Source organism: Akebia trifoliata, chromosome 10 (genome assembly GCF_017979445.1).
Source record: "Akebia trifoliata isolate Shusen 1 chromosome 10, ASM1797944v1, whole genome shotgun sequence".
Taxonomy (NCBI): domain Eukaryota; kingdom Viridiplantae; phylum Streptophyta; class Magnoliopsida; order Ranunculales; family Lardizabalaceae; genus Akebia; species Akebia trifoliata.
Genome location: NC_141384.1, coordinates 7359746 through 7490624, shown reverse-complemented (window position 1 = coordinate 7490624; position 130879 = coordinate 7359746). Strand labels below are relative to the sequence as shown.

The 130879-nt window shown below is 33.6% G+C and overlaps 4 protein-coding genes across 5 annotated transcripts; 1 reads left to right on the top strand and 3 right to left on the bottom strand.

Moving 5' to 3' along the window:
* Positions 1 to 25108: 25108 nt before the first annotated feature.
* LOC147393025 (uncharacterized) lies at positions 25109 to 30644 on the top strand. Its single transcript, XM_086455807.1, has 5 exons — positions 25109 to 25717; positions 27129 to 27232; positions 27548 to 27724; positions 27830 to 29652; positions 30410 to 30644. Exons 1-5 carry the CDS (start codon positions 25542 to 25544, stop codon positions 30557 to 30559), a joined length of 2430 nt encoding a protein of 809 aa, XP_086311933.1. The 5' UTR covers positions 25109 to 25541; the 3' UTR covers positions 30560 to 30644.
* A 2476-nt stretch (positions 30645 to 33120) lies between these two features.
* Positions 33121 to 43931, bottom strand: DWF5 (Ergosterol biosynthesis ERG4/ERG24 family). Its single transcript, XM_086455829.1, has 13 exons — positions 43724 to 43931; positions 42422 to 42644; positions 41797 to 41852; positions 40591 to 40693; positions 40427 to 40492; positions 39131 to 39244; positions 38426 to 38552; positions 37614 to 37714; positions 35076 to 35201; positions 34890 to 34954; positions 33832 to 33913; positions 33638 to 33720; positions 33121 to 33498 (listed from the first exon to the last, which is right to left on the bottom strand). The coding sequence occupies exons 1-13, from the start codon at positions 43813 to 43815 to the stop codon at positions 33432 to 33434; spliced, it is 1305 nt and encodes a 434-aa protein (XP_086311955.1). The 5' UTR covers positions 43816 to 43931; the 3' UTR covers positions 33121 to 33431.
* A 2652-nt stretch (positions 43932 to 46583) lies between these two features.
* LOC147393023 (uncharacterized) lies at positions 46584 to 52757 on the bottom strand. Its single transcript, XM_086456364.1, has 5 exons — positions 52598 to 52757; positions 49615 to 49832; positions 48979 to 49203; positions 48077 to 48225; positions 46584 to 46868 (listed from the first exon to the last, which is right to left on the bottom strand). The coding sequence occupies exons 1-5, from the start codon at positions 52688 to 52690 to the stop codon at positions 46693 to 46695; spliced, it is 861 nt and encodes a 286-aa protein (XP_086312490.1). The 5' UTR covers positions 52691 to 52757; the 3' UTR covers positions 46584 to 46692.
* Positions 52758 to 55457: 2700 nt separating this feature from the next.
* On the bottom strand, positions 55458 to 75929 carry MED8 (mediator subunit 8). Of its 2 annotated transcripts, XM_086455202.1 has the most exons (14): positions 75725 to 75929; positions 75089 to 75330; positions 74882 to 75006; positions 72540 to 72664; positions 72251 to 72434; positions 68813 to 68920; positions 68627 to 68697; positions 66559 to 66840; positions 66046 to 66105; positions 60467 to 60661; positions 58872 to 58925; positions 56789 to 56849; positions 55982 to 56031; positions 55458 to 55945 (listed from the first exon to the last, which is right to left on the bottom strand). In XM_086455202.1, the coding sequence occupies exons 2-14, from the start codon at positions 75322 to 75324 to the stop codon at positions 55799 to 55801; spliced, it is 1698 nt and encodes a 565-aa protein (XP_086311328.1). In that variant the 5' UTR covers positions 75325 to 75330; positions 75725 to 75929; the 3' UTR covers positions 55458 to 55798. The 2 variants fall into 2 exon arrangements, with proteins under 2 accessions (XP_086311328.1, XP_086311327.1); XM_086455201.1 differs by having other exon boundaries at positions 55458 to 56031.
* Positions 75930 to 130879: the final 54950 nt, after the last annotated feature.

The window sequence follows — 130879 nt, the reverse complement described above, 5'->3', positions numbered from 1 at the left end:
TGAACCTCTAATATACAACTATGTTATTATCGATCGGTATGCCTTGTGCTCTTAGAAGTTTGGACATAATTTGAGCTTTCGAGAACTCTCCCTTTTATATGTCTAAAAGCCCCAATGAACTTGGAGCCATTAGATCTAGGTCCCCATTTTAATCCTTTTCCCTTTTATTTCAAGCGCTTGTAGTTTGATACGCCTTTTTCAAATGTCATCATGTAGTCGTGATTTCGATTCACACAAACATTGCCAAATTGTAGATGTAAAATATCTTGCACTACCTAGAGATCCGCAACTACTTTGCTAATTCTCCATTGTTCTTTTGAATCTTCCTTGGGCGTGTTTGCACCACATAACCTCTGATCCTAAAGTTAGCTCACAGAACAATTTTGGCAGAATTTTAGTGCAAAGAATTTGCGTACCTTTTATTTGCATGAGTGTACCCTCTTTATAGATAATGGGATGAGACCCCCCCGGCCCCCTCTTTTTTAGAAGTTTTCTAATCCATCCTTGACCTAGTTAATCAACCTTGCTTAGTTATGAATTATCCCTTTTTTTATTCTCATCCTTTTAGAATCATTCTAATAACAAAATCCTTCTAATATCATGCTCAAATCCTTAGAAATAGGGGACATGACTTGATTCGTGATGACACGTCATTTGAAAGAATATCCCCCGATCTTGTGCCTTTTGACTCCATCCTCACTTTATCTGAACGTTAAGTCAACCTTCCTCGAACTCTACACTCAGTATAATTATGCTACTACCGACCTATATGTGTCCCTAGGTGACATGTGTACTCATCCTGGGACTTGCAAATTTGACCCTCCACAATTTTTATTAGAGACACCCTAAGTTGGTTTGTGATATAAATGATATCCCAAGAAAATTCCTCACAAAGAACTTTACAACATTATTAAAATTAAAATTTTTTAAATATAAATTACTATAAATTTATTTTCAGTGATACTTAGTAACATGGTTTATTTGTCTTACAAAGATACTATAGTAATTCTATTTAACAATTGACAACTTTTTTTTATACAAATTTTATATTATTTTATTAAAATTGAATATTAAGAAAATCTCATTTAATTAAAAGAAAGAATACAAATCAAAATTATTGTTTAATCAAACATGAGATGCAAGTCAATGACTACTTCTACTTATTATTATTATTTTTATTATTAATGGTTACGTGATTGTAATCACATCCTATGCAAACTCAATGACGATCAGATTTGATCGAACGTAAGGTGTTGTGAAAATACCCTAAAATTTATTAATTGGTAGGGTAACATGGCATGTTATGACTAAATTAATCCAATTAAAGAATCATAACCATCACCATTAGCATATAAGATGTAAATTATATAATGTGTTAGATCATTTGGTTACAGATCACACACTACTTGAAAAAAAAAAAAAAATTCAAAGTTGCCCCAATGGCATATTCTTATGTACCCATCTTATTAATATATGTGTGAAGTTTTATAATATTGATTTGGTGATTAGTGTAAGTGACCCTCTCTTAATCAACTGACCGACCCACGATCCAAATCGAATCAATTAAAAAAAAAACAAAACAGTGGAGCCAAAGTGGGTCTGCCCCAACCTTGATTGGGTTATGATGGGACCCACTTAAGAAATGTAGCATCTTTCTGGTCTTGTGTCTCATCGCTAAGAAAATGGGGAAAAAAAAATTGGGAGGAGTGATTCGTTTTGGTGAATATTATAGGAGAGCTGCTATTGCCACACCAATTCCTATATAAAATTTTGTCACAATAACAACTCTAATACCCTCATCTTCTACTTTAGCTGAGAATGCTGAATTATTCTTTCCAAAATCAATCATTTTCAGTTTCTTTGACTTAAATCTTTTACCCGATTTAATCTACTTCAATTTTCAAGTCTTAAGAGTAAGATATCAATTTTGGAGAATTAGAAAATGATAGAATTTTGTATAAAAATTATAAAATATAATTGTAAGATCCATTTTACTATAATTTTGTGAGGGATAAATATCTCATACAGTTACAATTTGTGGGAATAAACGACTCATCAAACTACGATTTTGTGGGATCCACCCTACTCACTCTATTATCTTTTCTTTTCACTCATTAAAAATTTATTGTCTCTCCTCTCCTCTCCTCCCATCCCCTTTTTTTTAATATAAATAGTATCCCTCCAATTCTAATATATTTTTTCTTTTACCTATTTTTCAATAATACTCCTCTAATTTTACCATCTTTCTTCTTTTATCCTTGTAACCTACTTTATGATCTTTCTTCATCTCCCCCTTTTTAATGATACCTCCCCAATTTTATTTTATTTATTTGTCTTTTTTATCCTCTTAATCTCAATTTTTTTAAATAATACCTTCCAATATTATTATTTTTTCATTTTTACCTCCCTTAACCTTAAAGTGGATGTTGGTGTCGCAGGCATACGACACAGGCGAACTCTAGTGTATATAGGGTCTGAATTGGATATCCAATAAATAATAAAATTCAAATTAGAATATTGATTTAGAGTATTTGATTCTCTATGATTGAATTTTAAGTTGATTTGATATGTATAATTGGTTGAATAATTCACTCAATTGACTTGAAAATTGGTCAAAACTTATAAATTTTGTTCAATTCCTCATTGTTCAGAATCAATACGTCTTTTCTTATTGAAAGTAAGTTTATATTAGCTTACATTATTTGAAACCCCATTCTTTTGGACCTTTCTCTCGTTGTTTTAGACATTTTAAGTTGCTTATTTATCTTAAGAGAGATTTACCGGGTGACCTATATGTTGCAATTTCATTACAAAAACTCCCTTACTTTCCTAAACAAACCTTACTTTATGAATTAGGTTAGCATGATTAACTTTGTAAGATTTCAAAACTTACTAAGGATCATTGGGTACATAGATTATCAAATTGATAATCCAACTCCACGACCTTCTAGATTTTATGGAAAAAACTCAAATCCAAAAGAACAAAATTTAAAAAGGAATCCTTTTTGAACTTGATTGAAGGTGATGAATTGTTGAAAATGAATGACTACCGAACTCCAAAATTTAAAATCAAAATTCAACTATGAAAATTAACTTTGTTTTCGATTTTTTTTTTATTCAAAGTTCTTAGAATGTTGTCTTTTATAGCCCTATGGCATCATATCTTGATTTTGAATGCTACAAATTTATGTGGTTAGGATCCACTCCAAGGTACATTAAGTAATAAATTAACCCCATCAATTTAATTTTATGATGTGTACCCCCGCTACAAGGCTTGTTGCTGGGTAACAAACTTCATAAAGTAAGGATCCCTTAGAGTTGTCAGAATGTCAAAAGAGTTTAGGTAATAAAAATGCAACTGTTAAATATGTCGAGTAAATATCTTTTCTTCTAATTAGGGTTGTAATAATCAGCTTTTGCATTTAATACACCTAATTATATACAAACATGCTTGTGTATATTTGACTTCTTAGTTTCTCTTTTCCTTCCAATGAAATAAAATTTTAGTTCATATCTTAGTTACAATGGAGGCTTCTCCAAAAGACATGTTTTTCTTAGGTTTGAAGGTTGAAGGAGATAAAATCTCGAGGTTGAAGAAAAGGGAAATAATTCCTTATCACTCAACAAAGACAAAACATAATCAATGGGTAGCCAAGGTTATGTCCTAAATATAATTAGTGATCTACTTTAAGTTTATAATAGTGTCTATTTATTTATTACCACTTATTTTTTTAATCCCTTGCACTATTGTCTAAGATATTTGAATTTTTAAAGACATTCTTTTCTATATTTTCCTAAATTTACAATACTTAATTATAATTAACAGGGCATATCTGCCAAGTGATTATTTTTCTCTCTGTTTAAAGATAATTTTTATTCAAAATTTTAAATGTAACATAAATTTCTCTCAATAAGTCGGTTTTTGATAAGAAGAATGTTTTTGGCAAAAAAATTACAGCAATATTAATGTTAATTATTTTAATATAATATTATTGCAAATATTTTTTTGGTGATATTTAGTAACATGTTTTTTTATAAAAAAATAAAAATAATAACATAGTAATTTTATTTAGCCATTTATATTCTTTTATAAAATTATTTATTAATTTTTATTAATTTAATATTAAAAAAATCTCATTTAATGATAAGAAAAAATAAAATAAAATAATTATTTAATCAACATTGAATGCTATTCAATGACTACTTATTATTATTACTTATGGTTATATGTGACTTCCATCACATTTGTTATGAACTCAACAATATTAAAAGATAATAAACTAAAATTAAATTGATCAAATGATCATCAAGCATCACCATTAACAAATAAATTGTAAAATAATGTGTTAGATCACATCGAATGCAAGTCAATGGCTGCTTCAACTTGTTACTATAGAATCGTGTTGGAGTCACTGTTAAATTCATTGTGTTGCACACTGTGTTGACGTGGAGGTGTGCACAGGACCATAGATGCTTTTCAGTCATATCTCGATGAAAAACATCTATGGTTCCATACACATTCACGTCAGGAAAGTGTGATACACAATAAATTTCGTAGTCACTTCAGCATTTTTCTTAAAAAATAATAAATTTAAATTAAGGATCATAAACATCACCATTAACAAATAAAAGTGGCCAATCACACACTAACTAGAAAAAATAAAATAAAATAAAATAAATAGTGGAACGAAGGTGTTTAGGGGTGGAGCCAGGATTTTCTTTTAGTGGGGGCAAACTTGTATTTAATTGGAGGGGGAGGGGGAGGGGGAGGGGGAGGGGACAAAAATTGGAGGGAGATGAGGGAGTGGGGGAAATAGGATCAAACGGGGTATATGAGTAGCTCAAAATGCAAGAGTATTTAAAATGCCCAAAAAAGTTGAGTGGAGGCAATTGTCCCCAATGTTGCCTTACTAGCTTCGCCCGTGAATGTGTTAGATCATTTGGTTATTGATCACACACTACTTGAAAAAAATTCAAAGTTGCCCATATGTCATATTGTTATGTACCCATTTTATTAATATATGTGTGAAGTTTTAAAATATTGATTTGGTGATTAATGTAAGTGATCCTCTGTTAATCAACTGACCGACCCACGATCCAAATTGAATCAGTCAAAAAAAAAAAAAAAATAGTGGAACGAAGGTGGGTCTGCCCCAATCTTGATTGGGTTATGATGGGACCCACTTAAGAAATGGAGTTCTGGGCATCTAAATGATGATGTCAATGAGGGCATCTTTCTAGTCTTATGTCTCATCACTAAGAATAAGGAAAAAAAAATAAATTGGGAGGAGGGATTCGTTTTGGTGAATCTTACAGGAGAGCTGCTATTGCCACACCAATTCCTATGTAAATCTTTAAAGAATTGCACACGGTTGGTGTGGCATTAGTAAAAGGTGGTGTGGCAATATCAACTCTCATATTATTTAGTAGGACTGAAATGACAAAAGGAATTTACTGTGATTCTCACAAGTATGACGTGGGATGTGCACATAACCATAGATGTGTTTCCTTGCAATACGAGTAAAAATCATCTACGGTTATGTATGCATGTACACGTCAGAATTGTGAGAATCACAGTAAATCCTGTGTCACCCTAGCACAACTCTATCCAGTATTTTTTAAATTGATACCATGACCCTTGACTTCCGTCTTTTTTAATATGCTATTGAAAATGAGATAAATACCCTCATCTTCTATTTTAGTTGAGAACCCTAAATTATTCTTTCTAAAATCAATCATTTTCAATCTCTTGGTTAAAATCTTTTACTCATATCTTCAATTTACTTCAATCTGAGATAGCAATGACATTACAATCAGGGCCCTATCTGAGCATACGCAAAGAAAGTCCGTCCTTTTCCACGAGCTTCAAGAAATACTAAAGGGAATGACTATAGTAGCAGAAGAGAATATCCAAAATTTGCATGTTAAATCAGACCCTAAGGTGGCAATTGAATGCATCAAGAGGAAGCACGCTATACCATGGAGGGAGAGAGGTTGGTCAAAGCCATAAGAGCTAAAGCTTTGTCATTCCATCAAATCAGGTTCATGTTCTGTTTTAGAGAATGCAACCAAGCAATGGATTTTTTAGCCTCATTCCTTCCCAATACATGCATAATTCTATTTGAATATGTGGATCTCCCAACTCGTCTTAGGGACATTGTATGTAAGGACGCCTCCAGGCATAGATATGACAGAATGTAGCTCGTTTTTTTCTGGTTGATGATCTGCCTAACTCCCCATTAATCTTAAAAAAAGAAAAGAAAAAAAAGAATAAGATATTAATTTTGGAGAAGTAGAAAATGAAAGAATTTTGAATAGATATTATTATTATTATTATAAAACGCAATTGTAAGGTCCACTTTACTATAGTTTTGTGAGGGATAAATATCTCATAAAACTATAGTTTGTGGGACTAAACGACCCATCAAACTACGATTTTGTGGGATCCACCCTACTCACTCTATTCTCTTTTCTTTTCATTCATTAAAAATTTACTGTCTCTCCTCTCCTCTCCTCCAATCATTTTCTTTTTTAATAAATAATATCCCTCAAATTCTATTAACTTTTCCTCTTTTACCTCCTTTTCAATAATACCCCTCTAATTTTACCATCTTTCTTCTTTTATCCTTGTAAGCTACTTTATGGTATTTCCTCATCTCCCCCTTTCTTAAAGATATCTCCCCAATTTTATTTTATTTTTATCCCTTTAATCTCAATTTTTTTAAATAATACCCTCCAACATTATTATTTTTTAATTTTTACCTCCTTTAACCTTAAAGTGAATGTTGGTGTCGTAGGTGTATGGCACGGACGAACTCTAGTGTATATATGGTCTGAATCAGATATCCAATAAATAATCAAATTCAAATTAGAATATTGATTTAGAGTATTCTCTATGATTGAATTTTAAGTTGATTTGATATGCATAATTGGTTGAATAATTCACCCAGTTGACTTGAAAATTTGTCAAAACTTATAAATTTTGTTCAATTCTACATTGTTCAAAATCAATACGTCTTTTCTTATTGAAAGTAAGTTTATATTAGCTCATGTTATTTGAAACCACATTCTTTTGGACCTTCTTCTTGTTGTTTTAGAAACTTTAAGTTGCTTATTTATTTTAAGAGAGATTTATCGAATAGACCTATCTGTTGTAATTTTATTACAAAAACTCCCTTAGTTTATCAAGTTTGTTACCTAAACAAACCTTACTTTATGAATCAGGCTAGCATAATTAACTTCGTAAGATTTCAAATCTTACTAAGGGTCGTTGGGTACATGGATTATCAAATTGGTAATCCAACTCCACGATCTTCTTGATTTCATGGAAAAACTCAGATCCAAAAGAACAAAATTTAAAAAGGAATCATTTTTGAACTTGATTGAAGGTGTTGAAGTGTTAAAAATGGATGACTACCGAATTCCCAAATTTAAAACTAAAATTCAACTATGAAAATTAACTTTGTTTTCGATTTTTTTGTTCCAAGTTCTTAGAATGTTGTCTTTCATAGCCCTATGGCATCATATCTTGTTTTTGGATGCCACAAATTTATGTGATTACGATCCACTCCAAGGTATGTTAAGTAACAAATTCATCAATTTGAATTTTATGATGTGGATCCCCACTACAAGGTTTGGTACGACTCCCCTAGAGTTGTCAGAACGTCAAAAGAGTTTTTGTAATAAAAATACAACAATTAGGTCTGTCAAGTAAGTCTCTTTTCTTCTAATTGGGGTTGTAATGATTAACTTTTGCATTAAATGCACCTAATTATTTACAAACATACATGTGTATATTAGACTTCTTAATTTCTTTTTTTCCTTCCAATGAAATGAAATTTTAATTCAAAATTTTTTTTTTTTTTGCTAACCGAGTGTATGGGCCAGCTTGCGCGCACCACGACTAATCTCGGGGAGAACTACCACAGCAACCCACCACCATGGTCCCCCAGTTAAATCATGAGAAAAACCCAAGAGGGGAATCGAACCCGTGACGTGCGCTTAACCCACACTTCACGTGCTCGCCCTTACCACTTAGGCAACCCATGGGTGGGTTTTAATTCAAATTTTAGTTACAATGGAGGGTTGCTATAATAGAAAATACCCTTTTATCATGGATTTAATTGTTGGACTATTGTCTAGTTGTTGGTTGATTGATGAATTGAAGCATGTTAAAATTTGTAAGAACATTACTTAATGGGAGTGATTCAGTGGCCCTAAAGTTTGCCAAACATTTTTCAAAACATGAGTTAAAAGTTTTGGAATGGGCTGATTTTTTGTGAGGATGATATCTATGATGAGGAGATCATCCTCACCAAAAATCAGCCTATTCCAAAACTTCTAACCCCATCAAAAGTGATTTACAAAAATTGGACGATCCACGATTATTCAATTTGTAAACTGGGGTTAGAAATTTCAAAATGAGCTGATTTTTGAAGAGGATGATCTCTTCACAGTAGAGATCATTCTCATAAAAAATCAGCTCATTCCAAAACTTCTAACCCATGTTTTGAAAAATGTTTGACAAACTTTAGGGGCACTAAACCACTCCCTTACTTAATAGAACACATTTTAATATAGTTTTTTTTTTCTCACTAAATGCCCATTAAATTTTGGGCAAGCAACTACTTTGGTAGATTAATTGAAAATGGTCCTCATTTCAATATCTAGTAAAAATCTTTGATCTTTCTCCATAATTCCGTTATTTTTGAGTTCTTCAACCTCTAGGATAAATTGTTTTTAAGATATTCAACTTAAGATCATCTTCAACCTTTGGGCAGAAAAAACTCACCTTAAAATCATATATCTTCCGTTTCCCCAAAAGACATTTTTTTCTCAAGTTTGAAGGTTGAAGGAGATAAAATCTCGAGGTTGAAGAAGAGGGAAATAATTCCATATCACCAAATAAAGACAAAACATAATCAATGGGTTGTTTACACCATTTCAATACATAATCAATGGGTTGCCAATGTTATGTCCTGAATATAATTAGTGATCTACTTTAAGTTTATAATAATGTCTATTTGTTTATTATCACTTAACTTTTAAATCCCTTGCACTATTGTATAAGATAGTTTTGAATTTTTAAGGACATTCTTTTCTATATTTTCCTAACTTTACAATACTTAATTATAATTAACAGGTCATATCTGCCAAGTGATTATTTTTCTCTCTGTTTAAAAATAATTTTTATTCAAAATTTTAAATGTGACATAAATTTCTCTCAATAAATTGGTTTTTGATAAGAAGTGGTACCATTAAAAATGTTTTTGGCAATATTAATGTTAATTATTTTAATATAATATTATTGTAAATATTTTTTGGTAATATTTAGTAACATGTTTTTTTATAAAAAAATAAAAATAATAACATAGTAATTCTATTTAGCCATTTATATTCTTTTATAAAATTATTTATTAATTTTTATTAATTTAATATTAAGAAAATCTCATTTAATGATAAGAAAAAATAAAATAAAATAATTATTTAATTAACTTTGAATGCTATTCAATGACCACTTATTATTATTACTTATGGTTATATGTGACTTCCATCACATTTGTTATGAACTCAACAATATTAAAAGATAATAAACTAAAATTAAATTGATCAAATGATCATCAAGCATCGCCATTAACAAATAAATTGTAAAATAATGTGTTAGATCACATCGAATGCAAGTCAATGGCTGCTTCAACTTGTTACTATAGAATCGTGCTGGAGTCACTGTGAAATTCATTGTGTTGCACACTGTGTTGACGTGAAGGTGTGCACAGAACCATAGATGCTTTTCACTCATATCTCAATGAAAAGCATCTATGGTTCCATACACATTCACGTCAGGAAAGTGTGATACACAATAAATTTTGTAGTCACTTCAGCATTTTCCTTAAAAAATAATAAATTTAAATTAAGGATCATAAACATCACCATTAACAAATAAAAGTGGCCAATCACACACTAACTAGAAAAAAAAAAAAAAATGCGAGTAGCATCAAATAAAAATTAACATAATGAATATGTTTAGGGATGCAAATCCAAAAGGTATTCTCCAATCAAATTATTAAAGAAACATATAAAAAGCATGCTTATAAAATATAAATTTGGAGTTCTAAATTTTTTGGTTAAATGAGTAGTTTAAGTGATCCTCTCATAATGAACCGACCCACATACGACACAAATCAAATCAGGCAAAGTAATATAGTGGAATCAACATATTTTGTTAATTTTAGGAACCATGTATGAAACAACAATAGTATGTCATCTAAATACCATTTGATCTTTTCACACTACTCTGTATGTCTATCTGTCTCTCTCTCTCACACGCACGCACATGTACACACGCACGCACGCAGACTTTTACTTGATTTAATGTGTTTAGGGGTGGAGTCAGGATTTTCTTTTAGTGGGGGCAAATTTATAGTTAATTGGAAGGGGAAGGGGCAAAAATTAAAGAGAGATGAGGGAGTGGGGCAAATAGGATCAAACGGGGTATATCAGTAGTTCAAAATGCAAGGATTTCTCGAATTTAAGCATAAATTCTAGATTATTTAAAATGCCCAAAAAAGTTGAGTGGAGGCAATTGCCCCTAATGTCTCCTTACTAGCTCCGCCCGTGAATGTGTTAGATCATTTGGTTACCGATCACATACTACTTGAAAACACAAAAAAACAAAAAAAAATCAAAGTTGCCCATATATCATATTCTTATGTACCCATCTTTTTATTTATTTTTGACTAACTGAGTGTCCGAACCAGCTTGCGCGCATCACGACTAATCTCGGGGAGGACTACCACAGCAATCCACCGCCATGGTCCCCCAGTTAAATCATGAGAAAAGTTCAAGAGGAGAATCAAATCCGTGACGTGCGCCTAACCCACATTTCATGTGCTCGTCCTTACCACTTAGGCAACCCAATTATGTACCCATCTTATTAATATATGTATGACGTTTTAAAATATTGATTTGGTGATTAAGGTAAGTGATCCTCTCTTAATCAACTGACCGACCCACGTTCGAAATCGAGTCAGTCAAAAAATATATATATATATATAGTGGAACGAAGGTGGGTCTGCCCCAATCTTGATTGGGTTATGATGGGACCCACTTAAGAAATGGAGTTATGGGCATCTAAATGATGATGTCAATGAGGGCATCTTTTTGGTCTTATGTCTCATCAGTAAGAATAAGGAAAAAAAAAAATTGGGATGAGGGATTCGTTTTGGTGAATGTTACAGGAGAGCTGCTATTGCCACACCAATTCTTATGTAAATCACTAAGAATGGCACACAGTTGGTGTGGCGTTAGTAAAAAGTGGTGTGGCAATATCAACTCTCATATTATCTCAATATTTTTTAAACTGATGACATGACCCTTGACTTCCGTCATTTTTTTTTTTTGTACTAATCGAGTGTCCGGGCCAGCTTGTGTGCACCACGATTAATCTCGGGGAGGACTACCACAACAATCCACCACCATGGTCCCCCAATTAAATCATGAGAAAAACCTAAGAGGGGAATCGAACCTGTGATGTGCGCCTAACCCACACTTCACGTGCTCGCCCTTACCATTTAGGCAACCCATGGGTGGGTACTTCCATCATTTTTAAGATGCTATTGAAAATGAGATAAATACCCTCATCTTCAATTTTAGTTGAGAACCCTGAATTATTCTTTCCAAAATTAATCATTTTCAATCTCTTGACTAAAATCTTTTACTCATATCTTCAATCTACTTCGATCTTCAAGTCCTAAGAATAAGATATTAATTTTGGAGAAGTAGAAAATGATAGAATTTTAAATAGATATTATTATTATTATTATAAAACGTAATTGAAGGTCCACTTTACTATAGTTTTGTAAGAGATACATATCTCATATAGCTATAGTTTGTGAGAATAAACGAGCCATCAAATTACGATTTTGTGGGATTCACCCTACTCACTTTATTATCTTTTCTTTTCACTTATTAAACCTCTCCTCCAATCCCCTTTTTTTTTTAAATAAATAATATCCCTCCAATTCTATTATCTTTCATCTTTTACCTCATTTTTTAATAATACCCCTTTAATTTCACCATCTTTCTTCTTTTACCCTTGTAACCTACTTTATCGTCTTTCCTCATCTCCCCCTTTCTTAATGATATCTCCATAATTTTATTTTATTTATTTTTCTTTTTTACCCCCTTAATCTCAGTTTTTTTTTTAATAATACCCTCCAACATTATTATTTTTTCATTTTTTACCTCCCTTAACCTTAAAGTGGATGTTGGTGTCGTAGGCGTACGACACAGGCGAACTCTAGTGTACATATGGTCTGAATCGAATATCCAATAAATAATCAAATTCAAATTAGAATATTGATTTAGAGTATTTGATTATCTATGATTGAATTTTAAGTTGATTTGATATGCATAATTGGTTGAATAATTCACCCAGTTGACTTGAAAATTTGTCAAAACTTATAAATTTTGTTCAATTCTACATTGTTCAACATCAATACGTCTTTTCTTATTGAAAGTAAATTTATATTAGCTTACGTTAATTGAAATCACATTCTTTTGGACCATCTTCTCGTTGTTTTAGAAACTTTAAGTTGCTTATTTCTTTTAAGAGAGATTTACCAGGTAGACCTATCTGTTGTAATTTTATTACAAAAACTCCCTTAGTTTATCAAGTTTGTTACTTAAACAAACCTTACTTTATGAATCCGGCTAGCATGATTAACTTCATAAGATTTCAAAACTTACTAAGGGTCGTTGGGTACATGGATTATCAAATTGATAATCCAACTCCACGATCTTCTTGATTTCATGGAAAAATTCAAATTCAAAAGAACAAAATTTAAAAAGGAATCCTTTTTGAACTTGATTGAAGGTGTTGAAGTGTTAAAAATGGATGACTACCGAATTCCCAAATTTAAAACTAAAATTCAACTATGAAAATGAAATTTGTTTTCGATTTTTTTGTTCAAAGTTTTTAGAATGTTGTCTTTTATAGTCCTATGGGATCAGATCTTGTTTTTGGATGCCACAAATTTATGTGGTTAGGATCCACTTCAAGGTATGTTAAGTAACAAATTCATCAATTTGAATTTTATGATGTGGATCCCCGCTACAAGGTTTGGTACGACTATCTTATGGTACGACTCTCTTAGGATTGTCAGAACGTCAAATGAGTTTTTGTAATAAAAATGCAACAATTAGGTCTGTCGAGTAAATCTCTCTTCTTCTAATTGGGGTTGTAATGATTAGCTTTTGCATTAAATGCACCTAATTATTTACACACATACATGTGTATATTCGACTTCTTAATTTCTCTTTTCCTTCCGATGAAATGAAATTTTAATTCAAATTTTAGTTACAATGGAGGCCTGCTATAATAGAAAATACCCTTTTATCATGGATTTAATTGTTGGACTATTGTCTAGTTGTTGGTTGATTGATGAATTGGAGCAATTTAAAATTGTAAGAACATTACTTAATATAATTCATCTTAACATAGTTTTTTTTTTTTCTCACTAAATGCCCATTAATTTTTGGGCAAGCAACTACTTTGATAGATTAATTGAAAATGGTCCTCATTTCAATATCTGGTAAAAATCTTTGATCTTACTCCATAATTCTGTTATTTTTGAGTTCTTCAACCTCTAAGATAAATTGTTTTTAAGATATTCACCTTAAGATCATCTTCAACCTTTGGGCAGAAAAAACTCACCTTAAAATCATATGTCTTCCGTTTCCCCAAAATACATTTTTTTCTCAAGTTTGAAGGTTGAAGGAGATAAAATCTCGAAGTTGAAGAAGAGGGAAATAATTCCATATCACCCAACAAAGACAAACCATAATCAATGGGTTTATGTCATGAATATAATTAGTGATCTACTTTAAATTTATAATAATGTTTATTTGTTTATTATCACTTATTTTTTAAATCCCTTGCACTATAAGATAAATTTGAATTTTTAAGGACGTTTTTTTTTCTATATTTTCCTAAATTTACAATACCTAATTATAATTAACAGGTCATATCTACTAAGTGATTATTTTTCTCTCTGTTTAAAGATAATTTTTATTCAAAATTTTAAATGTGACATAAATTTCTCTCAATAAGTTGGTTTTTGATAAGAAGTGGTACCATTAAAAATGTTTTACGACAATATTAATGTTAATTATTTTAATATAATATTATTGTAAATATTTTTTGGTGACACTTAGTAACATGGTTTTTTATATAAAAAAAGAAATTAACATAGTAATTCTATTTAGTCATTTATATTCTTTTATAAAATTATTTATTAATTTTTATCAATTTAATACCAAGAAAATCTCATTGAATTATAAGAAAAAATAAAATAAAATAATTATTTAATCAACATTGAATGCTAGTCAATGACTACTTATTATTCTTACTAATGGTTATATGTGACTACCATCACATTTGTTATGAACTCGACAATATTAAAGATATTAGACTAAAATTAAATTGATCAAATGATCATCAAGCATCACCATTAACAAATAAATTGTAAAATAATGCGTTAGATCACATCGAATGCAAGTCAATGGCTGCTTCAACTTGTTACTATAGAGTCGTGTAGGAGTCACTGCAAAATTAATTATGTTGCACACTGTGCTGACATGGAGGTGCGCACAGAACCATAAATACTTTTTACTCAGATCTCGATGAAAAACAGTGAAAAGCATTTATGAGTCCATACACATTCACGTCAGGAAAATGTGAAACACAATGAATTTCAGAGTCACTTCAGAATTTTCCTTAAAAGATAATAAATTAAAATTAAGGATCATAATCATCACCATTTACAAATAAAAGTGGCCAATCACACACTAAATAGAAAAAAAAGAAGAAAATTTAAAAAATTGTGAGTAGAAGTAGGCCCCACATTAGCATGTACTCATTAAATAAAAATTAACATAATGAGTATGTTTAGGGATGCAAATCCAAAAGGTAATCTCCAATCAAATTATTAAAGAAACATATAAAAAGCATGCTTATTATAAAATATAAATTTGGAGTTTTAAAAAACTTGGTTAAATGAGTAGTTTAAGTGATCCTCTCATGATGACCCGACCCACATACGACACAAATCAAATCAGGCAAAGTAAGACAGTGGAATCAACGTGGAACAATCTCTACTTTGGATTGGTGGATGATGGGACCTACGTACGAGGAGGGCACTTTTGTCCTGTTCAAGTCGAAATGATAAGATAGCATACGTCAGGTTTGCTTTTGTAGGTCCAACGAACTAATGACACCTGTACACACATAAGTTATTATGTTTTCTTAGGTTCATGCATTTTCTGGGCTGTGGCGTGTCAAATTATTGACGTGTTTCGATATGTGTGTAAATATGGGATCCGTACACATATATACCCACTCTTAAAATTACAATGTGTTTTGTCTTATATAAATAAAAGAAGGTACCTATGATTTATTTATTTATTATTTATTATTTATTTATTTTTTAATATATATTTTTAAAAAATGAACGACCTAAAATTCTTGAACTTGTAAATATGGGATTAAAATTTGTAGGGACTAAATTTTTGTGAGGATGATTTTCTTATCATAAAAATCATTTATAAAAGAATTCAGTCTATTCTGAATCTTTTTGCCTATATAAGACAAAACACATTGTAGCTTTATGTATCTATGGATCTCGATTTGACCCGTGATATATATTATTAAGATACATATAAAATCTCAACTGTTAGATATTATATTTGTATGATCGAGATTATGTGATTTGTTGAGTCATATTATATAAAATAATCACGTTTAACCTAAAATTGAATCCAAGAACTTTGGATTTGGATTGAAGATTGGGGTTTCACTAAGGATGTGATCCACTAAGAATCTAATTTGATATTCTGTCAAATGGTTCTAAATTAATCATGTCAAACATGATTAAATAATCATGTCAAACATGATTAAATAATCATAGTGACACAATTCTTCGATTTTTTTGAAAAAAGTGAGATTAATTCATGATTCGTTCAATCGACAATTTAATCAACTTCTTTCAATCGGCAATTTAATCTCGACATATTCACAAAGCTTTGAAAAATATAATTTTATATTATATTTGTATAAATTTTTTTCTAATTTTGTTTAATATTATATTAAGTAATAGTAAAATTTTACTTTATTCTTGACTTTTTTTTTTTAATATTGCAGATTTCTTTCAAATTTTTCCCTTGCCAAAATTTTTCGAAATCCTAACTTTATCATTATGATTATAATGAGAGAAAGCAGAGTAGAAGTGGTTCGACACCAAAATTTGAATGGTCATAAATGACCTCACTTTTATATTTAAATTTAATATAATCAGGTCATTTTGCTAATTTAAAAAAAAAACATTAGTTTACAACTTAATTTTCAAAATTACAAAAATATTGTTTTTATAATGTAATTTTGAAAAATCCTTTAATCAATATTTTAAATTACAAATAAACCCTTTTGTTTCATGTGAGTTTGCATATGCCACCTTCTAGTTATATCGAACTTTAAATATATGAAGTTTATTTAGATTTTGTAAACCGATTTGGACTTGATCTTATACAAATTTGATCCAGCTATTGCTGAATTGGATTGGGATCATACCATCGAGATCCTATAAGAATCCAATTCAATCCTTATCGGTATGTTCAAACTCCAATTCGTTAATTATCAAAATGGTGCCAAACCAATCTTGATCTAATTTTGACCCAACCCTTCGACAATCCCATTACATACCGAGGAAGGTTCAAAAATTTTCTTTTTTCATAAAATTTTTTAAATAAATATTTATCTTTTAGTTCTAAAATATAAATATTCTATTGTTATTGTACAATGTCGGAAAATTTATAAGATTATTTATAAAATGCAATTGCATGATAACTATTACTCCTTCGAGATATTTCATGGAAAAAAAGGTATTGTCGGGCAAATATACAATGCACATCAGATTAATTCAAGTTTATTAATTTTTTGTTGCGTAATAAAATAAAGCGATTTTCATTGAGCTTCTATTGCCCACACCAATATTTACTAGGAGGACCCTAAGATGTGTATCGATTCTTTATTGATGTAAACTGAATTGGGATATTTAGAAAGAAAGAAAAAGAAGAAAACATTAATTATTGTGATTGGATGGAGTAGACGAGAAAAGTGAATTGTTATACTTATTTAATATAACAGTATACTTTCTTCATTGAAGAATCAAGTAAACAATACCCAATGGAAGCTGAACTAAAATAAAATTCAAAACACTTACAATAATGTATACGAAAAAAATAGGAAAAAAAAAATAAAAATAGTGAGACCGAGACTAGAGTTTGACTCCATGTCCTTAAGATGATATTCGCCCCACACTAGTGCTCACGGTCTTTGGCGACTGTTTCTCATAATATAATGATCTCTTTCTTGTGATAGTAGTACTTCAAACCACAAGAACAATGGAATAATTATGACTTGCACACACTCCCTCTTTATGAAACTAGTATGAAGAATGATCAATAAATTTTTTGTAAAAATACAATGAAAGATAAATTATAAATAAAAGAAACATGACAACTAAACACCTATTCATGGAGGGACATGACAGTTGGAAATGGTACTATACCTATTAATATTTAGTACGTCTCTTTGAAGAGGTACATAACTTTTGGAAAATACATTACAATTATTATTATTTAATACACCTCTTTAAAGAGGTACATAACTCTTGAAAAAGATATTGCAACTCTTAATAATTTTGTCCACATGACTAGTATGAATAAGTTTTGTAATTACCCATGTGACTATTGGTATGAACTCAAATTTTATAATTTGAGACAAACCCAAACTCTAATTTATCATTAATTATTTTAATAAATGTACCCGACTTACCATATATGTGTGATTTGTGGGGGGATTTGGACAATAAATAGTGTTTTAAGAGAGAGGCCAGTTACCTCGCCCCTACTAGTCAGGCCTATGAGTTTGGACAATCCTGTTATAATAAATAAATAAAAAACGCCAAATATGGATAAATGCAGCTCCAAAAATTCTATTATATTCCAATGTACTTTGTATCAATGTAAACAACATTACCCTATATTAGTCATATGACAAAGATTATTAAATTTAATGCATTTGACCATATAAAAAAAGAGTTGTTCTACACTATGTTCGACATTGCATAGACGACATAGTGTCCGTAGAATCATATATTTTTTTTCTTGAGATACAAGAATAAAAATCTATGATTCTAGAGACACTATCATGTCAGCATAGTGTCTAATGCAGTGTTTAGTGCAGTCAATTCATCATTTTCTAAAACAGTGATAAAAATAATCATGAATTAACATAACCCAACACCATTTTTTCCCTCCTCCAAATGACATGGAACTTTTGTTAAGAAAGATAATATTTTCGCAACAACTCTTTTTATAATAACACTAACGGTTACAAATAACCATTCGATCTATTTGTTAATGACCACCAAAATTTTACATTTATTTTTCGTCTTCTTGTATGAAAAACCGTTCAACTTAAATTTTCACTCAAGCGAGAAAAGTTTTTCGAACTTTAAAATGACGCCTTATGAACGTGAATGCGGGATCAAGAAATGAATAAGAAATTGATTTTTCACGGATTGTTATCGTAGTTATTACTTCATTTTTTTTTTTATTAACTTTCAAAACCCCTTTAATTATTGTGTTATAACATAATTATATGTAGGTTTGGTGTGTCAAATACAACATAATTATATGTGTGCTATAAAATAGTTGTTGTGGCAAATTAAGCTCCCCAAATCAACTAATCTTAAAATCTTCTAAACCAAGCTAACAAAACAAAAAGGGCATTTAAAATAAAACCAATGATTTATAATTGGAAATTAGTGGCTAAAGATGTAAAATACAAGCAAAAAAGAGTGGAAGTATAAAGCCAAAGTGACATCAATGTACGAGAGAACAAATTTTGGTTTTGGTGGGGAATATTAATTTGTACTAACAAATTTATTATTGAAGCTTGCAATAATAGAGAGAGAAATGATTTGGTGTTGTACATGTAATATAGTGCCAAGTTCAGTGAGAAGAACTTTACTTTCATCGATATGATCGGATGGCAATTGTTACCTATTATTCGATCATTTGTGAAAATGTTTATTTAGCTTAAATTAGGGGTGCAACTTGATTCGGTTTGGTTAGATTCAGGGTAAAATAGAAACTGAACCAACATAAGTCGATTCCACTAAATTAGAACCATAACCAATCAAAGTGCCATTTGAACTGAACCAAACCTTTGCTTCTATGGATTGCCAATATCCCATAAAATTGCTTTGAAGTAATTTATTTTTAATAAAAAAATAAATAATAATAAAAAAATTCATAATTCATATAACAAGTCATCCATGTCTTCATAAAAAAATCATTAATTTACCCTTAAAAAAAGTCATTAATCTATGTATATGTATAGAGGGAACGGATCAAGGGATATATGAAAAAACATATGTAAAAATAATATAACATTAATAAAATTTTAAAATATGGGTTAGAAGTTTTGGATTGAACTAATTTTTTGTGAGGATGATCTCTATGATGGAAAGATCATCCAGAAAAAAAAAATCAGTCAAATCTGAAACTTCTAACCCCATTAAAGTGATTTAGAATGTGGACCATCGATTTTTTGTCAAATTTTGCCAATAATTTATAAATCACTTTTGATGGATTTAGAAGTTTCAGATTAAGCTGATTTTTTGTGAGGATGATCTTCTCATCATAGTGACCATCCTTGCAAAAAATCAACTCAATCCAAAACTTCTAACCCATATTTTGAAAAACCATTGTTTTTACATATGTCCTATGAACCGCCCCATATATATATATAGGGGGGCGTTCAATGGCCAACTTTTTGGCAAAACATATTTCAAAACATGAGTTAGAGGTTTTGGAATGGGCTGATTTTTGGTGAGGATGATCTCTACGGTGAGGAGATCATCCTCACCAAAAATCAGCCCATTCCAAAACTTCTAACCCATGTTTACAAGCTGAAAAATCGTGGACCGTCCATTTTTTGTAAACTGTTTTTGATGGGGTTAGAAGTTTTGGAATGAGCTGATTTTTGGTGAGGATGATCTCCTCACCGTAGAGATCATCCTCACCAAAAATCAGCCCATTCCAAAACCACTAACCTATGTTTTGAAAAATGTTTTGCCAAAAAGTTTGCTAAAAAGTTTACCCTTGAACGCTACCCATATATATATATATATATATATATATATATATATGGGAAATGTTCAGCACCCTAAGTTTTACCACACACTTTAACAAACGTTTTTTGTCCTACATGGGTTAGAAGTTTTGGAATGGGCTGATTTTTTGTGAGGATGATCTCTATGATTAGAAGATCATCCTCCCCAAAAATCAGTCCATTCCGAAATGTTTAGCCCCATGTTTACACATTGAAAAATCGTGGACCGTCCATTTTTTGTAAACCATTTTTGATGGGGTTAGAAGTTTTGGAATGAGCTGATTTTAGGTGAGGATGATCTTCTCACCATAGAGATCATCTTCACCAAAAATCAGCTCATTCCAAAACTTCTAACCCATGTAAAACAAAACACGTTTGTTAAAGTGTGTGGTAAAACTTAGGGTGCTGAACGGGACCCTATATATATATATAGAGGGAAATGTTCAACACCCAACCATTTACCCAACAATTTGCTCGTTTTGTCCTACATGGGTTAGAAGTTTTGGAATGGGCTGATTTTTAGTGAGGGTGATCTCTATGGTTAGAAGATCATCCTTACCAAAAATCAATTTATTTCAAAACTTCTAATCCCATGTTTACAAGTTGAAAAATTGTGGACTGTCCAATTTTTGTTAACCATTTGTGATGGGGTTAAAAGTTTTGAAATGGGCTGATTTTTGGTGCGGATTTTTGGAACTAATACTATTTCTGCTTTCACTGCTTACGCCTTCACTACAAATGTAACTATAAATGTAACTGTTACTGTAATTGTCGCTACCGCTTGAAATGTAACTATCAATACTGATTTCAGAACGAAGATAACTGTCAATGCAACCATTAATGTGATTATTCCAACTATATTTAGTATCATACATGTAACGATCATAGTAGTGATTGTCACTCTTAGACCCATTATTAAGATAACTAGAATTTAGATAACTAGAAAAAACACTTTCTAGTTCACTCAGAAAAGACCGATCGTTGTCAATCTCAAAAATCTGATTTTCAATATCAAAATATATGGAATAATTGTAACCATTACTATCCCTAACTAAAAAAGTGTCATCAGAGATGTTGGGCAAAACATGTTAAGCAAATTGTTGGGTAAATGGTTGGGTGTCGAATGAGACTTATATATATATGACAACGTTATTACGACCCCTATTACGACTCACATTGCGACACACCGTTTTGTCTTATATGGGCAAAATTTTTTGGAATGGGCTGATTTTTTGTGAGGATGATCTCTGTGATGAGGGGATCATCCTGACAAAAAATCATCCCATTCCAAAACTTCTAACCCCATCAAAATTGATTTATAAAAATTGGACGGTCTATAATTTTTCAACAAAAATTGGACGATCTAGAAGTTTCATGATGAGCTGATTTTTGGCAAGGATGATCTCATTACCATAGAGATCATCCTCACAAAAAATCAGCCCATCCCAAACATTTTTTCCCATATAAGACAAAACGGTGTGTCGCAATGTGAGTCGTCATAGGGGTCGTAAGAACCTGACCCATATATATATATATATATATATATATATATATATATATATATATATCTTACATAGAGGTTTAGTTCTCAGTTTGACTCGATTCTATACAAGTTTTGAGCCAAGAATCGAACCAAATTGACCAGTTCTCAATTTTCTTAACTCAGAATTGAACCACAGCTTATTCTAATTAGAATCAAACCAACCCAAAACTATCGAATTGGTTCTTTGTTTGAATTGACCCAAGTTACACCCCTAGCTTAAATATGCCATGTTTACCACATTAAAGGTAAAAAAATTGGTGAGAAAATATTTTTTCAAAAAAAATGTGTTTGCAAATCTAAGGGTAAGAAAATTCTAAGATTATTCTCTCAAAATTAATCCATTAATGGTTGAAAATCAACTATGTTCTCTAAAATAATAGCATTTGAAAAATTATATTCTCAATAGTTAAATCACAGTTTTACCCATTGTTGTAGACTAGAAAAAAGTTTTCCACCGAAAATGGAAAAAGACTAAAGTTGGAATGGTTCAATTATATTTCTAGTAAGGACAAATTAATTTTATTCATCTCTCTAAGGGGTCATACTAATTAATCCTATTTGTCAGGGGCGGTAATAAAAAACTCTATCAATATATTTCCATGAAGATCTTGTACGGTGGATGTATCAAATGCCAAACAAGAAAAGAAAGAGAACAATGATTAGAATATGGGCGGTGATGTGAGGGCCTACTGACCGTATCATTTTCTCTTGGTAGGAAATACTTCATACCGACCATGACCCAATCCCACCATATATTTTATTTATTTATTTATTTATTTTTAAAAATAATGATTTTTTTATCGGGATACATAATTGTATTTTTTCATAAATATGTGTAATTATGTTTTCCGAAAAAAAAAATCTATGATTCTAACACATGCCACGTCAAGAAATGTATATTAGAGAGAGACGTTAGAAAATCATTATTCTAAATATTTTTTTTATGTATCCCGAGAAAAATGATCTTCTATAATTGGAGTCATATGTCCCATTCAACAAGATCCATGTAGAAGATATGACTATCAATGGATCAGGTTTGAATCCAATCAAGTTAATTTGAGATCAATCAAATAAGGATTAAAACTTAAATTTCGTCTGATACGGGATGACGAAATGGGTCCAAAGAGTTGGCGAGATAGTTAAGAAGTGGAGGTCTTGAATTCGAATCACTCCTTATGGATCACTGAAGGGACTGCAAGTATACAATCATTATCAAAACCCATATTACTGATCCAGATCCAAAGGTAATTGGATTGGGATGCATTACATTTTGGGTCTGATTGGATCCATTAACAGTCTTAATAAGATAATCTTCAAAGTCAAAAAGTCAACCTGAATGGATGAGCAATCTACTACTTTTGTGTTTTTTTTCCTGGAAGACTACAATTTGACCATTCAAAAGAGGAATAATGGACGGTCAAGATTATACAGATCAGTAGAAAACAATCTTAGGTGGGTCCTCCCAGCAATGTTGATGTATATCATGTCTAGTAGATGATAGGTCAGAGATTGAGACACAATCATCGATTTCCACCACTCCCAAGAAGATTCTGGGAATATTACGCCTAAAATATTGTCCAAAGAAAGTTTTTGCTATCACTATTAACTTCAAATATTTTGGAATCCAATAATGTATGGATAAGCCATCAAAATAGACTACTTATGATAATGACCATTACTACCTTTGGTGATCCAGGGTCAATTTGGTCAGACTATTCTTTATTTTTACTATTTTTTTAAAAAATGTTTGATTACTTGTGAAAGATGTTTACTAACTTCCCCCATATAATATTATTATTTTTTAATTCTCTTTATTTTAAGTGAAATTTACCTCAATAATTTTACTTGAAAATTATGGTAACTTTAAATAAAATTTATTTTATTAAATTTGGATTATATAAGAAATTTGTCTTACATTTTTCAAATTTTTTAAAAATAAAATAAAATTCTTTCAAATGTCTTGAATCTATTTGAATTGATACATTATTTTACAATTTTGGCTAGATCAACCATTAGTTTGATGTGATATTAGAACACTCCACATGTGTCAATGTTTGTAAGTCGATCAGGGGTTTATTATCATTGAAGTGCTTTGAGTGATGGTTCAAAGATTGGATAAAAAAGAATTAATCTAAAAAAGGAGTGTCGCAACATTTTGATAGAAAATGAAATTAAAAAAAAAAAAAAAAAACACTTAATTTAAAATTTAAGAATTTGTGTTATTGAATGAATTTTTGGTCAATCCAACACCTCCAAATCGATAGTATTTTTAATTTTGGAAAACAAAGGAGTGCATCATTTCTTCTATTACACTCGTAGTCTCTAAAGGATGAGAACCAACTCTATCTATATTGAGAATTCAAATATTGTATATCTCATTAGGTGGGATCCTTTGTAAGAATTACCTATTAGGGGTGCAATTTGGTTCGGTTTAAGGTCAAATTGGAACCGAACCAAATTCCATTGGAACCAAACCAACTCAAACCGAACTAAAGTCGATTTGGTTTGGTTTGATTCGGTTTTATGAGTTGCAAATGTTCCATAAATTGTAAGTGACATTTTTTAATGAAAAAAATAAATATATAATAAACATAGAATTTCATACAAATAATCACTAATCTATTCATAAAAAATCATTAGTTTATCCATAAAGTTTTCGTAACCCAGAATTGAACTACATTTTATTTCAAATCGAATCAAACCACCCCAAAGCTATCGGTTTGGTTCGATTCTCGATTTGAACCACACCAAGTTGCACCTCTACCACTTCTAATAATGAACTCCTCAAAATTCTTATTTTTGAGCATTAATATGTAACATTTACGAAATTTTTTTGATACTTAAACTAAATTCAAAGTAATTTTCTAACATAGTATTCGAACCTAATTTTTAAGATAAGGTGTAGATGATGACGATGATCAAATATATAATTACACACGATACGCATGTAAAAAGGATTAAAATATGCTACAACTTGATTCCTTCCATTCCTTTGACAATGGGAGAAATATTATATCAAATGATCTATTATTATTATTATTTTTAATATGATGGCTGTATCAATTGAGTTTTTAAGGGCTACTAAGAGTAAAACAACTATTTTATTTTATTATTTTATTTTAAAGATAGTATTGTGCATTTTCTAAATTACCACCACAAAAAAATAAAAATTATGTGAATGCCATTAAATTATTCTATTTAATTATTTAATTATTTAATTATTTTAATATTTTAATATTCTGTCTCTCTTTAATTTGAGGGATTTTAGGTCCAACATCTCCATAGAGTATAAATGAAGACAGCTCACCATTTCCCCCAACTTAACCAAAACTTTTGTGTGAAGAAACAAACTTCTTATTTTCTCTCTCTCTCTCCTCTCTCTCTCTCTCTGTTCTTCTCCAGAGACATGAGTCTCTCTGTTTTGTCCCCAAATTTCGCAAATTTTCTTCCCAAATCTTCCCTGAAATTCCCTCCCTACCTGTTTTTCTTCCCATCCCATAAAAATTCTCCCCATTTTCTCCTTATTTTCCCTCTCTAATTCTCTATAATTCCGCCATTCCTTGTTTTTTTTTTTTTTTTTTTGTTTGATTTCCATATTTTTTCCAGCCAAATAGAAAAACCAATTGCAGTTCTTTTCTCTTCATTTTAAAAATCTGAATTTTTTTTTTGAGTCAATTTGACCGGATCTCTCTCTTTAAATCATCTCCTATATAATTCCAGAGATTTTAAGCATTTGGGTTTGTGAGAAATCGCTTGAAAATAATGGCCACAACTCCAATTGAGTTGTCGACGCCTGAATCATCTTTACCTGTAGCTTCAGTTACGCAATCTCGTTTCTCTGATCTTAGAGGTGTTCAATGGCGTATAAATCTTGGGATTTTACCCTGTTCTTTGTCCATCGATGAACTTCGTCGTGTCACCGCAGATTCTCGAAGGAGGTAACTTTTTTTTACAGTTTTTTTTTTTGTTGGTTTCTTTATTTCTCTCCTATTTTGTTTTTTTAGCAAAAGATATGTTTTTGCCGCAATAAAAGCAATCCAAAACACGCAGTTAGTAGTTTTAATACTCGGAATTACATAAAAGGAAGTAAATTTGTTTAGCTAGTATATATGATCACCTTATTTTTGGGTGGTTTTTTTTTTTTTGGGGGGGGTGGCTTAGATGGTTGGAACTACATGGGTTTATCAGTTTATGATTAATATAGTCTTCAAATTTGATGGCATATCTTAAAGGAATTTTGTGCTTAAGATTCTTGGAATTACTTGAAAACATCAATTTTAGTTTCAGTTTGCGTTTTTTGATGAATGAAAGAGGAATTATTCACCTCCCCAATTCTTGGAGTTGAGATTCATATGTGTGTTTTCGATGCTAGAGATCGTCATAGTTTGCCTTGGGACTTTCATTGCGTCGGTTATGTTTATGTACTCTTAATGGGTTTTTTGTTTGTGGAGATTTGGCTCTGATTGTGGTGGTAGTGATATAAAGGAGATTAAGGGGTTGTTTCACTTGGTTGAGTTAATGGGGATTCTAGAATTTTAGTGGTACTAGGGTTTGGAGCCGTGAATTAGTGGTATTGTAGTGTATATGTTATTTTGGTTCTTTTCCAATCATGGTTTCAAAACTCAGTTTGAAGTCTCGTCTCGGATGAGTCAACTTGTCTCAGATGAGGCAAACCCTTTAACTCGGTTTATAATGATTGATATACATATATTTAAATTAAAATAATTATAACTTTTTAATAAAATAAAGTAGATTAGAAGATGTTTAGTCATAAAATCATGTTTTAATTAAAACAATTTTAACTCGGTCGAGTCATCTCGGTCTCGGACGAGATTTAAAACTATTTTCCAATAAAGATTGAAATTTTGTTCTTTAATTCATCTTCTGTTGAAAAGAGCATTGGTTATCGTGACTTGGCTTCATTCGTCAGAAATTTATATGTTGGATTTTCATTTTGCTCTCTATTTAAACTCTGATGGGAGCAGTAATTTTTCACGCCCTGTTGCATTTCCTTCTAATGGGCTGGTGCATATGATTATGTTTTTTAAAGAAAATTCATCGTAAATCTAGTGATGATGTCAAATTTCATAATAGATCTGAAGTTTAGGAATTTAGCTTTTCTTTGAGAAATGTTGTCTTTGTCTGTAAAAAGTGAGTCTTGGTGGTGTTGTGGTGGGTTGGTGGCAATTACTGTCTTTGAGTAGACTGAGTATGAGTAGGGAAATACATAAAAATGAGACCTTTCATTTGATGGGTTCTACCCTAGGAGATTCAATAATAAATAATTGCTGCTTAATCGCAAAATGTGTCTTATCTCTTGTTTCTAAGCTAGGTTTGTGTTTTTCACAGATATGCTGGTCTGAGAAGACGAATTCTTGTAGATCCACATTTCCCCAAAGAGGGAAGTAACTCTCCTGATCTTGTCATAGACAATCCATTATCACAAAATCCAGGTACATTTACTTGTATTTTTCTTAATGTAGGTTAAGCATATTTTTTCTCAAGACTCGATTTCTATCTCAAAACCCTGCCTAACTAAGATTTGTATTTTTTATTTTTTTTTGGTGGGGGGGGGGGGGGGGGGGTGCTTAAGGTGGTTCCTGTGTAAGACCATTTTTGTGGTTTTAATTTCTCACAAAATACCTGGGAAAGGATGTATATATATATATATATATATATTACCACTTATTCTTTGATAAATTGCAGCATTTTTCTGATATTAGTAACTAGTACTCAAGATTCATTGATTTGAGCTTTTGTCTGTGCAGATAGTATGTGGGGTCGTTTTTTCCGGAATGCTGAACTGGAGAAAATGGTAGACCAGGATTTGTCTCGTTTGTATCCGGAACATGGGAGTTACTTTCAGACACCATCATGCCAAGGCATTTTAAGAAGGATTCTGTTATTGTGGTGCCTTAGGTATCCAGAGTATGGTTATAGACAAGGCAAGTCAACCTATTAATATTAAACCATGATACGCTTTCCCGATTACTCCTATTATTTTAAAGTTGTGTGGTTCTTTTAGTGATATTTTTTCCTCGTGTTTATAGGGATGCACGAACTTTTAGCTCCTCTGTTATATGTTCTCCATGTTGATGTGCAACATCTCTCACAAGTGCGAAAACTCTACGAAGACCATTTCACCGACAAGTTTGATGACACATCCTTCCCAGAAAGTGATTTAGTGTGTAATTACAAATCCTTGAAGTGGGCCACCAGGATTAACGACGAAAGCAATTTCAAGGAAAATGCAACCAAAGTCAGCAGCCTCAATGAGCTTGATCCCGAGACACAGACTATTATATTGCTTAGTGATGCATATGGAGCAGAAGGAGAATTGGGTATCCTCTTGTCCGAGAGATTTTTGGAACACGACGCATATTGCATGTTTGATGCATTAATGGGCGGAGCCAATGGTGCGGTGGCTATGGCAGACTATTTCTCTCCTTCCCCCACCATCGGGTCCCAGACAGGCCTACCTCCTGTCATCGAAGCATCGTCAGCATTGTACCATTTGCTTTCAATTGTTGACTCGTCTCTTTACAGCCACCTCAACGAGCTTGGAGTTGAACCCCAGTACTTTGCACTCCGTTGGTTACGTGTGCTATTTGGACGAGAGTTCTCATTGGAAGACCTCTTGATAATATGGGACGAGATATTTGCATCGGACAATAGCAAATCAATCATGCATGCCGAAGATGATGTAGGGGTACTCCGTTCTGCTCGGGGGGCATTCATATCAGCGATGGCTGTCTCCATGTTGCTTCATTTGAGATCCTCTCTTCTCGCCACTGAGAATGCTACCTCATGTCTCCAGAGATTGCTGAACTTTCCGGAAAATATAGATGTGAAGAAATTGATAGAAAAGGCGAAGTCTTTGCAGACACTCGCTTTGGAAACAAGTATCTCCCCCCTATCTCCTGCCTTTAGTGGGGCATTTGATAGGAGTAAACCCACTGTTGTCAGAGGTCATAGCCTTTCTTCTGGTTCAATATCTCCAAGAACACCACCAAATTTAGTACCTGAGAGTTACTGGGAGGAGAAGTGGAGAGTGTTGCACAAGGCAGAAGAGCTTTGCCAAGGAAGTCTTGGAAAACAATTTTCATCCGGAAAAAAGGGATTGCCCGAGAAATTAAGACGGAGCTTGGCTAGAGCAGAGTCGGACCCGTCTCCTGTTAAGATCGAGAGTGGGAAAAGGAACTCGAGATCATCTGTTCGGCGAAGGTTATTGGAAGATTTGTCCAGAGAACTTGGTGCTGAGGAGGATTTAGAAAATGTAGTTAAGGTGGAAGAAAGTAGTTCGCTCAATGACACAACCCAACAAAATGACATTGAGAAAAATTTTGTTTGTATAGAAGAGAAGACATCTCTAAGTGGGCATCATACTGGTAGCGAAGAGAGCTCCTCTATTTTTTCGGCGGCCTCAAGTCCTTTAAGTGGAGCAAATGATCACGAGAATGACTCAGATAGAAGTAGTGTTGCATCAAATTCATCTATCGAGGAAAATGATGAAGAACGTTATAATGAGGAGGAGCAATGTGGGATAATTCCCGATAACCCACCTCTTCCGGCCTCTGATCCCTCAAGTGGTGCCTCACGGAAGCCTGGGTTCAGTGCGGATGAAGATGGTAAACAGGTATCTGGATTGAAAGAACGAAAGCTGTTATCTGGTAAATTTCAATGGTTTTGGAAGTTTGGACGGAGTGCAGGTGAAGGTACCTCTGAAAAAGGAGGAAACACAGAGCCATCGAGCTTGCCATCTATAGGAAATAATCAGGACAATGATTCAGTCTCATCAAATGGTGACACAGCGGACAAGAACGTGATGGGTGCTTTGAGGACTATTGGACAGTCTATGCTCGAAAATATTCAGGTAAGCTGTTGGCAACAACTGTGTTCTAGACTTGATTTTTTTTCTAAATCAATTTTGTTATGGCTTTGAGAGCAATTTGTCATTTGGGTCCCATGTTACTTGCATCTCAGGCTACTAAATGGAAAATTGCTCTTGAAGAGGTGAAATGTGTTCTAAATCAATTTTGTTATGGCTTTGAGAGCAATTTTGTCATTTGGGTCCCCATTTTACTTGCATCCCAGGCTACTAAAAGGAAAATTGCTCTTGAAGAGGTGAAGTTTCTTTTTTTTTAAAGTGTTTCTCTGGAAGATCAAAACACATTGCTTATAATGATTACTTCATATATTTATAACCTATTGCCTTATTTTGCTTCCAATGTCAGTTGCTCTCAAACTTTTGAGTCTTGGATTTCAACTGGGTTTTGTTAGATCACCTGATTTCATTAGTTCTGAATATGTAGTAATTTTGAGAGAAGGGAAAACATTGAAGAAATGGTCAAAGACTGTGAGGTTATTAGAGATGATTCCATAGGAACAGTTTCTTTTCTTTCCTGGTATTTCCAATTTCATATTGTTATTAGTCGAAGCTACCCATCAAAAAAGAGTAGTTGGGAAAATTCTTAAGAGTGCAAAATCATGGTATTTGATGTTTGATTTGGGAAAAAAAAAAAAGCATCTGTTTTAGTTTTTTCTGTCTTTCTTTTCTTCTAAAATATGGTTTTTCTGATTGAGATCCTGATGAGTTTGACTTAATAATAACAATTGGGTTTCTCTGACAGGTGATTGAGTCAGTCTTCCAGCAAGATCGAGTTCAGGTGGGATCACTGGAAAATTTGTCTATAAACATTTTGGCAGGCAAAGGGCAAGTTACAGCCATGACTGCTCTCAAGGAGCTTCGGAAAATTAGCAACCTTTTATCTGAGATGTAAGGTGGGCTTTGTCTACCCAATATGTACATTTTGTAATTAGTACTGTTCTTAAAAGCTATAAAAAAAAAAGTGAGCTTCTTGTCTAGTGCTTCCAGTTAATCCAATTTTTTTTTGGTGGTGTTAACATCTCTTATCTTAATCTTAATAAGAAATGTAAACTTTCTTTCTATCAACTCTAGTGACACTCAAACAAACAGAAATTGCAAGGATGTTGTTGACCACGACTCCATATTTTTCTTTCTTTTTTATCTCTTTATGCTTCTTTTTGTTTTTTTATGTGTTCTGCTGTGTAAATATGAGCTTTTGATTCTTATATTGTCAAAATGTTGGTTCCATAATAAATTATTAATTCTACTTGTAATGAAAGCATGACCACTGGAACAAAACAGATTGAACGCCAGAAAGTAGGATATCAAGGTCTTTGAAGAAATTCAGAAATTTGTAGTGAAGGTATCACAGCTTGTAAGGAAATGAAAAAAAAAATGTCTGATTTGGCAAGCCCAGGTTCAAGACCACTTGTCTATCATCATCATCATAAAAAATAAAATAAAATAAAATAAAATAGAGAACTTATATTTCCACATCAATGTGTAATCATAGTTTTAAAACTTGTTTTGAAATCTCATCTCCATCGACTTTGTCTCGTTCAACAATGACACAATGGACTGACTTTTGAGAAACACATCAAGTTTGAGATGACTTGTCTATCCGTCTCGTTTCTAAGATGATTCAGATGAGTTGTCTCATCTCAGTCTCTGATGAGATTTCAAATCATGTGTGTAATACACCAATTTTTTATTTTTAAAGTTGGTTTGAAGTAGGGGGTGTTAATGGTCTGATTCCTAAGGAACTTAGAATCATAACCATTATATTTAATTTGATCTCGATTCTTATCGATTTTGGGTCTGATTCCAAAATAAATGGAATCAGAATTAAAATCACCAAAAATTGCAGGGACTCATCGGTTTCAATTCTCAAGAATCAAATGAGAAAAAAAAAAAAATTTCAAATCACTATAAAAAAAAATTTCCTTTCAAAAGATCAACATATTATCGATAAAATTATTAACTTAGTTATAATTTATTATATTAAAGATACAAATTAATGATTTTATTAAAAAATAAAAAATTATCTTAGTTAAAAGTAAAATAAATTTTTAGAAGAGTAACTCATTTTAACAGATTATCATAGTAGTTGCAAAATATGATAATATTCTTATCCTTCACCCTCAAAATTTCATTTTCTTCGACATTCAAATGTCAAGAACAAGATATGATTTTTAAGGAGATTGAAGATGATGTGTCCCCTTTTTAAAATTTTATACGTTTATTCAAACTAACCGATTGGAACCCCTGCCAAATAATTTCGGAATCTGAAATTTTGTTACTATTGTAAAAAAAAATTAAATTAGAATTTAAATTAGAGCTGCAATATTAACTTATTATTAAAATAAGAATATTTAAAAATGTATATCATATTTATTGCAAACCAAATTTTTTTTGACCATTGCAAAGTTTTAAAAATCTTATAAATAAATAAAATAAAATCAAAGGGAGGGGGGGAGAAAGATTTTGATTAAGTTGGCAGTGTAAGGGTTAGTGCTGGCAGCATGTTGGGTGTGGGTCGGGTAAGACCTCTACCAACCCCATACCCATACCCATACCCAAAATTTAAGGTAATACCCAAATCCGTATTCTAACCTAAGTTCTTACCCCCTCTTGCCTGAATTTTTTTGCTCTACCAACAAAAATTTCTACAAGAATAATGATGAATGCACGCAGTTGACATGGCAAGGGCACAGAACCACACATCCTTTTCCTATGTATCCCGATGAAAAAGATCAATGGTTCTATGCCCTTACCATGTCAGCCGCGTACCCAACTGCATGCATTCATCATGACTCTTTCTACAAATACAAATATCATGTAATCAAATACATATCCCAACAACATGCAATCAAATAATCCAGGACTAAAGACACTTGTCACGATATTTAACATAGATTTACAGAGTAAGTCACCTGTCAAATTCCAATTTTACCCTCATTTAAATGGGTAATCAGGCCGGATATGGTGACATATATTCCTACCCAACCCGATTAAATTTTCAGGTAAACGGATATCGGACAATATTACCCAAATTCTTGATCGGATGGAAAAACTTAACCCATATCCAATTTATTCAGGTTGGATAAGTTGGGTATTACACAACCCATATTGCCAACCCTAGTAAGGATTTTGTGAAAAATAAAAAGATTCCACAAGAATAACCAATCAACCTTAAAAGGTCATGTTTTACTCATAAATGAGCAATGGGGTTTTTGGAGTGTCACTGAAATAACCTCTTCACAGGACAGGCGGTTTTGATTTATACTCAGACAGCTTAAGCGGGCTTATGAGATCCCACTCAATTAACCACCTTACACAAACATTTCTATTGTTTGCCGTTTCAATCCCATTTCTCTACATCTACCATTCATCATAGTTGACAAAGTACAATATTTGATGTGAATGGAACACAAAAATGGCTAATACACAGCTGGCCGCTGAAGAGGTCTCCCATTTAGCAAGTCAATGCACCAAGTACATTTCCGAAACAAATTTATTACACAGTTGGAAGTTTACTGAACACCTGTTTAATAGACGATAACCAAAACCATTATAATGGGGAAGCTTCACTTAAGAATGCTAGATGGTTTCTCACTTGCCAACCATTAAAAATATCCTCAATTAAATTTCCAAAGAAACCCCTCATGTTATGGGAACCAAGTGCAAGTGCAGGTGCCAACCACAAGTAATTTGGAAATTCATCCGTGTTATTTCGCTTACATAAAAGTAGTGGGTTCAGGTGCAAGTTGGGGTGCTAGAGATGGTCAGTAGATACCAGGTACAATCCTGTAGGGCACCTTGTCACAGTATAGCTTCCAGTATTTCCCATACCTGTGGTAGTATTTCATTAATATCCCATTAAATATTTTTAATAGTTTTAATATATAGAATAGTACTATAGTGTGCTCCACCTAAAAGACACCTTACGATATATAATAAAGGAGAAAGTTGACTAGGTTTTGTTTCTTACTTGGATCGACAGCGGTCATCATCCCTTTTGGCTCGGTCAAATAGAAGGATTGTCAGAAAAACCACATAAAAGTAAGGCAGACACTGTAGGAATTCAATAATATGTTAAGATTCAACCGAATAAAAAAATAAATTTTTTTTCAAATGAGTTCTCAAGCTCAAAAGTAAGGAAATAATACCACAAGGCAGACTCACATGGTTAAAAAGAGCTGGCACTGTCCAAAAAAAAGCAGATGATATTTCGGGTACGTAATGGAAGTGACGAGATAAGCCCCACCTGCATGAACCAGAAGAATGATAAATTAGGGCAAGGAGTCCAAACACACTTCTTGAATCTGGCTTTTTTATTGGAAACAAAAAGTCATAATGGGATGAAGACATTCTCCACTGCATACTGGCATGGACCTAGCCCCTCGTAACCTAGCACCCAAGTGGCACTCAAGTGAATCCCGATAATTTTAGCTCAAGTCAGCCTTACCCCATGTCCTAGTAGTCACCCCAACTCACTTAGGCACACCCACACCCACTCTTCAAGCTTCCAAGTTCAACATAAGTGTGTGTGAGAATTCTCTTGGGGTGACTCCTAGGAAACGTGGAACCCGTTTGGCTACACACGAAAAAGTAACTTTTTTTTTTATTTAAAACTTTTGAAAGTCAAAAAGTCTATTTGGATTCATTTTAAAAAACTACTTTAAAAAGTGAAAATCCTAACCTTTAAAAAAGCAAAAGAAAACTACTTCCTACCTTCTAAAAGTTACTTTCTCCTAAAGCTACTTTCTACTTTCTATCCAAATGGGCTCTTGGGGTAACACTGATTTGAACTAGATCGTGGGGATTAGCTTGAGTGCTAGGTAAAGAGGAGTCAGGTCCATGACAATACACATGGAAAGCATGCCATGAGTCAGGGGCCTAGATGCACCATTGGATGGAGCTCGACGTGTAGAATTCCTAATTGTACAGATCCGATGATCCTCAGTATCCAATAAGTAAACATTTCTCTTGGACATTTCAAACTTCTAACCATCTAAAAAATGTGATAGACAAGATGGTTAGCAATTAAAAAAACAGATATATCTTTGGACCTAGGAGATGAGAGCCATGAAAAGTGGTCTGGATCCTATGTATAATGCTACACGTATCACACCACAGTACCACACACAAGTAGCAAAATTGGCTTCCTCCTTGACTTGAATACTCTTAAAAGTGGTACATTTCAGATTTCCATGGTGCAAGAACCAGCAGAGAATACTAACCAGCCAGAGGTCAAAAGAAGGCTTGTTTTCGTTTCCCCATTACTAGTCTTGTACGAAGCCACTATCTGCAGAACAAATGGATCTATTAGCAGTATTTGTGATTACAAATTGCAGTAATGTAGTTCCTGAGAACTGATAGATAAAACAGAATGGGTAGGTGGAGTGAAATCAAGAACGGATGAACACCTTTGATGGAGCTTTCCCCCAAACCAAGCATTTCCCATTTGTTCTGCGGAACTCTTGCCTTTGCCGGTCGCAGTCATAGTTGACATATATACACAAGATGCCCGCAGCAAGAATAAAAAGTGCAAGCTGGAAAATACGGGAGACTGTTACAAGCAAGAATCCCACCACTGTACATATGTAGCACATATCCTTGGGGGCCAACATTCTATACATACAACCAATGAGACCTCTAAGAAAAAATATAAAACCAAATGGTCTGTCACATTGTTTTGGATGAAACATGGAGAAGAGTGTGTCAGAAGGTTTTGCTCATCCAGATGGATTAAGTTCAAGCATAGACCATCAATTTTATAGGTCCTCGTCTCACCGCATGTGTAACATGTACAGCACAGGTAGGGACCATAGGAATTACTATCTTCTCAAGCCCAAGCCCAGGTGATTTGTACAAAGTTTGCAGATGGGGAAATGACAGTATCCATTCAAGGCGAGCGCTGTAGAAGTGTTCACACAAGGTCCAGACTCTAGAGCATAGTCATGAAAAATGATGTTTTGTCCCTCTAGGGAACGGGAAAAAAAGAAAAAACAAAACACACACAATTTTTTTCAAAAAAAAAAAAAAAAAAACATGTTTGCAAGTTTTAAACTAATTTTTTATGCTTTAAACACGAAAAACACCATCTTTATGTTGATGGTTAGACCTTGTCAGCAAGCATCAAAACATGTTATTGTGTGTAAATATTCAACAGTGTACTTTGTTACTCAAAAGTATGTTGAAACTATAATAAATGTCACACACACACACACACACACACACATATATATATATATAGGGAACGGATCAAGGGACATGAAAAAACATATGTAAAAACAATGTAACATTAATAAATTTTCAAAATATGGGTTAGAAGTTTCGTATTAAGCTTATTTTTTGTGAGGATGATCTCTATGATGGGAAGATCATCCAAAAAAAAAAAAAATCAGTACAATCTGAAACTTCTAACCCCATTAAAAGTGATTTAGAATGTGGACCGTCGATTTTTTGCCAATTTTTGTCAATAATTTGTACATCACTTTTGATGGATTTAGAAGTTTCAGATTGAGCTGATTTTTTGCGAGGATGGTCACCCTCGGAAAAAATCAGCTCAATCCAAAACCTCTAACCCATTTTTTGAAAAACCATTGTTTTTACATATGCCCCATGAACCGCCCCCATATATATATAATATATGGATCAGAATCAAGAGTCAACTAAATGGCCAATGTGTTTTGTCCTATATGGGTTAGAAGTTTCAGAATGAGCGGATTTTTTGGGAGGATGATCTGTATGCCCATTCTGAAACTTCTAACTCTAGTTTACAAGTTGAAGAATCATGGACCGTCCATTTTTGTGTAAACCACTTTTGATGGGGTTGAAGTTTCGGAATGGACTGGTTTTTTGTGAGGATGATCTCCTTGCCATAGAGGTCATCCTCACCAAAAATCAGCCTCTTCCAAAACTTCTAACCCATATAGGACAAAACACATTGGACATTTAATTGGCTCTTGAACCTGCCCCTATATATAGGGTCAGGCTCAGCAGCCAACATTGGTAGCCAAAAGTGGTTTACAAATTAAGAGCAAAAAAATCAACTGTCCACGATTCATCAACTTGTAAACCACTTTTGATGGGGTTAAAAGTTTCAGATTGGGCTGATTTTTTTAGGATGATCTCTATGGTGAGGAGATCCTCCTCACAAAAAATCAGCCCAATCCAAAAACTTTTAACCTCTATAGGACAAATTTTGGCTCCCTAACGTTGGCTGCCGAATGGGACCTATATCTCTCTCTCTCTCTCTCTCTCTCTCTCTCTCTCTTTATATATATATATATATATATAGGGAAATGTTCAGCACCCAACCATTTACCCAACAATTTGCCCAACATGTTTTGTCCTACATGGGTTAGAAGTTTTGTAATGGGCTGATTTTTGGTGAGGATGATCTCTACGGTTAGAAGATCATCCTCACCAAAAATCAGCCCATTCCAAAACTTCTAACCCCATGTTTACAAGTTGAAAAATCGTGGACCGTCCATTTTTTATAAACCATTTGTGATGGGGTTAGAAGTTTTGGAATGGGCTGATTTTTGGTGAGGATGATCTCCTCACCATAGAGATCATCCTCACCAAAAATCAGCCTATTCCAAAACTTCTAACCCATGTAGGACAAAACATGTTGGGTAAATAGTTGGGTGCCGAACGGGACCCATATATATACACACACCCCTTTTTCCATTTTTCTGAAGTTTATCTTGCCAGTTTAAATATGCTCCAACTTGGTGACTATGGTCCAGAATCTTGGATGGTGCTTGAGATTTGAATAGATGGAATCCCAAGGGTAGATGCTAATACTCCCCATAAACAAATGAGAATAACCAAGACTCATAAAATACCAACTTTGGACAAAGAAGAGAACAAAGGTCCATAGTCAACTATGACCTATCAATCATTGAGTACATTTTTACATCCCTGTCCTCCATGTCTTGATCCTATTCACTTACTTGAGTACCAAGATTGACAGGATGGTTCACTAGGTACATCCCAGGTGAAGTGTAAACTGATGGAACCCATACCAAGCATCCCCAACAAATATAAAATCCAGCTGCAAAGCAGATAGGGAAAACGAAGACGAAGCATCAGCACAACTCTCAAAAGAACAGAGAAATTAATGAAAAAAGAAATCATCCAGTATTATCTTTCAACTGGTAAGGACTAAGGAACTAAAGGTGGAGTTTGGTCCCCAAAAAGTCCCAGTTTAGTTAGGATTGAACGTTGTAACTTATGGTTGTGGTGCAGTGTCAACTAATTAACACTTATAATTAAAGCTCAGAATTAATAGAACTCTAACTTAAGTATGCTGTACACAAATATCAAATATGAAGGGAGAATAATGTACATGTATGTAAATAACATATTTCTATCTTTTGGATTCATGTATAGGAGAAGTTCTAATTTAGATATGGTATACTAGTAAATCATCACCTTATCCCCGCTCTTTTGGGTATGTGAATATGTTATACCTGTTATTCTAATATGATATATTTTTAAATAACATCTATAGCATGCACACCTACACATGATATCGTACATGTATCCATGAGAAGCACTAACTAACATGAGCAAGAATACATTGAATTTACAGAAGCACAATAAGTCTGCAGATTCCTGATAACATACTTAAGCAAGTAGGAGAAACTTTCTGTTAAGATTCCAGGAAAACCCCCAACCCCAAAAGTGTGATTTTTCTTAGTCAGTTTTATTTGATAGTTTAACACATTTAATAACATGAAAAAGAATACGGCAGTTTGTGCACCTCGATCATGTGCAATATCCATTGTGTTCCAGTACCCAGCTTCCCACCAAAAGAACTTGGTTACATACACCAGCATCAATATAGTATTAACAAGCATAGAATCAGCTACTCGGTCATTCTCCTCATACTGCAACCAATAAATTGATGAAATTGTAGCATAAGACAACCAACAGAAATATAATACTACTGGAATCCAGCCATGTAACATGAAATTTGATAAATAGAATATAAGAGGGGAATGATCCAGAGAGCAATACGCTGGATATAATTCCCATGTAAAGAAACTTGAAAGATAAGGAATCTAGAGTGCAAGTCAGTATAAGCAGGACCCATTAAAGACACTGCAATACATGTTGCATAGGTGCAGGAAGGGTGAAAGTGTTGATGAGTCCTGCTCTTAGATCTCTTGTACAGAGAGTCAACCCAATTATATGATCCTAAGTTCTAGCCATCCAATCTATCTTGTTCTTGGATAATAAAATTTTCAGAAAAAAATGTTTCACAGAAGAATAATTTAGGGAAATCAGGTTGCTTTTTTGTAATATGGGATCTTTTAGGTGGGCCCACCAAATGGAATATCCAACCCCAACCCACCTTCGGCACCTCTACAACATTTACAGCAGTGAAAATGGTACTGTCTTTACAGTCCATTTGGTAGGCTATTTAAAATTTTCTTCTTGAAATAATGAAGTTACATTGATTAACCTGTTTGATGCAGTAGGTCACAGCAAGAACTGCCCAAGACATCATACCAAATCTGCAGTTTGTGAAGACCTTTATATCAAAATTTTTACCAATTCGAGGATACAGCTCCATTCCCTGCAAATGTGAGAAGTACATCATAAGAAATTAGTGCACCAAATTACAAATAGAAGGATCGCCTTATTTTTGACACCCAAGGAAACTCCATAAATATCTAAAGATTGATCTTTTATCAATACCTAAGATAATCTCATGAGTATAACGTACTTAGCACAAGAGTTTCTTTTATCATGTCAGGCATGCGCACATTGATGGGAGTTTTCCATAACAAAGTAAAATTAGTAAGAAATTTCTTCAGCCATTTTTTAATAGGTAAGCTGGACTTGAACCCATGACCTCAAAGTTGCATTGCAATATGCCAACCAACTGAGTGATGGGTCTTCAGCTTAACCCAGTCTATGAATATAGGCAGGAAGATTTTTATTTTTTTTATTTCCATATGGTTCAATTGACAGACACCTTTAAAGGAATGAAGACTGAAAAACCATGATATCACAATTAAAATAATTTTCAATCTTAAAAGTAAATTTCTCTTTAAAATCCTTCCATTTGCCACCAAATTTTTTGGAAAAAAATTCATATTCAGTACATCTTATGACAAAACTCCACAGAGAAAAATTTACAGATTCAAAAGTAAACCCATGGAAGTATACAGAGCTACTATTGTCACACCAACTTACTAATGCCACACCAATTCCTATATAACCACTGAAAATTACACATGGTTGGTGTGGCGTTAATAAAAAAAGTTGGTGTGGCAATAGCAATTCTCATTATATAATAGGGTCCAGCAAGTAATGCAACTCAACTACAATGGTGTCAAACCTCTATCAGTCCCCAGAAGGGTCTCGGTTATCCAAAGTTTGGATCCCACATTTCATAAAAACCCGCCAGTTTCCACTAGAAGCCTGTCTGTCTTGAGGTTGGATAAGGATTTGTGCACACAAGGCAGTGAGTAGGATGAGCTAGTGGTGAGGTGGCCCCTACTACCACCAAAACCACATGTAATGGCCAAATCAAATCCAAATCATAGTCTATCCAAATCCTAATCTTCAAATGAACATGATTTGGTGTATCACAGTACACCTTATTACAGTGCATCATACATAATACTTTAACAGATTCTCAAAGTTTCATAATCACAAGAAAAAATTAAATAAATATTAATGTTCAAGTTTATTTTCCAAGAAACTAAAATTCAACAATAAACAGAATATAAACCGGTCACAGGCAACTCACCCAATAGAAATCAACAATTATGTTCCCCGACGATCCAGAATCAGTTGAAGATGGTGCCAAAAGACCCTTAAAAATTAAAAATATCAAATTAGAAAAATAAGACAGACAATTGAATGAAATACGAAGCACTTGACACTTGAAACAAAGTCCACTGGGAACCTCACTTTTATGTATAAGAAGATACAAAAGACAAAGCTTCCAAAAATCAGTGCTGAAAAAATTTCTCCCAGATGATCATACACGATTGCAGGGTTGAATATACCAAACCTGAACAGAAAACAGAAAGAACATATCAACTGCATTTGATGAAACATGCACAGCAGATGTTAGAATCGGGAAAGAAGAGCATGTAAATCCGCCTAATAAGAAAAACAAAGAGAATCTAGAGCTGTGTTTCGAGCAGTGCTGCAACTTCAAAAATCAAAATAACAATGAATAAGACATCAGTAAAAGCAGAAAGCACGTGAAACCAAATGGGGATGATCTATGACTGCAGGAGGATTACAACTCTCTTCTCCTAAAAAGCTATAATTTATATACATAGTTGCTTGCAATTCTATAAGATTATGCTACCGATCTAGAAACATGCTTCTACTGTTGTAACAAGTGATTGCTCAGAACTCACAGTTCCGAGATGAAAGAACCACAAACTTTTCAAGACAGACTCTTGGCACTAAATACTGACCATTCCTTTATCGTCACTATTAAAGCCTTATTCCAAAAACTATGCAATTTTTGTTTTGTATGTTGAAGGTTGAGTCAATATATGCATAAATGATCTAATTGAACAATTAAAATATTACACCATAATTTCTTTTGATACTAGAGTATTTTTCTCAAAATTAAACATACATGGTTTTTTGTTCTTTTTAACAGTCTTGGCTACTGAAACAATTGATCATTACATAGGACCAAGAAATTAAAAGTCAAGCACTAAACTGTACAAAGTGAAGGACCAATCATCAGTTTCAACTCAAAAAGTTAAGAACAGATGATCCATTGATGCCAAAACTCCCTATCTAATAAGGAATGTAAGAAGTTATAACAAAACTCCCTATTGTTGACAAAATTCTCCATCTTGTACAAACATGGCTAAGCAGGGATGCATCGTAATCCTTAAAGAAAATTACTAGATTCAAGTTTCATGTCCAGCTTGCTAAACTAAAACCACACACGCGGAGATATCAACAATAAAATCAAGGAACGCCATATGCATGATAATTATGTATAACAAGAATACTACCAGGATCAATTAAACTTGAATCTGGCGAGATACAACACACTTAGAGAAAAGTATCATGAAGTGCAACCCTGTGAGCTAAAAACAGCTAAAAAAGGTAAATTCCTAAATTCATAGAGAGCGTGCTTACCACCAAAGGCTTAGATAAGATATCAATGTCACTGCATACGCTGCCAAACCATTTGCCTACAAGCAGCAGGACAAACAATTACTTTAGATTTCCAGTTCAATCTCTCAGCATGTGACCAAATGGGCAGTAAATTGAAAACTTGTGAATTTGATGCATAAGCCATAGAAAAGGACACAGTATATTGCTTTGAAAAAGTACTTCAAAGCAAGGTTTAAAATGACACAAATAACAGGGGTTACAATGGAGGATCTTGACCATTATTCATCTTATTAATAAATCTTTTATTTATCGAAAAAAAAATCAACACGTTTATTATGAATTACAACATACTTTATTTTAAGAAAAGTAATATTGAAAATGTTCTAATGGCCTAAAATAATGAGAAAATGGTGGTTATATTAGGGGGAAATGTTAATTACATGCCTAAACTAACAGGGTAAGACGCATGACCATCATAAGACTGTCTTTACTCTTTAGTGACTAAAATGATTGATGTTAAAACCATGCTTTGAAGTACATAAATGAATAAATGAAGCCATACAATGTAGAAACTTAATAAAACTAACATCCATTCAACAAATGCATCATTATGAATCACAAATGTGAATGTTGAGTATTTAATTACCTTGTAGACAGGGCGATTCCCTGTTGGAGAAATGGGGCCTTCAACCCGTTTGCCAGGTAGAAAGAGCTGAAGTACAGCCTCAAATGCTGCGAAACAAGCAATGATTTTCCATGCAGTGCCGGTGGGTTTTGGCCAAATTTCTTTGAAACCTTGCAGCCCATTCTTCTTGAAGTAATCCAATGTTTGAGAAACTGACCCATCAGCATGAATCATGGTATACCATCTGCATTATTAAATGATTTGCAACATGAGAAATTGACCCATTAGTATGAATTATGGTATGCCATCTGCTATGTTAAATAATAGTAACAATGACCAAATCAAAGTTTAATTCAAACAGGGTGAAAAAAGAAAAGAAAAAAATGCAATAAGTTTTAAGGGTTCTGTGCTTAAGAAATTATGTTTTTTAGCTAAAAGTATCTGGAATTTACGTTCTTCTTCTTGTTGGTGCAAAAATGGCAATCCCCATGGCCCCGAAATTTTGAGTGAATACTTGTCAAAAAAGAAAAATTGAGTAAACATTACCACTTCAAGGGCCGCTTTGGATAAGAAAACCCAAAATTGAAAGCAATTGAAGTTGAGGAACTGTTTAGGAACATCATGTTTTGTGAAAAAGAGACATTTTTATTAGAGTTTGCGTGGAAAAATGCCATTCCAAACAGGCCCAAAAAATGAATATTATTCAGTTAACACTCCCAAAAAAAATGCCATTTTTACATCAAAAAGCTACTTTTAGGAGATTTGTTTTAAAAACTTTTTGGAGGAAAAAAAAAATCCAGAAAAGCCCAATTTTTTTTAGTGAATACTGAATATTGACCAACTACCCACTCACATTAAAAATGAAAATGAATTAATTCTAAGGACCTATTTGTAATGTTAAATATGCGGCAAATAAGTGATTTTTGGGAAATTTTAGGAAAAAAAATTGTTTTGGTGAAAAATATCGATCCAAACAGACTCAATAAATTTAGTAGATTAATAGCTCGATTTAGATCAACTTTCTTTGCTACCAACGAAACAGTGAAAGATAATTTGCTAAAAAAAAATGAGCTTTTTTTAATATTAAAATTCATTTAAAAAAATGAAATACAAATAGGCCTTTATTAACATTTCAGAGATGTAAATCGAGAACGAATAAAGAAAAACCCTAAATTCGTAAAAAAATAATTCTACGTGATTCGTGATCTTGAATTTAAAATAAAAACTAAAAATATACGTAGAATTACTGGAAAAAAAAATACAAGAAATTAAAGAAAAATTGAAATTGGAGATTAGGATCTGAGGAGAAGGAGAAATGCTTACAGAAGAATGACAAAAGGAGGGCAAAGAGTGAGAAGAGAGAGGATCGAAGCGTAGGTTACGATCGGAGAATGAACCATCTTCGATTCTCCCATTTTTATTTATTTTTTCAGAGCTCTCTCTCTCAGAGTTGGAGAGACGAAGACTGCACTGATGACCTCTAAAAAGACCTCTGTTTTCTTAAATCTGTAATCTTTTAAGTCTAGATGACGAAAAGTTGTTTGTTTATCATTTTTAAAAGATTCATACTTATAATAATGTGGTGGCGCACATATAATCGTAGATGCTTTTTACTCGTATCTCATAAAAAATCATCTATGATAATGTGCACAACACATTAAAATATAATGATCATTTTGATAATATTATCTTTTTATAATTTTGATAAATTATTAATCAAAAAATATAATATTTTTTTATTACCATAAAAACATAATATGTTATGCATAATGAAATTTTTCACGTAGTTAATTTTGATTTCTAATAAATCAAATATCTTAAAAATATTATTTTAAAATTAAATTCATACTTAATAAATTATAATTCAATAAGATAATATTCAAATAATAAATAATCATGTATTTTCTAGTTTAATTACAATTTAATCACGTAAAGTGATGTGAATTATTTACAAATTTAATAAATAAATAAATAGATTGAGATGTTAACTACCTAATCGAAAGAAAAAGTGGAGAAATCTTAATAGCACAATTATACAGGAAGAAGAGATATAAGAGAAAATGAGAGGTAGAAAAATTAAAAATAAAGATTTTAAGATTTATATAAAAAAAAAGGGATAAAGGATAGAAATAAATGTTTTGAGGAGGGTATTTTAGAAAAAAATAATAATTTAGAAGTGAGAAGTTTCATCCAACATCCCCATCCTCGAACAAAAAATCTAAATTTTAATTCTTAAGGTTGAGATTTGAAATGAAACAAACGATAATAAAACTTCTGAAGTCTGAATTTTAAAGGTGGACCAAGTGTTACCAAACACATACTAAAACTTCTCATGTCTTAAATGGGGGGCAGATACTACATCTTTGTCATTACAGATTGACCCTTGACATTTTTATATTTACATTAATGCACTTTAATGTGATCGCACATGTCCTAGGACAACGAATTTCCCATGTGGTCTAATCCCAACTTCTTCACAATGGAAGGAATTAATTCAATTATTGGTGTAAAAATTATAGAGTTACTACTGTCACACCAATTCTTATATATATCATCAAGGAATTACACACTTTTGATGTGGCTTTATCAAAAATTGGTGTGACAATAGCAACTTTCAAATTATATTCTAAATGGTTTAGCAGATAATTTGTAGGACAATTATGACAAGTTGGATTTGATTCAAGAGGGCTATTACATGGGATGCTTTGTAAAAAAAGAGTCGTGATAATATGACTGGCCAGGCGGTATACTCAATCGACTCTTAGACATGATAAGTTTGGGAATCATAGATTTGTATGTTTGGGGAGACACAATTGTACTTTCCCATAAAAAAATGTATCTTAAGGGAATCGTGTATCTCAAAACATACAGATCTACGATTCAGAAACTTATCCACGTTCAAGAGTCAATTGAGTATGATAACTGGTGAGTTATGTTATTAAGACTAGAGAGAAAAAAATATGACCTCAATGAGGTCAGATGAAAAATATGTGGTGAGTCATCATTTAAAATTTTGATATGGTCAAGTATAGATAAGTAGTGGGTACTGTCACTCAGTTTGCAGAAAGGATTGGACTATATTCTTTAACAATATTTTTCAATAAATAACAAAATTACTCATCGCACCCACTTAAAAAAATAAAAAAAGACTAATTTTTCGTTGGATAGGAAAATTTTGTTTGATTGGAAACTATTGAAAATTAAAATCCTACCAAATCCAATTGATGGGATGTAGTAAGAATCTATCAATTGGCACATTGTAGGAATCTATTGAATCATTTTAGGTGGATTCGGTAGGAACTTATCGAATCTATGTAGACGAATTCAGTACACACCTATCAAATGAAATTTTGTTTGAATTTTTGTTTTGTTTTTTTCTGCTGAGATTATCTGACAACTCTTAAAGTAGCAGTTGAGGTTTCCACTATCATTGCTAACCTAATTTGCAAGCTGTAAATGTATTTGCTTCTTGCACCACAGAATTCTTATTTTTTATATATTAGCAATCACAAAATCCTTATAGAAATCCTAGTTGAAACCTATGGAAGTTCAAAAAAGAAGAAGAATAAGAAAGTGGGAAAGGTGAATGAGACAGAGAGAGAAGAAGGAGGAGTTTGAGGAAGAGACCCAAATCAGATTCAATATGGAATGGTGGGTGAGAGCATTAAAGTGAGTGAAGTGAGCAATTAGGTGGGTGCAAACATGGGATAGGTGATTCAAGAGAGAAGAATAATATGAGGATTTTGCGGGGGAGACCCAAATCAGATTTGATATGGAATAGTAGGTGAAAGCAGTAAAGTGGGTGAGATGAGCAATTAGGTTGGTGCAAATAAATGAATAATCGTAGATGAACAACTAGACATCATGCCAGAGGTCTCGACTGCTCGGAACAACTTGTTCTTTAGTTTTTAAATCATTCTCTTTCGGAGTTAAAAAGCAGGAACTTGATCCCTCAATGTAGTTGCTTGAGCTTAAAGGGCCACGTTTGGGTTCCATCGAAATCCAATTTTGTTACAAATCACCAACAAAACATATTGTATGTGCAGGTGTTTAAGCTGGCATCATTAATCCTATATTCCACATGCCAATCCCCTTGCAACCAAACAACTAGACAACTCTTATACCACACCACAATAACTCAATTTGAATAAACAAACTAAAAAAAGACTGTCAGAACCAACAATGAGAATCTTTGATATTTTTCAATTATTTTAAATATAATTAAAAAAATATATTTCCCCTTTTGTTCTCAGTTGGTTCGATGAGGTTACTGACTTGTACGTATAAAAAAACTAATCAACATTGTGAAATCCAGGGAGAAGAGAAGTGATGAACCCAATAACAATCATTTGGATCTCCTTGACAATTGCCCACCAGTTGACACCACCATCTGCTGCAGGTTCGACCCCAACTTGTTGATTTTCATTTTCCGCGGGCTGGTTTACGTTCTCAACGCCAGGTTGTCCCTCTGCCATAGTCAGTAATTAACAATTATTATGTATTCTACAAATCATTTGCAAAATGCAAATAATTTTCCAAGATCAATTTTTCGGGTTCTTAGTTACACAATGTAAATGATTTTCTGTTGTGAAAATTTTGCATGGGTCACCTAAATTCTTTAAGAAATTTATGCAAATGATTTGTGGCACAAAAAGTACCACAAATCATTTGCAACATTATTCAACTTCAAACTATACATATGAAAATGACTAAAATAACCCTTTTTAAAAATTAATCAAATTACAAAAATACACTCAGTACTTGTTACAGATACATTAAATTTCATATTGAAATTATAAAAATACCCTTCATCAAAGAAAATTTTAAATTACAAAAATAGTTCTCAGTACTTGTTATGTATGAATTCACAAAAAAAAAAAATCTCATCAAAGATACATTTATTTGCATATGAAGATTACAAAAATACCCATCATCAGTGTTATTACAAAATATCCCTCATCATGGGGGTATTTCTGTAAATTCATATGCATGTTATTGTAACAAGAATTCAAGATAATTTTGTAATTTGAATAGTTTTTTTTATGATGGACATTTTTGTAATTTCAATATGTAGGTTACTATAATTTTGATAGGATTTTTTTTTTTAATTCATGTGTACATAATTGTAGCAAGTACCAAGGGTATTTTTGTAATTTGAATAAAATTATTTCTACGTTTTATTTGAACAAGAAATCACTGCAAAAAAATTGAATAGAAAATATCAATCAAATAAAAAAAAATGATTTTACAAGAGACTTTTCGGTGGCTACCAAGCAATACTAAAATTTTCATCGCAAATCATTTGCAAATGCAAATGACTTGTAGTGAATGAAGCAGGACCTCAAAAACAAATCATTTTTTGCAATTATCGTTGATTTCTACCAATAAACTGATATTTGACGAAGAAGAATCTAACTAGAGGGTCCCACCAGATCTATGAACAATGTAGGTAGACATTTAGGTTGTACTAAAATAGGCATCCAAGAAATGTCAGTCCTCCTGAACCAATGGGATTCAATGAGGGTAGCGTAGGTGGTGTTAAGGTCCCACAGAGTGTCGAAGTGACAAAAAACACAATACAAGCATGCAGAATGCATCAATGATGCTCCCTTCATGTACGGAGAGTGTGAAGGTGTAGATATGCATGTAAGCGCATTCATTGTTGAAAAAAATTACCAGCCTGAGCAGCATTTGCATCCTCCGGCGCAACATCAGCAGGACCATTCTCAGCCCTTACGGGAGGCCGTGGTGGCGGAGGTGCACCTGCCCTCTGCATGCCTTGTGAAAGCCACCGTATTAATGGTGTGAGAGCACCAGTCTGATATCTGCAGTACCAAAGTGTTCATTAAAATGAAATTTCTTGAACAATGCCAATTCATAAAGAACATAAGGTATGAAGAAGGCATATATATATATACTAGTGAAACACTTTCCTTACTAACTTAGTAAGATTTTAGTAAGATTTTAAGCCTTACTAAGAGTCATTATGCTCAAATGGATTACCACATTAGCAATCCAACCCACAGCCCTCTAAATTTCATCAAAAACCTCAGATCCACCACAAAAAAAAAAAGTTCTTTTGGGCTTGATCCAAGGTTTTTAAAATGAAATGGCTACCGAACTTCCACCTAACTCCCAAATTTAAAATAAAAATCAACTGTGAAAAATAACTTTTTTTGGAATTTTTTTTTTCAATGTTCATAGAATTTTGTCCTCTACAACCCTGAAGCATCAGATCAAGTTTTTGGATGCCACAAGGTGAGCCCAAGGAAGGACCCTTAGTAAGGGTGAAATCCTTACTAACTTAGTAAGGCTAGTCAGATTCATATATTAATAGAAATATTGGAGAACTAGGAGGGTAGAATAAAAACTTTAACTATGGGGACATCATCCTCGCAAAAAAAAAAAACCCAGTTATTGAATCATCCCCATGTGAGCCCAATGGCCATGTGTGAACATAAACGTCTAGATACCTTTATTTAATAAGGAAATCTGAAATTGTTATAATATTCTTAAAAGGTGGTTGTTATGTACAAAATATGTTCCAAATCAAAAGGATTAGAGGTTTGATTACTTACAAATAAACTAGTAAGGCAAAGAAAAGAAGAAGAACAAGCCTTTGTCTTGATCCATCTTGGTTGAACAGAAAAATTACAGCTGCCAGCTTTAGTATGAGCAACAAGTCGATCTGAAATGCGAAGTGAAATCTCCTTATAACAACTTGTCTTTGCCGACCATGCTGTTGTGGTGCCTCTTGTCCATGTTCTTCAGTCACTGCTCCACTTTCAGGAGGATTCGGCCTTCTGATGACACATACATAAGCACCAGAAAAGGATAAAATCTTTAAACTGAATGAAATTTTCTACAACTTCGATCTGTATCAAATGCAGTGGTTACCACATTTATCTAAGTATATATAGTGAACCATATCATAGGTAAAGGACTGAGTAACAGTGTGAAAGAGCTAATCAAAACCCATTTTTTCTACTTAATTAATCACAAACAAGTAAGTGAACAATTACGAGAGGCCAAAGCACCAAAAAGGGAGCCCACAAGCTTCTTTAGCCAAAGGCAGTGACATGAACAGTAAATATCTCATTAAACATTCAAACAAAAAAAACCCAAAACACTAAACATGTTAACCAAAAAGATAAAAAAGTTTAAATATATCAGGGTCAAGCATTCATAAAAGCTTTACCAAGAAAAATACTTACGTGGGTATATTGTAGGTAAGAGGAATAAGAGTGTTAGGCGGAAGTCCAGCCATTGGTCCTGTGAATGGAAGAACAGGAACAGCATAAATGCCGGCACCATGGTTACTATGTTCCTGATTCTGCAAAGGGACTAACCCTGGTACAAGCGCGGGGTACATGATTGGGAACATTTGAATATCACCATTAGGAGAAATTGGGAAACCAGAAAATGCTGGCACCTGATATTACAAAGCAACCGAGTAATTATAGAAGAACCGAGTATAGAAATATCAAGGTGAGTTTTAGACAGTTAACTTTAGCAAGAGAAAAGGAGAACCTTCAGGGAATCCAACCTTAAGAGGCAAGAAATTTGATATTTGGGCATGGAAACATACATTATATTTCTCGAGGAATATGTGTACCCTCTTGGTCATTTAGATTTTTGGAGTAATCTAAACAATATTGTGCACTAGATCAACAACCAAGCAGACATTTTGAGTATACAGGAATAATGCAAGAACTAAGATCTTATAAATAACTAGTAATGTTAACCACAATTCATGGCACAAATTAACATTAACATTAAGGATGTGGCTCATGTACTCTAGAAACTTGGGTTGCATTATTACTATTTGAACCTACAAGATTTGTTGTAGCACCAGATAATTATATTGGAACAGTCATACCATCATATTGGAATTTTCGGAGGTTGCCATGCTGGATACCTTTAGACACCTTAACACTCAGCAGTTGTATCACGTATCAAAGGTAACACTGATACCCAGTGCATGTGTTGTGGTTCACCATCTTGGTTCACTGTGTTGCGTGGATAATAAAGAGATTCCTATCTAATGTTCAAAGTATCCAAATAATTCGATCCCATTTTGTTTTGATTAGGATTTTCTTTTTCGAATATAATCCTTCTTAATTACCCAAATTTCTAACTAGAACTGACCAAACATGCTATTTTTATATTAACACTTTTATTTCAACCTAGAAGACAAGGTTTAGAAAAAATTGAATGGAAGAACTAGATTAATTTGGCGTACCCCAAATTTTTTGGGATAAGGCTCTTAAGATGATGATGATATTTTTATTTCAGTAGTAGCTTTGTTAATTCTTATTGAATTGGACAAAGCCAAGGGAGACAAGTCTAAGATTTTTTAACTAAGGGAGGCCTGTCAAATTTCCAAATTAGGATGCAAGTTGGCCAAAAAAAAAAACTTTAGCTAATATGAGAATCGAGTAAAACAAAGATGAAGGTTTGAAACAGTGAAGTGTGAACTAAGACATTAAAAAGCAGAATATGATACTCTAACTCTTTGTATATGAGAAGAATAAGAGCATTACAACTACTAAGTAATATAAGTATTTATTATATGGAATTTGGAATAAATACAGTATAACTATTACAAGTTTCATTTAGTTTGGCATAGTGCAAATACAAAAAGATGCCACTCAAATTGAGACACCTAAATTAAAAGCATCCTATCAACATATAGGATGGGATACTTGAGTCTATATCCGTATCTTGGATCTCGGTAAACAAAGAGTTGTATTGTATTCCAGCTATGCACATCATTTTCTCAGTCCATATTCATATTTAGGAAAATTAGGAAAGAACTAATTTGCATATAAACAAACAATATGTATATGACCTGGTTGACGCATGACAATAGTAGAATTGATTGTTCCAGGAACAAAATGAAATCTCATTCCCTTCAACAATCACCTTGAATTGGTCTCACGCGGTTTTCCCAATAGCAACACAATATAATTGTGGGCATTTCAACCTTGAAATGGTTGGGGCAAAGGTTTGCCCTTTCAACCACCCAGGTTGAACAGTTATGCTTAAGGAAGTCGATCTTTCGACATTTCAAGTTAAAGGGTACCAGACCATCTAATACAACCATTGGAAAGTCCAAAAAATTGAACCACCTCATTCCTTCAAGTTTTAATAATTATTAGTTAGAGATACTTTCTTTAAAATAAAATTCAATAAACCAATCAGCATCTTTTTCAGTCTTCCTCTCATCCATTTAGAACCTTCAACCTACACCAGGGTGCTCAAACCATTGTCACAAAATCTCCAAACATTAGGAAAAATTCACCGATTAAGGGACCAGATCAGCGATACCGTTGTCTTCAACCATAATTCTTCTACTTCCAAAATCTAATTAAATATTCTTTTATCTTTTATTTTGAAAATAAGAACCCTGATTTTTCCATAAAAACTCATCATCTTCAACCTCGGGTAAATTTTTTACCCTTCAACCTCAAATTTTATCTTCTTCAAGCTTCAAATCTCAAGAACAAGATATGTCTTTTAGGGAGGTCGATGATGATGGATTTTTGGGAAGAAACCCAAAAACATCATTTTTATAATCCCCTAAATTTTCCGAATATTACCCGAAACTTTCCCGGATTTTTCAGAATTAACCAAACTGATCCCACACCGAATCTGTACTTGGTTACTACTTACTATTCTCCTAAGTTGTAACTAGTGCCATCATCATTCATAAACAAGTAACATCTTCCAAATAAGGATCAAGAAGGATGGTCGGACTCCATCTATAGGGCCATAAAAAACCCATTTTTCAGCTTGAAAGTATTTAACCTCCACCTTCATAACCCATTTCCTAACCTCCATAATTATTATATTTTCTTCTGCAAAATGTGAGCTTTCAAAAACTACCATCTTTTTTTTTCCTTTTTTGTTAGAAAGAGACCTAAGTTTTTCCATCTCCCTCAGAATCACACTTCACTATATCTTTCGAAGAGAACCCCATCGATAGACTTATGCCCTAAATTAAATTGTACAGAAATAATAAACCCTCAACTGAAAAATTAAAACTTTCAAAATCAAGCAACAATTCAAACCCAAACCCTAAATCGAACCACAATTTTCGAGATGGAAAAGAAGCCCAGAAACCTAATTAAAGAAATTGAGATTACAAACTGAATGTGAAGCGTTTTTCGATAGACAATTGAAGATTTAAAGTACCTGAGATTGCTTGATGTTGTTTTCATCCGAAGATTTGGGTAGAGAAGTTGATGGGGTGGAGTTCGAGCTGTGCGTCTCTGCTTCTTCCGCCATTAGAGCCCTTCGAATATCCGAAGCGCTCTCTCTCTCTCTCTCTCTGTGCAGAGAAAGCCTTAGGCCTAAAACTTCTTGTTTTCTGGATGGCTCGTTCAGATTAGTTGTCTAAACAAGCTGGATTTCTCACTCTAAAAGGCTGATGTGGCAGTTCCACGTTCACCCTACCACTACTAAGAAGACACGAAGACAGTGTCCCATTTCTATACAATTACGGTGTCTACGTGGCATGTGTTTGGTTGGAGTTATAAAAACCATCGGGCTTATAAACAAGCCGTACACCCACTCCAACCAAAACATGCCACGTAGACAATATATGTTGCTGTAAGAACGGGACACTGTTATGGATCCTGACTCATTAAAATAACGCAAATAACTGTGCTCCATCTCCAAACTCCATAGAGGGAAATTTCAGCTAAGGTTATCAATGGACCGGGTTTTGCACCGACCCGGTTTTGAAAGTGTACAAGATCCATTTAACTATCGGACAGGGCTAGACATGATTCATGTTTGAGAACAGCTACGGGTGCACACTGGATCTTATAAATTCGATAATCGAACCAATCTGAAACCTGTTAAATTGGATTGGTTCGGATTGAATATGATTTAGTTTGGGTATGGATTGTAAAAAAAAAAAAAAAAAAATCGATTGATTTGGTTCAATTCTGGATTAGGGATATAATAGAACCGAATCAATTTTTATATTTATTATCTCATATATATATATGAACAAGTAACATTTTGACTCGAGTTCTTGATATTGGTTTTAAGAATGACTTTGATTTTCAATCATCCCTTACAAGGTACGTTTTAAATTTGATTTTCTTGTTTTATTTTATAATTTTTTCATACTTTTATTTTTAATATGTTATGTTAAAATGATAAGTATTTTGATGCTTTGTTTACATGTGTTATATGTTATGCGTGATGTTTTGTTTAATATTTATTTTATTTAGTTTTAAGTTTTAACTAAAAATAATAAGTATGAGAACCGAGAACCAATCTGAACTAAGGTTGGTTTGGATTGGTTCGGTTCTTTAGGATAATTAGATTGGTTTGATTCCAAATTTGTAGAATCGATCATATTTTGTTCGGTTTCAATTTTGCCACAAATCTGAACTAATCCGAACCATGTGCCCCCCTACGTACAGCCATGGGTTTGGGCTAGGCCTACCAGGTGGTCAATCCAATAACTTATAAAATAATTTTAGAGAGATATGATTGGCAACCCCAAACTTTTACACCCCAATTTCTTAAATTATTTATCACACCCTAATCGAAGATTGGAACACACCATTCAATCATTACAAAAGTTTGGTTCAACTTATTTACTTCAACACTACCAAGCAGTGTTTTAAAAATCGGATCAGATCGAGTCGAGTGAAAAAACTCAATTTTATAAAAAACAATTGGCCCGCTATCGATTCAATCGGTTTAACCAGTCACCCGACTCGGTATGTAAAATGGTTGGTCAAAATTTTAAATTATTTTTAACCTACCCGTCACAATTTGGTGAATATTTGAAATGCCCCTTGCCTTTTGAAATTGGTAATAAGTCTCTTGACCTAATATATTCTCTTATAAACTAATGAAAAATAATCAAACTTAAAAGTATTTTAATTAATAAGCCCACATAGATTGTTCTGTTGGAAAAATAAAACTACAATCCTCTAAAATTCATGTTTAGACAATATGTAAAATAAAATAAAATATTATTATTTTGGGCTTGATCCATGCTTTGAAAATGGATTACAACTAAATTCTTAAATTTCAATTACTTTTTTTTTTTTAAAGTTAATAAAACCTTGTAATCTACGTACTGTGGCATTGGATCATGTTTTTGAAGTTGAAGTTACCTGATTTTGAAAAGAAATAAAAACTACTAACTTAATATTTCATTTTTAGATCCGACCAATTTAACTCACTGATCGAACCACTTTAAATCGACCCAATCAATGATACAGGTCAATGACCTGTCTGACTTTTAAAACATTGCTACAAAGCATTATAACACATTCAAACAACTTTTACAATTAGGATTAGGATCTATAAAATCCTAAATCCAACAAATAAAAATCTATGAGAGAGAGAGAGAGAGTTTCTATTGACACACCAACTTTTACTTATTCTTACCATTGACGCATTTTTTATACATGATATTTATATCTAAGTTATAATTTTATTTAAAAAATACCCTTATTAAATTGTGATATTAGATTTACCTCCTTGCAAAATGCAAGATTAGGTTTACCAGCTTGATTTATTATCCAAGTCAATGTTGCTTTTCTTGATGATTTAACAGTGAGATTGTGATTTTTTTTCCCCTAAATTGTGATTTAGTAATTTAAAATGTATGGTAAAAATAAATAAATAAATAATTAATCATCAAAACCACGTCGCATGCATCGATTATGACTCCTATCATTTCTGATATCAATACATCTAGACTCGAAACCTAATACATTATGATTTATGATCCTGAAAAATTGCTTTCAAATAAATTAAAGAGTATTTTAGAAACACCCCCACTATTAAATTGGTGATATTAGGTTCCCTTGACCATTAGTCAACATTATTTTTTCATTTCAGCAATTAAGTATCTGAAGAGCATTGTGAAAAAAAATAAAAAATCAAAATTTCATAATTTGACCTAAAGTCAAGGGGGGTAAACTTATTCTTGCATTTTGCATGGGGATAAGCCTAATATCACCAATTTAACAGGGGGATGTTTCTAAAATACCCTAAATTAAAGGTACAAGCCAGTGAATAGGTAATTTAGCACTTAATGAAATTAAAATCAGAATCAGTAAGCTATAGTTAAGATCCAATGAAGCCAAGTAATGAAACATCTTGTACTCAATGAAGACAAGCAGATGAGCATTTTGCACCAACACCTTCCTGGCCTCACTCAGAACTCCCATAACTCACCTAGTTTTGCTTCCTATGTGCATTGGAAACTCTAAAAAAATTCTGAGAAATTTGTGCAAGGGCTTCACTCAAAACAAATAGCTACAACCCCATTCAACACGCAGAAATGCTGAAGTCAACCTCCGAAGCGCTTTTTGCCCCTTTGGTATCAGGAATCGGTTGCTTCTATTCATCAACACCTTACTGTTGATTCTGCTGTCTCTGTTGTGCATAGTTGGGATTCTGAGAAGCATTCTGCATTGCTACCATACCAGATTGTAGATTCTGAGCATTTGCTGATAGGTTACCAAAACCACTTTGTGCACCAAGTTGCTGTTGTTGCTGCTGTTGCTGCTGTTGCTGCTGCTGCTGCTGCTGCTGCTGCTGCTGCACCGACATCATACTACTAGGGTTTGTCATCCCCATATTAAACACTGAAACAAAGAAGATTCACAATTGAATTTAGCATGACTCGTAGAGAAATCCAAGTTTTTGCCCTAAAGAATGCTTATTGAGATAGTAAAAGCAGATAGGAACACACTTCCAATGACAGAAGACATTGCTTCGAACAGAATGAAATGGAGGAACAGGATTCATTCTTCTGCCCCCAATTCTTAGGAATAGGGCCTCGATAATGATGATTTTACAGCATGACTCATCAGCAGAGTCACCCATTTTATATGGAGTCTGACTAGCCTTGGTAAGATTTCAACTCCTACTAAGAATCGTTGACCTAACCTTGTGGCATCCAAAAACATGATCCGATGCCACAGGGTTGTAGGGGACAAAATGCTATGAACTTTGAAAAAAAAAAGTTATTTTTCACCGTTGGATTTTAATTTTAAATTTGGGAGTTCCGAGGAAGTTCTGTAGCCATTCATTTTCAAAACCTTGGATGAGGCCCCCAAATCTGACTTTTTCCATGAAATCTAGAGGGCTGTGGTGTTGGATTTGCCAATGTGGTAATCCATTTGAGCAAAATGACCCTTAGTAAGACTTAAAATCTTACTAAGTTAGAAGGAAAGTGTTTTTGTTTTATATATTTATATGAAGTGGTGGGCCATGTATCAAGTGACACATCTGTCTGCATCATATCTTCTGTTTTACCTTTTTGAAAGTTAATGCAAAACTCAATCCATCTTGAATAATAAAAATTGACAGAAAAGGAAAGGGTGATGATCTGATACATACTTTGGTCACTAAGAATTTGGGACGCATGATTCCGCTGAGGATGCCCACCAGATATTCCAAACTGATTGCATTCAGGTCATGAACAAATAAATCAAGTAATTATTACAGAACAGTATGACAATTTACTTGGATAAACCCAAACTTGCACGTAGATTACATGGACCAGCGTTTAGAAAGGTATGCAAAATGTAAGCCTCATGGTGTGATCCGAAGCTCAATGGGTACCAAAGGCATATTCTTAGTGAGGTGCATGCCTCATAAAATTGAGGCGCATGAGAGGCATACTCACGTGTATGCATCACACAAATATCTTTTCTATTGATATAAAATATCTATCAACGGTATATAATAGCGATCCAGAATTTTCAGGTTAAGGCTTCGATGATGACATCCTATATTAAATATATAAATTATAATTTTTTCTTTTATTAAAATAATGTGGAAAGACTCATATACTCAAGGACCCCCCCATGTCATGTCACTCATATACTCACTACAGCCCACATATCAAAACCCAAAGAATCAAAAGATTCTAGCCATAGTATTACATTTCGACACATTTCCACGAAATATTTCCATTTCCACAAGTTCCGATAAGAAATTTAAGTGGCAGCTTCTTTTTGTATATATTTCGGTGGACATCATTGATCATTTTGCAAAATATTTTGATGAATAGTGAACCATTATATGTAAAATAAATGAGAGTTGAAATGTTTCGTGACCTTATTCACCAGATAGGAAAAAAGAAGTTACCTTTTTTTTTTTTTTAATATGTTCCTAATTGAATTCAATTCTCATGGGGTGTGGGTTGATGTAGATACACTTAATTAATTCAATTTATATTAATTGAATTTCTAATTGAATCCCATTTCATTTCTCATTTCTAAATCTGAAAGAGTTGTTTAATTCTAATTCTCTTTCTCTAAGTTATATATTATTTATTTATATGGAATAGATTTCGACCGAAATGAACAATTTTTTATATATAAAAATGCAATATTTCGGTGGAAATATTTTGATGAATAGTAAATTTCGACCAAATATTATTTTTTGAAAAAGCTTTTAATTGCTTTTAGAAAGAACTTGTAAATTATACATAGTATTTACTAATCAAAAATTGCATATAACATTCATCTGTTAGTATAAATGAATTATGATTAATCAGTTATCTATTTCAGATTATTTTAATGTATTTAGTACGTTTATATAAGTTTTCTTTCAATCGATCATGTTTCAATGTCTTACATATTAAGTTGTATGTAGTTAATGCAACATTATTATTCTTCCTCTGCCAGCCTCTCAATACATGTGTGTATGTGTAGAAAAATGTTGCTGATATAGTGATATTCAATTTCTCACTCCTTATGGTAGTTTATTGTATTTTAACGACTTAATAAATGTGTTTTAATGGCTATTTTATCTTTTCCTACAGGTCCAATGACAATTTCTTCCATATTTTTGTCATTTCCAAACACTCAGTTCATTTCCACGCTAATCAAAATATTTCCATTTCCAGACTAACCAAAATAGACACCGAAATCAAAATTTAATACCTTGATTCTAGCTAGTTTTAATTACAAAACAGACCTCTGTAATATTTCACACAATGAAATCCAAGATAAAACGTCCTGGTAGATTGAAAATGAGAGTATTATATCACCAGATGAAAATTGAACATAACTTTCACATTAGAATTTGTCCAATGAAGTGCCGAAAACAGGAGTACTTGATTGTTTACATGAACAGAGCCAAAGACCATGTGAACCATCCAAGTAGAAGCTTTATCATTATATAGATTGTAGAGCACTCTAACATGAATAAAATATAAGATATTTCACTGCATTTTACTAAGCATTCATATAGCTATGACCTACAAATGTGTAATAGAAGATATTTTACTGCATTTTATTGAGAATCCATATAACCACGACCAACAAATGTCCAATCCTATGTTAAGAGTTCCCAGGAATAATTTCAAAAAGCCCAAAGATAGGTCTGATCTCAAAGATCAATCGACTCAATGGATAAAACTCTGCTTATGTTAGCATTTAGGGCACCAAGGGAAGAAACAGTGGAGACTGACCTGCATTCGTGGCAAAACAGATTGTGATTGCATTGTAGCTGACATGTTTGAAATCTGAAATAAAAAAAGAAAAAAAAAAAGAAATAAGAAAATGCCAAAATGAACCCACAGGCCTTCCCCATTATTGTAACAAAATATTATACTCAACCTAAACTAGGTAAAGGTTTTACACATTGCTGCATGTTACCAAAAAAAAAAAATAATAATAATCATTCTGAACTCCAATCAATTATTTCCAAGAATGCCCAAAAACATTGTTAAACTTGCACCACCATCAAGGGATGACGGAACCCCCACCCACCTACAGAAAATATGCAATAATAATAATAACAATAACAATAAAAGAAGATATATACACAAAAAAAGAGCAGTTACTTTGGTTTCTGATATGGTACAGACATGTCATAAATACAAAAAATATGCAACTAAACTTTAGTAAAGGTTTCATGTTTTTTCACTTTGTTTGCGCACGTGGCATACTTAACCAAAAAATTGGTGACTATACACAACTAAGGAATACTAGACAAAACCCTATTTTTTTGCATTGAAATAAGAGTAATCATAATATTCAAGACCTCAAATGAACTAGGTCATTGTTACATGTCTAAACTCTTAAGGAGTTTGTCACATTTAAATGTGTTATAAATCTGAGGATGAAAAAACATTTTTCAACCTCTCATAAAGATTTGGATGCTTGACATGGCCTCCGCTATTTATTCCAAAGGAGTAGCAATCAGGTTAGTACCATATTGCACAAAGATTTCCCATTGAAGTTAGATCTCAATTCCTCCGTGAGAAAAGAGGTAACCCAAAATCCCAAATCATAGGCTTTTAGAGAAATGGTCTTTACCTGAGTGGGCAGTTGTTAAATGATAAATGCAGATGTCCTCCACAATAATGTCTCAATGTAATTGATTCCATTGAGAAATGAGTTCTAATGGAACGGGCAGGTGATGCCATGACAGCATAAACAGAACTATAGCTGGGAAAATATCCAACAAACTGATCTGGAACCCACACTATCAATATGGATTTCAGAAGACATCACCTTGAAAGTCAAATAAAAAACTCTGAAGAAAACTCTTAAAGCAACAAGTAGGTGTCATGAGGTACAAGCTTGTGCACCAATAAACTCTAGAGGAATGGTGCATCAACAAATAGATCCATAGATGCAGCTTAATAATAGAAGCCAAAGCAGAAAATCTGAGCAAGGAAGGTCGAGTCACTGATTGATTACGAGTGGAATTCATTAGCCAACAAACATGAAAAAGCAACGAACTACAGTCAATAAATTGTAGATGACTAAAGGTAGATATCTGAGAGGAAGGACGGGTCCTATCTTAATGGAACGGAAAAGCAGTTCGAAGTTTTATTTTCTCCCAATGTTATGAAGAAGCAACAGAAATAAACATCAGCAATCTATTTCCAGCCTCAATCACTTATTTTCATCTGACCAATCATGCCACAAGCATATCTTCCCACACTTGTAATAGTCAACATATTTACTATTTAAAGATCTGTAGTTTTGTGGGTTGGAAAAAAAATTGCAGAAAGGATGAAATGATCAAACAGAAAAAATGAGGAAAATGTCTGACCATCTGAGAATTTGGTGTAGTCTGAGAAGCATTGAACAATGAACTATTAGCAGAACCAGCAAACGGACTTAAATGATTCCTGGGCTGACTTCCTTGTGTGAGTTGGTTTTGCCCAATATTATGCGGAATCTGCCTACCCTGGAATTGCTGGTGCGCCAATGCCTGAGAATATTGTATCTGATGTTGCCCATGTACCTGGTGAAAGATGCTCAAGAGTCATGCACATAAAAGAGTAACAATTTAAAACATTGGAGAAACGAAGAAAAAAAAAATGTCTTAACCAAGATATTAAAATTTCCGTTTCAGATTTTATTTTAATCAACTAGGAAATGGAAATATTCATAGAAATATTTTGATCAGTATGAATATTAATACAATGGTCAAGAAAATGAAGGCAATATTCCATAAATGAAGGATATAACGAGGAAATGATAAAACAATCCCAAAAACACATTCATAAATCATCAAACTAAACCAAACGATCATATGGGGTATGGAATCGAAGGTTACTAGCTTGCAGCTACAACAGGCTCAGGTATCTCAGAAGTTAAAAACCAAAAATTACATTATATATAGAAGCAAGAATTATCAGGTCACATTAACTACATACACCTTCAACTTGGACATTCCTTTTAACTAGGGCTGTAATTAGCATTAGTTTAACATGTCCAAACCATCTCAATCAACTTTCTCTTAGTTTATCACCTATTAGAAACAATGCTATTAAATGCGGTCGCATATGCTACAGTTGCATACCCCAAAAATATGTCATCTGCCAATATGTTAAGGCGTATTTTTCTGATTTTTTTTTTTTTTTGTGTGCAGCATATGCGATATGTGAACATGTACCAGTCCCATATGCCATTTAACAACATTGATTGGAGCTACTCCTACATTTTCTTCAATGCATTTCATTCTCAATTTTATGTTTTCAAGTCGTTTCAATCATCCATCTCAACATCCTAATCCCAACTACACTAATCTATTAAGACGATGCTTCTAGACCACTAACATTCAGCTTCATAAAGCAAAATTGATCTTATTGATATTTGATTTTGTTATATTTAAGTTTTATTCCCAATCATTAGATCTTGTTATATTAATTAAATAGCTGAGATTAGATTAGGGTTTTGAGCCTTGTATAAATAGCGTAAAGAAATTATTACAGATTTTAATTATTATGAACTTTTGGAATAAAAATTTACAAGTTTCTTCAAGGGAACTCCCCATGGTGTGAATCCATGCTTCCTTGGTTTGATTCAAAGGTATAGGTTGTTTTTCCTTGGTGTGATTCCTAGTAAGGGGCCTATCTATAGGCTTCTTCAAATATTTACTAGAACCTTTGATTAAGTCCATTCTAAACTTCATAGTGCCTGCTAAAACTTTCCAGAACCTTACCCCATCTCACACCTTGTTGTCCCCCATCAGACCCAGCCCAGGATTATCTCTTTAAACCTAAATCTACCCAACATTAACTCATAAAATAAAAATAAAAAATCTACCCAAGATTGTCTATTTAAACCTAGATCTACCCAACAATACCTATTTTAACCTAGATCTTTCCAGCAATATCCATTTAGCCTAAAACTAAACCATCCAAGCATATTGTATTATATGTTATTTGTACAACCACCCTAGCCCAACTGCAACCTACCCCCATCCCTAAAACTTTGCTGAATTTTCCTTGCAGCCAATTAGACCCCAATTGAACCCTTCTCGCAGCTCATATTTATTGGAAATAATCTTGTTGTTATTTTAGCTCTAATTGTTTTTTAGATTTAATAATACTACTCACAGACAAAAGATTAAGAGATAGGTGGGGGACATGAAGCACATAATTTAGAAAAATCCCAAAAGATAAAGGGGTGATACCCTTGCTATGGATAGGTGTAAGAGATCCATCAATAAGGCAAACCTCCCTATGGGTGGTGGGAAAAGTAGAAGTGAAATGGCTAGACTCACCGGTCATGTGATCAGAGACATTAGAATCAATAACCCATGTCAGAGGAGCAGAGCCAGACTGAGTGACATGGAAAGCAGAGGATTTACCTGGAGGCATAGTAACCGAGGCCACAGTCAAAGATGAGTGAGTATGAACATGAATCTGAACCCGGACAATAGTGGCAATATAAGTCTGTAGCTATTGCAAATCAATAGTGCCAAGTGAAGGAGGATCAATGAGGAATGGATGACGACTCCATTGTAGCGGCACGAAGAACAGAATGTCCCAAGATGGAGTGGCAGGAGATCGCAATAGATGGGGATAGAGTTGAAAACAATGGGCTTTCTCATTCCCACAATGACTGCAAGTAAGGCCACTCCACAACTGTCACGACCACGATTCCCAAATCCCAGGGTACGAGAGTTGCAGAAACTCGGGTTGGCTGCTAGAGCCATCTGATCTATAACTGGAGTAGAAAGAATATCAGGGACCTGAATCTAAGAAAAAACAATACGACGACAACGCTCATCACTGTCAATGATCGCAAATATCTTGAATAAAGGAGGTAAATGAGTGGTATTAAGGAGTTGGGTCCAAAGTACTAAACTCAGGGTATAAACCCATGAGAAACTGTTATATCTACTGTCAAGCAATCCTCATAACCACAAACCCGGCTGTTTCTAACCCAACCATAGACTCATAATGAGAGAGCTCCTCCCAACGGGACTGAAGAAACCCAAAATAATCAGTTACACTTTGTGTTCCTTAGGTAGTCTGGGTAATGTCTCAATAAAGCTCATAAATCCTCGAGTCATTCCTAGCGTGAGCATATGTCTGAGTAGGGACTAACCACAAAGATGGAACAGTTTCATGATACATAAACATGGTATAGATCCGTTGCTTCATTGAATTAAATAGTCATCCAAGAATAGTGCAGTTATTGATCTCTCATTATTCAAATTTGAGATCAGTGAGAGGTGGTTTGATAACGGCGCCCAAAAGCCATCCAGATTTACCCTTACTACCCAAATAAAGTCGTACAAATCGAAACCATGACTAGAAATTCCAACCATCTAGTAGGGCATTGGTTATACGCTAAACTGAGAAATTTTCCCTAAGAGTTGTGTTGGAATTCTTGGTCTCGTGAGTTGTCGTCATGGCGTACTATGAACAACAAAACTTTGGATTGAAGGGAGATTTCCCGTAGTAGTATTGTCGAAGGGCAAAAACAATGGTAGCACCTCTGTTGATGTCGTATACCACCAAAGACCCACCTAGCTATTGTTACTAGGTTAACACAACCCCAAAAAATGACCTAGTTGTTGTCGGCAGCACGAAACACAGCTTCAAACACTGTCGCAGGCCATAGGAGAGCCCCAAACACAGCAATCACAACAACTGCTGCTGTCATAGGGGCAGAAATCTGCTAATGGGGGCTGTCGACAATACCAAACACAGCCTCCAAACTCTGTTGCATGTCACAAGAGAGCCCAAAACCTCCAAACACAGCAATTGCTATTGTCGTAAGGGCAGAAATCTGCTAATAGGGGCTGTCGATAGTACCAAACACAGCCTCCAAACTTTGTCGCAGATCACAAGAGAGCCCCAAAAGCACCAAACATAGCAACTGGTGCTATTGTGGGGCAGAAATCTGCTAATGGAGGTTGTCGCAGGGCAGAATACTTCCTAAGAATACTACCAATTCTTGTCGCAAGTCAGAAATCTGTCAATAGGGGTCGTCACTGGGCAAAAATCTGTCCAATTGAATGAACAAATCCTAACGTAGAGTAGTATCATAGCGCAAAAAAATTTATTGCAGCATGTGATTAAACCTCTATCGCAGCATACAATAAAGGGAATAAGAAAAAATAAAATAAAAAACCCCTGAAGGAGAGAAGGTCTAAAGAAGCTGCTTGAGGTTAGGGTTTAGTGAATAAAGTGGAGAAGAAAACAAGAAAGAATGACAGAGGATGAAATTCCTTGGCTCTGATACCAAGAAGAATTTGAGAAGAATAATTGTCAAATATCTTTAAAAGAGCTTGGCAGGAATTTATATTAATAAAATAGTTAAAAGACTAAAATGCCCTTACATATAAGAAATAAATAAAAACTATATCTAAAAAACAACTAGAACTAAAATAACTAGATTATTTCCAATATTCCCCTTCAAGCTAGGGCAAATATATCAACTAAACCCAGCTTGACAATGTGAGAATTAGTGATAGAAGGACCAACATATTTATCAAAAAAAATATAGAAGGACCAACGTACTTTGTAAGTATATCGGCAAGTTGATATAAAGAAGGTACAAAGACTATCTGAAGGTCACCAGATTGAACTTTCTCCCTGAAAAAGTGAATATCAACCTCAATATGCTTAGTTCTTTTGTGAAGAACTGAGTCAGAAGCAAGAATGATAGCAGACTTGTTGTCACAGAACAAAGTAGAAGAACCAAAGACAGGAAATCCCAATTCTGTCAGCAAAGATCGAAACCAATTTAGCTCACATATGCCAAGGGCCATAGCACGATACTTAGCTTCAGCAAAAGAACGAGAAACCACATCTTGTTTCTTACTTTTCCGAGATAAGGTTATCACCTAGATTATTTCCAATAATATTGCCTAGCCAACTAATTTTTTAATCCCTATACCTCTGCTGAAACTGTTTTAGCCATCTATATACCCAATCTAAGCCTCTCATCCTAATCATAAACTCCCAAGCATGCTACCCTAACCTTTATTTAAACCCACAATCCCAAATATAGCCTCTGCTCATTCTTTTCTCTAATATTTATAAACGTGTTGCTGGAAATTTTTTATGACATTGAGTTTTAAGACAAATCAATTACAATTAAAATCTATGGGAGTTCAAAAACTCTTAATTGAGTATTGGATTGAAGCCCTAACCTAGCGGAAGTTCAATCTTTCATTGGCATCCCTTCATTCTAACACTCAAGGGACTTTATTTGTGGGATTGTGATTGCTTTTGGAATTTGAACTACAATTACCTATTAGTCTTTATTTGTCATATGTGATTGCATGAGCTGAGATTTATGTTCGAATTGCTCATTTGATTTAACCTTGATCTCAGACTCATCATTTTAGGTTAGGCATCATCATCCCGCATCGAGTCTTCTGATTTTTGGTGTCAAGTGTTCAAGGAGTTCAAGGGAGTTTTCTTTGAAGATGTTTTACTTAGATGAGATTTGGTGTGTCAATTTTAAGCTAGCTGGCACTTTTTTCTTTTCTTGCTTCTAGGTGGTACCTCAACAACCCTCCCATTTACCAATACATTTTTCTATATCTATTAAAAAAATTAAGAAAAGAATATTTCGGTGATTTACTGTTAATCCAAATATTTCCACCAAAATCTTCCATTCTTATTTCTTGTTAAATTTGAATATTTCTGTCAAAATTTACTGTACACTGAAATATTTCACGAATGAAAAGTAATATCCACATAAATATACAAAAAAGAATGTCAGTTAAATTTCCTAGCAAGCCCTGTGGTAATGGAGCTAATTCAGTATATTATTTGGCGGACATAAGTCGAAATTTTATCCATGGTCCTAATCTATGTGTATGAAATGAGTCCAAAAATGAGACCAGAATGTAACTAAGAAAGAAGGCAGGGTTACCGATTGAAACTTCTGCGCCTGGGCCTGGGCCTGCAAATCATGCAGCTGTGGTAGCTGGCTCTGCAACAAAAACAGTTAATAGTAAAGAGTCGTGATAAACTGACTAAAACAACATACTCAACTGACGTGGCATGTGCACAGAACCATAGATTTTTATACTTGAGATACACAAGGAAAAAAATATATGGTTCTGTGCACAGTCCACGACAGTTGAGTATATTTGAGTATCTATTTATGAGTCAGTTTATTATTATTTAATAGTAAATGCAATCCAGTGAATTTGTTTCAAGGTGTAGCTGGCTCTGCCATTTCATAGCTGGTTCTATGACATGTGGTTCGCATCCAAACCACAATGTTATTTTATTTTATTTTTGATATGTAACCACAATGACTTTGGGACGCATTTGCATGCATCATGCATGTGTATATAGGTAGGTTCATCATATTTGTCGACAATTGAAAACCACTTTTTAATATAAGTCTTACAACTAGAAAGGGAACATAAGATTGTACCTGTCCCATTCCTGGTGTTTGAGACTGCCTGAACTGTTGTTGGGCGAGGAGCTGCTGATGATGAGGTGACTGCATCATCTTCTGTCTCTGTTGCTGCTGCTGCTGCTGCAGTTGTTGTTGTTGTGTCTGCTGCTGAGGAGAAGGCGTGTTCATCATGGTTGCGGCAGATCTAGGTGAGTTGGCATATGGAAGAGGCGATGTGGATGTATTTTCAAATGAAGTAGCACCAGTGCCACCAGAAGGGGATGGAACTGACCTTCCAATAAGTTGTGCTCCTGTACCCTGCAGAATATACTTTTGTTAAAGAAAACCAAAAAAAATTCATAAATGTAGCACTTAAAACTTAAAAGGAAGATTATAATTGGTAAGTTGAAACAACTTTGATTGGGCATGGAAAATAGGTTGGAAAATGACATTTTTTATGTGTTTGATTGTATTTTTCCTTGGAAAATAGATACTCACCCTCATCTATAAGTCCAACAAAAGTTAAATTTCATTTCCCACCTATACCCATAGGAAAATGAAATCCACTCCAAATTTCCGTCCTTAAATCAAAACACTAATCTCTCCTCTATTTATATTCTTCTCCACCATCCTCCTTCTTGCCGGCCACCTCCTCTCTCTCTCTCTCTCTTTTCTTCTTCTTCTTCCTCCTCAAATTACTTTTTCTAGAAGGAATCAATGGAAATTGATTTTCCAACCCTACCCATTTTCCACTACCATTTTTCCATGGATTCCAAATTCCATGGAAATTGACTTTCATGTGATCAACTAGACCCTTAGAAATAATTCAGTAAAGAAAATCTGAAAAACTTGTTATTTTAAATGACAATCAACTAATGTATTTCCATTGGATCAATTCAAGCAAGTAAATCTGGGCTTTGAACAGGGGTGGAGCAAGGATTTTCTTTTAGCCGGGCAAACTAAAGTCGCCCAATAAGGTTGAAGAGCGTGAATTTGAGGAGAAAAATCAATGGTTTTTCTTAGAGGTTGAAGGAAAGGGCATTAGGTCACTTCTCATTAGTGTATGATAGAACACCTAAGTCAAGGGGCAATATCATCAGCGTGACTGGGGGAAACTGTCGAATATCAATTAAATAGAGGGGGCTTTAATAAACCCAAAAACTTGAGTAGGATCAGGGTTGGGTATGGGGGCAAACTCAAAGTATATCAAATTATCAAGGGGACAAAATAATTTTGAAAAGATTGTGGGGGCAAGTGCCCACTTTGCCCCCACTGTAAATCCAAGGGCCATCATTGTTTGTTTTTCTTTTCTTTTCAAGGAAGACGCCTTGGCTATTAGAATGTACATCAATTAAATACTTAACCTAAGAAGGTACGTGAAATGTATATCAAAAAAATATATTAAAAAAAATCTATGTCAAGCAGGATTCCTCGTATACCAAAGGTTCATTAGTAACTTCAAACAGAAACCTTGGATATGACACCAAATTGTTCCCAAATATAGAAATTGCACATTACTAAAGAAGAACTAAAATAAGTTCGCCAAATGGCAGTTTCTTACAACATCAGCAATGAACAAGAAAAAGGTAACAGAATACGGAAAACAGATGAAATCCAAGATCTAAGGAAAGCAGACGAAATAAAAGATCTGCCAGAGGATAAGAAAAAGTATATAGAAACTTGAATAACAGAAAACCAAATGTCACTAAACTAAAAGGCTGTTTGGATACACTTCAAAAAGTAACTTCTTTTACTTTTGAAAGTTTAAAAGTTAAAAAATAAGTTTGGATTCATTTTAAAAAATTACTTTTAAAAAGTAAAAAATCTTAACCTTTTAAAAAGCAAAAGGAAACTACTTTCTACTTTTTAAACGCTACTTTCTCCCATAGTTACTTTCCTTCAAGCTACTTTCAACTTTCTATCCAAACAAGGCCTAAAAGAAGAGGCTCAAGTAACTGAAACAAGAGAACAAGTAATAAAGCACCAACAATAATCCATCATATAATTAACGACATTGTTCTTCTGTTATGAAGGTTTGGAAAAACAACTTATTTCCCAGACTATTCTGTAAGTACATCTCAAATGTCATAGTCAATAGTCTAACCTGTAGTACAGATCCTTGATTGTTAACGTTGGTGGTTGGCAAAGAAGATGGAGTATTTTTTGTGTACACACCTGCATAAAGATTTGAAAATACCAAAGCAGCCACATTAAGCAAACAAAAAATTTTACTCGAAATTCTGGGAAATACTAATTCTCTAATGGGAACAAGAAGTGAGAGACCATTTACCAGAACTATCGCCCAAACTCTGCACACCATCTCCGGAAGTGAGCACATCTACAAGATGCATTGGAAGGGCAGATGAAAGTTGCCTCTGGTCTCCAGGTATCCGTAATCCTGAAAGTAAATGCTAGTTAAATATGAAATTTGAATAATCAGAAGGCATTCCCTTATAGTGCATATCTGTCTGATTGGTGAGCATTCTGTAGCAAGGCCCATGAGTCTTATATCATTAGGTCCTGAAAGTAAATGCTAGTTAAATATGAAATTTGAATAATCAGAAGGCATTCCCTTACAGTGCATATCTGTCCGATTGGTGAGCATTCTGTAGCAAGGCCAATGAGTCTTATATCATTAGGTAGTAGGCAACGTTCTGTTAGTAATCATACCTTCTATTGGAATTAAATTACAAAACTGGGGCCAATAATTAACCCGTAAGAATCTAATTATACAATGCCATGAAGCACTAACACTTCTTGATGGTTGTCAAAATCTCCCACTTGAGCAATGGATAAGACAACTTTACTTCGGGGTTCATCTAAGCTTGGACTTGCAAATTAGAGTCTCTCAGTGATTTGCACTACTCGACAAAGGTCGGGTACTTAACCTCGACATCAAATTTGAGTTACAAAATCAAATAAAAACTTACGAGTGAAAGGAAAACAGACCTACATTGTTCTACCATAATTTGCAGCTTAACAAAGCAACCTTCTGCATTAATGAAATCAAAAACTGATTTTGTAGAAGAACCTCTACCACATAATTCATATCAGTTCACATCTCTTTCGAGTTCTATAAGCTTAAGATCTACCAGGTCCAAAAGTCCAGTTAGAACTTCAGGTTCATTAGACATGCCATTAGAAGTTAGAACTCTATTTGGACCAGTTCTAATGAGTTCAAATAGAACTCAAGCATAAAAATTTTGCTTGAGCAGAAACTGATCAACCAGTGAAAAAAGAAAATATTTAAAGAAGGGAGAAAGGGGAAAATAGTTGTAGATTAGTTCTAGAAGAAGAAGAGAAAAGAGCGAAACAAGAGAAAAGATTACTTGAGATTAGGATTAATCAGCCTTTCTTCCATTATTTATATATTAATTATTCAGAATTACAAATTAATCCTCATAATACTACAAATTAGTTAGACCTCCTCTAACATACTCAAAATATCAAACTTAGCTATTTCTGCACTCCCCCTCAAGTGGGACATAAATATCAATCATGCCTAATTTGCTAAGAGCTTCAACTAATTTCTTCTTTGGAACCCCTTTAGTCAATACATCTGCCAGTTGATCTTCAGATTTCCCATAAAAAAGACACATAATTCGAAACTCTACTTTCTCACTAATAAAGTGTCTATCAATCTCAATGTGCTTTGTACGGTCGTGTTGAATCGGATTGAGAGCTATATTGATAGATGTCTTATCATTGCAGCAAAGTCTCATAAGTTCTGCCACTATAACACCAAGTTCACCTAACAAGATGTGGAGCCAAAGGATTTTTGCGGTACTTCGAGCCATAGCTCAATATTCTGCTTCGACACTAGATAAAGCAACCACAATTTGTTTCTTACTTCTCCAAAGTAACTAAATTACCTCCAATGAAAGTGCAATACCTGAAGTTGATCGACGGTCTTCTTTAGCTCCAGTCCAATCTGCATCTGTAAATGCTTCTATTTTGAGATGGCTATGATTAGCATATAAAATTCCCTTTCCTGAACCGACCTTCAGATACTTGAGAACTCTTTCTGCCGCTTCTAAGTAAGAAGTTGTTGGGGCATGCATGTACTGACTAATAGCATTAACCGCATAGGCTATATCTGGTCTAGTCAACTACAAATAAAGAAGACGTCCCACCAATCTCTGAAATTGCCAACATCTGTTAATAATATCCTTTTGTGTCATCAAACTTCTTATTTGGATCCATTGGAGTATCTGCATATTTGTTACTAAGTTTTCCTGTACCAAGAAGTAAGTCCAACACATACTTACGTTGGGAAATACATATACGCTTCTTAAACCGAGCTATCTCAATGCCAAGAAAGTATCTCAGATCTCCCAAGTCCTTAATTTCAAATTCATAAGCTAAAAATTCCTTCAACCTCTGTATATCATGCGAGTAATTTCCTGTAACTACAATATCATCAACATATACGATGAGGATTGTGATGAATTCCTTCTCCTTTTTCACAAAGAGAATATGATCTGCATGACTCTGAGCGTACCCCACCTATTTCATTACTTTGCTGAATTTATTAAACCAGGCCCGAGAGACTATTTCAACCCATAAATGGATTTTTTTAATTTATATACCTTTCGCTTTCTGGAGTTTGAAAACCTAGTGGAGGATTTATGTATACTTCTTATTCTAATTCTTCATTTAGAAAATCATTTTTCACATCTAACTGATGTAAAAACCAAGATAAATTTGTAGCAAGGGATAAAAATACCCTAATAGTGTTCATCTTGGCTACATGTGCAAACGTTTTTGTATAATCAATCTCCTGGGTCTGAATATACCTTTTTGCTACGAGTCTTGCCTTGTACCTTTCCATTGTGCCATCTGCTCTGTGTTTTACAATAAACACCCACTTGCAGCTTACTGATTCTTTTCATTCTAGTAAAGTTACCATTTCCTAAGTATTATTTTTTAATAGAGCATTTATTTCTTCTTGGATTGCATTTTTCCATTCAAGAATTTTCAAGGCTTCTACAACACTGTGAGGAATGGGAAAGAAATAGAAGACACAAAGGCACAATATGCAAGGGACAATGAAGAATAGGAGATGTCGTCAAAAATAGGGTGCACTGTGTAAGAACGTGTTCCCTTACCTAAGGCAATAGGAATATCAAGAGGAACAACAGAAGAACTATTATCTGGCACTGGGGAGTCCAACTGGATGGTGTGATCAGCAAGAGTCTCTTGTTGGATTGTTTTATGACGACAAGAATAAACTTGTAACTCTTTTCTTTTATCAATTGACTCTCCAAACAAAGGCACAAAAGATGAAGGATTAAATATATTAGTTGTCAAACTAAGTTTGAATCATTTTGTGGAATAATTGTATATGTCTTGGAACTTCATCTCTAGTGTGAATCAAATAGGTCCAAGTATTTAAAGATTTCTACACGAATTGATGGACCACTCTTGGACAACCAAAAAAGAGTACATCAGTCAGAAGATTAAGATTATCTAATTGGAGTATATTTGGAAAACTGTCCATCCCAGAAGAAGTTTACTCATTGGATGATTTTCATCAATGACACGTGAACCCATTCGACAATTAATAGCTGAACGCCACCATTTATTAAATGGTACAAAACTCTCAAGCGCATTTTTCCTCATGTGAAACGGAAGAGGCAGAATATAGTAAGATGAAACATTTTTTTATACCATAACATAAAACATATCTATCGAACAAAACTAAATGAATTGACAGTTAAGGAATCACCTTCACCAGAATTTACAGCAGCTCGAAGTAAACTCTCCTGCTCTTGGATTTTTGCAGCTTGAGCCTTGTCTAATGATGGAACCATGGTGGGCCCTTGACGAGAACCCAAACCAAAGGCTTTACGAGTATCAGCTATGATTTTTTCAGCACTTTCACAGGCTGCTCCGATCATTTCAATTCTAGCCTGTGTGATTAAAGAAAAAATATGTTACGAGTGAAGAAACTAAAAGTAAACCACACGGAAAGTGGGAATGTAGAAAAAATTGAGTGCTTCACAAATTTAGAACACCTTTAACTTTTCAATTTGTGAAGGTATGGCAAGGTTTTGCATCCCATGTAGTAACTGTTCTCTCTTGGAGTTGTCCTCTGCTTCCATCTCCGGCAATAGTTTTGACGACAACATTACAGGCAGTACTGTAACCATGATTCTCATTAGAAATATTATCAAAAATTCTGAACATATTGTTATGTGAAGATGAATATAACTGATTATTGTCTGCCCATACAGTCAAGAGATTAAGTCTCCACTGTCGGGTTTCTCACACATAGCAGAAGAGGTGGCTGTCTCAAAAGCTTCATGTTTTTAGCCACCGCTCTCCATGAAACAAATTTCAGATCAATGTACCCCCCAAACGTGGCAAAAAGAAGCATGTTTCTGATGCATGTTCACATTTTTCAACTAGAGAACAAGAGAAAAAGCTGCCTAATTTAGGCACTGGAAAAAACTTTTACAATGAAAACAGACTCACTTTTTTTGAAGGGGTGGTGAGTTTTCAAAACACGTGGACCACCTTTTTTTGGCCAAAACATTGGTAGAAACGTATAAGGAAATCCAACAATAGAAGCTTCTTTCATATGTCTGTGAAGAAAATACTTCAGGATTCATGCATATATATAGTCAAAGCAGCAGTGATGAAGGCTGACAAGCACGATTGACCAGAACTGGAGTCTCACAAGGGATTTAGCAGTTCCGTGCCTGCATATTAAGTCGAGCACATGTGACTTGAGTCACCCATACCTGAGCTCGATAAACAAACCATATACGGAACGAGTCTCCTCCGTTCACGAGCAATTGAGACAAAGTTTCACATGTTGCCTTGACTAACTGAGCTGACAAATGAATTTGAGGGAAGCTACTAACCCATAAGCAGAGAACTTTTCCCTCATGTCACTATTTTATTCAGAAACGGAAAAATTGAGGCAGATTCGACTCCAATCCCATAGACAACATGTTTCTCTGCCGATTTTTTCAAGGAACCTCATGTATCCATCTTTCTAAGGGAGGATTTCAAGAGATGGGGACTCGGCCACCCCATTGAGAAGGAATTTTATCATAATAAGTTATATCCCTATTGGAAGTAAAGATTTCATTACCGAAGACTTGAGTTTCTGATAGAGGAGGTCACTAACAAAGAAATTTCGTATTCATGGCCGAGAGCTCTCACCAATCAGTATCAAAATGTTACAATCAGCTTGATATATAGGATGCTTAGTACATTACCCAGAAAGAGGTACGTGGGAAGGAAGTAGTCTTCCGAAGGACTTTAGAAGGCCTTGACTTGAGTTGAGATATGTAGGAATTATTAGATTCGGTTCTTTTCTCAATTGACATATATATAAGTGCATACATATCCATTTAAAATAACATAAAATTTTAAATGAACTAAAGGACCATATAGAGCCTAGACCAAGGTCTTCATTTGGACCACGTTGGCCCGAATAACACCTCAGCCCTCTAGGGTTCATGGTTTAGATTAGGTTTAAAATAAATAAATAACCTTTATAACTTGCCTGGTCAAAAGCTTAAAAAACGGACGGCCAATAAAATCCCAAATTTAAAATGCGTTGAATAGTGGTGAAAAATGTAATTTTTTTTTAAAGAGAGTATTTAAAATTTTAAGCTGCATCCATGTGACACCCAATCATATTTTTGTGTTATATTTGCTCTTACTCTGTATTTGCACTCCCACTTGTGAGATCCATTTGAAACCATCCTTAATTGTCTCCTAACAAGATTTGAAAAATGCCATCAAATCCTTTACCACTCGCTCCTAATCCTTTATCAATGCCATCAAATCATCCATAATTGTATCTAAACAAGATTTAAAAAATACCATTGAGAGATCCTCCTTTTGTGTCTTTCTACAACAGCTATTGCTAAAGGCGGCGGTCGGGTTGTTAGGATAGACCTAGCCTCACCTATCGTGCACCGAAACGTGAGATAAGGATTCCTCTTCCAAGGGTCTCTTTAACCACACTTTTTTATCCAAAGGCAATGGGAATATAATCTGTTTCTGGGAGGACCAATGGTGTTAATCTTCTCCTCTCAAATCTTAGCTTTGAGATTTACCATTCACCCCCAAAGTTTAATCTTCTTCAAGAATCAAATCTCAAAAACAATATAGGGTTTTGAGGGAGGTGGAAGATGATGGATATTGGGAAGAAACCAAAAAAAAAAAAAAAATGTATAATCCCAAGAAATTTCCCTATTCTTTTAAGGAAACTTTCCAAAATTTTCCAAATAAATACTGAATCTGAACCTATTTACTATACTTAAGATAACTTATCCATATGTGTGTGTATATATTTTATGCATGCATGTATGTGTGTATGAGGAAGACGAGCACGTACTTGTCGCATTCTCTGCATTGACGTTCTTCGGATGCACTACAAATGCCTTAGACACCTTCTTTATATCTTCCACAATGTTAAAAAGCTCTAGATTCACCATAGAAAATTTTCCCAAAATATCTTGCCTAGTATTGAATAATGAACGAATCAATGTTGATCACAAATTGAACAATAACAATAAAAGCCCTTGATAAGATGAAACTATACCATTTGGGAGTAGAATTGGTACGAGCAATGACGTCTAATTCTTCAAGAATGTTAGAGATGGCCTTGAAGAGGCTGATGGCTCGAGTTTTGACGGATTCGAGATTGAGCTGCTGCTGTACCGCCTGGTTTAGCCTCTCCACCACCTTTGGTTGTTGATTCTGCTGTCCTTGTGCCTGATCTTGACCTCCCCCAATACCTACGACTGCTGCTGGTGGTGCTCCTTCCACGGTTGCCATTTGATCCTAATTGAACAGTTAGATCACACTATTAGGGCTTATGGATTATGAATTACAATACCAGTTTTTCCTCAATCAAATACCCAAACCAGGAAAAAAAAAAATTATCACTAAAATCCCCTAAATTTCAAACTAGTAATCGAGCACACTAATATACTTCCAATACAAAATTTCCCAAATCTTCTAAAAAGAAGGTAAGAAACCAGACAAATATACAGTAAAATCATCAATTAAAGCCCGAGATTCGAACCAGAACATGACTAATTTTCGTTTTTATAATTTCTTAAAGTACAAAGAAATCTGATTGACAGAATCTCTCGTGTTGAGAGTGGTAACGGCAGATGAGGAAGTTTTCTCTCACATGAACTGAAAAGAGAGAGAGAGGGAGAGAGAGAGAAACCTGCTATGGTCTCCAGAGAAGTGGAAGGTAGATGAAAGGAGAGGTCCGGTGCTAAGAGCCACTCCAAGTTTCCAACCGAGAGTTTTAAAAATTGCCTTCAAATTGGCAGGTCTTCAAAATAAAAGCTGCAAGCCACACTTTTCTACTCCGACGGATCTAGGGGTGTCGATCCCATTTAATCGAAACCAAACCGGAACCGAACCTAATACCCTGGTGCCATATCTCTTTTTATTGGAACCCATCAAATAGGAATCGAAACCGCTAGGTTCTATCCAATGGATACCTGTGAGTACTCGAAATTGATTTATTTTATCATTTCTTTTCATACTATAAATGATTTAAGGTATTTTTTTTTATTTCCTAAAGAAATTCATGTTATATAAAAAAAATTTAATTTTTTATATAAATTATCAATTGAAACTCAAAATGAATTACTCTTCTAAAAAGTTATTATTTTTAATAAAGATAAATTTTTATTTTTAAAAAAACTAATTAATTTATATCTTAAGTATAACAAATTATAACTAAGTTAATAATTTTGTTGATAATATGTTAAAATTTTGAAATAAAATTTCTTTTATAATGATTTAAAATATTTTTTTTCTCATTCGATTCTTGAGAATCAGAATCGATGGGTACCCGTGATTTTTTACTATTCCGGTTATGGTTCCATTTATTTTAGAACTAGACCTGGAATCAAACTAATATAATGGTTATGGTTCTAAGTTTATTAGGAACCGAACTGGAATCAACCCATTGATACCCCTAAATGGATTACAAGTTACATCTTCAAAGTCAATCACTCCTCATTACTTTAAAACACTATTCATTAGCAATTCAGAATAAGATAAAAATTCGATACGTGAAAAATTCAAGTTCTATTCGATTTTGGATTGTAAAAATCCAGTCAAAAATTCGATAAATAAAAAATATGTGGCACATGCTTTATACATGTATTATCCATATCATTTCAAAAATTTAAAAATAAAAAATTTAGTAATATGATAATGATGGTGATGATCAAATTGGTGATGGTGAAGATGATGATATAGTGGTGATGTAATAATGATGGTGGTGATAATGAGGACACTAGGGTTATTGTTCCATTGGTTTATAAAAGAAGACCAAAGTCAAGGGACAAATCATCAATTAAAAAAATTAAAATGTAATCTCAAATAAATGTAAAGCCCATGTCAATTTTTTTTAAGTTGTGTTGGGGTGACACGATGACATAGTGGCGCGCACATCGCCATAGATGCTTTTCTGCGAGATATGAGTACAAAGTATCTATGGTTATGTGCACGTCACCACGTCATTTGTGTCACCCCTGTGTCCCTGTTTGTGTCACTCCAACATTAGTATTTTTTTTTTAAGATAAAAGGGACATTTGTCATCTAAAAAAGTGGCAAGCTCCAACATTTTGATGTATGGCCGCTTCAAAACAAATTTGTATTACACATCACAACTTACAAGTTTTGCGCTTTGCAACATACAACAAGTTACAGTAGCATTCTTTTTTAAATGAGTTTTATAAAAATTTGTAAAATTTGTACAAAACATGTTTTATTCTTTGTTAACTTAAAATACGTAAATTAATAGTTCAATAACCTAGAAAATAATACTTTCATTGAAAAAAACTAAAAATTTATGAAATTTTCAAGAATTAAACGGGAGATTACTAACAAGGATTCAAACAAATAAAATAAAATGTAAAATAAAAAGAGTGCTGTCATTAGCACTCCAACTTTTACTTGTTGTACTCTAATTACAAGAAAAAAAATGAGAGAATTATTATTAGCACACCAACTTTAACTTATTGCACCTCAATTTTTTAAATTATTTATCACCCCTCAATTAAAAAATAACACACTCTTTGAACATTACAAAGGTTTGTCTACGCAAGAAAATCTTGGAAAATTGGTGGTTCAAAATCAAACATAATTTGTGACAAATTTCCATCAAGCTTGGTCGTTAATTGATTTGGTTTGATTTTTAAAATATTAAATTAAAAAACTTTAAAACTTGTAAAGAATAAAAGTGTCATTTAAATCATGTCACGTGAAAAGGGGGGAAAATTTACATTTATACAAAAAAAAAAAAAAAATGGGACACAATAAGGTTTATTGGAAAAGATGAATAATGATAAAGGTGGAACTTTAAATCTTCTCTCCCCCCTTCACATTGAAGTAATGAATAGTGATTTAAAGGTGTCTTTTCCAAAATAAAGGACAGTTGGAATTTGGTACGGTTGCCCAAAACTTTATATTTGGAGTTTTAAAGGATGGTTGGAGTTGCTCTAACTTTGTCCAGTAATAGAAGAAGAAGAGACAACATTCGTGGGAAAGTTCATGTTTTAAAGAAGAAATGAAATTATATGATTTTAAAATGTCTCTCCTCGTTCATGGATGATATCGAATTTGTCTTGGATGAGATAAATCATTTAACTTAATTTTTTTGTTAGGTATCTCCACTCTTCGTGTGAGACTTATCCCACTGTCACACGCACCGCCCCCTCGAAAAGTCTTGTGTAGCTAGTTGAGTTGAGGGTCAATTGGACTATGAAGGGTGTGGCCCTAAGGAATTCATTGCTTTGTAGGGTTTCGAACACTTGACCTACCTTTCTTGAGGAGTTTATCAAGGCTCGGGTTGCCACTAGGCCAAACCCTTCGGGTTTAGTTTAGAATATTTTATTCATATATATTTATATAAAAATAATTATAGTTTTATAAAATAAGGTTGATTAGAAGATGTTTAATCATAAAATTTTATTTAGATAATATTATTTAAATTCTAAAATAATAAATTATTTTATTAAAAAATATACAAAATCCTGACTGACTCAACCGAGTTTTATGACTTTTCAAAATCTTGGTTCGGTCATCTCATTTATCTCGTAAGATTCCACAGACTTGAGATGCATTGTCTATCTGTCTCGTTGATTGACGATATCATTTTGGTCTCGAACAAGATTTGAAACCATGATGAAAAATGATTCATTCTGATGGTTTTTTACTTTTATGTTACAGTACATCATAACTGATATTTTAATGAATTGTCCTACACCGACTTCCTACACCATTACCTTCAACATTGTGTTTACAAAGAACCATTGATTTCTCGCAAATGTACATCACTCGTATCTTGAGAAAATATGTATGGTTTCGTACTCATCACCACATCAAGGGGGTGTTTTTTTTTTTGTTTTTTGATTGATAAGTTGGGGTTAAGGGACCCCACCCAAAAGGCAATAGCCATTACAATCTCAATATGGTTACATGTGAGATTATTCCATAAAATACTTTGAAAATAAATAGTAAATAAATTCAGACTCTCTGGAAAGAAGTTACTCCTTGAGGTCAACCATTGCTTAGTCACAAAATCTACAGCTTGATTGATTTTTCTCCTTTAAAATTTAAAATGAATTTCATTGAAGTGAGATGCAAAATCCATGATATTTTTTTCTCGTACATCACGTAGTGTTGAAGGCAGTGTTGTGTGAAGACTGTGTAACATTATCCTCTGTCTAAAGTTTAACGAGTTTGCTGAAATCAATAAAGAAATACTATACTGATTTATTATGTTGGAAAGTCTTGGTGAAGTTGAGTTGAGGTCGAAAAGAGAAAAAAATAAATAAAAAATAATAACAAAGATCGTAAATTAATTCTCATATCTCCTGGTAATCTCTTATTTATATTAAAATAAATTAGGGGTGATAGAAATACCCTGATACAATAACTATAAAGAATAACAAATCCATAATAGCAGTGAATAAACTATTATACCCGTACAACACTCCCTCTTAAGTTGATGCATAGATAACTATGGACATGCCCAAAATATCATGAAGTTGAAGACATTAACTCCTTTAGTAAAAATGTTTGCAATTTGATCTTTTGTCTTTACAATAGTGTGTACACAATATCGAACATAATCTTTCTCTAATAAAATGACACTCAACCTCTATACGTATAGCTATATCATATTGAGCAGGATTGTGTGCAATACTAATTGTGGTTCTATTATCACAGTACAACCTCATCGAGCCCTCCATAGAAAAGTCAAGCTCTTAAAGAATAGTCCTTAGCCAAAATATTTCACATACTCCATGAGCCATAGAAACTATAGCAGTCCTTTACTAGGGGAGAATTTGAGATACTTCATGATGTTTCTAGATGTTGTGCGTGAGGGGAGTGCATGTACTGGCTTATGACACTAATTGCACACACAATTTTCGAATGTGTGAAGGAAAGGTAGATCAATCGCCTAACAAGATGTTGGAACATACCAGTATGATATAACGTCTCACCAGTTTGTTTATCAAGCCTGTTATTGGACTTTATAGGGGTATCTGTTGGTTTTAACCCCAACTTCCTTGTCTCATGAAGAATATCAAACACATACTTTATAAGAAACAAACACTCTCTAATGAGATCTAGTCACTTCTATGCTAAGGAAGTATTTCAAATATTCAAAGTCTTTGATTGCAAACTTATTAACAAAATACTTCTTCAATTGACTAATAGTTCCCACTCATTATTTATTGTCACAATAATGTCATCTACTTAGACAATAAAAGTTGTGGTGATGCCCGTTATATGTTTAATAAATATAGAGCAATCTTCACGACTTTGTGTGTATACTTCAAATTTGGCATTGTTCTACCAAATATATAAATCATGCCCCAAGAGATTGTTTTAGGACATATAAAGATTTTATTAACTTGCATACTTTCTTTTCTTCTCTTGCTAATTATAATCCTAGTAGGGAAAACATATACAATTTTCTTTTAGGTCCCCATGGAAGAATGCATTCTTCCCATTAGATGGTCATCCTTGATTTAATGTTAAAGATATGATTACTCTTATAGAATAATATAACTTTGCTATAAGAGCGAAAGTTTTCATGCAGTAAATCACATAGGCTTGAGTGTAGCTTTTAGCAACTAATCTTGCCTTGTACTTTTCAACGACACTAGTTTCATTACAGTTCAAAGTATGCACCCATTTACATCTCATGGGTACTTTTTCCTTCGGTAGATCAACTAGTTCTCAAGTATAATTCTCTAAGGCTCTCATTTCATTAGTTATTACTTCGATCTATTTTGGATGTTTTAGAGCATCTACAATAGATGAGGGAATAAACATATAGGCTAACAAGTTAACAAACAAATTGAACAAGGGGAACGAGCCTTTGTACAAAACATATTTTGTAATAGGTGTTAAGTATATACTTTGTGTCCCTTTTCTTAGAGCAATATGAAGGTTATAATTATTAGCACAAGGAGTATCGCTAAAACAAGAAACATCAGTAGGAGAAAATGGAATCTCATATATCTATGGAATCAAGTTGACCTGAAAGATTATCAATTGTAATTTTTTTCCTTCACCTATAGTGTTTTCAAATATAAACTCATGTCCTCTAACACAACTATCACGAGTCATAGTAGTAGTATCAACAAATGGAGATACATCATAAAGAACCAGAACGTGCAATAAAATTTGAAGAAATCTTTATTCACTAATGTTGTCACTAAAACTCTCCCCCTAAAAAGTGATAAATCTACTTGTGGAGAAAAAATGAACAAATTCTCAAAAAATAACATCCATAGGTAAGATGATAACACTTATACCCTTTGAGAGAAGAGGGATACCTAAAAAACACGCTCAAGATTTTTGGGATCTAATTTGGTACGATGATAACCAAATATTTGAACGTAACAAACACACCAAAACACATTAGATGGTACCAAAAATAAGGGTTGGTTAGGTCGAAGATTCTAGTGCGTGGTCTTGAAATTGAGAAATGAGAAGGTATAAGATTAATGATGTACGAGATAGTAAGGATTGCACCAGACCAGTAGGATATTGGGACATTGGTACCAAGCATGAGTGATCTAGTTACCTCAAGGAGATGACGGTTTTTTGTTTCGCCACACCATTTTATTGTGATGTATGAATACACAAATTTTAATGTTTAATCCAATTTTCAACATTTTTAGTAAACCCCCATAAATATGCTCCCCACCTTGGTTGGATCAAAGAATTATATCATTTTTTCAAGTTGGGTTAACATCATCTTGTGGTAGATTTTAAAAATAGAGTATACATCATCCTTTATTTTCATTAGGTAGAGCTATGTGTACCCAGAATGATAATCAACAAAAGTTATAAATTAGCAAAACCCAATAAAAGAGGTAATAAGGAAAGGTCCCCACACATTGATATGCATAATATCAAGAATATAATTGTAAAACCCCAAAATTTTTATTCGTATCTTGATGAAAAATAAATAATGGAATTTTGAGAAAATCCTAAAAGTGGGACTTAGGGATAAAAATTTAGGATATTTCTGATCATTTTTAATGGAATCTGACCTCACCATAGGATTCAAAATGATTGAAAAACATACTTTAACATGTAAGCACACTCAAATGCAAGTCCGAATAGAAAAGTTACAAAATCCTCGATTAACCAGTCGGACTAGGCTAAAAATAATGACTTTTTACTAGAGAAATAATTTTTAAAATTTGATCATACCATTGGATTCATAATGAAAAATTATAAAAAGTGGACTATTTACTTGTCATTTTTGGAGATCAAAAAGTCGAATTATTGTAAAAAAAATAAAAATAATGTTAATTTTAGGTCCCATTGGGCCAAAAATGTAAATTTTTGTTGGAGATAGAATTTATATAAATTGACTACATCATTAGATCCGAAACGAAAAATTATACAAAATAGAATATTCACTTGTTACTTTTGGAGTCCAGACGGTCAAGTTATCGTCGAACAAAACAATAGGTAAAATATCGAAATTGTCCCAAAATTTTATATAAATAAAAATTTTTAAATTTTTTTACTATTCATTTTCATTTTAAACAACCCAAAACCAGCCAAAGGATTAAATTTTTTTTTTTTTTCAAATTTTCAAACTTAGATCTATCGCAAATGAGTCGTCGTTAACTTCCGCCGCAGAAGGTAAAAAAATCCGCAGCCTTAACATCTACAAAACTCACCCAACTTCTTTTCGTTTCATCTTCTATTTCACCTCATATCATAAAAAATCAGTCGTATATATATATATATATATATATATATATATATGGGAGTTTTGTATCTTCGACCTCGGATTTCACCTGTTTCGGGGTCAAATCGTCCTCTATTGAAGAAGGGAGAAAGGATGACGATGTCAAGATCTTCGAAACTACAGGGTCAAATTAAAAATCAGCCGTCTTGAAGTCTGATTCACCTCGATTTTTGTGCAGATTGTCTCGATTTCTGTACACGCACTTCAATCCTTTCACAAAGAGATTGTAAGGACTCTCAATCTCTATCGGTCACCGTAGATTTATGAAAATTGCATGTAGGATTTTATCGAAAATTTGTTATATATTTCCAAAATATAGAATTCTTTTTCGTTGTTTCAAATTCACGCCAGAACTTGCATATTTGATATGTTTAATTGTATTTTATAACAAATGATACGTGGGTAGGATATTTCACCTAGTTATTTTCATTAGTTGAGTTTTGTGCACCGCTCGGACCCCGTTTTGATATAAGTTTCGTACATTTTCAATTTTATTGATAAAAATGAATTTCATAGTTGGAAAAATAATTTAATGTTCGATGAACTCATATTGAGTTGATGAATATTAAAAAATGGATATTTTGTTTGAGAGATTGAAAACTGTAAAAATTAAAGAAAGGGAAAAAGGGTATGAAACGGTAAAATGTCTGAGTCACACCCGAGGGGTGATATCTACATTTTACATTGTTGTGTTATGTGTAGGTTGGTGAACAGATATCCAGGGATAATGTTACTGGTTGTCTATTTATTTACTTTCTGTTAGTGCGAGACGCTATTTACTTTTCTGTTCCGTTATTTATTTTAGGCCGGGTAGCCACAGTTGCATGGTTCAAAACTGAATATTCATTCTCAACCTCGTATTGTTAATTTCTCTTTTATTTTCAAATGAAAATAACATATATATGTAGCTATTTCGTGAGCTATTAAAGAGTCTATGAATACCTGAATGGATAGTGTGACATTTCATTTTTGCACTCGCCTGATTAATCAACTCGTCAGCCCGATTGCGACAGTTCCCAATGATGGATAATATTCCAATACTCTATTTTATTCCTAGATATGTTTCAGAAATTTAGATGAGGTATCTAAAACAAACAAAACTATAGAAACCACGCTACGATAGGAAAATATGACCCCAAAAACATAGAAATCATCATTTTCAGATAAAAAGAAGTTTTACGATAAAAATCTATAAAAAAAAGACCAAATTACCAAAATACCCTAACATCAAAACATCCTTAGATCCTATATCACGCTTAGGAAAATCCTTTCGAACATATAAAACAACAAAGTAAAATCAAATAAACCATTTTGCCAAATTTCACCAAATTTGATAAAATTCCGAAAATGCCCTTCATAGGGTTCACAATCATTTCATACTAAAAAATTCATAAATGACACAAACCGATAATCCTATCGAATTCCTTACGAAAAATCGATTCCAAAACATCGAAAAATGACTCATCAACACAAAAGTCCCATTCGGGGGTAAAACGATAATTTTTCAATTTTAAAATTCTTAAATTAATAAATAAAACATTAATTAATGTAAAGCGAAACCTAAATAAAATTAAATTAAAATTTTGAACATAAAAAATCAATTAATTAAACCCTCAGGAAAAATTTTAGGTGGTTGCCCACTTATTTAAGTGGAGCCCCTTTGATATTTATTAAAGGACCCCTCCATGCGGGGGCTTAAAGAATTAAAGATATAATTAAGGGGTTTTTCAAAAAAACTTAAAAATATATTTTTCATTGTACGCAAGATTAAAAATCCTAAATTCAAAACCTTAATTTAAAACCCTAATTCAAAAACCCTCCTAATTCACCTTATCCTAAGAGACCTAATCCAATACCAACTCTACCCAAAAAATTCTATAAATATAGAGCTTCCACAACCTAATTTCGCAGTAAAAAGAAAATCCTAGGAAAAGAAGGTCAAAAAGGCTCCCTAGCCTTTCCTAAACCTTAATTTTGAAGCCCTAACCCCCTACCTATCATCCAAACCCTAGTTTTGGCTCAAAAAACTCCTAGAAACCTTCCAAATACATCCAAAAATCCTTCAGAAAACACTCAGATCTAAAAGAAAGATATTTCAACTTGGAGATTAGAAATAGATCCAATGATGGAGGAATAACATGAAAACTCATATAAGGACACTCTCTGCCAGTACTGAGGGAACCGTCGTAATCCGCTATGTAATTATTTTTATTTTTTTATTATTAATTTTTAGGTTTATTTTACAATGTAGTATTATTTGGGAAAAAGTAGAGGCCAGTATTTGCCGAGCGGGGTTGGTGCCTAACACCTTCCAACCCCGTAACCAGATCCCCAGACTTGTTCTCCATGTAGATCAGTATCTTATCTATTTTATAGTCAATATTTTGGGTTCCTAGACCATAATAACTAGGTAGCGACTCCCAATACCTAAAACAACGGATCTGCACCCAAGCGGATTGAGGACGCTTTCAGTGGTGACTCCACTGGGGATATTTTGATGATCAAACTTGAAAAATCCCAAATACGGGTGCATTGTCAAATCTACCTAGTTTTTTTTAGTTTGGTTTATTTTTATTTGTTTGTTTATTTGTTTATTTTTATTTTATTTTGGCTCGATTATTGATTATTTGTTTGAACTTTGAGTATTTGCTTTGTATGGCTCGATCAAGGGTCACTTAGGATGACCCTAAAATAATTCAAGATTTCAAGAGGATAACTTCATTGAGGGTGGAGTGATTAAGGATGGACCAATGGTTGTTCAAGCATGGAGATTGGTTTTTTAAAATAAAAAAATTTGTTTCTTTTTATTTTTTAAGCGTGTATGGATCTATCTTTTGAGAGGTTTTTTTTTTTTTTTTTTTTTAAATTTATTTTTTATTAGGTGTGTGTTGATCTGTCCTTTGATAGTATTTTTTTTAAAAAGAAATAAGAGAAAATTTTGGCATGCTGTTAGCAATAGTAACAAATTAGTATGGGAGGTGTGTTGTTAGTAAAAAATCTCTTTTAATTCTTATACCTTTATCGTTTTAATTCGTTTTCTACTCAGTTCCACCGTTTTCAATAGAGACTTGAGAAATCGCTTAGTCCGATTGATTCCAACAGAGATTTCTCATTCCGATTAGTTTAGGAACCCCCCCATTTAAAGAAAATCGTCGATTTCTCTTGATGTAAAAATACAAAGCTTGGAGTCATCGGCTCCTTCTGAAATCCACTCGATCTTGAACGATTTCGCCAAAAGTTGGTTTCTTTTTCGTCTGTCGTACAGAACTTAAGAGTTTGCCGGTTCTGATTGATGGGAAACTCTTGATTCTGATCGATGGGAAACTCTTGATTTTGAGTGAAAGGGTAGGATCTCAATTGAAGGGAATTTTTTTTAAAAAACTAAAAAAATAAAAAGATTTATGCCGATTTTTTTCTAAAAATCTGATTTGGTTTTTTGATTTGAATCAAGAAATCAAACCCCTCTTCTCAGATTTCTTTAATTCAAAGAACAATGTTTCTCACCTTTAAAAGATCTCACTAAAGGGCTAAGTCTTCTTCGATTCTTCTCTTAATCCAAAGTGTTTGTGTGTACGGTTATCAAATATTGGAAGAAATCGATGACCTTTGCTTTTGAAGGTGTTTTTCTAAATAATCATCTTGAATCAGTTGTAGGTTTTGGTTGTCGTTACAATAGTAATCGAATTTGTACTACCAATCTTTCTCCTCTTTGAAACGTTTGCCGTAGTAATTCTGTTTCGTTTGAAGATTTGGCACGGTTTACAGCGAGAGCGATTTATGTCGCCATATCAGATGCAATTTTTTTTTTCTTTCGAGTGTTGAATCCTCTTGAAATCAGACGTGGCAGCCGAGTTGCTACACTTTAGAAGCTTTGAAAATTGCTTCCATTATTTTAGTCGAACCTTTTCATTGGTCAAAACATTGATCTGACGATGAGGGTGATAAGTTATTAATGGTGAAGGTGAGTTGCAGCCAAAAAGAGAAGAAGAAAGGAAAATAATTCTTTCTTTTTATTCTTCCCCGATTTTTTTCCATTGATCTTCATTATCAAAATCGTTTGGTTGAATCTGTTACGATGATTTTTTTTCCATAGGAGCTTTAACAAAATTATTGTTTTTTTTCCCCAAAATTTCATCGATTAAACTCATCCATGTTTCTGATTATGATCACTCAGATATCGAAATCGTAGCACATTGGGTGCCAACTCAATTTGGGAGTTACTTGAAGAAGGAAGTGAGATTTGAAATCTTGTGAATTATTAGAAGTTTTTGGGATCGAAACCAAGAGATCGGATGAGAAACCACAGTTAAATAAGCGTATTTTTGGTGTAATTTTAGTTTAATTTAACTGGTGAAAATTGTGATAATTTGGTTCGTCTCAAATTTCTTATTAACACACCAATTTTTTTACTTGTAAGGCACCAATATGTATGTGAATAACTATTATTTTCAAAGGAATTGGTGTATTGTAAGTGAATAATGGGTGTGCTAATAATATCTTAATTGTTGTAAAATACTATTGGCAGCCCTCTCTGTGACCAAATAGATTTTTTTTAGTAGCACACTAATTTTTCTAATGTTACCTCAATGATAGTAATTACTTCGTGATTTACATAAAAATTAGGGTGGCATTACTCAAAGATGGTATGGCAATAACGACTCACTTGTGGGTTACATGATTTTTTTTAGACTTTTGTTTTTAGTTTTTTAGTAGTTTTTTGTTTTAAATCTCCATTTCTACAAGCATATAGGTGCACTTAGGCAAGGGTGGCCAGATGAAATACATTGCACGTTGTAAACCTAGAGTCTAGAAACCTCTCTATATGTCACGACTCGAACTTATCGTGGTTGTTCCCAGGTTGCTTTTTTAGAAAGGGACTTTTTCAAATGTTGAGACCAGGAAGTTACAGTTTTATCCTCAAGATAACCAAAATATTGTTTAACCGATAAAGAATTCATTTTAAATGTGACAATGATTCATAATGACCCAGTTCATCTCGATTCAATGATCATGATGGGCCGGGCCATTTAAATCAAAATGGTATTCAAATATTTTTCTAATTTGGGTCCCAACCGATTTCAAAAGAAGAAAAATATTTTCCAAAAAAAGAAAATGACTTACAAAGATCTATTTTTTAATGGACCTTCAAAAATTTCTGAAATATGTTTTTCTAAAGAAAAATGATTTTTACAAAAAATTTATTTTTTGCATGGACCTTGGAAAATTATTAAAATGTATTTTTTCAAAAAGAAAATGACTTGCAAAAAATAATCAGATTTGTGGAAGTTTTTATTCAATGAAAAAATTATTTGTCAATAATTTTTAAGATTGTAATAAAATTATTTTTCTTTTGAAATAATAATTGCATGAATGAATTGTTTAATGGATTGGTGCACAGAAAAATCTCAAGATTTATTAAAATGTTATCAAGGGGGTAACACTGAAATCGCTTAATTTCACCTTTAGTTAGGTTACAAGGTTATCATTGCACCTAAGCTTAATCGTCCATCGCCTAGCTAGGGTCGTAAGTCTGGTCAATTAGAATGAACGTTAACACTAATTGAATTGTCAAAAATGACCCCATAATCTTTTAAAATTATATAGTTGTTCCCTGAAGATCACAGTACCTCAGTCTTGCCGGTTGTAAGCAGTGTCTCAGTCCTCAGTCTTAATAAAGTCCGTTGTGGGTATTTGTCTTGAGTTTTCATGAGTCATTTGGGTTAGCTCAAGTCTTTTTTTTTCCAGCAAGGTCATGTTTTCTTTAAATCGAATCTACTTTTTTTTCTATTGAGTCAAGTTAGTTTGTCAAGTCTATAGAGATTTCTATCACCCTATTTAAATCTGATTGGATGAAGAAAATTTTTGAATACTTCGAGCGCATCAACGAATTAACTAAAAATCTGAACAAGAAGATAAAGGTTAGGTTCAACTTTTAATCGAGAAAGCAAAGGTCATTGACCTCAAAACAAAAAATAATTCTTAAGAAATTCAAATAGAAACCATCCTATCCCTAGAGGAATATGAGGGGATAATGAATTTACTCAAAAATTTTAAAAGACTTGCTCACGTGATCCTACAAGGATATGTTAGGTGCAAGCTTGGGTGTTAACACATGATAGATCGATAAAATGGAAATACCAATGAGATCAAAGAAGATATTACAAAATGTATCATTATTGGACTTCTCAACATGATAGAGCTCCTAGAATAGATTACCATTCTCATATTAGTGAAATAGTTGAAGCGAAATTGCTATTTGATAACGAGTCACACTTTAAAGCCGATGTTATTGCACTGTGTTCAAAGTTCAAAATCTCGATCATCTCCTTACCATCATCAGACCAATGAAACAGTTGAAGCAGCCAATAAGAATTTAAAGACAATCATCAGGAAAATGTGTCAATCACATCGGGATTGGTCAGAAAAATTATCATTTGTATTATGGGCGTATCGAACTTCAATTCGATCATCTACTGGAGCCATTCCCTACTCCTTAGTGTATGGCATGGAAGTAGTCTTGCTAGTTGAAATGGAAATCCCATCTCTCAGGATTTTGTTAGAAAGTCAATTGTCAAAAGCAGATTGGATTCGTCATCGATATGAGGAATTAAATTTGATCGAAGAAAAATGACTAAGAGATATGTACCATATGCAGGATTATCAAAGAAGAGTCGTTCGTGCGTTTGATAAAAAGTCCTCCTAAGTACTGTATGGAAAAGTCAAGGAAGGTAGTAAAGCATGATTAGACAGTAACTCCAAAAGTTCAAAAAGGAAAAAACCTGCTAAGTTAAAAACTTGAAAGGACGACTTAGAAAAAAATTAAGGCAAGTTTGCAAGGTAAAAAATCCGTAAGGACGGTCTTGACAGCAATTAGAGCAAAGAAAAAAGTCTGTTAAGTTGAAAACCTGAAAGGGTGATTTAGGCAAACATTAAGGCAAGCTCGCGAGGTTGAAAATTCGAGAGGACGACTTTGGCAACAATCAGAGCAAAAAAATAAAAATATAAAGCTCGCTAGATAGAAAACCTGAAAAAGGTGATCTAGGCAAAAGTTAAAAAAAAAAAAAGATCTCCATTGAGTTGAAAAGCTGAAAAGGCAGTCCGAACCGAAATATTAGAAGTCCAAGTGATCAAGTTCTAATACCCAGCTTAAACCAGGCAAAAAGTCAAAAGTCACGAGTATCTTGTCTACGATTGATCTGAATTTTTTTACTTTCCAAGTAAACCAAGAGGGAAAATGGTAGATTCTACAATGAATCTCGAAAGAAAATATTTTTTTATCTTGAGCCTGACTTAACATCTTCAATAAAAAGTCAAAATCAAAAGTTAAATCTTTATTGCGCTTGTGGTAATCAAATATTTCACACCTTCATAATAAGGGGCACTTCTCTTTTTTCTATAACGTGTAGTTTTTTCCCTTACACTAGGGGCATTTAAAAAAAAACTATGTTCAATTATCTTCAGTGTAGTGTTTCCTATCAAGCTAAGGGCATTTTGTTATCAACTTGATCAATTTTAATCCTAAAGGATAATGAGAACCCCGAATTTAAGGTTACTCTCTTGATAACAATTTTTTGAAAACCCCTAAGGTACAAAAAGTTAAAAAATTCATAAATTTTTTGAAAAACCTTGAGGTTCAAACATAAGCGTTTTTGATCTCATATTTGGTTTTGCCTAGAGATTAACTCATTATCTTTTCACATAGAATAGGAGATAGGGCATTCTTTCTTTCCCAGATTCATTGATTCCTTCCCAGATTTATTTATTCTTTATCAGATTTATCCATTCTTTCCCAGATTCACTTTTTCTTTTCCAGATTCATGAATTTCTTCTCAGATTTATTCATTCTTTTTCAAATTCATTCATTATTTACCAGATTTATTCATATTTTGCTTAGATGCCGTCGAAAGTTTTCTCGAATTTTGCTCAGATACCGTCGAGGGTTGTTCAGATTTTACTCAGATACCTCGAAGGATTTCTCAGATAACACCAAGGGTTTTCTCGGATTTTACTCAGATGCCGTTGAGGATTTTCTCGAATTTTACTCAGATTTTACTCAGATGCCGTCGAAGATTTTCTTGGATTTTGCTCATATACCATCGAGGGTTTTCTCTAATTTTGCTCAGCTACTGTCGAGAGTTTCTTGGATTTTGCTCAGATACCGTCGAGAGATTTTCCATATTTTTTTAAGATGCCGTCGATGGTTTTCTTGGATTTTGCTCAGTTGTGCTCAGATGCCGCCGAGGACTATCTCGGATTTTGCTCAAATATCGCCGAGGGTTTTCTCGGATTTTGCTCAGTTTATACTCAGATTATGTTCAATTTTTACTCAGACCCTCTAGGATTTATCTCAGATCTCAAATATACACATTGTACTTTTTGACAAGGAGAATTTTCTAATATTCAAGGATCTGACACTATTAGTGAGAGTTTACGCTTGAGGATTTGATATTTTTTTAGTTCAAGGAAAGTTTTACCCTCAAGGATTCAAACGTTCCGACGAATTGCTAAATCAGACCGCAAAATGAACTGTTAATAGCTTTGGCATTCGAATACCACACTATCTATCAAAATAGATTTGCTATCTATTTGTCTTCAACTCTTTGCCATAGAGAGGCATCTGTAGACACCCCATTTTTGCACTCGCCTGATTAATCAACTCGTCAGTCCGATTGCGACAGTTTCCAATGATGAATGATATTTCAATACTCTATTTTGTTCTTAGATATGTGTCAGAAATTCAGATGAGGTATCTCAAACAAATAAAACTGTAGAAACCACGCTACAATAGGAAAATATGACCCCAAAAACATAGAGATTATCATTTTTAGACAAAAAGAAGCTTTACGATAAGAATCTCTAAAAAAAGACCAAATTATCAAAATACCCCTAACATCAAAATATCTTTAGATCCCACATCACGCTTAGGAAAATCCTTTCGAATATATAAAATAACAAAGTAAAACGAAATAAACCATTTCGTCAAATTTCATCAAATTCAATAAAATTATGAAAATACCTCTCATAGGGTTCACAATCATTTCATACTAAAAAATTCATAAATGACACAAACCGATAATCCCGTCAAATTCCTTATGAAAAATCGTTTTCAAAACATCGAAAAACGACTCCTCAACACAAAAGTCCCTTTCGGGGGAAAAACGGTAATTTGCTAATTTTAAAATTTTAAAATTTTGAAATTAATAAATAAAATATTAATTAATGTAAAGTGAAACCTTAATAAAATTAAATTAAAAATTTTAAAAAAGAAAATCAATCAATCAAAGCCTCAGGAAAAATTTTAGGTGGTTGCTCACTTATTTAAGTGGAGCCCCCTTGATATTTATTAAAGGACCCCTCCATCCGGGAGCTCAAATAATTAAAGATATAATTAGGGATTTTTTTCAAAAAACTTAAAAATATATTCTTTCATTGTACGCAAGATTAAAAACTCTAAAGTCAAAATCTTAATTTAAAACCCTAATTCAAAAACCCTAATAAAACGTTAATTCACCTTATCCAAAGAGACCTAATCCAACACCAACTCTACTAAAAAAAATCTATAAATATAGAACCTCCACAACCTAATTTCGTAGGAAAAAGAAAATCCTAAGAAAAGAAGGTCAAAAAAGCTCCCTAGTCTTTCCTAAACCTTGATTTTGAAGCCCTAACCCCCTACTTATTATCCAAACCCTAGTTTTGATTAAAAAAACTCCTAGAAACCTTCCAAAAAATCTCGAAACCCTTTAGAAAATATAGAAAATACTCAGATTTAGAAGAAAGATACTTCAACTTGAAGATCAGAAACAGATCTAGTGACGGAGGAATAACAGGAAAACTCATACACAGACACTCTCCGCAAGTACTGAGGGAACCGTCGTAATTCGCTAGGTAATTATTTTTATTTCTTTTTTGTTAATTTTTAGGGTTATTTTGCAATTTAATGTTATTTGGGGAAAAGTAAAGACCGATGTTTGCTAGGTGGGGTTGGTGCCTAACACCTTCCAACCCCGTAACCTGATTTCCGGACCTCTTCTCCGTGTAGATCAGTATCTTATCTATTTTAGAGTCAATATTTTTGGTTCTTAGATCATAATAACTAGGTGGCAATTTCCAACACCCAAAAAAGTGGATCTGCACCCCCGAGGATCGAAGGTACTTTCAGATAATGCGTCATATCATTCGGAGTGGTGTACTATCCTGGGATGTACGGTAAGGACCACCAACCTCATACGTGGTATGAGACGCGTATGAGAGTGGAGTCACAACTGGAATCCGGGTTTATTCCTCTTTATCTTTACTAGTGAACTTGTAATGTAAATGTGATCATATATGAATGGTTTGTATACTTGGAAATCACATGCACGCCTAATAGGCATAGACAAAAATGATTAATTAGTGATCACTAACAATTTATAGTAGTCGAACGTTCTGACACATTGAAAAAAAACCCATTGCTTACAGTTATGTCAAACGGCCAGCCTAAGCTAGATAAATGGTCAACCAAGTGTGGTAAGTGCAGCGATTGGCCACAAAATCAGGAACTAAAAGCCAGTAAAGAATATGAAATGTCATGTCCCGATTGGGAGCGATCTAGTCGTGAATCCCAACTCTCTAATTTCACTACTCCACCATTGTATAATATGTATCTATTACCTTATTTTTATATATAAAATGAAATGCATGTTTAATATTTACATTTGATCAATTACATTTGTGTAAAAAGAAAATGTTATAGTGGGTACTGTTGATTGATGTAATGTGAGTTTAAAAATGTTTAGTTGCTCATCCCTGACTATATGTATCAGTTAATCGTAGTTGTTTCTGTAAAAATTTATATATTTTAAAATGATTCAGTATGTTTATTCATTCATGTTAGGAGAGGTTATTGACAGAAATTGTTTGCTTCTCTACTAGGTAATCATTATTACTCATCCTTTCCTTATCTATTTTTTTAGTTTCAGATTCAAAGCTTGACGAGACAAGTATAAAGCACAAGTAAGGATCATCTGGTGGGTTAGATAGACGACTAGAGTCCTTTTCATGGTAAGCACTAGATTATACCTAGCAGCGTCAGGTTGTCTAGGTAGTAATATAGATTTTGATTTTAAGCATTAGAAATTTTTTTAGAGTGAGGAATTTCTGTATAATCGTGTATATAAACTTCTTCATCCGCACTTTGATTTTCGCACGTTATTAGATGTATATAGGCTTCCACTAATATTATATTTTGTATGTATATATGCAGGATTATGTATGTTGTTTATTAGATATAGGTTGAACGCCTTGGAATACTTACATAAACAGAGGAGATCATGTCGAAATTTTGAAGCGCCACCTTATGCCTCGAGATCTAACATGGGATTTTGTGTTAGCGTTTGGCGGGACGTCACAATAACTACTTTTTTTATCTTCAACAGAAAAAGACATTCTACAATATTATGCAAATTAATATATTTCGCAATGAAGGCCTGACAAAGACAAAAGAGAAAATAGTTAGAAATATAAGTTTCAAATACTGAAAGGAAACATAACAAAGACATGCATGTCAACACAACATGATATTTATTGACTATACTACTACTAGTATGAAGTGCTATTGAGATGGTGAATCTCTTGTCTAGGAGATATAAACCATCAACTTCACGTTTAGTGCATATCATCTTCTTCATATCTGAATCCCAAAACATATAATAAAATAAAGAAAGGTGATATTACAATTCAAAATCCTTGTGAGAGAACTAACAAATTAAAAATTAAAAATAAATTGAGAACATAAACGATTGAGGATAAATAAAAATTTTAAGAAATGATAATGCTTCATTTCCCAAACACAAAAGAAAGAGTACCATATGCAATTTTAACTTTGTTTCTACTAGAGCAAGTAAAATTAGAGGAGAAAATGGACTTATCGTCATGTGTGTGAAAGCACAAAAATTAATAATCCATGAAGGATCAGATGAAGAAATAGATAAATGATAAACAAAATCATTGATATCTAACCGAACGAATGGAGATGTTTCTAATGGTTGATCTAATTGATCAATGGCATGAAGGAGTTGTTACAATTCTTTATTGGGAAAAAAAACCATATCCTTGGGGACATAGTATAATGTTAATGATGTAGAGGTATCCACAATATCATTATGAATAGAGAAGGTCCTGATCAATTGAACTTTTGTGCTCGACCAACCAAATCCCAACACCAGTCCTTAGTATGATCTTTTTTCCCACAATGGTCACATTTTAGCTTCTCTCGATTACATGTCCTAACGCTCCATTTATAATTGAATTTTTATCCTTATTTTTATTATACCTTTGAAATTTTGAGTATGGAACCAAAACGTTCCTTTTAGTGGTTGGAACATTGTTTATAACATGTCTTCTACTTTCTTCGCTCTAGGCGTAGGAGTACACCTATTAAAGAATGACCAATCATAAAATGTGGTGAAGATCAATACAGATGGAGCACAATCGCTGCAGGATTCGGGATTTTGGTTTATTGGCAAAAATAACGGTGGTAAAATACTTTTTGCAAACTGGAGTAACATTTATGCAAAAGACATTATTTAGGTAGAGCTTCAAGAAATCTTAGAGGCAATTATATGTGCAAGATCGAGGGGCTTGAATCGAATTCTGATTTCTTTAGATTCATTATATTCAATTAAATGCATAAAGAATGAAATCAATCCATCATGGAAATATGGTGAAATGCTACTGGAGATTGCTGAACAGATCCAATTCTTTGATGACTTCTCATTTGAATTTCTTTGGAGAGAAACAAATCGGGTGACAGATTATTTGGAAAAAATGGGTTCTTATTCTGATGATTCTTTCGTTTTTGAAGATATGTGCAATGTTCCTCAAGAACTTTTGAGAATTGTAAAGGAAGTTTTAAGTTGTATCTACACTCGTTAGTAATGTTTCCAGGGTGGGGTCCTTTTAACCTTTGCTTATTAATATAAAAAAATGATCAATAATCCCTATTGAGAATCTGAATCATTCTTAAGGCACCACGAGTACGCTATTTGAGTAAATAGTCTCGAAATTCTTTAAGTTTAAAAAGAAAAAAATCAATCTTCAATTAAATTTTAGGATAATGACTACAAATACTTATTTTTTGAAAATATAATCCAAAAAATCCCTTCTAAAAAAATTTGGACTCTTTAGTACCCAAATTATGAAATATTAGCCTAAAAAGGATTTTTGAAGCAAAAAATACCATAATTATCCTTTCAAAGATTTTTGAAATTTAAAGAATCGTGTTTATTTGAGCTATTCCTATGTTTTATAATTAATGACTTGCCCTTTAACTATAGTCATCTCTTATAGATCAATTTAAAAAAAAACTTGTTTCACTTACCAAAACTAGTAATCTTTAAATCACATAGAAGATGATGACTACACCAATGATGATGATGAAGATGAGTATAATCATCATCAAACTGATTTGGTCTATGTAGATTAGATTTATTAAAATATATAAAAATTTAAAATATAATTTTAAAACTCGACTTGAAGGTTCATCGAATTAATTCAACTCAAAAATTAGCAAGTCAACACAAATGAGTCAAATAAAATTACATTGAATTTAGTTTTTAATAAATTCTTTTTATTTTTATTTTTCACAGATATATTAATAACTAAATAAATTGGTCAAGTTTTTTATTTGACTCCCTATATTTTTAGATCAAACACTTTGTAAAGTTGTTAAAAGGGTATTTCCGGTATTTTTCTTAAAAAAATCTTCAAAAGATCCTTAATAGACTAACATTTTATTAAGTAAAACCTAAATGGTCCGAATTCTTTATTAGGGTTTGTTTGGTACATATTCTCAATAAAGAGTCATTCTCCCATTTGTTTTTTTTATGAAAATCACACCGAAACACTTACCTTGACAAGCTCTATTAAAAACAAGTCTCTTGAAAAAATGAAGTTGTTGAGTGACGAGTAATCATAACATCAGTTGTACAACCTTAACATCAACACCTATCTGAGTTCTGAATACTTCAAATTTTTGTCCTTCATGATTTTTTACTTATCTCTAAGTTCTGGTACCCAATGAGAAATCATGATACAGTCAAGTCAATAAGAGAAAAAAAAAAGAATAATGGAGAGAAATAAAGATCATGAATTAATTCTCATATCTCTAGATAATCTCTTATTTATTTCAAAATAAGTTAAGGGTGACATAAATACCTTTATATAATGACTAAAAAGAATAATGAACGCCTATTAGTAGTGAATAGACTAGTTTACCCTTACAACACTATCTTCTACACTCCACTGACTTGAAAGTACAATCTATGTCATTCACTAATCCAATAAGCATATCACGTCTTCAAACTAGTTTAATTAAAAAAAAATCAGCAAATCAAGGAACCCTTCTTCTTATAATATTAATCTTAGAATGTAGGGACCATAAGTTTTATCTTTTTCTCCAAGCAACACTTCTCGAAAAGTGGCAAACAACTTCTCCAAGCTGATATTTTGCCCATTTCTTTGTATTTCGTTAGAGTTTTGACGGCCATAGAATCAGTTAAGTGTTTCAGACACAAAAAATAGTGAACCAAAACTGTCATTCCTCTCATGAATAGGAAAAATCCTATTTTTTTTACTTCTTCAATCATTTTTTTAATATGTAGATCACCTAGTTTTAATTAATTTGTTATTCCGTCTATTAAAATGACTTTGGATACAACTTTTTTTTCTTTGAATCAATCAGGTGACCTAGTCATTGGTATTGCAATGAGATAATTATGTTTCCTATTTGGAATTAATCGATTGAATCATTTTTTTAATATGTTGATTATTTAATTCGGTTAAGACTAAATTTTTCTTCCTCCTAAATAATAATCTTTAACATGCCTTCAGTGACTAGTAATCTAGTGATGGCTGAAAGTGCCCTCTATCCGCGGGGTACACGGATCCGCTTTTGACCCTTGAGGTTTGGGAGTCGCCACCTAGTTATTACGGTCTAGGAACCGAATACTGACTCTAAATGGATAAAGAAACTAATCTATTAAAGAAAAACTGAATCCGGAGATCACATTACGGGGTTGGAAGATGTTAGGCACCAATCTCTCCAGGCCAATGCTGGTCTCTACTTATCCCAAATAAGACTACATTGCTAAAAACAAAACCTAGATAGAAAAATAATAGAAATTTTACCTTCGATACGCAAAGATCTTATTCCCTCAGATCTGACAAAAACTGCTCCTTGTACCGTACTTCTTGCTTCGTTCTGTCTCCGGATCTAATTTCTGATCTCCGAGGCAAGGTATCTCTTTCTTGGATCTGGATTCTTCGAATTTGTTATGGATTTTAGGGTATTTTTGAAGGGCTTCTAGGAGTTTTTCAAGTTAAAATTGAAGTATGGGTGTTAGGTAAGGAGTTGGGGCTTCAAAATTAGGATTTGTGGGAGGCTACGGAGGCTTTTTGACCTACTTCTCTTAGGATTTATGATTTGATACGAAAATAGGCTGTGAGGACCCCTATTTATAGATTTTTTAAGGGTTGATTTAAATAGAATTAGTGTTTAATTAGAATTCTTTTAGTTAGAGTTGTATTTTAGTTAGAATTGTTTTAGGTTGAGTTATATTTTAGTTAGAACTCTATTAAATAAAGTTATTATTTAATTAGAACTCTATTAGGGTTTTGACTTTTGGTCTTATTTGATTGACTTTAAGATTTTGACTTTAGTCTTATTTGATTGACTTTAATATCTTGACTTTAATCTTACTTAATTGACTTTAATTGTAACACCCCGAATTTTTAATTCGTATCTCGAGGAAAAATAAATAGTTAAATTTTAAGAAAATCTTGAAAGTGGGATCTAGGGGTAAAACTTTAGGATGTTTCTGATCATTTTTAATGGAATCTGACCTCACCATTAGATTCAAAATGATCGAAAAACATATTTTAGCCTATAAGCACGTTCAAATGCGAGTCCAAATATAAAAGTTGCAAAATCCTCGATTATCGGGTCGGACTAGGCTAAAATAGTGACTTTTTATTAGAGTAATAATTTTTAAAATTCGATTTTATCATTGGATTCATAACGAAAAATTATTCAACATGGACTATTTATTTGTCATTTTTAGAGATCAGGAAGTTGAATTATCGTCAAAAACGAAAACGACATCAAGTTTAGGGGTCACCTCAGGCCAAAAATGTAAATTTCTGTTAGAGACATAATTTGTAGAAATTGACTATACCATTAGATCCGGAACGAAAAATTAGGCGAAATAGAGTATTCATTTTTCAGTTTTGGAGTCTGAATGGCCAAGTTATCGTCGATCAAAACAATAGGCGAAATACCGAATTCGTCCCACATTTTATATAAATAATATTTTTTAATTTTTTTTTCTCTCATCTTCCCCAACGCGTCTAAACAGCCGAGACTTATACGAAACGAAAAATTTTTCTCTTCGACCTTCCACCTCAGATCTCTCACAAACGGTTCGCCGTCGACGATCGACGCAGAAGGGAGAAATGTCCGCAGCTACGTTCACTACAAAACCCACCCAACCTTTTTTTGTTTCACTTTCTAATTCACCCGATATCGCCAAAAATCAGTCGTATTTGGATACGGAAATTTCGAAACTTTGACATCGAATTTCGTCTGTTTCTAGGTCAAACCGTCTTCCGACGCAGAAGGGAGAAACGTCCGCAGCCTCATTCTCTACACAACCCAACCAAATTCCTTCCGTTTTCTCGTCCTTTTCACCCCGTATAGTCAAAAATCAGCCGTATTTTTATACGGAGATTTCGTAACTTTGACCTCGATTTTCATCGATTTCGGGGTTAAACCGTCTTTCGCCGTAGAAGGGAGAAGAGACGAGCACATCGAGATCTTCGAAACCACCAGGCCAGGTTCAAAAATCAGCCGCTTCGAAGTTCGGTCCGTCTTGATTTCCGCGCTAATCTTCTCGATTTCCGTATCGATCGCCTCGATTTCCGCATACACGCCTCGATCCTTTTACCTGGAGATTGTAAGGAACTCTCAATTTCTATTAGTAATCTAGATTGTGAAAATTGCATTTAGAATTTTATCGAAAAATTTGGATGTATTTTTAAAATATAGAATTATTTTGTTATTTAAAAAATTCACGCTAGAAATTGCATGTTTGATATGTTTAATTGTATTTTTAATAAATTATACGTGGGTAGGGTATTTTAACGGGTTATTGCCATAAATTGGGTCTTGTGCACTGCTCGGACCCCGTTTTGATATGAAATTTGTATTTTTTTTAAATATTATTGATAGAAATAAATTCTATAGTTGAAAAATGTGATTTAATATTCAATGAACTCATATTGAGTTGATGAATATCAGAAAATGGATATTTTATGAAGAGATTGAAAACTGTAAAAGTTGAAAAAAAGGAAAAAAGGGTATGAAACGGTAAAATGTCAGAGTCACACCCGAGGGGTGATGTCTGCATTTTACGTTGTTGTGTTGTATGCAGGTTGATGAACGGATATCCAGGGATAATGTTACTGGTTGCATGTTTATTTACTTTCTGTTAGCGCGAGGCGCTCTGTTATTTATTTATTTTAGGCCGGGTGGCCACACTTGTATGGTAGGAAACTGGATATCTATTCTCAACCTTGTATTGTTAATTTCTCTTTTGTTTTCAAATGAAAATAATATATATATATATATGTATATATATAAGTAGTTATTTTGTGAGCTGTTAAAGAGTTTGTGAATGCCTGAAAGGATAGCGCATCATATCATCCGGAGTGGTGTACTATCCTGGGATGTACGGTAGGGACCACCAAACTCATACGTGGTATGGGACCCGTATGAGAGTGGAGTCACAATTTGAATCCGGATTTATTCCTCTCTATCTTTACCAGTGAACTTGTAATGTAAAGGTGGTCGTATACGAATGGTTTGTATATTTGGGAATCACATGTACGCCTGATAGACATAGACGAAGATGATTAGTCAGTGATCACTAATAATCTATAGTAGTCGAATGTTCTGACACATCGAAAAGAGACCCATTGCTTACGATCACGTCAAACGGCCAGCCTGAGCCGGATAAATGGTCAACCAAGCGTGGTAAACAGCGACCAGCCACAAAATCAGGAACTAAAAGCCCGAGAAGAATTGTAACATCATGTCCCGACTGGGAGCGATCCAGTCGTGAATCCCAACTCTCTAATTCCAATACTCCACCATTGTGTATTATGTATCTGTTCCTTATTTTGATATATAAGATGAAATGCATGTTTATTGTTTCCATTTGATCAATTAGATTTGTATAAAAAGATAATGTTATAGTGAGTACTGTTGATCGATGTAATGTGAGTTTTAAAATGTTTAGTTGCTCATCCCTGGTTATATGTACCAGTTAATCGTAGTTTTCTTCTGTAAAATTTTGTTTATTTTAAAATGATTCAGTATGTTTATTCGTTTATGTTAGGAGAGGTTATTGGCAGAAATTGTTTGTTTCCCTACTAGGTAACCATTGTTACTCACCCTTTCCTTCTCCATTTTTTTTAGTTTCAGATCTGAAGCTTGGCGAAACAAGTGTAGAAAACGAATGAGGATCATCTGGTTGGTTAGATAGACAACTAGAGTCCGTCACCTGGTAAGTACTAGGACTATACCCCCTAGTGGTGTCAGTTTCTCCAAGTAGTCTTATGGATTTGTCTTAGTGTTAGGAATTCTGTTAGAGTGAGGAATTTTGTATAATCCTGTATATAATTTTTCTTCTTCCGCCCTCTGATCTATCGAAAATTATTAGACGTATATAGGTTTCCGCTAGTATTATATTTTGTTTGTTATATGCAGGATTGTATGTCGTTTATCAGGTGCAGGTTGAATCTCCTTGGAATGCTAACATAAACAGAGGAGACCATGCCGAAATTTCGAGGTGCCACCTCGTACCTTGAAATCTGACATGGGGATTTGTGTTAGTGTTCGGCGGGGCGCCACAGATGGTATCGGAGCATAGCATTAGATCCGTATGGGATACAGATCTGCTATGTTTTAGAGAATTTGTTGATACCATAGATATTAGATCGACAATCATAGAGTGTCACTAGGAATTCGGTATCCAAGCTCATCAGTAGTTCCGTATTGGAATTACGAGTTCTTCCGTGTCTAGAAGTCTATAGAGCTTAGTAAGCCTAGGATAAGATTCTTGATTTGTTCTGTTAGTAATGAAAATGGAGTCCATTACTAAGTTCCAAGCTATGATAGAAATTCATAGTCACGTAAGAGCGGTTTTGGCCTTATTCTGATAAGTGCCTTGTTACGGATAAACTTAAGCGAGAGGAATAGACAAGGTAGAGGCCGAAACGTAATAGAGATGAGGTAGATTCTAAATCAAACCACTGACACAATAGCGCAATTAATGTTATTAATGAGATAGATGGTTAAGTCTCATATCAAGTTCAAAGAGGAAATATGAATAATACAACCACCACCACCTTGAAGACAAATGGAAGGAAGGCAATTAGCGACAAACAGTTACGAAACTAACAAATTCATAGGAAAAATAACAATAAGTGGGGAATGATATTATAGACATACCAACTCAATGGATGGAAGAATTTCATAAGAAATAACAACATATACTACTAAATCCATCGAAAGAAAAATGTTGTGGTATGTTATGAGTGTAGCAAATCGGGACATAAATGAGAGCAATGTGCGGGTCAACGTCAATTGATTAAGGATGTGTGGCTCTGAAAGGTGCTAGACAAACCAATGTATGAGATAATGAGGCCACCATATTTTACTAAAGTTGATAACGTATTCGTGCCATCCTGAACATACAAAACTAGCGATCGGAAGTGAAAGATGGTACAAGACTTACCACAATTGTAAGGTGCACCATTAAATCTAAGAAATGAAGAAGCGCTGGACTTATTCTCAAGAGATAAATACTATTCTACCTCAGGGAACATTACCACAGGTCGTGTCTTTGAATAATGAGAAAATTCCCCAACTCAAAGGATAGATAAATATAAGGTGTGGTTGTAGAATTTTTAATGATTATGTCTACCGAGATTTGGGTGTTTTTTTTTTCGATCCGATTGAGGTCAATGAGTGGGTTTTGAAGACCTAAGAGATTTTGAGTGTCATGTGGTACCCAAGAAATCAATGGATGATGGTGATTACATTCTAATTGGATGAGAATACCAATCATTAATAACGTTTTGAGATGAATATATTGGGAGATGGATCGTTTGAGTGGGTAGAATTCGAAAGGATATTTGTTGATAGATTTATATTTGAGATTGCTCGAGAAATCAAACACTAGGAGTTTTTGAGATTAGTGCAGGGTAATCTATTGATTACCGACTATGATATGAGGTTCACTAAGTTGTCACGATATGCGCCCGAGCTTATTCTGACAGATTTGCAGAAGGCCCGTAAATTCTTTAAAAGACTATAACCCTACCTAAGGGCCAAGAGATCGATGATTGAGACTACCAATTATAGAGATATGGTAAATCGAACTTAAAGGATAAAATGAGAGGAGATAGAGTTACAAACCTCGGGGGCAAATGAGTTGACCTTAGATTTCTTTTCTTCCCAGATCAGATTCAGACAAGAAACCGATGTATTCGAGGCCAATTTCCTCCGAATATAGAACTCATCTACTACTGAGTTGTAGAGTTTCCTATCACTGAGTTAGAGAGCAGTTGAAGCTCCAATGATGCCAATAGGGCCAAAGGAATCAACAAGACAGGTTCAGAGCCTATAGACCCTAGTCTACCAACTGCCTACTCCACAGAGATCTACAAAGACAAGATCGTTGACATTGTTACGCATGTGATCAGGTAGGACACATCAAGAAAGAATGTCCTCTATCACAGTCGCGAGCAAGGATTGTGACTCAGGAGAAAGTACCTGTCTCCAACGAAGTTTTGGAAGGTACAATTTCTAACTATAATGTTAGAACGTGGAGTTTTACTCAATATTGGTTCCTCTAGATTATATAATTCAGTGAAGAGTTTGCACACTTGCTAGAGGTAGAAACCACTGACACAGGTCAAGTAATGAAATTATTTATACCATTGGGAGGCCTTGCGAAGAAAGAATACGATTTTTGGAAGATCATTTAAGAACTTACAAAATAGGTATTAGAATAATTGTAAAGTGTGAAAAGACAAGTGATGTTCAATTGGTATGCTAGTCTTTATATCAATAGTCTAGTCAATTACTCGTAAATTACGCTAGTAGATAAGCAGGTGTTTTTTGTATATCCTTCATGTTGAGAGCTACTTCCTCGAATATCAACACAGGGAGTTGCGTATCTTTCCTTTCGATTGAAGATGGCTTAACTTTGGGAGGCCTAACGACTGAACTATTAGATAAAGCAGCTCTTGCTTTACGACTTCTTGAATCGATTCTCCTCATTTGAAAAGATAGATCCTCTTTTCCCTTTCATCTTTCTATCATCGGTGTCGGCTCTAACTCTTCTTTTGCCTTCTCATTTCACGATCGCCTTCTAGTAGAGGAATTCATTATTATCGTTCTCGTTACGTGATCAATGTTTTCTATAAACAAGCGCTCACTTCGAGACTTCGATTGCGACTCATTTTCACTCATCAAAATGAAAGCGTTATAAGTAAAGATTATTTGTAGAAGCAGCGACTACCACCTACCTGTGCCCACATCCATCCTAAAGAGATTTAGTAGAGTATAAGTTAGGAGGTGGGTCGATATAAAATGTGAGAAAGAATAATCTTGTGACAATGTTGTATTAATGGTGACTTAATAGAATTGTGAGAAAACATATGTAGGATTTAGCCCATCGAGTAAGATTTTAAATTATAAAGGTTATGACAGAGGCTTTGAGGAAATATCACCATAAGTAGAAAATGTAATATTGAATTGAATATAAAGATAATTGTATGTTTGCGATAAGACTATGCATTGAGGAGTAATATTCCTACCAAGTATGAGTAAAACATAATAGACGATGTAATTGATGAGAGAAGTAAATATGAAGAATAAAGAAGATGTGAAAGGATTGTGGTTGATAGACATTGGTGGGGAAGTGATACAAGGTGAATTGATTATTATTTTATGATTATACAAATAATGGATTAGTTGGAGTATGAGTTTGAAATAGAGTGATTAATTAATGAAAGTGTTGGGTTGACAGAAAATAGCAGATATAAGTCTACGAGCTATAAATGAGATTGACTTGGGACTAAGAATAGATAGTAATCGAAAATAGGTAGTGTTTATTATACATGTCGTGTTAGTGGAATCGCGACAAAGTTTGATAAGTATGATTTCAATTTCTAGGATGAAATTTTTATTAAGGGGGGGAGAATGTAACACCCCGAATTTTTAATTCGTATCTCGAGGAAAAAAATAAATAGTGAAATTTTAAGAAAATCTTGAAAGTGGATTTAGGGGTAAAACTTTAGGATGTTTCTGATCATTTTTAATGGAATCTGACCTCACCATTAGATTCAAAATGATCGAAAAACATAGTTTAGCCTATAAGCAAGTTCAAATGCGAGTCCAAATATAAAAGTTGCAAAATCCTCGATTACCAGGTCGGACTAGGCTAAAATAGTGACTTTTTATTAGAGCAATAATTTTTAAAATTCGATTATACCATTGGATTCATAACGAAAAATTATTCAACATGGACTATTTATTTGTCATTTTTAGAGATCAGGAAGTCGAATTATCGTCAAAAACGAAAACGACATCAAGTTTAGGGGTCACCTCAGGCCAAAAATGTAAATTTCTGTTAGAGACATAATTTGTAGAAATTGACTATACCATTAGATCCGAAACGAAAAATTAGGCGAAATAGAGTATTCATTTGTCAGTTTTGGAGTCCGAATGGCCAAGTTATCGTCGATCAAAACAATAGGCGAAATACCGAATTCGTCCCACATTTTATATAAATAATATTTTTTAATTTTTTTTTCTCTCATCTTCCCCAACGCGTCTAAACAGCCGAGACTTATACGAAACGAAATTTTTTTCTCTTCGACCTTCCACCTCAGATGTCTCACAAACGGTTCGCCGTCGACAATCGACGCAGAAGGGAGAAATGTCCGCAGCTACGTTCTCTACAAAACCCACCCAACCTTTCTTTGTTTCACTTTCTATTTCACCCGATATCGTCAAAAATCAGCCGTATTTGGATACGAAAATTTCAAAACTTTGACCTCGAATTTCGTCTGTTTTGGGGTCAAACCGTCTTCCGACGCAGAAGGGAGAAACGTCCGCAGCCTCATTCTCTACACAACCCAACCAAATTCCTTCTGTTTTCTCATCTTTTTCACCTCGTATAGTCAAAAATCAGCCGTATTTTTATACGGAGACTTCGTAACTTTGACCTCGATTTTCATCGATTTCGGGGTTAAACCGTCTTTCGCCGTAGAAGGGAGAAGAGACGAGCACATCGAGATCTTCGAAACCACCAGGCCAGGTTCAAAAATCAGCCGCTTCGAAGTTCGGTCCGTCTTGATTTCCGCGCTAATCGTCTCGATTTTCGTACCGATCGCCTCGATTTCTGCATACACGCCTCGATCCTTTTACCTGGAGATTGTAAGGAAATCTCAATTTATATTAGTAATCTAGATTGTGAAAATTGCACTTAGGATTTTATCGAAAAATTTGGATGTATTTTTAAAATATAGAATTATTTTGTTATTTAAAAAATTCACGCTAGAAATTGCATGTTTGATATGTTTAATTGTATTTTTAATAAATTATACGTGGGTAGGGTATTTTAATGGGTTATTGCCATAAATTGGGTCTTGTGCACTGCTCGGACCCCGTTTTGATATGAAATTTATATTTTTTTTCAATATTATTGATAGAAATAAATTTTATAGTTGAAAAATGTGATTTAATATTCAATGAACTCATATTGAGTTGATGAATATCAGAAAATGGATATTTTATGAAGAGATTGAAAAGTGTAAAAGTCGAAAAAAAGGGAAAAAGGGTATGAAACGGTAAAATGTCAGAGTCACACCCGAGGGGTGATGTCTGCATTTTACGTTGTTGTGTTGTATGCAGGTTGGTGAACGGATATCCATGGATAATGTTACTGGTTGCATGTTTATTTACTTTCTGTTAGCTCGAGGCGCTCTGTTATGTTATTTATTTTAGGCCGGGTGGCCACACTTGCATGGTAGGAAACTGGATATCTATTCTCAACCTTGTATTGTTAATTTTTCTTTTATTTTCAAATGAAAATAATATATATATAAGTAGCTATTTTGTGATCTGTTAAAGAGTTTGTGAATGCCTGAAGGGATAGTGCATCATATCATCCGGAGTGGTGTACTATCCTGGGATGTACGGTAGGGACCACCAAACTCATACGTGGTATGGGACGCGTATGAGAGTGGAGTTACAACTGGAATCCCGGTTTATTCCTCTCTATCTTTACCAGTGAACTTGTAATGTAAAGGTGGTCGTATACGAATGGTTTGTATATTTGGGAATCACATGTACGCCTGATAGGCATAGACGAAGATGATTAGTCAGTGATCACTAACAATCTATAGTAGTCGAACGTTCTGACACATCGAAAAGAGACCCATTGCTTACGGTCACGTCAAACGGCCAGCCTGAGCCGGATAAATGGTCAACCAAGCGTGGTAAACAGCGACCAGCCACAAAATCAGAAACTAAAAGCCCGAGAAGAATTGTAACATCATGTCCCGACTGGGAGCGATCCAGTCGTGAATCCCAACTCTCTAATTCCAATACTCCACCATTGTGTATTATGTATCTGTTGCTTATTTTGATATGTAAGATGAAATGCATGTTTATTGTTTCCATTTGATCAATTAGATTTGTATAAAAAGATAATGTTATAGTGAGTACTGTTGATCGATGTAATGTGAGTTTTAAAATGTTTAGTTGCTCATCCCTGGTTATATGTACCAGTTAATCGTAGTTTTCTTCTGTAAAATTTTGTTTATTTTAAAATGATTCAGTATGTTTATTCGTTTATGTTAGGAGAGGTTATTGGCAGAAATTGTTTGTTTCCCTACTAGGTAACCATTGTTACTCACCCTTTCCTTCTCCATTTTTTTTAGTTTCAGATCTGAAGCTTGGCGAAACAAGTGTAGAAAACGAATGAGGATCATCTGGTTGGTTAGATAGACAACTAGAGTCCGTCACCTGGTAAGTACTAGGACTATACCCCCTAGTGGTGTCAGTTTCTCCAAGTAGTCTTATGGATTTGTCTTAGTGTTAGGAATTCTGTTAGAGTGAGGAATTTTGTATAATCCTGTATATAATTTTGGTAGATATTGTGATATCTGAATGCCAAAGCTAGTGACAGTTCATTTTACAGCCTGATTTAGCAATTCGTCGGGGTGTTCGGATCTTTGAAGGTAAAACTCTCCCCGAACTAAAAAAAATGTCAGGTCCTTGAGCGCGAGCTCTCACTGGCAGTGTCAGATCCTTAAATTTTATAAAATTCTCCTTGACTGATGTAACAACTGTGCAAGTATGTGCGCTTAAAATCTGATATAAATTTCAAAGAGTTGAAGTTGGAACTGAGTAAAATCTGAGCATAAAATGAATATAAATTGAGCATAAACTGAGCATCGACTGAGCATAATTCTGAAAAAACCCTCGGCAGTTACTGAGCAAAATCTAAGTTAACTCTTGGCGGCAACTGAGCAAAATCCAAGATAACCCTTGGTGGCAACTGAGCAAAATCCGAGATAACCCTCAGCGGCAACTGGCTGAGCATAATCCGAGCAAACCCTCGGTGGCATCTAGCTGAGCATAATCCGAGCAAACCCTCGGCGGAAACTGGCTGAGCATAATCCGAGCAAACCCACTGCGGTAACTGGCTGAGCAAAATCCAAGATAACCCTTGGCGACAACTGAGCAAAATCTGAGATAACCCTCGGCGGCAACTGGCTGAGCATAATCCGAGCAAACCCTCGGCGGCATCTAGCTGAGCATAATCCGAGCAAACCCTCTACGGCAACTGGCTGAGCATAATCCGAGCAAACCCTCGGCGGCGACTAGCTGAGCATAATCCGAGCAAACTCTCGGCGGCAACTGGCTGAGCAAAATCCAAGAGAACCCTTGGCGGCAACTGAGCAAAATCTGAGATAACCCTAGGCGGCAACTGGCTGAGCATAATCCGAGCAAACCCTCAGCGGCAACTGGCTGAGTAAAATCCAAGATAACCCTTGGCGGCAACTGGCTGAGAAAAATCCAAGATAACCCTTAGCGGCAACTGAGCAAAATCCGAGATAACCCTCGACGGCAACTGGCTGAGCATAATTCGAGCAAACCCTCGGCGGCATCTGGCTGAGCATAATCCGAGCAAACCCTCGGCGGCAACTGGCTGAGCAAAATCCAAGACAACCCTTGATGGCAACTGAGCAAAATCAGAGATAACCCTCGACGGCAACTGGCTGAACATAATCCGAGCAAACCCTCGGCGGAAACTGGCTGAGTAAAATCCAAGATAACTCTTGGCGGCAACTGAGCAAAATCCGAGATAACCCTCGGCGGCAACTGGCTGAGCATAATCTGAGCAAACCCTCGGCAGTAACTGGCTAAGTAAAATCCAAGATAACCCTTGGCGGCAACTGAGCAAAATTCGAGATAACCCTCGACGGCAACTGGCTGAGCATAATCCCAGCAAACCCTCGACGGCAACTGGCTGAGCATAATCCGAGCAAACCCTCGGCGGCAACTGGCTGAGCAAAATCCAAGATAATCCTTGGTGGCAACTGTGCAAAATTCGAGATAACTCTCGGCAGCATCTGAGCAAAATGAATAAATCTAGGAGAGAGTGGATGAATCTGAGAATGAATGAATAAATTTGGGAAAGAGAAAGTAAGGAAAATAAAGATTGAATCTGGGAATGAATAGATCTGGGAAATAATGATGAATCTGGAAAATAATGATTGAATCTAGGAATGAATAAATCTGAGAAATAATTAGTAAATTTGGAAAGAATCATGGAAATAATGAATGAATCTGGGAAATAATAAATTCGAGACAGAATGAATGAATTTGGAAAAATTCTGAGTAGAATAAAACTTAAAGGTTGAGAAAATCTCTAGGAAAAGATTTGAGTTATCAACAAGTTTTGCGATACTTTTATCCCCAAACAAAAAAAATTGAATAAACATTAATGGAAAGAAAGTTTAAAAAGAAAAACCTTGAAAACTTCTGTTCAAACATATTAGGCATCTCATTCTCTTTAGGCACATGTTCCAAAACGATCTTTAAATCAGAATTTCTTTGTTTTTGATAAATCTGGTTTGACAATATCTAGATTTATTGAGATGGATAATTTTTATTAGGTCAAGATTGCTCAACAGACAATTTGAACACATGAAACATAACAAGAACTTCTACGACTGAGATAAAAAAAATGCCCTTATTCAAAGATGACAAAGAATAGACGAACATGCTTGACTCAAGTGACCTCATCCTTTGAAATTCTGAGACTCTTAAGAGCATCATATGTGCAATTTTGAATAGATGAATATTATTTGAAAAACTTAAAATTTGATGAGCATTGAAAGTTTGAATTTTTTTTTCGAAGTTTGAAATTAATTTGTCTTTCTCCCTTTCAGATCATTTTATCAGATGAACATTCCTTCGAAAATCAAAGATGATTTCAATGTCTTCTGAGTTTTTATCAACCCTGACTTTGATATTGTCCTTCGTCTGATCTTTCTACTGTGGCATGAGCCTTGAAGGAAGTTTCTTAGATTCTCCTCTCGGATTCTTCTTTGATGGTGCCTTAACTTTTGCCAGAATTGCCCTTCTGGGTTTTCAATCTAGTAGGCTAGGAATATTTTTTTTTATATATGTTCTTCTTTTTGCTTAGATCGTCCTTTCGGATTTTCAACCTAACGAGCTTTGATTTTTTTATTTTTTTTTACCTTGACTTTTGCCTAAGTTGTCCTTACGGGTTTTCAACCAAGCAGGCTTTTACTTTTCTTCATTGAGAGATCCTTATTAGCTATAGCACGAACTTCCCTTGATCATTTTACTTAATACCCAGGAGGACTTTTTAGGTAGGCTTAGGAGGGTTTAGAAAGAAAGGATATATAGTTCAAAATCCCCAAAAAAATGCCTCTAGTCTAATGTACTCTCCATTTCTGAGTATTTTTTTTTTATTTTTTTATTTAAAAAATGCCTTTTAGTTTGGCATTCTTGATTTTCTTTCTTCTATACTTTGGATAAAAGATTTTTCTTTGAAAAAATACTCCATTCTTTATTCATTTTTTTTGTGTTTATTCTGGAAGTAAATATATATATATTTTTTAATCGGGCTTGAGGAAACTTCTAGGTTGCCTACGTACCCCAATTTAGTTTGGGATCAGGTCTAAACGTAGTTCGAAATACCCTCCCCTAGGTTGGTTGGTTGGTGGGGTTTAGAAAAAAAAATGGTTATCTTTTCATATTGGATAGAGGGACTAGCAAAAGAAAAAATATATTTTTTTAAAGGGTGAGATTGGGACAAGTGCATCGATCAAAGAAAGGCCTCCTTAAATGGGGTATCACATAATTTGATTGAGGTTAATTAATGTTTTTCCTTGTAAGGTCTCTTTGACGATAACTGATCTGCCTTTTGGGCTCAAACTTCTGAACGAGTGATTTTAACATTGAGTACTCGAGTTGGTATTCTCTTATAGTATTGATTCTGACTCTTAGAGATAGTATTTTTTCTAAAGGAAAAATTTTGCCCTTTACTTGATGTCCCCTTTTTAGTATCCATTATATAATGTTCATTTCCTTGATACCCGGGATGGTAAATTCTGAACGCTGTGATCTTGAAGTGTTTAATCCAATTTGATGGATTACTTTGAGTATTTTAACTCATTGGTGACATTTGATTCTTCTGAGTATAATTCATGCTCCAAATTTTCCATCTCTTGACCATGACTCCCTCGAGATGTGATGTGTCTTCGACCTGTCAGAATAACCTCCGATTCTAGAGATATATGTCATGCCCATATCATTAGACCAAAGATTCATTGTTGAAAAATATTAATGTTCACATTAGGCGTATCCTCATAGGATCATGCGAAAACATCTCTGAACTCCTTAAGTAAGTCCATCATTTTCTCATGTTCCTCTAGGGATTGGACAGTTTTGATTCACACTTCTTAAGAATTATCCTTCAATTCAATTTTTAATCAAATTCATTTTCAAAATTTGAAGACTTGTTGCACACATGATAATCGAAAGAATCTTTTTATTTCATTGGAATGGAATGATTCCATTATTAACCTAGAAGAATGACTTTTGTAAAAAAAAATATTCTTTGAAACTTGACACTACTTGGAAATTAACGAGACAAAAAAATAATGGAAATACTAGGACAACTAAATGGTGTTTTATCCAGCAAACTCAACATTTCACTTAAAGGTTATCTTCCTTGCGTCGATGAGGTCTTGAATAGCATGGCGGAGAGATATACATTTGTCGGTGTAATGACTTGTAACTTGGTGAAATTCGCAGAATTGGTGACTTTCGTCATTACTTTGAGAGGCATTGGGCACGGATTTAGGCTGTAATAGGCCTTTCTTTGTTAACATCTTCAAGGCAATACTTAAAGTCATCCCGAGATTTTCAAATTTTCTTCTAGGCTTGGATTGTTTAATAACATTAACTGTCGATTGTGTTGGATTTGAGTTAGCGACCTTCAGACTAAAATGCTTCATAAACTCTTCCATGATTTCTTCCTAAGTATGAAGTCGAGACTGTATTAACAATATAAGTCATTCAAGAGTGGGTCCTTTGAGAGTGGTGCAAAATAATTGTGCCATTTGTTCACTTCCTAAACCTCGAAGATGCATGTCCCCAATATACGAGCATAAGTGAGTTCTTGGACATGAAGTTCCGTCGTATTTAGGCATGCTTAATAATTCATATTTTTTTGAAGTATTGATTCTAGTCATTGAATTCCCTCTATGTCTGTCTTCGTTATCTTGGCATGCCCCCATTGGGTGGCATTAACAAGCATGATTCATCTGGTTCACAAAATCTTGCATGATTTGACGTAGATTAACTGTGTTGAAGATTGATAATCCTTCGAAAACAAATTAGAGATCACGATCAACAAGGACAAATGATTTGACCAAACAATAGAGACTATGCTTAGGCAGCAAGTTAGATGACTTGACAGAATGACCGGGGTAAAGACACAAAATAGGATGATGTAGAATGTCTTAGAGTAATTTCGATCAAATAAAATATTTCATTTTTTATTAAATCCGGATGCATCCTTTATCATTACCAGGTTTACCAAAATAAGAAATTAATATAATGACCTACAGTCCAATGGGCAAAGTGATGTGACCGATTTGATCATATGCAAGCATAATGAAATAAGAGGAACCCGTTGATTTGACTGGTTCCATGAATGAAATCACGTGTCCAATCAAGTTGTTAGTTCTATTTAGATCGATCTAACCGAATGGACTAAATTAGACTTTTCTTTTCTTGTAATCAATTGATCCATATGATCATGTAAAAGTTGATCAAAAAGCTTATTCCAAATAGGTCAATCGATTAACTACGAACTAACTAGATCCATAGGTATTTTAGTACGTTTCCAAGGTTCATGTAAAATATCAATTACTATTCTTTTATTTTTCTTTCGAAAAATCTTGTTTTTATGAAAAATATTTTTTGGAAAACATTTTTTCTAAAGAATACTTCTTTTGGAAAATACTTTTTCTGGAAAATACTTTTATTTTGTAAACCATTTTTCTTCTTTGAAAATGGGTTGAAACTTGAATTTAGAAAATAATTTGATTTCCATTTTGATTTAAATGACCTGGCCTATCATGATCGTTGGATCGAGATGAACTGGGTCATTATTGCAAAAGAATATATTCTTTATTCGGTTTGTGCACCCATTTCCATTTCTAAAAATTACATTTTTAATCCTTGAGGACAACCAAACTTTCTGATCTCAACATCCACATCATTCATCAATCACAAAGTCTGATCCAATGAACAACCCGGGAACACCCACGATAAATTCGAGTCGTAACATACAAGGAATGTTTCTAGACTATAAGCTTACTACGTGCAATGTATTTTTGTCTGGCCACCCTTGCCCAAGTACACCTATATACCTTTCGAGCGTACTCAATCAGACGGTATGTGGTGACTTGGTTTGATATACCGTATATGTGATAATCTAAAACTTCAACTCACTTCTCTGAAGCCAAAAACAACCAGTTTGATCCCCAGTTGAGAGGTGGAGCACGATGCTGAGCAAGGGCCCACTTAAATACCTCTCATCTAGAATAGACGTAGTCTATCCCCCTTGTATAGTAGGGTACATCGGGGCAGGATCTCGCTTAGGCACTGGTTTTGACAAAAAAGTGCAATTGATGTACTTGGATTATCTTTTATATAGCTTTGGGTACGAGTCAAGACTTGTAGCTTTTATAAATGATTTGGCATCCCACGAAGGGATCGACCACGTACTAGTACTACGTTGGCAATCGGGACATGTGACTGTGTGGCTCACAATAGGTCAAAGGCTTAGGTCGCTCCAACCTGGGTGCATCGATATACCTTTCAGAGTCACCTGATCAGACGGTACTGATGCCCCAGTTTGATATACCCTAAGGTACATGACTGGAGTTGTGGTTTTCATGAATGATGTCGCATCTCCGAAAAGACCGGACCACGCACTAGTGTCACGTTGGCTGTATGGGATGTGCAAGCGTGCAAAACGATAAATATGCTTGTGGTGTGTGCAAAACAGAGTGGGGTGCGTCCGAGGCCTTTTCAAATAAATGGGCCCATAGGCTTGATCAAAGTACAACATATATTCAAGCATCAATGACATCAAGTATCCAAAAATCAATAGATCATACCAATCAAATTATCAAAGATTGAATAAATGCATATGATAAGAGCCAGCATAACACATTAAATTAATAGCATCAAACGACAAAGGAAGAACTGATCATGATCAAATATGCATATATCATGGTAAATCAATCAATGAATATAACATGGAATAACTGATCCAATCCAATATTGAAACAAATACATAATTTTTTAATCCAAATCAAATGGATTTCTTTTTTATGGTCCAATCAGAGGTTATTTTGGGTGACCCAAAACAATTCGAGATTTTAATGACTATTTGATTGAGGATAGCCCGATGGTTGTTGGGATAAGGAGTGATGACTTTTTTCTTTTTTAAAATAAATTGATTTTATTTTATTATATTTCCTTTTTTAAAAGAAAGGGAATTTTTTTTTAAAAATAAAAAAAAACTAAGAATTCCATCCTTTATGAGAATGTGGCATTGAAACGTGGTTTGGGGTGTCACATGGTGAGCCCAAAGACCCTTAGTAAGAATTAAATCTCACTAGGTTAGTGACGCTAGCAAGCTTCTCTTTTTTTCTTCTTTTTTTTTTTCTAATAAAAGATTCAATTTTACCAACTCAGCAAAAGTTGATAGATTCATGTTTGTTCATTTCTATTTCTATTCCAACATAAAAGCTACAATTTATGAACCATTTCGACTTCATGTAAGCAGCAATTGATGCTGTACTTAAAATAAAATATTTTTATTCTGTCATTTCAGAAAAATCTATCACATGGAAATTGGCAGATTTTTTCAAAACAATGCACATGGATCAGATCCAGCCAGTCTGCAAGAAGATTGGTTATAAGCTTTGACAAGCATTTTAACTCAGATTTTTCGACCACTTGTGCGCACTTGGGGCATGAAGAGCAACAAGCTACAAAAGAAAGCATTTAGTACGAGAGTGTTTAGGGCCACTCAATTGGTTTAGTGTCGGAGACCACAGCCTCCTAAAAAACCATAGCGTAACAAAAACAGTACAATAAACAGTTTTACGTATCCGAAATACCCCATTAATTGTAGCTTTCTATTAAGACTTCGCTCTTACGTATCAGAGATTAGTTACCTTCTGCACGAGTATCCTCTCTGCATCTGACTCAAGAACAGGGCTGTTCTTTGGAATGTTGCAAGTGAGAATTATATTGAGACCAGTCTTAAGTACTAAGCGGCGAGTAATGCTTGATCCTGTGTTATCAGATGCACCACCTAGTGTGGAAGAAATATTTACCATATTGTAAGGTCGTGAAGGGGCAGCCGCATATAAATGCCCAAATTTGGTAGAGTTTCATTCGATCCATGTGTATATCTATTTTTGAAGCCGTATGATCCAGCTGACCAGTATTAGTGGCATTCAATTCCTTTGCTTGGAGGATTTCGTCATCCATTACATGCCCATCTACCTTTCTCGACGTTATTGCTCGTTCAATTAATTGTTGTGACTCCAAATTCACTCCAATTTAAAGTTCATCGCAGAATAAACAAATCGAAAGCCTCGTGTTGTTCGTTAATGGTGTTTGAAGACGAAGACAGAAGATTCGAAAGAGATCTGAAGATCTCTTCTTGGTTTGTTGCTTCGTGCTGGTTCGTTGATGGTGGTGAAGGCAAAGAGTGAGGGAGAAGAAGACGAGAGAGGGAGATGAAGATTCAAACGAGATATGCTGCTTCGTTAATGGTGGTGAAAAGAGAGACAGAGAGACAGAGAGGGAGAGAGACGAAGTGCGTCCTCTCTGTTTATTTTTTATTTTATTTTATATATATATTTATTTTTGAGGAAGAAAATAGAAACAGTAAAAGATCCTTTTTCTAATCGCACACCAGCCATCAAATAATAATTAAAAAAAAATGTTGATGTTTCCTAATAGCAATTACTTTATTAATTTTTTTTAAAAGGAAAATTGTCAAATGCTGGATCAAGCACACACCTAAATTTTTAATCAAAATCTACTTACATGTGTAAAAAAAATCATGGTCCAATAACCATTATCCCATCCTCAATAAGGCTATTCCTTTGAAATCTCGCATTATTTAGGGTCATCCCGAATAGCTTTTGATTGAAAAAAAAATGATAATATGCAAAAGCAGATATCCATAATCCAAACACACAATCAATAATTGAATGAAAAAAGACGGATAAAAATAAAACAAAATAAACAGGCAAACTAATAACTAGAAATAAAAACAATCTAGGTTGTTTTAGCAATGCTTCCATACTTGGGGTTTTTCAAGTTTGATCCTCAAAAGTCCCCAGTGGAGTCGCCACTGAAAGCGCCTTCGATCCGCGTGGTGCGCGGATCCACTTTTGACCCTTGAGGTTTGGGAGTCGCCACCTAGTTATCACGGTCTAGGAACTGAATATTGACTCTAAACAGATAAAGAAACTAATCTATTAAAGAAAAACTGAATCCGGGGATCACATTACGGGGTTGGAAGGTGTTAGGTACCAACCCCGCCCGGATAATGCCGGTCTCTACTTATCCCAAATAAGACTACATTGCTAACAACAAAACCTAGATAGAAAAATAATAGAAATTTTACCTTCGATACGCAAAGATCTTATTCCCTCAGATCTGACAAAAACTGCTCCTTGTACCGTACTCCTTGCTTCGTTCTGTCTCCGGATCTGATTTCTGATCTCTGAGGCAAGGTATCTCTTTCTTATATCTGGATTCTTCGAATTTGTTATGGATTTTGGGGTGTTTTTGAAGTGCTTCTAGGAGTTTTTCAAGCTAAAATTGAAGTATGAGTGTTAGGTAAGGAGTTGGGACTTCAAAATTAGGGTTTGTGGGAGGCTAAGGAGGCTTTTTGACCTACTTCTCTTAGGGTTTATGATTTGATACGAAAATAGGGTGTGATGACCCCTATTTATAGATTTTTTAAGGGTTGATTTAGATAGAATTAATGTTTAATTAGAATTCTTTTAATTAGAGTTGTATTTTAGTTAGAATTGTTTTAGGTTGAGTTATATTTTAGTTAGAACTCTATTAAATAGAGTTATTATTTAATTAGAACTCTATTAGGGTTTTGACTTTTGGTCTTATTTGATTGACTTTAAGATTTTGACTTTAGTCTTAATTGATTGACTTTAATATCTTGACTTTAGTCTTACTTAATTGACTTTAATTTTGATTTTAGTCTTACTTGATTGACTTTAATACCTTGAATTTAGTCTTGCTTCATTGACTTTAATTTTTTGGAGAACCCCCCTTTATTATATCTTTAATTCTTTGGACCCCTAAATGGAGGGGTCCTTGAAGAAATATCTTGGCAACCCTCAACACTTTTGTCTGAGAGCCTGATTGATCGATTTTTTTAGTTTAAAATTTTAAATTAATTTTACTAATGTTTCACTTTAATTATATAATATTTTATTTATTAATTTTAAAAAATTTTAATTATGAAAATTGTGAAATTACCGTTTTACCCTCGGAGAGGACTTTTTGTGTTTCAAGTCGGTTTTTTATGTTCTAAGATGTTTTAGAATCAGTTTTTCGTAAGGAATTCAATGGAAATGTTGGTTTGTGTTATTTATGAAAGTTTTTGTATGAAATGGTCGTGAACTTTATGAGGGGCATTTTGGTAATTTTGTTAAATTTTGTGAAAATTGGCGAAATGATTTATTTGATTCCAATTTGTTGTTTTATGTGTTCAAAATGATTTTCCTAAGCGTAATGTAGGCTCTAGGGATATTTTAAGGTTAGAGTTATTTTGATAATTTTGTCATTTTTTAGTGATTTTTATCGTGGAGCTTCTTTCTATCTGAAAAATGATGATTTATAATCTTCTGGGGTTATATTTTCCTAGTGTAGCGTGATTTCTACAGTTTTGTCAGTTCGAGATACCTCATCCAGATTTCTGAAACATATCTGATAGTAAAATAAAGCATTGGAATAAACATCCATCATTGGGAACCGTTGTGATCGGGTTGACGAGTTGATTAATCAGGCGAATGCAAAAATGGGGTGTCTACAATGGCACAAAGGCTAATGACTTGTTTGTTAAACTGAAAAAAATAAGTACTGAAATTTATAAGTGCTAAATTTATGTATTGAAAAAGTTGTTTGTTTAGATATCAAAATAGTATTGAATTCATTAAAATTAAGTGTTAAAGTCGCAGAATCATGTTTGTTACATATTGCTGAAAACTAGTAAATTGTCTATTTTACCCTTATAATCATATTATACATTGTTTGCATGTTTCAAATGCCTATTTCTTATCAAACATAATAAAATATATTATTTCTTATAAAATTAAAATTTAATTTATTTTTAAATAATAAATAATACTAAAAATTTCAATTTCGAAATAATAATTTTTATTTCTAAAACCCCACAAATTTCAAATTAAAAATAATAATGTCATACAAGTTACCAAAAGTTGAAATCAACATATTCATCAAAATTTTGAAATCAACATTGTCATATAATGTATCAAAATTGAAAATCAACATTGTCATACCCAACAAAATAACATCATTTCATATATTTACACTATTAAAATGATTTGTAATCTCATCTCATAAGATATTCATAAATGTTTGTTCAGATTGTCTAAACAACTCTTCCATACCGAAATGAGTATCTCCACCATTAGTTATTTCGAGAAGAACATTTTTATTATCATATTGATGAAGAAGTTTATCAGTTATTGAAATTTTACGAAGAAAATTGTGAATTGTCATGCATGTAATCACTATATTTTTCTGAGTAAGAAAAAAATATGATATCATTCTTTTTAAAAATTGGAAACCGCGCTTTCAAAACTCCAAAAGCTCTCTCAATTACATTTCTCAGTTTGGTATGAGCATAATCGAATATTTCGTCCTTGCATTTAGGACGTCCACGATAAAAATCAAGTAATGAATAATGCATATTACGATATAATGCCAAAAAATCTCGTGTGTGTGTGTGGGTAGTTCAACCAAATAATATTTATCTACATCAAAATAAATACATTGTTAAATAAGAAATACATATAAATATTATATTTATTATTAATAAAACTATAGAAAATACTAATAATATCAGAGGAAGGTATTGAAAATCTGTTTGCAGGATTATAGATAGTCTCCGTTAAGACTCTTGAATCATGTGCTACTCTTTCCTATCTAACTTGCACGTATGTAAATATCATATCAAAGTTACAAATAACCGTTACATTTTGATGGCATTCAGATCTTCCTCTTCTCCTGTAAAGAATTTTTCTATCTAATGGAATGCAAACATGGATGAATATTTCATCAAGAGCACCTTTGTTAGTTAATTAAAGAAGTATATTACTACTGGCAAAAAATATAAATATAAACTATCATAGGTAGAAAGTTAAGTACCTTAAATATTTTTCTAAGATATTGATCAGTTCAAATTTTTTCAATTGGTTGATAAAAAGATGGTGATAAGATCATTTTTTTAGAAAAGTACAACATAGTTAATAGAATCGTATGGAAATACTTATGGATTGTTTGTAATGAATGTTGGAATCAATTTTTTATTAGTCGATACTGAAAATTATAACCCAATCTTTTTTGGTATTTTCACATGTCTACTATCCACAAGCCATCCTCGTTCTTGAAATAAACGACAAAGGTTAACGAATGACTCATTTTTCATTATTAACAACTCATAACAGTTTGATGAAGGGCTTTTTAAGAGTTCATTCACAAATTGTGCACATCTAAGTGTAGATAAATTGATCGCATCTCAAGTGATAAAGTATTGTCTAATACATTCCAATATGAATTTTAAAATTAATATTATTATAAGTATCTATTGTTGTGGTGTCATATTCACTGTTGTATAAATAATTTGTATACATATAAAAATTAATACAATAATCAAACATTCTATAATCAAATATTCATTCAAAATAAAAGTGTTCAAACATTCAAGTTTAAAGAAACCAATTCAAAATAAGTGTTTCAATATGTTATAAACAATCAAACAAACAACTAAATTTTCCATTAAAGACAAAAAAATCACAAAACTATTATTAGAATATCACATATCAAAGCCTATGATAAGTGACTAGCATTAAGCCATGACAACCGTAGTGTTGGATCTGCCAATTCCATCCAAATTGTTATGTTTTCATTTTTCTTAGCAAATGCATTAAGCGTAATATTGTAGAGGTGTTCTCATTTATCAACCATTGTCATTTCATTCAAACATTTCATACAGTTTTTTATCAAGGGTCCATTATCTATATCTTTCACAAGAACATCGATAAGTATTTGAATATTATTTTGAAGATCATCTTGATCATTTTTTTGCGATATTTTTTTGATGATGAAGTATCCAAGTTTTCCAAAGGAGTTGATGCATTTGAAGCACTTTATCCTAAATATTCATTGTCCAAATTTTGTACTTCAAACTCATCGAAATTTGGTGAATCCTCTCTAACTTGAGATGATATATCCACGGATAATCATTCTCTATGTAGACCCCATCTAATATCTTCCATGATTATTGTATATTTAAATAATATAGATAACTCACGTGCAAAGATCTATAACTTATGACGATATTTTTTACTTTCGAATATTTTTGAGACACATTAAAATCATATTGAAAGTGTGTCCACTTATAATATTCTCAAGATTTAGAAATATATAGTAAATGTATAGATTTAGACATGTCTTCTAAAATCACCTTGACTCGTTTGCACTAAATAGTGAAGAGGAGTCCGATTGGCAAATTGAGGATTTTTAGAGAATAGGGAGTCATCACCTAGTTTAGGTTTAAGAACCATTGATAACTCCAAAATGAATCGGGTTAGTCCACGAGTAAGAGAAATGAGTAAAGGGTTAGATTATGGGTTTTCAAAGGTGTTAGGCACCGAACCCGCCTGATCAAGGTGACCGATCTTTACTACAATCCAAAACTATCATATGGTCAACATACAAAGACTAAATTTAAATTAGGTCATCATCAATTTATATCGGATTTGCTAAATGAATCTTACGACTAATATTCTCCCACATATTATATGATCTTGAATTCCGTACAAAATGAATTTTTTTGAAAAAGCCTTAATCTCACTCCATATTTTAAAGTTCGCGTGGTAATATACTTTGATTAAACCCATATACGCAAATATTTCTAAATCAAAGAAGTAGGAATTTTTCAAATTGGAAATTTATGAATGTGAAATTTCTAAATTGGCAATTTATAGAATTTCTAAATTGGGAGTACGAAATTATCCAAATTAGAAATTTATGAATGTATGATGAATTTCTAAATTAGAAATTTATTAAATATGTATTCCCCAAAATAGAAAATTTCAAATATATGACTAGTCCAAAATTAGAAATTTATAAAAATGATTTTTCAAAAAGAAAATTACACATATATGATAGACCCCTAAATTAGAAATTTATAAAAATAAATTTTCCAAAATTGAAAATTACAAATATATGACAAGTTCCTAAATTAGAAATTTGTGAATATAAATTTTTCAAAATAAAAAGTTATGAATATGAATTTTCCAAAATAGAAATCATGAATATGAATTTTTCAAAAAAGAGAATTATGAATATGAATTTTTCAAAGTAGAAAAATATGAATATTGATTTTTTTCAAACATAAATTATGAATATAAAATTTCCCAAATTAGCAATGTGCAAATATAAATTTTCCAAAATTGAAAACTATGAATATGAATTTTTCAAGATACACATGATGAATATGGATTTTTTGAAAATCGATAAATAATACTATAGATACAATTCCAAAAATCAACAAGAGAGACGTATGCCAATTTCTGAATTTTCAAAACATTTACTTCAAATATTCTTCAATTTATCAAGTAAATTATGATATTGTTTCGAAATATCGAACAAGTATTACTGTCTATCAAATTTGAATCATCACTTCTACCTAAATATGAAAGTTGCCAAGATAATCTGGATTGCATTAATTGAAAATAAATTTGAAAAAAAAAAAAAAAATCGGTTGAATATAATAAACATAGGAAAAAAAAAAACAAATGTATTTTCTAATAATGAAAATAAAATAAATCTACCTTTTCTTTTATTGTAAATTATATAATGGTCATGCTTTAAGAATAAAAGAGGATATTAAAGAACATGAACATGATCGTTAAAAAAAAATACAAGGAGAAGAAGAGAAAAATAATAATAATAAGTATCTAGCATACCTTTATAATAGGATGACGATTGAATGTGATCTTTTCAGGCACAACATTAAAAGTAGGGGGCATGCGTAATTGCTGTAATAAGTTGGAGAAGCAGGAGAATGTTGAAGATGATGATGACGTGATGAGAGCAGCCGGTTGGGATTGTTGTGAGGGCTAATGTAAAACCCCGAATTTCTGATTTGTATCTCGAGGAAAAATAAATAGTGAAATTTTGAGAAAAATCTTGAAAGTGGGACTTAGGGGTAAAATTTTAGGATATTTCTGATCATTTTTAATAGAATCTGACTTCACCATTGGATTCAAAATGATTGAAAAATATAGTTTAACCTGTAAGCACGCTCAAGTGCGAGTCCGAATAGAAAAGTTGCAAATCCTCGATTATCGAGTCGGATCAGGCTAAAATAGTGACCTTTTGCTAGAGTAAGAATTTTTTAGATTCGATTACACCATTGGATTCGTAACGAAAAATTATTGAATATGGACTATTTATATGCCATTTTTGGAGATCTGGAAGTCGAATTATCGTCAAAAATGAAAACGACGTAAAGTTCAGGGGTCACATCAGGCTAAAAGTGTAAATTTTTTATGGAGACATAATTTATAGAAATTGACTGTACCATTAGATCCAGAATGAAAAATTAGGCGAAATAGAGTATTCATTTGTCAGTTTTGGACTCCGGATGATCAAGTTATCATCGATCGAAACAATTGACAAAATACCGAATTCGTCCCACATTTTATTTAAATAAATATTTTAATTTTTTTTTAATATCTCATCTTCCCCAACTCGTCATACAGCCGAGACATATACGAAAAAAAAATTGTTTTTCTTTCAAACTTCCACCTCAGATCTCGTGCAAACGGCTCGCCGTCGACGATCGACGTAGAAGGGAGAAATGTCTGTAGCTACGTTCTCTACAAAACCCACCCAACCTCTTTCCATTTCAATTTCTTTTTCATCCAATATCGTCAAAAATCAGTCGTATTTGGATATGAAAATTTTAAAACTTTGACCTCAGATTTCGTCCGTTTCTAGGTCAAACCGTCTTCCGACGCAGAATGAAGAAATGTCCGCAGCCTCATTATCTACATAACCCACCTAAATTCCTTCCGTTTTCTCCTCTTTTTCACCCCGTATAGTCAAAAATCAGCCGTATTTTTATACGGAGATTTCGTAACTTCGACCTCGATTTTCATCGGTTTCGGGGTCAAACCGTCTTTCGTCGTAGAAGGGAGAAGAGACGAGCACATCGAGATCTTCAAAACCACCTAGCCGATTTCGAAAATCAGCCGCTTCGAAGTTCGATCCGTCTCGATTTTGGTATCGATCGCCTCGATTTTTGCGCACATGCTTCGATCATTTCGCCTAGAGATTGTAAGGAAATCTTAATTTCTATTAGTAATCGTAGATTGTGAAAATTGCATTTAGGATTTTATCTGAAAATTTTTGATGTATTTCCAAAATATAGAATTCTTTTGTTATTTCAAAATTTACACCAGAAAATGCATGTTTTATATGTTTAATTGTATTTTTTTAACAAATCATACGTGGGTAGGATATTTTAAGGGGTTATTTCCATCAATTGGGTCTTGTGCACTGCTCGGACCCCGTTTTGATATAAATTTTTTTTTTTTTTCAATATTATTGATAAAAATAAATTTTTTAGTTGGAAAATGTGATTTAATATTCAATGAACTCATATTGAGATGATGAATATCAGAAAATGGATGTTTTATTGAAGAGATTGAAAATTGTAAAAATCAGAAAAAGGGAAAAAGGGAAAAATGGTATGAAACGGTAAAATGTCAGAGTCACACCCGAGAGGTGATGTCTGCATTTTACGTTGTTGTGCTGTGTGTAGGTTGGTGAACAGATATCGAGGGATAATATTATTGGTTGCATGTTTATTTCCTTTCTGTTAGCGCGATACACTGTTTACGTTTCCGTTTTGTTATTTATGTTAGGCCGGGTAGCCACACTTGCATGGTAGGAAACTGGATATCTATTATCAACCTTGTATTGTTAATTTCTCTTTTATTTTCATATGAAAATAATATACATATGTAGCTATTTTGTGAGCTATTAAAGAGTTTGTGAATGCCTGAAGGGATAATGCGTCATATCATCCGGAGTGATGTACTATCCTAGGATGTATGGTAGGGACCACTAAGCTCATACGTGGTATGGGACGCGTATGAGAATGGAGTCACAACTGGAATCCGGGTTATTCCTCTCTATCTTTACCAGTGAACTTGTTATGTAAAGGTGGTCATATACGAATGATTTGTATATTTGGGAATCACATGCACGCCTGATAGGCATATACGAAGATGATTGGTCAGTGATCACTAACAATCTATAGTAGTCGAACGTTCTGACACATCGAAAAGAGACCCATTGCTTACGGTCACGTCAAACGGCCAGCCTGAGCCGGATAAATGGTCAACCAAGTGTGGTAAGTGCAGCGATCGGCCACAAAATCAGGAACTAAAAGCCAGAGAGAAATTGTAACATCATATTCCGACTGGGAGCGATCCAGTCGTGAATCCCAACACTCTAATTCCAATACTCCACCATTGTGTATTATGTATCTGTTGTTTATTTTGATATATAAAATGAAATCCATGTTTATTATTTCTATTTGATCAATTAGATTTGTATAAAAAGATAATGTTATAGTGAATACTACTGATCAATGTAATGCGAGTTTTAAAATGTTTAGTTGTTCATCCCTGGCTATATGTACCAGTTAATTGTAGTTTCTTCTATAAAATTTTGTATATTTTAAAATGATTCAGTATGCTTATTCGTTCATGTTAGGAGGGGTTATTGGCAGAAATTGTTTGTTTCCCTACTGGGTAACCATTGTTACTCACCCTTTTTTTCTCCATTTTTTAGTTTTAGATCCGAAGTTTGGCGAGGCAGGTATAGAGCACGAGTAAGAATCATCTGGTAGGTCAGATAGACAGCCAGAGTTCGTCACTTGGTGAGTATTGGGGTTATTACCCCTAATGGTGTCAATTTATCCGAGAGTATTAGACATGTTGTTCTGAGTGTTAGGATTTCTGTTAGAGTGAGGAATTTTGTATAATCCTGTATTCTGGTTATTCTTCCGCACTCTGATCTTTCGTACGTTATTAGACGTGTATAAGCTTCCGCTAGTATTATATTTTGTATATGTATGCAGGATTGTATGTCGTTTATCAGGTGCAGGTTGAACGCCTTGGAATGCTAACATAAACAAAGGAGACCATGTCAAAATTTTGAGGTGCCACCTAGTACCTCGAGATCTGACATGGGGATTTGTGTTAGTGTTCGACGGGGCGCCACAGCTAAGAAAATGAAGAATGAGGTGTACGACAAAGTAGTGGCGTTTGTTAGGAGGTGTTGGTAAAGAAGGGAGGTTTGTGATGGTTTTTGTTAGGACGTTATGGTGAAGAAAAGATAGTAATGACTGCTTTGGGCATTAAGAAGAAACAAAGAAAGTATTGTGCAGTGTTGTTGGGGAGAGTTAGAAGGAAGAGAAGAGAGTGCTATGCAGTGGAGAGTTAGAAAAGAAGGTGGAAGTGGCTGTGCAATAAACGTGGTTGGGAATGAAAGGTTGTTATTGCTGGAAACATTAAAAGAAGACATCAGATGAAGAAGGTGAAGTTGCTATTGAGAGCATTAAAAGAAGACAACGAAAAAGATGAAACTACTATGAAGGATTTAACAGAAGACAACGAAGAAGATGAAACTATTATGAGGGATTTAACAGAGGACAACGAAGAAGATGAGGGTGTGGTCCAAGTGAGTCAGGTTTCTTTCTATTTCTTCTTCTCTTTTATTTTCCTTTCTTTTTTGTTTTTTTTTTCTTTTTTATTGTTGTACTTCTCTAATGATAAAGAATGAGTCCCCTATTCTTCTTTTTTGTTGTTGTTGTTGGTTTTTTTTTAATAATTTTTATTTTTATTTTTATAATTCTTTTTTGTGTAAAATGCCAAAAACAGAAAACAAGAGGAGATGGTCCAGCCAACGTATAGATCGTTGGAGAGCAGCCTCCTTTTTTCTGTTCCAAGAACATCAAACCCTCCCCATAAAAAGAGAGAGACGTCTCTCTCTTTATAGCATATTGTTTCTAAATTTTTTTTCTATTCTTTCACTTTCTTTTTTTTGTTTGGTCTTCTTTTCATTTTTTGTTTATTTCTTCTTTGACCGAACTAAAGTGAGACTTTCTCTCTTTACTTGAGTCTAAATGGAAAAAAAAGGAAAGGAACCATAATCTCATGCTTTCAAACCCGTGACACATTGGTGGATCATTGATGATTAACTTTTTATTTTTAATTTTAATTGATTGATTAAGTTAAAATTTTAAATGTCTTAAGCAAATTAATTTTTTTATTTTTAATTTTGGTTTGATTATTTAAAATTTTAATTTGATGGGTTAATTGTGTTTACTCGTTGATCTTGATTGGTTGATTAAATTAAAATTTCAGTTTGATTAGTTGATTGTACTTCGATTTGATTATTGATTGGTCGATTGAGTTCTAAATTCAATTTGATTGATTGATTAGGTTTTAATTTGAATGTTAATTGGTCAATTGCATTTTTTTTATTAGTTGATCAAATGGATTTTAATTCTAATGTTAATTGGATTTTAATTTAAATGTTGATGAGTTGATTAAATTTTGGATTGAATATTGATTTAAAGTTTTCATGTTGATTATTTAAGTTTTAATTTTTGTTTCGATTTAAAAATTTTCAAGTTACTTATTTTATTTTAGTTTTCCTAAGAGTCAACATCTCTATGTACAAGTTGGACATTAAATGGGCGTTTTGATCATTTTGTGATTTTTCATAAATTTCTCTATTTTTGTTGATTTGGGTCCCGTTAGACTCGAAATCATATTCTATAGGCAATGAAGATAGTTTCGAGATTTTTCAGTGTCCGAAATTCAAGAGGGGTCTTTTTGTCATTTTATTAATTTTAGTTCATTTTTACGAATTTTAGTGTGAGGTTTCCTTTATTTCAAATGTGATTATTTTTAAGTCTCAAGGCCCCATTTTCCTAGCGTTGCAATGTCTCTAAATTATTGAAATGTGTAGCGTACCTAAGCGTACGTACTTATTAAATCGAGTATACAATGTAGCGATCTTAAGCGTGCGTAATTCTATGTCACGTGGCAAGGAGAAAGAAAAAGAGTGCAATTAGAAGACAAAGGGAATTGAAAGATCTCACAAGAATTTCGAGTTCTTGTGCTCATCATTAGAAATCCACAGTAATTGGGTGATGGATCGTCAAGTCAAGTGGATGCAAAAATGAGGTGTCTACACCTTTAAGTAGTTATCCAATCGTTTATCAGTTCAATGAATGGTATTTATTTTTGCATTGTATCCATGATCTGTGCAAGTTGTAAGTCGCATCCAAATTTCATATTGTTTATTTTGATAATCCCATTAAATTTTAGTTGTCTTTGCTTAAAAGTAGTAAAAAATTTCATGTTTATTTCAACTATAATTCTAGTCTATGACTGAGATTATAGAGTCCCCCCCCCCACCGATCTTCTTTCACGGTTAACTTCATCAATACATAGATCGATAAAAAAAATTCCTAGCCCTCTCATCAAGCCAACATGCTCGGTTGCTTTCATTAGAATCTATATCTAAATGTGCACTACAAAAATAAAAATAAACAACTATATAATTTAATATAGAAAAGTATTAAATTCATATATTTTTGCTCTTTATCATGATTTTTTTTATTTAATATTTTGGATTCATCTCGATAGTTTATAAGGAGATTCAGAAGAAACTAGTACAAATCAAATCCTTCTCCATAAATACAAATCAGCATAAATACATACATCAATGGAAAAAATCCAAAATACTTAGTTTCTAGTACCGTAAAATTCTACATCGAGCTTATAAAATTTTAAACCAAAGAATTCAAAATCTAACACCCCAAAAAACGAGTGAATTTCTATTGGCACCTCATCTTTTATTTATTATCCATATCAATCATTATTTTCAATTGGGGTGAGATAAGTAAAAGTTGGGTGCTAGTAACAATTCTCAGAAATCAGAATAATCCATTAAATTGGATGGTGGCAATTTGTTTTGAATCAACTTTCATACAAAAGCCCTTGAGTAGATTCCATAGAATGGTCTATCATAATTCATCACCTAGATAATGTGCCATGTGTACAAACATCATGAGCTCATCGGGACCTTGTTTGTGAATAAACTTTGAAGGTTTTCAATGGAAAGACCAAAAGAATGACTTTGAAAGATTGAAAATGAATGGTTGATTTGAAAGGATGAAAAATGAGAATGTTGAGAGAATGGGAAAAGGGAATGAACGGTAAAATGTCAGAATCACACCCGAGGGGTGATGTCTGCATTTTACATTGTATGTTGTGTGTAGGTTGGTAAAAGGATATCCAGGTTATTAATGAAAGGGTTGCATGTTTATTTCCGATTATGTTAGCGCTTGCGCTGAGTACTGTTATTTATTTTAGGCCGGGTGGCCACGGTTGCATGGTAGGAACTGGATATCCGTTCTCAACCCTGTTCTGTTAATTTCTCTTTTGTTTTAAATGAAAAATCATATATGTACGTAGCTATTTTGTGAGCTGTTAAAGGGTTTGTGAATGCCTGAAGGGATAGTGTGTCACATCATCCGGAGGGGTACACTATCCTGGGATGTACGGTAGGGACCACCAAACTCATACGTGGTATGGGACGCGTATGAGAGTGGAGTCACAACTGGAATCCGGGTCCATTCCTTTCTTATCTTTACCAGTGAACGTGTATTGTAAAGGTGGTCGTATACGAGTGGAGTGTCATTTGGGAATCACATGCACGCCTGATAGGCATAGACGAAGATGATTAGTCAGTGATCACTAACAATCTAGTAGTAGTCGAACGTTCTGACACATCGAAAAGAGACCCATTGCTTACGGTCACGTCAAACGGCCAGCCTGAGCCGGATAAATGGTTTCACAAGCGTGGTAGACACGACCAGCCACAAAATCAGGAACTACGATGTTATTGAGGAATATCATGTCCTGACTGGGAGCGATCCAGTCGTGAATCCCAAGTCTTTAATTCCAATACTCCACCACTTGTATTATGTATCTGTTGTTATATTTCGAATTATAAACTGAAAAGCATGTCTATCGTTTTAATGTTGTCAACGGTATTTGCATAGAATGGAAAATGTAAATGAGTATGGATGATTGATGCCATGTGTAATCTTTAAACTGTTTAGTTGCTCATCTCTGGCTATATGTACCAGTTGATCGTATTTTATCTTGTAAAACCTTGCATGTATTAAAAATATTCAGTATGCTTTATTCGATCATGCTTAGGAAGGGTTATTGGTAGGAATTGGCTGTGGACTTGCTGGGTAACTTTCGTTACTCACCCTTTCCTTCCTATTTTTTTTAGTTTCAGCACTTGCAGCTGTCGAGGCAGGCGTAGAGGCAGTAATTGAGGAGTATCTGGTCGATCAGATCGACGACCAGAGTCTTTTGCCTGGTGAGCACGAGGGCTACATCCCTTAGTGTTGTCAGTTTTCGCCAGGATGTATGTAGTTTTTGGATTGAGAGTTTAGGCCTATGTTAGAGTGAGAGTGTTTTGGTAAGCCTGTATATGATTAAATCTTCCGCACTCTGATCTATTTACATATTAGATGTAATTAGTCTTCCACTGTTATTTTCTTGTATCTGCATCTTTATATACAGGTTTTGTTATAAATTGGTTTATCAGGTTTGAGTTCCGTGAAACGCTAACATAAATAGAGGAGACCATGCCGAAATTTCGAGGTGCCACCTAGTACCTTGGGATTTGGCCTTGGGATTTGTGTTAGCGTTTGGCGGGGCGTCACACCCCTCTATTATATCTTTAATTCTTTGGACCCCGAAATGGAGGGGTCCTTGAAGAAATATCTTGGCAACCCTCAATACTTTTGTCTGAGAGCCTAATTGATCAATTTTTTTTGTTCAAAATTTTAAATTAATTTTATTAATATTTCACTTTAATTATTTAATGTTTTATTTATTAATTTTTAAATTTTTAATTAT

What these genes read in the sequence shown, in the direction of transcription:
- LOC147393023 (XM_086456364.1), bottom strand. Translation starts at nt 52,690, where the DNA reads ATGGCGGAAGAAGCAGAGACGCACAGCTCGAACTCCACCCCATCAACT. An exon ending in ACAACATCAAGCAATCTCAG is followed by an intron (nt 49,833 to 52,597) that starts GTACTTTAAATC and finishes TTGTAATATCAG; the next exon opens with GTGCCAGCATTTTCTGGTTT. An exon ending in TGCAAATGCTGCTCAGGCTG is followed by an intron (nt 46,869 to 48,076) that starts GTAATTTTTTTC and finishes TGACTATGGCAG; the next exon opens with AGGGACAACCTGGCGTTGAG.
- MED8 (XM_086455201.1), bottom strand. Translation starts at nt 75,324, where the DNA reads ATGGCAACCGTGGAAGGAGCACCACCAGCAGCAGTCGTAGGTATTGGG. An exon ending in ACCAATTCTACTCCCAAATG is followed by an intron (nt 75,007 to 75,088) that starts GTATAGTTTCAT and finishes ATTCAATACTAG; the next exon opens with GCAAGATATTTTGGGAAAAT. An exon ending in CACAAATTGAAAAGTTAAAG is followed by an intron (nt 72,435 to 72,539) that starts GTGTTCTAAATT and finishes TTAATCACACAG; the next exon opens with GCTAGAATTGAAATGATCGG.
- LOC147393025 (XM_086455807.1), top strand. Translation starts at nt 25,542, where the DNA reads ATGGCCACAACTCCAATTGAGTTGTCGACGCCTGAATCATCTTTACCT. An exon ending in TCCATTATCACAAAATCCAG is followed by an intron (nt 27,233 to 27,547) that starts GTACATTTACTT and finishes TTGTCTGTGCAG; the next exon opens with ATAGTATGTGGGGTCGTTTT. An exon ending in CTATGCTCGAAAATATTCAG is followed by an intron (nt 29,653 to 30,409) that starts GTAAGCTGTTGG and finishes TTTCTCTGACAG; the next exon opens with GTGATTGAGTCAGTCTTCCA.
- DWF5 (XM_086455829.1), bottom strand. Translation starts at nt 43,815, where the DNA reads ATGGGAGAATCGAAGATGGTTCATTCTCCGATCGTAACCTACGCTTCG. An exon ending in GGATATTGCACATGATCGAG is followed by an intron (nt 37,715 to 38,425) that starts GTGCACAAACTG and finishes TCTGCTTTGCAG; the next exon opens with CTGGATTTTATATTTGTTGG. An exon ending in TGCCAGCTCTTTTTAACCAT is followed by an intron (nt 33,721 to 33,831) that starts GTGAGTCTGCCT and finishes GAATTCCTACAG; the next exon opens with TGTCTGCCTTACTTTTATGT.